Below are 144,179 nucleotides of genomic sequence, written 5' to 3' on the forward strand. Positions count from 1 at the left end.
CTAAATAGATCTACGCATATTATTTCAAAATAGTTTTACACTATATACTTATTCGCAAGTACTAACTTTATATTGTACTTCATATCTGTGTGCGAGGAATCACTATAACCACGCTGCAAATACTTTATGTATGCATATATTATATAGCCAGACAACTAAGGCTACGCGCAGTCCTTTACCAAATGTTATTTGATATTTTTTCTCTCATTATTTCTTAAATAATATGTATATATTATTATCAAATTTAAAATGTTTAAGAATTATCAACACAAGTAATCAAATCTCTAATAATTTATGGGTAAATCTCAGACTGGGAGAAGATTCTTGCTGTAGTTCACCATTTCTATATTTTGAATACACAATATTATGATATCTTATTTTACTTGTTTTACTTAATTTAAAAAAACACACTTCTAGTTAAAGTCAATCATTTCACGAATACTCGTATAAACTTTGGCAACGGTATTCGACTTGGTTGCTTGCTCGGGATATTTTAAAATAAAAAAATATTGAAATTGCACCCTAAAGTGTCAGAAATTTTTGATTCATAACTGAACTTGTTGAAATACTTTCAATTTCTGTTAAGAAATAAAACGCTTTTTAATACTTGCTGGCCAATCATATAAAAAATGTACTCAAGTAAACCAATAAGTACAGTAGTGTAAAATCTTTCATAATTATTAATGTACCCTTACATTTTACTGGCTAATGCTTAAGATATAATTTTTTGATTTATGTATTTGTTTGTGTCTTACGTTGTCTAAAATCATTCATACAATGTGGAAAAAAATATTCTAAAATTGAATAATGATTTGGTAAATAATAATGTATAGTTAATATTATTACAGTATTGTACGTAAACTATTATTATAATCACACATTCCAATTTCTAACATATTATAATGCTTGTATTTATGTTAAGATTATTGTATATTTATAATTTTATTTGATGTTTTATTTATATTTATAAAAATTAAAATCAAAATTAATAGGTAAGATTGTACATTATTTAGTTGTATTTTATGTTAAGAACATTGGTATAATGTGTCAGTGATAATTGAATATCAAAATAATTGACCGTTTAGTGTCAAATTCATACAATAATCAAAATTAATTCATTACCATTTTAGTTACTATAGTATATTATGTTGTATAAATTATATTATTATATGTTGCTTTTAAAGTGTACGTATTTGCTAAACAGTGTATAGAGTAAATTGTATATACATTGTCAAACAATTTATTCTCAGCATTTTAATTTTTAATTATGTTACATTGCTTTTTTTTTTTACAGAATATTGCATTTTTTTTTTATTAGAATTGTATGTTTGTTTATTTTAAGTAGAATATATTTATTTTATTTGGTTGAAATCTAGGAAAAATTGTGACGATAACCTGGCATTCTGACTTGATTAAATAGTATCTTTTATTAAAGATCCATTATTCTATTTTGTATTTCAAATTGCCTGAAACTTATTAAAAAAAAAAACAAATATAATACATATATTATATATAATATATCATGTGACAATTAATATGCTTATACGAGTATTTAAAAAAATATAATTAAAAACGAGATGGAATGAAATGGGTTTAATTATTTTTATTTTATAATTAAAACTTTTACTATTAAAGGAAGTATTTAATACAAAAACTATATTTCACAATCACAATTTATTCCTTTATAAATGATACTAATACATATTATTTGTGTAATCATAATAATACTAAAAATGAAAATCATGATTAAATATGTTATATTATGTTCTCTTATAATTTTTGTATTTGATTAAAATAATATTAATATATTATATTGAAGAATAAAACATTGTTTAACAAATTTATAATTGGGTTTTCACTCAACTTTTTTGTTTTGTAAATTAAGTGAAAAATAATGTTCAAATTTTGTTAAAAAGTATATTAAACGTACTTAAATAATATTATAGTCTAATAATACGTAAAATATTAAAAAAATTGTACGTGTTATGACTTAATACAATATTTTAAAATAATTCTTACAAATTCAAATTTTACCTTAAATAGTTAATATTTTTACGTTCTTATAATTGTCCATTATCTTTTGCGTCAAAATAATTATTTTATTTCTTATTTGAATATAATTTTATTTTTCACCGTTATGTTATTATTTTGCATATTAAAATTAATATTGATTGTGAATTTATTTCTTTGGAATTAAAATAATAAGATTTGTACCAACCCAAAACGGTAAAATAAAAATCATTAAATTTACTCTAATATCGATAATCTATAGATTTATAGGTTTATTTAAATTATAAAACGATGGCATAAAATCATTAATTTTGTGTTATCCAATGTTATGTTAAATTAAAATCATGCATAATTCCGCGCAATAATATTATATTGTTATAATATATGCTACATTTACAAGTACGATGTCGAAACGGTTTAATGGAAAACGGTTTTAAGATGTTTAATATCGAATCACCATAAAACTGAATTAAACAGTTTAAATGCATAATTTATGTTTCATCGAAGTGAATTGTATTTCAAACTCTGTTTACAAATCTGATACCTTCAATTACACCATAAGACAATATTTACGGCTTTATTACAAGTGAATTACAAGACTTTTGTACACAGAGAAAACGGTATTAATGGTATCATATTATAATTTATAATATTAAATTATTATAACGTAAATACGGTCCTACGAATATTTTAATAAAAAAAAAAAAATAATAAAAATTATAATAATAATAATATAAAATCTATGCGACGAAAATTGTTTTAATGGTTTGGACATAACGAGAATAATATTTTATTTTAATTTGGTTTGATATATCATATACTTAATAATGTTAACTTATAGTAATAACTTATATATATAAATGTATTTTACGAATTGACGTGGCTTTTACATATTTAAATTTGCAATCTAACTACGATCACGTCTCAATAAACCAATTATAGTAGATATGTCATTGTAATATTAAATTTGTACCAACACATCATCATATAATAAGAAGTAATAGTATAACAATAATCATGAATACAATAAAACTGTTACTATATTAATTGTAATAATATACGAAATCGTACCAACAGTGATATATTATTATTATTTATAACATTTATCAAAAAAATTAATAATAACCTCGGTACTATACATTGTATTATGCAAATCAAGTTGGTAAAAAATTTATAATATTATGTAGATATTTTTTTCATTTCCTGAATTCTCGTACAATTGCGCCTATCTATAAATAACAATGAATCGAAACAAATGTTGGTCGTCGGAATTAACTATTAACTAACTATTCGATAAAAACTATAACACCTTTTTTTTATTTACGTATTTTTCAATACGTGTGATATAAGTAAAATTAAATTAAATAATAAATAGTTACCTCTAACTATATCTACATAATATGTGCACAGTATACGCGTCTAACGTCAAACTTTTTAATAAACCCATAATACACTTTGTGATATATGATAGTTATTCGGTTGAAATTTGGTAAATTTGATTAAAAAAAAAAAAAAAAAAACACGAATGAGTAAAATTAAAAGAATATCAGTTCAACACTGCCATGGTTATCGGTAATGCGACATTTATTCAGTTTCAACATATTTGTATTTTAGTATGTATGTGTTAATTTATAATATTTTAATATAATCGGAGCAATTATTCAAAAAAAAAGTGTGTCATTAATAGTCCTACCCATCTAAGAGTTTACTGATAAACAGTTTAATAATATTATAAGTATTAATTAATTTAAAAAATCTAATATAATACATTGTGTGTGTGTTTTGTTTTATTTTATGACTGATATTTTGTATAATTTAATGATATATTTGGAGCAATTGTTTTTAAATGGGCACTTGTAAGAGTTGAATAATATATATATATATATATATATATATAAATGTACAAGACGTATTCCCACGCCTATAATAATGGAAATCAATATATATATATATATATATATACATCTATTTGTGTGTATATGGTGCATACATACGTACATATATATTTATATATATATATATATATATGTATGTGTGTTATATAGAACGTTTCTGTTCGTGAATGCGTTGGTTTATTTTAATACTTTTTGACTTGAGATAAAAATGTAAAATAAATGTCATCAATGTATAAAATTATTTTCAACGGTTCCTATTTAATTTTAACGCTAATAATATTACTAAGGACAAACATAATATACATATATATATATATTATTATTATATGCGTGTATGTGTTTTGAACATATGTGTGCCTTTATAACTTAATATTTCATATATTTATACTTAATATATATATAAATATTAACATTATATTATTGATACCTACTTGTATGGTATACATTATGTATACATAATAAATAAAGACAAGTGCTGTATATGTAACATTTAATAAAGAGGTATATTCATTTTATGTTGTGTTATTTTATTTCTCGTATACGTATTAGCAATGTCCCGATGCGATTTAGCCATAACGTGGCGATTCGTATACTCACTCTGTAATATTGTGTAAAGTAAAACCAAACAGTTGCGGACTGCGAAGTGGTTTGTAGATCAAAAGAAATGCATCAACGGGCGACCGATCGTCAACCGCAATGTTGTGGGTTCGTTAGTATACGCTTTTAAGTCGTTTGACACTGAGGGGTGGAATCGAACTGAAGACGATCGATGGAACGTGGATTCTCAAACGATTTGAAAACAACAAATCCCCGAGTCCCCGATCGATGATCATTGATTTGGCGGTAATCATTTCTAAAATGTATATTAATTTGTCGTACGGTGTGTTTTTGCATTACCTGCGCTGCTGCAATCGAACCGTAAAATTTCACGACGTGTAAAAATAAATTTCAAAGGTTACCACACAGTGAATAGTACATCGATGATATTTTTATTTTACCGGGGCGGCTGTGTCGAGTATAGCATATTTTACTCCACGTTCCCGGCCAATAACACTGTGCGTATTACATCGCCTCGAGAAGACGACTCCGATAATTAAATGTACGAATAGAAATCCAAATAGGACGCGGTATTATTATACCATATTTTATCTGCAGTCCGCATATACTAAGCCCTCGCCGACATATCGGATCCCGGTGTTTGAAAATCATATCCCGCGGGCATTTTTCGACGGAAAAATAAAAATAAACTTCGATATATGCAGGCACACCTGCACTTTTGTACATATATATTGTTATTGTATTTACGACAATATTACGTTCAGTACCCTGCTATCACGTAAATCTAATAACGAAAATAACTTTGTTGTTGATCGTTTTTACAAAATCTGTGTCATCTTTCAAAGTATACCGAAAATTATGTACAAATAGTAAATACACGGTGAGTATTTAAATTATAGAACGCGGCTGTATAACTATATGATGATTTTCATGATTTCACTTCAAATTAAAGGTATTGACGATTTAATTATACACATATTGTAAAATAAATTATTATATTCGAAAAAAATAAATGTATAGGTATTTTATAATATTATTTATTATGATTATTTTATATGAATGACAATACTATGTGCTAAGATCCATAACAGTGTGAGATATATAGGTTTTTTTAAGGATATCGATAGGTGATAACCCAAACAAAATGGTTCCTCACTAGCTCATGATCTGCAGAAGCTATACGTCCTTTAGAACCTTAATCTATCAAACTAAACGACAAACCATGAGTAAAATACAGAATTTCTATGAAGACCTTGTACCTAAATTTTGTTCTAAATAAACAATAAATAAAAATTAATTTGTTTTTTCTTAATTATATAACCATCAATAACCGTGAAATAGACAGTATTACGACCAACAACCATAATTGAATATTATTTCGAAATAGACAACTCACGAAGAATCTTGTTTTCAATTTTATATCGACTTTTAATAAAAAAAAAAAAAAATCACTAATTTCAACTATTTATAAAAATAACAAAACATTTTTAAAATTATAAGTATACTACGAATACAAAACATAAATAAAAAATGTACGTGTAACAAGTTAGTAAGTACACGTGAATGAAGTGAAACTTCTTTCAGTCATGCAACTGATATTAGGTGATGTGTATTGGAATAAAATAAAAATAACACACTTTACAATTTTATTTTCAATAGAACTGTATTTTTTTTAAATTTTATTATTTATATATTTTATTGAAGTGAAACTTCTTTACAGAAGGTACAAAAAAAAAACGGCGGTCGGGTACGGTCGGCATCACGGGTGGTCGTCACTTCAAAAACATTTGGTGAATAATTCAAGTGTACAATTATTATCCATTTTCGAACTATACAAATCAAAAAAAAAATGGATTTTTTCGAAAACTAGTTTTGCATAAAATTTCTTGGTATGTATGTAGTAAATGTAAATATATCCATAAATGTGCACCTCGAAGTCAATTTTTAAAATTCACATTTTAACGAGGGTCTCACACTGGGGATTTGTAGACTCACAAAAAAACAAATATTTTTTTTGTTTGTTTGTTTAGGATTGCCGTCGGTTATAAAACTAAAATATTTATTATAATTGTATTTAATTTTAGGTCTGTATTTTATAAATCCATCGAAATTAATTAATTTATTACAAACAACGCCATGCTGAATCAGCTAATAGTAATACAACTAGTAGTACAACAAGCATGTAACGGTTATGGCACTTACATCTGAAAATGTTATACTGTGGACTCATTTGTACGTCATTATATTCCCGTTCCTCATTTCCTAAAATAAAATTTCTACAGTTCGGCCAAAGCCCTAGTAGTTGTTTCTCGTAAATTAATATATATTTATCTACCAAAAATACGAAATGAGTATTATTCAGAAGTACATTAGGCGGATCTACCAGGAATCGCAAAAAAAAATGTTTAAGATAAAAAATTACTTGATTAAAATCCTTATTACAACGGCGGTGATGTTTTGACGTGTTTTGACGATGTACTGTAACCATCATAATATGACGTGTGCGACAAGTTTTCCACTGGGAGCGACCGTTTTAAATATTACCGGCGAACGCATACAGGCGAGAAACCATTTCCGTGCGATGTATATAATTGTGAGATAGGAGAGTTGGTATACAAATAAATAGAAATTAATTTTGTATAACGGTACACCGAAAAGGACACTCACGGGCAAGAAACCGTACACGTGTGGCGTTTGCGACATGTCTTTCACTCTCAGCTCCAATTTAACGAAACGCCGCCGGATGCATGCAGGACGTAGACGTATATTAAATGCATACTAAGTATAAGGTCTATATGATTAAATGTATATGATCACATAGATAGATTCTGAAACGATAATTTATATGTTATCATATTGAATTCGTTTTGTTTATTGTTTTTTCTTTTTGTAGTTTATCAGTAATAAATTGTGATTGGCTTATCAATGTCTGCGAAGTCGTCGGTTTGTCGTTGTTCTTTTTTTTTAATTCATCAATTCAATTATTGAATATACCCGTTGTGCACTTCAAAATATTGTCGATTTATTTAATTATTAACGAGAGCGCTCAACACGCCGTCGGCTATTTTCACGCGATGTGATACACATAATATACGGTATGTTATCTGAAGCCGTTTCCGAAATGTTAAATCATCATTTTTCGAACGAGATATACGTAGTTTTCTACACTTCTATTGAATTTAAAGGTTCAGTAGATATACTTCGTTGTAAAAAAAAATTTTAATAACTTGTTTGGTATCACGAGATGATATTAATTTTGATTTGTTTTTATGTGTTTGAATATAATTACGTATTTTTAAACTTCAATAAAAACATATTTTTATTTATGTCAGTTTAATATCATAAACATATAATATCTAAATAATTACAGCAGAAAGATAACAATTTTAAAAAACGAGTATGATTAAACTGCCGGTGTTATTATACCGAATATACTTTTTAACACTGCTAATCAACTGAAATAATCAAGACTGTTCTTAAAGAAAAAATAACTATTTTATTTTATTTTGTGAATATTCTGGCTGTGGAAATATCAATAATACACGAATGACAAATAACTAATATGACGTGTCTATCATATGGTATACTAAAACTCGAATTCGTCGATTTTAATAAACTACGGGTAAATAAATCTATTTTTTAGTTTTAGATATTGATATTTTAGTGTTATCGCATATTAAATTGCATCAAGTCTTTTAAAGAGTGCCACGACAATAATACATTTTAATTTTAAATATATCATACAAAATTCCTAAATAAACGTCATAAAAATAAATATTCAAATAATGTCTTGAAAACAATATAGGTTTTAGATAATGTTTCGTATGACATCTATTTAAACTCAAGATATGAATATTATGTTTTTGCTGTTTTAACGTTATAATAATGTGTCAGGTAAGTAACTATATCTATATGCACACATAAATATCAAATATACTATATACTACTATAAACATAAGTTTCAATTATAATATTACTGTCTCAAATGTGTATACCTTTAAGCTTTTGTACCATATTTTTATATTTATGGGATAATCGCCAGTACTATTTTACCAACTAACCTTAAGGAAAAACATTTACTCCTAATCAAAAAAACTGCAAACCAGAGTAAAATGTTTATAAAAAAGATGATAAAACATACGAATATATGTCATCGATGAACGGATACATTGATTATTTCTACACACATGAACAAATTGGGTTATTTATTATTCTCGTTAAAAAATCCAATAACTTAAACCAATATAACCGGCAGCTATGGGCATTACGTTTTATTACCGATCACACAAAATATACGCGAATGAAACACTGTCTTCCGAATTTATAATACTCTATAAGAAAAAGGATATAAAAAGTCATCCCTGAAGTAGTATGACGCAAAAACGAACTTTTTAATAACGCGTACTAAAAAAAACCAATAATTTACATCTGTCAAATTATTATCTATTAACTATAATATAATCCAGATTTTCCATATACATTTCACAAGAATAAACTAAAATGGAACTTAAAATTGTTATACATTTTTGTATTGCCATTTTTGTACGTACGTAATACAATTTTCAAAAAATTCCATTTTTGTTTTTTGAGGAATTTATAGAAATTTGAAATTTTTCTTTTTTTCTATTAATGACAATTAAAAATTGTTTCTTAAAATTTAAAATTAATTTAAAACAAGATTAATCATAAGCAGTTCTTATGGCTGGTAATTAAAAAAAAAAGTCAAGCATAATTTCACGTATATTTCTTATAAGTGTCTAGTATACATTTTGACAAAATTAGATATTTACGCGTGAAATAACGATTTTAATTTTATTTGTTTAATTCAAAAAATATCAATCGTAGAACCTTGAAACATTCGGACACTCCACTATATTATTTAAATTATAATTTCCAGTACTCAATGAAAGTTTCAAATTATTCAAACTAAATTTAAGCATTTAATATTTTTAAATATGTATTTGAGTAAATATAAATATTTAAATTTGATCAAAATGCTTGAATATATAATACAAGGTCTCACATAAGTGGTTTTTTTTTTTAGTAATATAAAAATATTTTACATAAGCAAAAGATTAAGCAGCCACATTAACTTGCCCACTTTTGAAAATAACTTCAGGTATGTGCATAGTTTGTTTACGTTTAGGTTATTTTATGATTCAAATGTCCATATTTATGTTCGAAAACACATAACTAATTGAACAAATTACATTATATCGTAACAGTTCTGTGATATTTTATCATAGAATAAATATAATAATGTAATATGTATATTGGTTATATATATATTTCGAAATTGTAATTATTGTTTATATTTAACTCTCTAGAACCGGCGTCTAATTTTATTTTCATACCCGAATAAGTATATAAATACCCCCCTTCGCCATTTATATTGTGTATAAAAAATGTCGAGTCGAAAAAATAGACTCAAAAACAGCTTTTTTTAGAAATACTGATATTATGACACTGCTACTATTATTGAATATTGTTAATTAGATAGGTATACGCACAATATTAAAGTTAGTTGTTTCATATTATATAATAGGTACGCAAGAGCACACATACAAAACAAACTTGTGCTTTTCAAACAATACTCGAGTTTAATAAAAACTATAAACAACCCGGAGAATGATATATTATTTTTAACGTTTTATAATAATATTCTATATTATGCTGACACAGTTTTTAGTTACACCTTTTGTACACAGGTACATGAATTATAGGTAGGTACGTAATAATATTATATATCATAATATTGTGTACGTTGTTGTTATTGTAAGTGCGTTGTAAAAAAAAAATATATATATATATACACGGCACTACATAACCCGAGTTAATATGGAATCGGGTACCTGTATGTATATAAATCGTGTAACAACAACATATACAACGTATTAAGATGCTAAAAAAATGTATACATATAATCCTTCAGTCGTATTCGCCCGTGAGCTATATATTAATCGTGAATATTATATTAGTATATGCTCACGATATTATGTAAACGTCATAAAAAAAAAAAAAACAAAAAAAAAACGACAGTATAAAATATTTGATATCCTATCGGCCGTAAAACAAACGGTCCCGGAAGATTCAAGTGAAATATGTTTTTGTTTTCTAAGAAACGATAATAATATACAATGATAGAAAAATAAATGGAGCTTTGGTCACCGCTAAATTATTAAAAACGCACGCGAACTTTGCAGATAAAATTCTACGCCTAAGTCGATATTTCTGCTCGTTTTTTTTTTAACATTATATATATTTTATAACACCACATAAAGGCAAAAAAAAAAAAAACAGTAACTTTTTATCATGCGGAGTTTCTAGATTTATTATTAATTATTATTTTCTTTGTAAATGCATAGTTTAAGTTTAGGATTTTTTTTCGTTTTTGGGGAGAAGAGAGGTCTCTTATGGCATGTTCGCATTTACTGGTCTTCGATCCTTGTCTAAACTTTAATACTTATAAATAATAAATTGCTGTAATTGAGTTCCATATTATTCAATGTCTGAGCATTTATCTAAAAAAAACTAAAATAATTTTGTATATGAAATAAAAATTTTAAGTAATAACAATATATCAAACCAATTTATTGTTGTTTCTCATATTTAATTTAATAGTAAATATTATAAAAATAAATCAACTACATTTTTTACAAAAAAATCACCGAATAATTGTTTTATACTCATGATTTAAGAGCAGCAGTTACATGTATGTGTACCATCATTATGTTATTCATGTAAATTACTAATGAATACAATTTATCACGGCCAAATAAACAATTGGTATTTTTTATTTTTGCAGGATAAAATTTAGTATCATCGTAGTTACAAAAATTATAACTATTTAATGAAAAATAAAATAAAAGCTCTAACATTATCTATTAAATAGAAATTCCAAAAAGTCTTGGCTCCGATTGTTTATTATATATTATACTATTATAGTAAAAATAAAAAAAGTTTTACCACGTTTATCTTATTTTTTTCTAATTATAATTGTTGGACTTGAATTCAGATAATATTTACTAGAAACACAATCTTTATAATCTATATGGTAAGTTAGTTTTTGGTTTACATAAACGTCATAAACTAGCACAGAATAAAACTTTGTGGTTCTGTAATGCACTATAATCATAATTATGATATATCCAACAATTTATATTAAGTAATCAAATAAAATTGGACGAGTCTTAATAAATAAACAGGACTATCATAATATGCAGAATAATAAAGTATATAAAAATAATATCAGTAGATAGAATAAATATATGATGTTAGGTAACTTATAAATAATGTAGTTTCTTAAATAGGATGTTAGTGGAAGGGAAAATTTCGAAGGAACGGATAAAAAGTATTTTGGTACTATTATTTAAAAGTGAGATGTAGAAGAATGTGGAAATTACAAAAGTATGAAACTTTTAAGTTCTAGTACGAATATTTTATCGAAACGAGAATAAGGGGTGAGACTAAGATTTTGAAGATTTAGTTTGAGTTTTTGCCAGAAAAATAAAACAGTGAGAAGAAAAGGAAGCTGTATAATTTATTTATAGATTTAAAGAAGTCTAATCGAAAGCGAAGACGAACGAAATACTTCAATACTCATATTTTTTAAAGTGTTTAATCAATAATAATAATATAATATAATTTTTAATTTACTAGAAATGATTATACACAACGCAGTATTCTAAATTCTTTATACATTTTTTTCATTGAACTTTGGACATTGCGAAACGACATATTTTACACCACCCCGAATTTCCAAATAATTAAAAATAAACGATCTAGATCTAGATCTATCATTCCAATGTCGAACGGCCATCTAATAAGATAAATATTTGCAAAAACCATTGGTTAGGATTCAAATGCGTTTCTGGAGCATCTATACATCTCGTCAATCGTCAGTGTCTAATAAATATAATTTACATAGACACATAGTAATAATATATAACAATAAAGACGTCCATATAACGAACCATAACGTGTAAAATATAATATACGAAATTTTTAAGTGATCTACGTGATGCTTTGTACGTGCTTACAATACATCAGCGTATGTAACAATATATAATAATGACGTATTTGCAGAATTTTGTACATATATTTATTATTAGGTATATATTTATCACATAACGTTCATATTGTATAATATAATGTATTATACATAATATACGTATAACAAATTAACAATATAATATCATGAAAAATAAACATAACTTTTAAGCATTATATTTTTAACATAACGTTAATTTTTATTTGAGGTTGATTATAATTAATACAAGAATTTAAAAACGTAATGAATGTTAAATTAACCTTCTTTGGCACTAAAAGAAAGGCGTAATTTTAACAATTTCAGTGATGTCCGTAATTTATTTTACTGATTGACGAACAAACCACACAAAACAAATAAAAATAAATACCACAATAATTCCGCTAGCAGATATCGCGGTAAAAAAAAATATATATCTTTTAAAAAATTATCGTCAGTGCTATTTTCACGGTAGGTACTAATATTATGTATTAATTTATAGATAGTCAAGTGTGGATTTTTATATCAAGAAATCAACTTTGCGTCCAGTCTTCGTGTGGGCCACTTTATTAAAATTTTATTTTGTTAAATTTTATTGTTTAATTAATAGACTACAATATTACTAATACATTTAATTACTTTCAAATAAATTTGATTAATGACAAATACATGATGATGAATGTATACAATTTAAATAATTTTCTGTAACAATATATAGATATTACTGTTATAGCAGAATATTAAATCAAATTTTAAATGTTGTTGAAAACAGAGAAAAAGTTAATAAATATAAGTCAAATATGTTTCGATTTAGCATGTATTTTACGATTTTAATATCTTAAAAAAAAATTACTTGCACAAAGTTTAAAAATTACAAAAAGGAATAATGATATTCATATGGATAATTTATTGTTTGATGTCCTGAATTATAATATACTTACAAATACTTAATTATAACTGTGATAATAATGAAAACATCCAACAAGATTTTAAAAAAAACTTAAATAGTTTGCTGCTTTAACATTTTAATTAAGTATCAAAACGCCTTATAAATATCAACAATTAATATCGATGTACAAGTATTTTGTTTCAACTCAGGTAATGGTTAATCAATTATTTCAATTGCTTGAAGAGTAGCCCATATTGCACTTGCTTGAATAGGTAAAATCGGAAGATTTATGCTTATGTAGCTTCCGATAATATAAATTCTAATAAAGTTATCAAACAATTTATTTCTTAGCTAATTTATCATAGCTATTATAAGTGTCAGATGTTTTAATAGGTCATTCTATGAAACAATCGTATTAATTAATTTGTAGAGACGTTCATTGGTTGGTCATCACTATAGGGATTAACACAATCGACATTCACAGTGCGTAGGTATATAATTCATACAATATATGTATTGAACTAATATTCAAACTAAATTTCGGGGCTGTAAATAATTGTAATTTTTGTTTTTAATTCATTTTTTTTTTTTATATTTTTAAGAATTATTTTATTAACGAGAATATAGTGTTACAAACCAGCTAAAAATAATAATAAATTTTTTTTTTTTAGTTGGTGAGTAAGTGTGACAGCCTAAACAGTTGAGTCCCGGGTATAATACGAGTATACTTATATGTATCCTTCAATTTTGTAATGATGATTATTATCACGTTGAAATAAAATAAGGTAAAAGAATAAATATACAACACAACATTTGTGGCAGTTGCACCATTAGTAAGTAACTCGTTATTATCAAACTGAAAAAAAATCCAAGAGGGATTATACAGTATAAATACGCTTGTTCATAGCTTTATATATTATATAAATAATAGTGTAGGTATACGCTGTATACTTAAATACTTTCATAATGATATTGTGTATTATAAAGTGTTTGTAAGGAAATTTGTTCACAAACATTTACTAAAAATAAATTTAATATTATTTTCACTCTTTTCATGTGGTATTCTTTATCGATTCAAAAGCTACGAATATTTGAATATTATTGAAACGAAAGCTGTGTAGCTGTAACATTCTACACACGTGATATAGGTACAAAACGCACTTATATGTCACCATCGTTATGTAGATTGAATATATGTTATATATTATAAAGGCAATATAAACTGTGAATAAAATAACTGACAAATATAAAAAAGCATATTTATCATTGATGGTTTTTTTTTTATAAAACCTGACAACCTAATGTTATGTTTAATAGTCTATTAAAATGGTGTTCGTAATATCATTACGGCACCAATAAATTTTAAACCTATTATAATTGACTACAGACTTTAGTTTCATTTTTATAACTATAAAAGTACACGTTTGAATTTCGATTTATATAAGTACACTTCAATTGATAATAAATTTATCTGCTTAACCATTTACAACAATAAAAGGTGGTTTCAATTTGAAAAGGAGAACTTTGTGTCGTAACAAAACATTCAATTCACTTAAATAACATAAATATTTTAAGTATTTGAAAATATAAAATTCAGAATGTAAAATGTCTGAGAACATGCTCGATGAGCCTTTGAATTTAGCAGAAATATTTTCTAAAAAATTTAATTGTTCTTTTGAATACATTTTAATTGGTACTTGCAAGCTTCTTCAATGATTTCACTTTAACATTTTCGCTAACGGATATCTGTTCTAGGCCAAACTTTTTTAGAGGTAACTTTTAAATTCTCCAATCAAATTCGCTGCACAAACCACGCTGATTTTGAACGAATGGCAGTTTTAGTGCTCTTAAGATCAATATAACAACTCGACAAACAAAATATAAAGTTCAAAACGATCAGCTTCATCGTGCTACATCTGGAAATAGAAATGTTAACTTTGTCTCATTAAAACATGTTTCTAATTCATTTGTTGTAATTTATAACTTAGTAGTTATTTCAATATACGTGAGAAATTTCAAATTACGACAAATCCAAATTCAATTCCACAAGTGTTCAAAAGGCATCGCGCCTTGACGCCCACGCAATATTAACAAATTGTCTTATTTAATTCAGATCAAAATCCACTAATATAATTATTCCCTTCCATCTTTATTATTTTTAATATTTTTAAGACTATTTATCAAATTGTATAGTTTAAAAAGTTACTATCATATAATTTGTATAATTAAGATCAACATTCAACGCATTTTTGACCAAAATATAATTAATAAATTGCTGTTTAAAATAATTAATAAAACGAATGGTTTATATATAATATATATATATATATATATATATATATAGTATAATTAGGATATTTTAAAATGAGCATATCACTATACATAACATGTATATTTTACGAAACAATCGTATAATATATAACATACAATATTATGATCTATAAAAAAAAATAAATAATTACTCTCTAAATATTGAGCGATAATAGTGATATAAATTATAAATATTTACAAACAATAAAAAATTTGTATTTAAAAAACTATAGCAATGGTTCATATTAAATATAAATAATTCTGTAAAGTATTTTAATAGTCTACAATTTATATAAATAATACATTTTCATAAATAGATAAATAATAATGAAAAAAGAAAAAAGAAAAGTACGGTCAGTGAAACTTCAAGTCAATCGAATAAAAAAAGCTACTAAGTCTTTGTGCAGTGAAAAAAATTGCGTAAATACGATCTTTGAAAATTCAATGCTCGGCGACGAAATTAAGAAATTACGTAAAACTATAGAAGATCAATACTCAATTATTGGAACTTTTAGCGTCTCTGATAGTATACAAAAATTAAAGGCGATTTTAGAACAAAACGCGAAGAATGAAATTGTTGATAGAAAACTAAACGAAAGATATTTGTTGACCGTTGAATTAAAGGAACTTGATATGGCTCTGATAACAGTACAACAAGAACTGGAAAATACCTCGAAACAATTTTCCTTATTGGAAAAGGAACGACGCGTGTTGGCACATTTGATGACATCTACTTACCAAGAGAAAAATAAAAACGTTGAACAATAAAATCGTAATTTTTAGGTGTATTTTATTTTATACCTATACTCGAATATATATTTTTAGTATGTTAAAACTTTGAATTTGATGTGTACCTATGCGTTGACTTTTTAAATTGGGTATAATATTTTTATTTAAAATTTTGTTTTTTCTTAATACTTGCAAATGTATAAAATATATGAACGTAGCCTCTTAAATCAGTGCATAAAATACCATGTTTATTAATGTGAAACGTATTACATTTTATTCATTTACAGGTAATTTGTAAGACGCATATAGGAATTTTTCGTTTTCTTCTATATTTGAAATAATTATAAAAATAATTATTTTTTAACTAGTTTCCGGGTTTTATATTTAATTGATTCTGACTGTTTATTTAAATTTAGGCTTCTGTTAGTACTTCTTGTAATTTGTTGATGGTGTAATATTTTTATATGAGTTATTAGTTAAATAATGTTTTAATGTATATTTATTATTTTGTAACGTATGGACAAATTTGGAAAAAATATAGATAACTAGTTTACAATGTAACGTGTATTACCTGATATTACTTGACATTCCGTTATCTATCTGTAATTGACAGGTTCCGATTAAATCGAAAGAAGGAATCGCGGGAAAAATTTAAATTTGACAATCAATTATCAGTTAAGACAAAGGCACGGCATCCACTATTCCACTCCGTCAAACAAGCGTCTAATATGGAAAATGTCTTCATAAGAATCAATTTAGTTATAAGTTTCTATTGAATTGACCTACTATCAAATTCAAAGGTAAAAACATTTACCTTTACCTATTTATCTTTGTACGTTTGTTTTTTTTTTTCATGTACTTCAATATTGAAGCAAGTTGAGTATGCAAAATATTAAAATGTTAAAATTCTTTAACTGGGCTATAACCAATAAATTCTTATTTTATAAGCGGATGATCAGCCAAGAAATAAAGATGTAACATAAAACTAGATATAAAAATTAATATTTAATTGACACTTTCTGTGTAAAATATTTTAAGTACTAAATGAATGCAATTATAGACCATAACACGAAGAGTGAAAAAAAATGTTTATTTAAAATTAAATAACAAAAATATGTAAATTGTTGAATTGAACTTTGAAGTTAACTTGATATGGCTTTGATAAAATCGAAATGAATACAATAAGAATCTCGAAAAAATTGACCAAATTAAAAAAAAATTGGAGTGTGTTAAGGGGTTTAATAACATCTACTTAACAATAGAAAAATGAAAACATTTTTAAATATTAAAATTATAATTCTGGGGTGACAGGTAGGTATACATTTTATACAAATATAATCAACCACAAATAAATAAAAATGTAACGTGTAAACTACGCGTCAAATTTTTAAATGAGATAATAACGCAGTATACTGATGGTTAATTGCCAGACATACCTACAAATTAGTTTACTTCGACATACGAGTAAGCTTCATAATACTACTACATCTACATAGGTTACGTTCGATTAGGTTATTATTAATTCGAAGTAAAGACGAATTATGGCTGGGCATTAATTTATTTCCAATGTTTGTTCCTGATGTTAGCAAACTGGACGATAATCGCTTAAAGGAGAGAGTGCTCGAACACCAAAGACATTTTTCGCCAATTTAATATTGTTCAATAGGTGTTGTTCTAAAAACAACCACGCATAACAATCACCAATCAAAAACTATTGTTGTACATGACTGATAAATATATAATGATACCGTAGTTTATGCAATAACACAAACGTCACATTTGTTTTAAACATTTAGTTCATATTTAATAATAGTTGTATAGTACCCAATTATGGCTTGAAAAATAAATAAAACGTTTCACTTTTAATACAATCGAACCACACAGCCATCAATTTTCGGAGTTTTTTTTTATTTTAAAAATGTAAAGGGTGGTTGACATTTAGGGTAGTCTACACTGGTATACGCCCCATTACGACATACGTACGCGGTGAACGCGGTCACCGCACTGGCTCCTGACAAATATAATATAATGTATATTTATTGTTTATACCGAGCTACATTATAGTTAAATATGTAATTTATGAAAATAGCGATTTACAATAGTCGATAACAAATGTCGGAAAATAAGAAATGGGAACAATTTTGTTAGTTAGATATTGATGACGGGTCAATTAATTTCAATGTCCGAGTGAAATATTGAAAAAAAAAATAATAATATATATAGGTCATGCTCAATATTTCCGATCTAATAACAATCATATTTAAATAATTACGGTTCAAGATTTTATTTTATTCAAATAGAAAAAAAAAACAATCTGTAAAACCCAAAACAATAATAGAAGCTATATAAATAAATTACTAAAATATCTTAAATTACGAGTTTATATGGAAAACATATTTAATTCAAAATGCCCCGTAGTATTATTAAAAACGTAAATATGCACAAACAAAAAAGTTGAACAAAAATAATAGATATTACAAAATATATTATGAAATGCATCTTATTTATAGTAATATGGTAATGGGATAAAATACTCAAGAAAGAAAATTCACTGAAATTATACACGAAATAAATAACACCGATTAAAATAATATCTGAAAGACAAAATAACCAATAAAAAAACTACAATACATTTTTTGCGACACATATTGTGCTGTATGTGAATTCGATATAATTTATATAAATAATTGGATTAATTGATAGTTATTTTTTCTATGTATACATAAACCATCATAATCAAGACTTGCTATTTCCTAATTGCTCCGCGTATATTATTACATATCAAGTTTCATTTATATTTGATGTATATTGTGTATAGATTATATTTTGTGTAACTTATAGTCTTTATTTATCGTTTGTTTATCTACCTATCGTGAGCTGTGGTTAATAAACAACTAACTATAATTTGGAAAATTTAGAGTTTCAATTATTTTAATTAATTATATATTCAAAGATATATTTTAATCTTTACTCGTTCAAATTATCATAAATTGTATTTTCAATTGATTGTATATATTCAGTAATAACAACATTATTATTGTAGACGTTAATTTTCTTGTTACTCTTGCTGATTTCAGAGAATCCTATCATTTAATGGCCAATATTCTCATTAATATAATATATCAACACATCAATATCATTATATTTATCATACAATCATAAATTTGTCAAATATTGTCTTCAATGGCTAATTGAGATCTTCTATAGAGTCAGTGTTAGATTATTTTTATTGTGAAATCCTATTTATTATAAATATAAAATAAACTAATAATATTAATTAATAATTAGTTATGATATGTTCAAATAAATTGAAATCCGTGAAACACCGGCATTGTATGGGCTCTCCTCAGATCTGCAGTCATTATTACTCCCATTTATAAATTATACTTTTATGACAGATAATACAAATTTTAAATAAAAAAAGAAGTGAATTGAAAGAAAAAGAAGATCAAGAAAAAAAGCAGGATTACAATTTAATTGATCTGTTCTTGTCATCAAAAAGAATAATCACAGGTACGAGTTTATATTTAATTTTGTTTAAAGCGTTTCGATAAAAATATTTTGATTGGACGGCGTTAAAGATAGGCAAATCAGGTATGCGAACGTTGTGAGTTCATTTTTCCAGTATCATATTTATGATAAAACTATAATACTATTGATTTTTTTAAATACATTACAAATTCAAATATACTAGAATAATAATATTTATGACTGCAATAAGTGATAAACTTTTTACATATTTTTATGAAACATATATTTTAAACGTTACAAGTTTATAACCATTATAAATACAATCGCAATATCTGTTTAGTGTTTTTTAATATAGATTAATGATAATAATTTTCTCATCATAAAATCGCTGAATTTAAAATATAATTTATTATTTTAATTCAATGTATATAATTTATAATCTAGTCTTTATAATTACTAAATAATATTGGACGTAATTCTTAGCTAATTGAAATATACATATTTTTTAAACAGTGAAAATAACTTTAATGTGAAAATTGGATATAATTGGTATTTTAGAGGGTCAAACGAAAAAAAGGTCGTTTGAGAAAGTATCTACCGCCCTACTGTATGCTGTATAGTAGGAATGGAGTGAGCTACAGCTACTGTAATGGAAATGTTATATTTAAATTCGATAATATGTTTCATTGTACACGAAAAATAACTCTGAGTAGAGTCTGACGGTCTATCAGCTAAGGATATTTTATACAATTTTTATATTGCTTTTATCAATACTATGTAAGTGGAATTTTTTTTTGCTAAAAAATTACATTAACAATATTAAAATTATTAATAATTAGTGATATAGACATGTGATACCATGACTGTAACATAGTACATCCTTGTATATGCAGATCGGTTATAGATTTGTCATGATTAATATAAATCAGCCATGCTTCAATATGAACTATTTATAAGCAACCTCGTACTAAAGTTTTTGAGTTTTTACAGCTTATAAAGAACTTTGGCGTTTGTATTAGACGTTTTTACCAAGAATATTTATGCGCAAATTGAAAAAATTCTAAAATTTAAAATATTTTTAAATAACTCAAAAGAGCCAAAAAAATGTAAAACTATAGCAAGCCTAGAAAATTATCTGTATTATGTTTTGTGAAATTGTCAATTACCTACATTATTTGTCTTTGAGTTATAAAAAAAAACAACAATAATTTAGTCAAAAACTGGTTTTGCTTAAAAATTCTTATTCTTCCTTAATTTTGTTTTACTCGATTATTTTGGAAAGTATTGAGAATCATTCACTTTTTATTAAAGCTTTCGCAAACGATCTATACAAATATATTATTAAGCACATAATAATAATGACATGTTAACGCGTGTCAAAACAAAAATCGTCGTCTAAAATAATAATTATTACATATTTTCTTATTGCAAGCCACCGCAAACGTCACGATTTTAACTGCATTATATGTAATAATATGTATTACAGTTCATTGCAGTGCTTTTGGACATGACACTGTACGTCATTGACGTTGCACGTCTATTGCAGTCCGTATTCATACACATTATATGTGACATGTTAAGACCTAACGCTTGCTACAAGAAACCAAATGATTATTATTATTATTATTATTATAGTTATAACATAGGTACCGGCAAAATTATATTTAGACTTCCAATAGCTTATGCGCTTATTCCATCGTCGAATCCCATTTATTTATTTCGCAGACGACCAACGCGTTGACATATTGACCAGCGCCGATATTGCATCGATGTAATAATAATTGTTTGTCGGTGCAAAGTCTGTGGCGCGTATGAACATTACGCGTATTACGTCCGACGATGGAATTTGTGTCGACAAACGCGTGGCCATTAATGCGATTAAACTGCGATTCCAGGACGTACTGTAATAATATTATTATTATGTCATCAAAACATAATACCACAGTGGCATTTTGCATCATTGTCTAACGTTTCGTTCCGTCGCTTAGCACTGGATTATATGAAACGAAAGGTCGAAATCATTCGGTGATTCTTCTATAAATATATCCTGACGGATATAGTTTAATACTACGAATACAATACATAACGATGTTTCGACTTGGGCTATCTTAAAATAGAAATAAATGGATTAAGTTATTCACTGATACTAAATCAATACAATTTGAAATGGCGAATGATTTCCAACAAAGAAATAATATCGGTCAATGGTGCGATAGAACCAATTTTAAATTACTACCTTTTTCATATTTTATTAACTATAAAACAACTAAATAATATATTTTAATAAATACAAATACTTATAATAATATTTTGTAATGTATTTAATTAAGTCGTTTATATCGTTTGCATGATGTAATTGACCGTAAAATATCATAATTACTGTAAATATGGGAAATGTAGAAATGTTGAAGTTGTATACTTATACATTGCAGATTTATGACGTCAATGATCAGTTAAATTCGACATTATTGACATTAAATACAGTCTTACTATAAATATCAAACGATGCGTTGGTGCCATAGACATACATTATTAACTCAAGGTCTGACAACAATTTTGACGAACTAAAACTTCTCAAAGCTCAAAGTAGGTATACGTATATTTCAATACTACTCGAGATTCTCCGCTTAATTTTCGGACGAATGATAATGATATGCCATTTTGTACAAAAATTAAATGTGTGTGAAGGTATATATAAAAAAATTAGAATTTAATTTTTAATAAAAAGTAATCAGTACAAAATATGACGTGATTAAACACAAGTATACATGAAATCCTAAATTGCCCCATATAGCAGTGTCTCATGAAAATTTACCCATTGTAATATCTCTTAAAATAATGGAGATATCATAATAAATTATGTTTTTTTTATAAGACTCACAGAGACAAGGATTACAAGTATTTCATATTTTAATTTAATTTAATATATTGGTAAAAAGTAAAAAAATAATATTTATTTAATTATTTTCAAAAAAAATCGCAGATAGTCATTTTGTAAAGTATATTTTTCTGAAAATTTTGATGTCTTAACATTTTATTTTTGTTAAAATCGTGATTTTTAATATTTTTTAGTCACAATTTTTCTTAGTCAAAATTTATTGAAACGTCAAAGTTTTCAAAAAAATAAACCCTACAAAATTGCTCTTCGATTTTTCTAAAAAAAATTAAATTAAATAAAAAAATATTTTTATCAAAACATTAAATTAAATTAAAATAAGAAATACTCGTAGTCCTTGTCTCTGTGAATCTTATCAAAAAATATATAAATTACTATGATATCTTCATTAAGATATCATAGTAATTTATATCGGAGATATCGCAATGAGGATTGACTCCTCATCGCGGGGCTCCCTAAAAATAAAAGTTAGAAAGATGATTATTTCCTACAAAAATGCATTGGACTACAATTTTTGATTACAATACTTATAACAAAAATAATAATAAGAAAAAAATTGTGAAAATTGGTTATATTCATATTCAAAATATTAAGTATATGTTTTAATGATACAATGGGACCTCGATAAGTCGAAATTTTAAGAAAATCCATTTTTTTTTTCGACTTATTGAAGTTCTACTGTATAATTATGAAAATCTAAGTCCAATACATCATACAAAAAGTATTCTCTTTCTATAAAAATTCTTGAAATTGGATCACTGTACGGGGCGTGGTAGCTTTTCCTGCAAGGTATTTGTTTTTAAAACAAAACACCGGGTCACATGTATGCCCCTTAAATTGTAATTTAATAATAAATCATTCTATACAAAAAATGATTCTGATAATACGATGATCAGCATATATTTCTAAGGAATTTTATAATTTATTTATTTTATGATTATTATATTAACGTATAGGTTAAAATATTTGTTGCCAAAAATATGGAATCAAAATTTAACAATATCTTTTCCGAGCTTTGCGAGTTAGACAACAGTTCAACACTGTAGTGTAAGTACAAAACTATTTAGTGCTAAGCTTACTGGATTGACATAAAATTAAATAATATTGATTGAATACAAAATTGAGTAAGAACAGAAATTCGAACAATTGAATTATTATACCCTTTCCTTGATTACGCTTTCCGAACCCTAAAAGATAGTACAGGCAAACTATATAGAGATAAACTATAGTCACCGCCTGATTTCTTGGCTCCTTTCACCCCATTTAGGCGTCTAATCGCCAGCTGAATTAGCAAGCTGCATGCCCACACCTTCCACCCTTCCCATCATCTCTGCGATATTAGATAAACAATCCATTATTCCATCATCTAAACAAATTAACTACGCCTTTTTCTTCTACCCTTCCCTCTCCCCCCACGAGCGTCACTGAATCACTCAGCTATGTTGTTTTGCACGGAAAACATAATATTATTTAACATCGTTTAGTTGAACTCCCGCGTCCGATCGGTTCGTCCTAGCCTTCAGTGCTTGAATAACCGAAGCATTTCAAGCTAAGATAGTCGTACGTTTTCAATAACATTTGAAAATTAATTTAATTACCATCGCCCTACCGAATATATCGATTTTAGTCCCTTCAAAATAAGTATCTTTGCTCTTAACAGTGTATCAACGTATTTGAATACGTAGAAATAATATTATATCGTGGTCGCCTACAGCAAGACTGAGTACTTCTAGGAAAAGGCTTATCGATCACGATAAAAATATGATTTCTCGTCAAAAATAAGGTAAAACATATTCTTTGTACACACTATAATGCAGGTTCTAGATGAATTATATATATATATATATATATATATATATATATATATATATATATTACTTTAAGAATTTAGAATGATGGATAGCTTTTACGATATTTTTAGGTTATAGAAATAGAACTGATGACGGAGTTTTATGAAACGACAGATTGCTATTAAATAATATAAAATTCTTTTAATAACACTAATAAAATAATTAAAGAAGTGGGATTTTTTTTTTTTACAATTTTTCAATAATTATTTCATCGAATTTATAAAAAAAAAAATCATATTAACGTTGTAACCACGAAACTTTGCATCAAAAAATCATTGATAGTAATACAACTAATTATATTAAATGTTACAAATTATTATCTTTCTTATAATCTAGTTTTACGTGACTATTCAACTTTCACAGACCCGACCCAAAAAAACCATATCAAAATATATATAAGTACTGACGAATAACATAATAAAAGTTTAAATTTTTTTTTAACATTCATAAATATACAATATACACATAATTATCTTTTATAAAGATATATATTTTACGCATTAAAAATTAATTTGAAATCAAATTAGTTTTATCGATTTACCTACTATTTATTTATTAACATTTTTACTTTTTTAGTTCATTGTTTGAATATTTCGAGTTATCAAGATATATATGTATTATTAAGTATTAACTATCTATCATATTATTTATGGTATTAAGTCCTTGAAAAGATTTTAATAGAATATTATAATTTTAATTTTATCTATTTTATATAATACTTTTGAAAATATAATTATATAATATAATAATATAATGATACTATCATGGCGTCACCATCCGAAAAATAAATGGAATTTAAAACATGCGATATTTTTCATTATTTAATGGAAGATAAACTTTGATGATTCGGTGAAATAATACGTGATTGCAATAGTATATTTTATTAGATTTTTACTGAAACAAGGAATATTTATTGGCATTTTAAGAATTGTATGTGTCTGGCACATTTCTTCGAGTAGAATAAATTCTCTGAAAGTTTGGTGTCGTATCAATCTATAAATTGAAAACTGAACACCATATAGAACTTTAAAGAGTGTACATGAAAAAGTGACTTTTTAGATATACTCAATATTTTTGCTAAAAATTTCTACCTTCCCCAACACTACAATAATAAAAAAATCACGAAAAACTTACAAATTTACGAACACAATGAAATCACTGTATCGTAATTCTAGAAATATTACAGAGTTTGAACCTTCATTGTATTATATTATTTTCACGCATTGTGCTTAAAGAATTTTGAAGACGTTTTAGCCAAAATTAATAACTTGGTAATCTTTTGTTTGATTAAATATATAACAATAAAAAATACCATTGTGGATATAACAAAAAACCAATCACAAATATCCACATGGATAATATTTAATATAAAATCCATGCTTGAATTGATTACGAAAATTATACACTCAATATTTATTAAACATCAATATAAACCTTAAACATTTTATTAAGTACAATTTGACAATTTTAGTGTTGTCTTATAAGGATGCCACGTCGAAGATATTTTAGAAATTTGGTTTACCATTTTAAATTAAGTAATTATTAATAGATTAATACAAATTTAATAATTTTGTATTTTTACTACATACTATATATAAGCCAGAGGTCACCAGTTAATATTTTTTAAGGGCCTCATAAGGAATCTAAAAATTTTTCAGAGGCCATCAAAATTCTAAGTACATATAATAACACATATAATGTTTTCGTATAGTATAGTATATGTTATTTATTCTTTGTCTGCGGGCCGCCATTTAACGACCCCTGCTATAAGCTTTATATTATAGAATTATAGAAACTATTTTTTTCATAGAAATAAATTCGATAATATGAATATATTTTAATACCATAATTGAATTTCCTTGTCAATAAAAACTCTGTAGACTTCATATATATATATATATATATATATACATACAAAAAAGTTATTAAAAAAGTGCTAATTTAGTGATACAGCGCTATGTCAATGGATCTTCCGGATCTGGTGTGTTGAATTTGTATAGGTAGTGGTAATAAAATTTGAAAACAATGGTGGTATTTAAAAAACACTTTTGTACTGAGTTTGGTTAAAAATTAAATTTATTTTTAAAAGCACTAAGAATTTTGAACTTATATTTATCGGAATCCCGAACATGCATATTCCTGGCCAAAAATTATCAACTAAAAAAGATATAAAATACTTTTTTTAATCGTCATTGTAAAATAAATTAGGTACATATTATTAGGGAAAAGGCCAATTACAATAAACCTACAAACTATAATACCTACTCTATTATAACTATGTCTATATGATAAGTTCTCAACATAACGAATCACGTTTCTACGATATTATAATATATATAACAACCTATTTAAGAGGGTGATTAATCGGTGTTCTGGAGAAAATTAATATATTTTATATTTTATGAAAAATGTTTATTTTTAAATTTATTTAAATTCAATGTACTTTATTTAATGATTTTACAGAAATTAAATAGAAAATCCATAAATATATAAATAACATGATGATGTAAATTAGCTATTGTGTAGATACTGGATATAGTTCGGGTTTAGAGGTAAAACACTCATGATAAAATCTGAGCAAGATAATTTTAGAAAAAATAAAACTATTTTTATCCATCTTTTAATATAATATTTAAAATGTATTATATGGATATAAAACACAAAAATAAGACGTAGGAAAGCTGGTGAAATCACTGAAATCACCATCATAATATTATCTATTTAACCACGGTTTCTAAAATAATGTTTAGCATATAAATGATATGAAAAAAAAAAATGTTTTCACGTGCATAAGTATAGTTAGTTTTTACTTTTTAGCGAATTTAATGAAAAAAATTTGTTCATTGAATATCCACGGAGGAATAAACATTAATAATATATTAGGTTCTGAGCGAAGCAATGGATGTATTGATTTTACATTGATGTGTATTTTTTTTTCTGTCTGTCACAACCTTTTAAGGCAGTAGAAATGCTTTGATTTTCACTTTTGAGTGAAATTTCTGGTAGCAAATTGGATCTAGTTGGTACTTCGAGTGGTCAAAAACAAACATTATTCAGTACTTGTCTTGTAAAAACTAGCAAATTTTACGCAAAACTAGTTTTCGACAAAAAATGACTACTTTATTTTATTATAATTTAAAAATGAATACCTAACCGTAGAAACTTTTCTCCAAAAATGTATATTATAATTTCCTATATATCATTAGAGGTAAAATTTTCGGGGTCAAGTGCCAAATTTTTGTAATCAAGGTTTTGAAAATTATTCACGTGCCCATGGAAATTATATTTTCTAAGGATAAAAATAAAGTTACAGATTTACCTATCATATATTATTATTTTATTAAGTAAGCACGCCTTTTTTTTGTAGTTATAATTTTTTAAATGTTTATAATTTGTTTCTTTGAATTTCTTATAAGAGTTATAATCAAAACTTTATAAATAGCATAATTTTTAATAATTTAAATTTTTCATGTGCTATATGGAATTAGATTAATGTGCCACCTTTGGCACGCGTACCGTAGGTACAATTTGCAAAATATTTTGACATTATTTTAAATTATTTGACAATATATAGACAATTGAAATTTTCAATTTTTTTTTATTTTTTTTTTTTATAAATTCCAATAACAAATGTATGAATAAGTAAAAATACATGAAAATGTAATAAAAAATTTTAAATGAGTAATGAGTTTTTGATTTTCCAATTCAAAATTATAAGACAAACATAGGTAACCTATATTAAAACAAGAATTCTACTGAAAAGTTAAATTAATTTTTTATGACTGTTTGAAGTCAAAATTTGTACTTGAATATTTGGATGCATGTGAATTGCGTCCCGATATAAAAATTACGATTTGTGTGAACATAACTATGAAAACGATTCTGTAGAAATATTAAACACACAAAAATTAAGCAATAATTTAAAACGAAAGGCATTATACGATCTCTATAATAAGCCCTCAAAACTCATTCATAGGGAACTGTCAAATGACGTATCGACATTGACCAGTTGTGATTTAACTTTAATTCGCAAAAATATGCATCACACCCGAGCATCAGTAATTTCCAAGCTGCCAAATAATATATTAGATTTACATAATTCATTGAAAGAAGAAAACATTAAAAGTAACCAAGATGAAAAGTTTCTATTAGTTAACGACTATGAAAATAATATACTAGGTTTTTCAACAATAACTAATTTGAAGTTCTTAGGTCAAGTTGACACAATATTTGTTGATGAAACTTTTAAAAGTTGTCCTAAGTTATTTACACAATTATTCACAATTCGCGGTTTATCAAATGAAAATTACATACCATTAGTTTTTTGTTTATTAATTAAAAAAAATGTAGAAACTTACAAGAAAGCATTTCTTTATCTAAATTCAGAATGTATAAAAAATAATATTAATTTTTTACCGAAAATGTTATTTGCTGATTTCGAAAAAGCAATTCACTCGGCCGCAATATTTGTTTGGCCATCTGTCGAATTAAAAGGATGCCGATTCCAATTAGGCCAGAGTTGGTGGAAAAAAATTCAAACTCTTGGTTTGAGTAATGAATATAATCTAAATTCAGAAATAAGCAATTACCAAAAAATATTTTTTGGTCTCCCTTTTTTGAAACCTGAAGATGTAGAAAACTGTTTTATCGATGATGCAGTATCATTTTTTACCACAGAATAAAAAGTAGAAACATTTACAGATTATATTTTAAACACATATATAACCCCCAATTGTGACTTTCCTCCTTCTTTATGGGAAATGTTTCAGGATCAATTACACGGACAACAAATAGCTGTGAAACTTTCCATTCAAAATTTAACGGTATGTTTTATTTTGCTCATTCAAATATCTACAAATTTATTGATGTACTTAAAAACGTACAAAAAGATACTTGCATACAAATTCGCAGCAGTAGTCAAAGAAAAAAAATAAGACGTGAAATATGTGAAAAACAAGAATTTTTAAGAAAACAAATGATTAAATACGACGTGAATGAAATTACACGTTTTGATTATGTTAAAACTGTATCGTTCAAATTTTTACCAAGCCATAAATAATATTATAATAACATGTAACTTGCATATACCTACATATAGCTTATATTTTTTGAAATTTTTTTACTTATTCTTTTATTTTTATATTTAATGACAAAAACAATATTTTTGATGTACATAATTACGAAACGATAAAAAACAATATTTTTAACCTACCTTTAGCAATATATTATTTAATGTTGCTATTGACAGTCCTAAGTCTATATTAAATGGGAAGGAAAATAATGTATTTATATCGGACGCAATCAGTATAATTGTTAAATATCATCGGGACGCAATCAGTGTAGTTGTTAAATATTATCGGGACGCAATTCGTATGAAAAAGGGATCTTTGGACGCAATTCGTTTGCTGTAGAATATTTACGTGTACTTATAATAACTATATATCTTTGTAAACAATTAATCGTAGGTACTTGAAATTTTCATAAAATTTTTATATTATAATTTTCTATTCATAGTATAATTTAAAATTATCAAAATATTTTGAAACTTTTAAGCTATATATACGCATGAGAAATCTTCAATTTTTTTTTATTTTTTTTTCAATAAATGTCGATAATCAATCATTCACAGTCAAAGTTCTTGAATATTTAATACAAAATTATTAAAAACATATATGCAAAAAACAATTTTTATACATTTGAAGTTACCATTTTCACAAAGTGCATTCGCGTACTAGAACTAAAATTAAAATATATACAAAAATAATTTTTCATAGATATTTTTATTTCAATTTAAAATATCGGATTACGTATTTTGTCGATAAATAATGATATTAATTATTTTTTTATAATTTAAAAACATTATTTGTATGGACTTACAATATTTACGTGTATCATGAATTTTTAAATATTACTATACTCGATGAAATTTTTAAAATACGTTGATTAATTTTAATATATTATCTATTTATACTATGAAACTATTCATACTGTCTTACGTTATTTATAGTAAGGAATTAATAACAATAATATAATATAGTATAAATACTTATATTATAATTAGATAATAATAATAAAATAAATACAATGTTTTCAGAAAAAAATATATCAACCTATCATCATACTAAAAGTAAAATAAATCATAGTAATAGCTTTAGGTATATTAAAAAACATATCAGAAAATATAGTTAATGGTATAAGCTGACAGACCATCTACGCTTATAATCGTTTTTTGTACCTGTACGATGATGTATTATTGAATTCAAATTTAATACATCCATTACTGTAACTCGCTTAACGCCTACTGTACAACAAAGCGATACCAACTTTCTCATAATTTTCCAGATTATTTTGAAATTATAAATTTTATTTTACTTTTAAATCTATAAAATAACAAAAAGATCTGATTTTTTACCAAAACCCACTCCCAAAGCTGAAGATTAAATCTATTTTTACCTTTTATTCCAAAGGGTGATGTCAAAAGACACACACACAAAATATCGTTGTAAAAAAAATACGTTCATCGCACAGCTCAAAATCTAAAATGCTAATATTGAACATGCGGCAACTTTTTATCAGTGGTTTTATACTGATGCTTTATACTCTTAATAAACACATAAATTATTTTACTTATCAGATTTAAAAATGTAAATATTAAAAATTGTACGAGAAATGTGTGGAGATCAAAATTTTGGTTCAAAAAATAGATAGATTTCAAAAAACTATGAATTACAAATAACGTTCAACATTCTTTAGATATTATGGAGACAATAATATACGATATTGAATGAATATAATAAAATTTAATTTAAGTACAGTGATCTTATGATTCAAGGAAGTTATTATCGTTATTCTATATTAAAACACTAAACAGGTATTCCAATTAAATTTATAACGGTTATAAACTTGTAACGTTTAAAATATAGCTTTCGTAAAAATATGTATAATGTTAAAATATGTATTTATAATATGTATAAACTTTATCACTTAGATCAGTCATAAATTATTCTTGTATATTTGAATTTAAAATGCATAAAAATAATCAATAATATTATACTTTTATGATATACGATACTGCAGAAATGAACCCACAACGTTCACCTGATTTGCCCATCTTTAACGCCGTCTCATCAAATAGTATTACTATCGAAACCCATTAAAAAATATAGTTATAAACTCGTATGATTATTCTTTTCGATGACAAGAATAGATCAATTAAATTGTAATCCATTATAAAGCTCTTTTCACACGATACTTGATCTATGTATCTGTATCGATAGTATACAATAAATTTATAATTTATTTGATACATATTATCGTTATAAAATGCACATAAATTAATATACTTAAAACTAGTGTACCTGAATTTAAACTAGAAGATATTCTAAACTATCTCTAACTTGATTGCAGTATGATGTCTGTAATTATGAAAATGTATTAAATTACAATTTTTCAATTATTAATATACTTAATAGTTAATATACCTAAAATAATTAATATTACGAGTATGACATGATAATTATTAATTGTTGTGAACAGCTGCCAATAGTTCCACGCTGATAAATTTAGTATTCAAAATAGGACATATTCAATTATAAAGACTATTACAATATAACTCCCATCACACAATCCCCACACTAGCCCACCTTTAATAATTTATACATAATATCTAAAAACTCTATAGTGTCCAAACACTCCAACCTGTATTATAGGATAGCAGTAAGTATATCACAATATAATAAATATCGTTTTAGAAAGACTCGAGTATAATTTTATAGTTATATAATGTAACGACTATTCTGTGTCAATAATGTACAGTTACAAAATAAAAACACGTTATCGTAGATAAAATTATTATCGTTTTGTGATACAATAGAGTTTGTAGTTTGTACGTTATGAATATAAGTATTCTACATGTCCTCGTCAAATGTTGCAGTATAGTAGATTAACGCGAAATAGACTGTTTTTACAAAATCTACTTAGCTTTAAACCTGTATACGAAATTTTGTAGTCGTACAAAAAACGAAAACGTAATTAAATTGATTTTAATTATAAAATTTAAATCTTTGTTAATATTTCTTTCAAAAATGCATTTTTGAAACCCTGCGATAGAAAACGGTTATCTATACGTTGACTAACGAAATAATGGCTGTATTATATGTTTTCTTATGACGTTTTAATAAATCAATCAAAACCACGACAAATTCCTGGAAATTCTATTAAGGGCACTCTAAATGCGCAAAACGCATTTTGTGTTATACCTACACTCTAATCAATTATTATCGTTTCACTCGCACTAATATTTACTCTTGTTTAAATAACACGCTGCAGCGTGGGTTATATATTGCGCGTATCTATATGTATCTTTAAGTTATTGAAGAGAGCATATTATACAGAAAATAATGCCTATATCAAACTCCTAAATAAACGAGGGAAGGCCTAAAATAGGAACAAATTCGTATTGAAAACGGCAAAATTGTACACTAATATACGAGGGGTTGGCTAGAAGGGACACGATAAGCGTAATATGGTGGGAACTGTGGATCGCGGAACGTTCGTTTTATGCATTATATAATATGATGAATTAAATAATGATATGTAAAAAAAACAGGACAGACCATTTACTTTTTTTGATATTATAAGACCAATAACTTCGAAAAAGAATCGAATATTTCTTGAAACATAGTCACATTGTATGAAACATAAAAACATACACTTTTGACATTCAAAGTGCTGCTTTATAGCTATAGTAGTACAATATAGTTTTATCGAGAACAGATTTTACTGGTGCTTTTTTAGGGGTTTAATTGAACAGGGACAAATGGCCATTTAGACGCGGTCGTATTAGTAATTAGTATAATTGGACGCAAACAAATATAAATAATAATAATACATTTATTTTATTTGAGTATACATAATTTTATAATTATACATTTTTATGTATTTTATTAAAATATAAATATATTCAAAACATTACTACAAAATATAATAATTAAAAATATGAGAGATTATCTGACGCTATCAAAATCGAAAAAAAACCACTTGCAAACTAACGATAATTTTAGTTGACCAAAAGCAGTGATTAGATTTACTTTTACTATAACCAACTTATTATAATATTGATTTATTAAAATATGTTTATTATACAATAATATTTTAAGTAGCTATGGCTAAAAAATTAAATCGATATCAATGTATATTTATTGTAAACGGTTTCATATACTCGTGACAAGTTTCGTATATATATATATATATTTAATAAATTAAATTCTGACTCGCTTAAAAAATATTGGTGCAGTTTACCAACTTGAGTGTAAATTACAAGTTCATAGAAGAATTTACTGTTTAAAAGCACTAAAACGCATTAATTAACGTACTCACCATTCGGATTAATCGGAAGCTGCGAAAGTGGAGGTAATGATTGCTAATAATAATCGTTTGAAAAATAAAGTGGCTAAAACCACGAAAAAATTGATAGTTATAATTAGAAGGAGGGCTTGGGTGGGCTTCAGCCCCCCCCTCCCAGAATTTTTAAGTAAATGTAGGTAAGTGTTGATAAACATATTAGTATTAACTTTATTTTTGCCTACAATATAAAAAAATATGTTTCTTATAAACAAATAATTTGTTAGTTGTAATCACCAATAGAAACAATAAATAATAATCAAATTAAAAAAAAATTTGCTATAAAACATTTTTAGAAATTTAGCCAGCCCCCTCCCCCCTAACTTAAAGAACTAGTTACACCTATGGAACCAACATTAACTTTAATCAACGAATGTTTTCCTGTATTATCAGAAATGGCTAAGCTAATATTATTATTTTCGTCATTTTAGCACCCCTGTTATTAATAATAATATATTCATAATATAAAATAATAATATAATATTCTAAAATTAATGTCATCATGCCATTTCCACAAGTTCATATCAAAATTATGTAAAACAATTATAAATGTCTTAATCGTTTTATTTTATTCTACAATATCACAGTCAAGCATTGAAAAAAAAAACAGTTCCAGACTCCTTAACATTTTTACTCATCATTAGCAGGTATGACCAAACCATTTTTACTAGACGATAGTGGACCAAGCTTGAATTGTATTTTAACTTTTAGAATAAGCCGAAGTTTGGAAATTGTATACAATTGTACACTTCAAAAATTTGGTATTATAATTTTAATTTTAAATACTAAAATCGTTCCAGATATTTTTTCTTAAGTTTTTGTTAAAGCTTTTGTACACCCACTTATATACGCTCTATACTATTTACTCCCAGCAAAAACTAAAAACCATTCATAACACTAATTTATTCAAAACGTTGAACCAACTTAAAGCCTATATTTCCGTACAGTAATTATTGAATTTTAAATTATTATATTTTGTAGCAATGTTTTGAATTTATGCATAAATAATGCCGTAATATAAAATTATCTATACCCGAATAAAATAATGATTATACTTAGAATTATTTAGAATTTTTTTTTTTCGTCCAAATGTACTCGCACTTAAAAGATCGCGTCCGTTTGTCCTAGATCAGCGAAACTAAAATAACATAAAAAATAAAATAAAATGGACAAGAAAATTTCTATTCTCATTCCAACTTTTTCAGGTAATTATCCAATATGTAATATACTAAATATTGTATAGGCTTTATCACTATAGGCGGGCACTGTGCCTAAAATGATTAATCTAGCCCCGAATATATGAATACTAATTCTGGGCGGAGCAACGCATGTATTTATTATATTTTATTAGATTTAACACCGATTGTTTTATATTTTATTACTCACATAAATTAAAGAAACAAGTTCGATCATACATGTACGGTAATTATCACTCATTTAAAATATAATACAATTTTAACACTACCCTTATAAAACCATTAACGTTAATTATATTATTAAAATACTTTGTTAAGTCAAATTTCCTTATGTTTTTGCTGTGTTAGACTCACCGTGATTTTCTATAGAAAATCAGAAGATATTATCAATTTGCGGAACGATAGATAATACCCAATACTTTAAGCACTTATTTATCTGAAATACCTGAAATGAATAAATAATTAATAAGTTGTTAATCTATCATTGTTACCTATATATTGTAAATATGTTTTTCTATTTCTCAGTGGCATTTGTTTCCGAGGGCTATTCGTAATGAAAATATAAACGCGATAACAGTTGTAAAAATATGTGTTGAGCGTAACGTTTAAGGGTAATTTCGACCAAATATAAATTACATGTCTAAAATTTATCCAATTATAACAACTACTCTATTTCTGTAACCAATGACAACTCTACATAAACAAAATAATAATCGTTTTTCGTGATACATCTATGATCCCCTCTTTAAAATGCGAATCTTTCAAAATCCTTTCTTATTCCGCACTCACATTATGATGATACTTTCAAAATTGCAAGTTATTATAGTTTGTGTTCTGCGTTAATTCTCTGTCAGTCAACTCATACAGGACAAAGCTGATAACCACCTATATATAAATTTGCTATATGTTTCAACAACAAAAAATTATTATTTATCTTGTAAGTTTAATTATGATGTTAAAATTATTATACTTTTCTGAGTAGACCGTAGACCAAACGTCAAAATAGGTAATGTGCTAATGTAATAACTTGATTTTATTTAAAATAGACAACTTTATGAAAAACTTAAAAAGATGCTACTCGCCTATTTTTTTAAGAAATTTAATAGAGACAATTTTAATACAATTTGAAAAAAAATGTATATCTAATTAAATTTAAATACTATTTTAAATAAGTAACACACAAATGATTCAATTCCGTATATATTATTATCACGGTTTAAGATAATAATACAATATATAATCGAGGTGGATATATAACTTGCATATAATATATGGTTATCATAATTATGTATAGAATACTATATAAATATATAATTATATATACTGCCTAAATCACATTATTGAAGTTCACAGTAGAGAAAAAACCATAGCAATTATACATAATTATACCTACGTTGCGCTTTTATTGCTGTGCGCGTTGCTATGCCATGCGTCAGTGCTAAAACGCCAATATTCCATTTTTACTGATTAAATCCCCAAATTATTACAATACATAGACGGATCAAATAGGTATTATCTATTTGGTAATTTAGTCGTGAATCGCGGTTTATAATTTTGAAATTGGAACAATAGCACGCAAAAAACGATATCATTTTTGTTATTATGCTGGTGGAATTGTTAAAATTGTTTTTTATAATCATGGTGCCAGTTGGAACCTTAACACTATTCCTACTGAAAGCGGATCCCGCAGAACGTGAAAACGACGGGGGCGTCGACACGGGATTTACCGCCCTTAGCTCACGATGGTCGAGACTACAGTTGTACAAGAACGAGGATGACGCAGTGAATAATGTACAAACAGTGACAGTGTCCAAAGACACGATTTATGCAATGATGCAGAGGGGCGTACACACGCTAAACGTGAGGAAAGTCAAGACAAACGACGAAGGACACGCGATCGACGACGGCGTTGACGACCAATGGGCCCGTGAGTGTATGCAACGCATATGCGCCGAACTGGACTTGCATCATCCAAACGTAACATCATTAATCCAGCTCGTCAATGATTATTGTGATACTCTGGAAAATATGATGGACCAATTCGAAGTTAGTGCGCAGATTATTGTTATTAAATATTACTATAATCATGAGCATACCTATAGGGGTATGAAATTTTTAGAAATTTTTATTAGACTGGGTGACTTTTCCTGATCAATTCCAACACGTACTTTATAATATATTGTGTTACATGAAGAAGCAGTGAACAATTCTTGATATCATTTTTTTTTAAACTTATTTGTGTGTTTGTTTACAATCTTGTATGTTTGTATAAAGTATCTATGATTTTTTTATTTAAAAAAAATAAAAGTAGTATTAACTGTAATATAAACATAATATGAGTGCATAAAATTCAATAATTTTTCTCTATTTAAAGTTGAAATTTAAACTTTTTTGATTTGACATATTTCTTACATGCTGTTATATTTTTATAGCATTCTATATTCCTATGTTTAAAAATCATTTATGTTCAAACATTACTAAAATTCAAACAACAAAATATACCTTTTTTTAAGTGATAAAATTAATACATTTTAATTTGAATATTATATAAACCGAGAGAATATTTTTATAGAATTATAAATTTATACGACGATCATACTATGTCATATGAAACAATTTTTTTTTAATTTTTCGTTTACTTTATTGATGTCGATATTTTTTTGTTATGGTATAACTCGATATATGAAATCATGATGCATCAAATTGCCTAAATGTTTATGTGTTATATAGTGATAGTGTGATACAAAGCTTAGTTTTAACATATTTATACCTGCACTATAAATTATAATCGAAACCATTTAAACCATTTAAGCCGTGTAGTATTTAAGCCATTTAAAGCGATAACAAAATATACAAAGATACAATGTTCAGAATTTTAGATAATTACTTCTTATAATAATTCCAGCTAAATTATAATTGATTATTATTTTACTAAAAGAAAGATAAAAAATTAAATTAATTTTGAATATATTTATTTATTTTCAAATATATTCTTTTATACAATATGTGATATTATAAAATATTATTATTTATAATTACACATTATGCCAATTTAATATAATATGTTTCTATATTATAATTTATATTATCTTATTGAAGAATAAATTAAAATATGTTTACTGTATACATTAATAAGGAGCGCGATTTTTCCGGGTCCAGGCTGTAGTTCTGCCTATGATTATACCTAATAATCAGGACTCGGAACTTTATACACTTTCATATTTTTCACAAAGCTGCATATTAAAAACCTAATTCGATACAAATCCATTTCATACTACATATAATTTAATTACAAAAATTGATGTTGCATATTTTTATATTATTATTTAGTCAAATTTAAATGATCTTGCATATTTAAAGATTTTAAGCATATTAATGCATATTATATTAGGTAGTAAACTAGTAAATCATTGATTTAAAGAATTTTAAAATAAAAAGCCGTCACACATCGTCGCATTGTCATTGTTTTGAATTATACTATACCGATAATCGATGGCAATTTGTTGGCATATTGTACTGCATAATATTGCATATTTCATTATTTTTTAACGCATTAAGTTTCGAGCCCCGATAATATACATTAACGTATTTTTTTTTTTGGCGAAATTAAGATTTAAGGGAATTAATAATCACCACTCACACTGTGTAAAAATGTATTAGACAAGTTCTATTTTCAATAGTATATATTTTCAATTCTTTCCTGCCGATCGGCGATAACGACTACACCCATACATTATACGATGGTCACTGCGTATAGATATTATGATAGATTATAAAATAATAACGCTTATCGAGGACAAAACGTAAAATGTTGTGCATACCTGCCTGTCATAGGTCGTACTAACTTAATATATTATTACCTAGTTATTTCTATGCATAGATAGTTTTTATCTTATAAAAATCATTATGCATTTGTTAGTGTTCAGTAATCTCGGCAACTTCGAACTACTGAATCAATTGTCAACAGATTTTGTACTCACACATTCCTTATAACTCGAGGAGTGTTTACAGCTTTGTTCTTCAACTGATATATTATTATATAGGCAAATATACATATAGGTTGCAATAGGGCGGCTCACACGAGAATTTCGTTTTGACACATGAAAATCGAATACATTTTTGTTCATAATATTGGTCACATTGATTACAGAAATAAAATAGGTTTTTATATAATTTTTAATATAAAATTTAAAAATGAATGTAAGTTGGTTGCTTGTATATTCAAAAATGAATTGACTGATTTTATCGAAAATTTCCGAGATTATTCATAGATATACAGTGGTTTAATTGGGGGGGACGCGGGAGGACGGAATCCCACTTCTATTTTAAAAATATTTTAGCGTACCCCTTCTAATTTCTTTTAATGGGACCCTGAGGACTCTGAGGACGAGCCGAACACGACATAGATCATTCATATAAACATTTATGAGCATATTTTAATTTATAAAACAAATAACAATTATTATTATTATATGTACTATAAAATATTTTTGTTTTTAATTTTTAAATAAAAAGAAATATTTATTTATTGCTGTAATTTTGTAAAAAAAATGTCATTATAGCTAAGGGGGAGGGGACATATGCTACCGCTTAACAATAAGACATTTAAATGTTCGGGGACGCACATATTTTTTATAATTTTGCATCCCCCTTCTATTCTTTTTCCAATTCAAGCACCTGTAGATATATCATAAAAGTGTAGAGTGAAGTTTTAAACTCGTCTAAAAATATAGGTATCGACTAATTATATCCTATCGTCACAGTTAGGTCGATTGCCTGTCTCGGTCTAATTAATTCACAATTCGAGGTACACTGCACCGATTTGTCACTGAAGAACTGAATTAGGTAAACACTAAAACTTAGATACTCTGCCTATACATAACGCCGTATTTTATATTTATTTTGATCATTTTTTCCCGGGCGGGCCGAGCTGGGCGTCGCCTTGGTTCGTCGCGTTATCTATATCATAGATACCTTTTTAATAGCCCAACTGCGTTCGCGATAATATCGCTAATAATACATTTTGGTAAATATCCCAAGTGCATCCGTAATTTTATCGCTAATAATACGTATACTAGGGGGCGCAATTTCAATGAAAAACCTGGGGGTGCTGAAGCTCCTCTATTTTTTTTTATGATGTTATCTTAAGGTATGGGTACCTATTACTATTAAAATCTAAATTAACATGAAACAATTTGGGGGTGCTAAACATGCCCAAGCCCCCCCCCAAACTGCACCTATACGTATACTAATGGTACTGACTACTTATAATATTACTTCATGTTATAGTTTGCATTTGCACCATACTCCATAGTCCATACATTATAGCTAATGTAGATTAGACGCAAACATTTTGATTCAAACTTCTAATCATATAAGTATGAAGTACCTATAAAAATTAATTGGTTGAAGATAATACAAAACTGAATAAATATTATATTGATCCGATTATTTGAAAATTATGGCGTTGAAAAATCAGCTAAAAATAAATAAATAATATAAAAATATAAATATTATAAAATATTAGTACACTCAACCAACATTATAAAAACGATTGAAAGTCAAAATAATTGAATAAATAATAATAAATTAATAATCACATATTATATTATCGGGGTGTAGGGCTAGAAAACCTCGTGGTGTGCCCTGGGATAACTTTAAAAAAACTAGGACACATTCGAGCAACGTCAAAATATGACTTTTTTCTTGGGACGCACTCGGATTATACATTATTCCGGGCGCACTCGGAGTCTCGGAACATTAAATAAGGGAATTTCGGAACGCACTAAGGAAATTCCGTCGGGCTACACAGATAGTTAATTTTTATACATTAATATATACAGGGAGCACTATGCCGTTACAATAGCACTCTGGCTGTACTCACCGAAAATCGTATGGATATTGAGAAAGAGATAAAAAAGTCTTACCAATGCAAGCAGCCAGTCGCCGACGAGAAGGTTATGATTGTGGCAAACAATGAAAGCAGCGATCGCCACTGGAAACCACTTCCGGTGCCCATTAGACACACAATTGTCGTGGCCAGTCGGGCCGACGACGACTTTTTGACAATATTCGAACAGTTCAAAAGGGCGCAAGAGGAATATCATAAATAATGCTAATTTTAAAAATATTTATAAAATGTACACGCCTAAACTTTAAACTATTGAAATAGATTTTAAAACTAGGTATATTGATTTATATTTTAATAGCTTAATTTTAAATAAATGTTAACGATAAATCTATTTAAGTACCTAATCTTAAATCCTAATAATCTTAATACGTAACTACAAACAAACGGCATGCCAAATTTTCGTTTTCGTTGACATCCCGCGTGTTCCAAAGACGCCGTGAAAAACTACAATATTAACTGGACGATAATATAGAAATATTAATAATAAAACGTACCATAAATATTATACAATTTCACTCAATGTTTAGATACACAGCGTTACCTGTCTGACATGCCTGTGTTTATTAATTCGTCACTTGGTAGTTTTTGATGTTACCTATTACTATTTTTACAATTTTACTATTTAAAAAACTTATAAGTACTGCAGACTATTATAGACGTTATAGTGTGCTACAACCGTGTCCTAACCACGGTAACGTTAGCGTAGCTTTTTGTTTTGCTGAGAGAATCATTCATCTTCAGTTTTTTTTGTTGAATTTTATAAGTATTAATCAACTTATATACCTACACTAAATAAGTACAAACTCATATCTGTATAAAACTTGTTTTGTTTTGAGTTGACATGAAACATTTAAAATTTAGCTCTTTAAGATATGTAGTTTTATAAACTTTACGAGTGGTTGTTTACATTTGAAGAATTTAAAATGGCCAAATTGTCTAAATTCAGTAGCTATGTAAGATATGTTAAAAGTAGGTTTAACTTTTATAAACACTATTTTCAAATATCATTATTATATGCCTAATAAATACATATATATATTTTTGGTACCTAGATTTTCCTATTAGTTGAATAGAAAATTGTTTTAGTATAGCGTTTACCTACCTAGAATAATACTATAAGATAAATTGAATGTACTCGAATAAGTCTCGACATCAATTTCCTGAACATTTTGGTAGGTGCTGTATAACATTGATTACCACTTATCATAATATTTAATAATATGTATAACATAAGCTGTAAAATATTCATGTTTAATCTAGTAAAGGCAAAATTGTTTTAAAAATGTTATTGAATTTAACTACAACATGATTAAAATTAAAACAATAATTATAGGATGTATTAAGTTGGCAATTATTATTTTATTTCTTGTTATAAAAACTTATATAAATATCTAAGTTAAAATATAAATCATTAGATTATAATGATTATGCCTAAATAACTTATAACCAAAATTAATATTGTGAATAATTTATTTTAAAATATTATTTTTGAGAAATTTTTTATTGATAAAAACTGATATTGAACATCTTTTTTAACTAACATTTTAACATTTTAGCATTATTTTTAATATACAAACATATTTTTAATTTAAATTTATATTTAAGATTAAATATTTTCTAATTATGGATGTACATTTATAAGTACATTGCATAGATAACTGAAAAATAGCCAAATATTTAGTTAAGTTAATCGATAATCATTAGTTAAATAGGTAGGTAGTATAACTTTTACAAAATGTAAATATATAATTGTCTTGTATGTATAATTATCTTAAATTCAAATGTTCATTTTCAGTTATTTAAGATGTAGTCCTAAATAAAGCATATTATTTATCACACAATATACAATAATTATAACGTCATGGTCTTCTCAGATTATAATTATATGATGACATTCATATTTTTATTTAATAATGATGGTAAACTATTAATAAACATAATATAATTGAATTAGTATAAATTCTAAACAGATAATCTCTGAAATAGTATATTATATTATAATATATTTATACTACTATTTTTATAACATAACTATGAATAATTGTTTTTAATAATATCATATAGGATTAATTATATGTGTTATGCAATAAATAAAAAAAATCTAATTTCAAATGTAATACAGTACCTAATCATCTCTCATTATATAACATGAAAAATATAATTCTAGTAGTTTGTATAATAAAGAAAAAGGAATCAATCAAAATATATTTGATGAAATCAAATTGTTATATGACTAATGGGTCTAACCCACTAATATTTTTATAAAATAAATTATAATACATATAAGTATAATATAATATACCATTATTATACACTACATACCAATTGTTACATTTATAGCATTGTCTATCTTACCATAAGGTAAAATTGTTTAATTTATTTTATATACTTAATTTAAAATAATAGTATTCTTTTTAAAACTCTTTCAAGTATTTAAACTTATAAAATTTACAGTAAAATACAAAACAAGTTATATTATTAAAGTCTAATTAATATTTGATTTATATGAGTAAACAAATAATAATACAAAAATATATTGATAGATTTTAACTTATTTAAGATTTTTGAAGGTTAACCAAATCATGATTTTAAGCTTTACCTAAGGGTTTTAAGTAAAATTTGTATATTAATCCTTTTTTTTTCAAATTAAATGACATAATTTTGCTAGTAATATAATATATATTAGTTTTCTTTTCCTATTTCTTGTATTCACATGAAATTAACATTAATAAAATAAATTTTAGTTGTACAAAATCTACATTAAATTTAGTATAAATAATAATACATTTTGCATAAACTAAAATATGTGAACAATACTGAAATACTTGAATTCACATGTATTGTAGGTTTATATGAATACAATTTTTTCAGTCATGTGTACACAAACTTCATGTTAACGGATGCATTGATTTACATTTTCAATTGAGACCTCTAATAATTGTATATTAATACTTTTAACAATTTATTCTTAAGAGGATGCCATACCCACATGTGTTGTCTCTACCTTACTAACATATATAGTAACAAGTATGCATAAATATTATCTAAATAATGACATATACTTTTATTGATATTATTCTTTCTTTGAATTTAGTAATAGGTAAATTTACTCAATATTAAAACTAACATTACAAAATGTGTTTCGCTGAACGCATATTTGTTATTATATACATAAGTAAGACAGAGACAACACATGTGGGTATGGCATCCTCTTAATATTGATAGTTATTACATTTAATGGGGGGGGGGAAACCTTTATACTTTTTTTTTTAGCAAGACATTCCCAAAATGTAATCATACCTTATTTTAATTATAATATAATTTGAAAAGGATATCTAAATAATTAAAAACCACAAATAAGCTTACTTTTAAGTTTAAACTGACAAGTTATTTATTTATCATGGTTTTAAGTTAAAAATGTTCATGAAATATTTTTGTGATTCCTAACTTATTATGAACTTGTAACAACTAATATTTAAAGGTACTTTAAATTATTGATCTATTATTTTAATTTATTATTTATATGTCTAAAAATAAAGTAATATTTCTTCATTAAATAGAGAATATTGTCTAGTATTTTTCCTAAAAATATAATATATGTATTATGTATCTATTTATTTATCTGATACATTTTTATACAAAAATATTTTATTTATACAATATTAAATCACAATATGTATCATAATAAAATATTATATAAATTATTATTAAATCATTATCCAATATATTGGTTATTAGTTATTACTTAATAATTGCAAGCACTAAAATACTCAGAAAATAAAATCATTAAGACAATGTTTTACATTCATTGATTGTTTTTAAAAACTGTTTTGGGAAAAACAAAAGCACTAAGATTTTAGCCTAAGTTAAAATACCATATGTTTAAATTATATAAAAGAAAATATTTATGGTGTAGCAGTTTTTTTTTTTTTAATTTCTAATAGAATAAGTTATTATTATATTGTAATCTGTTATTTTCATAATTTAAACTTAAACATTAATTAACATTTGTTTTTGATTTAATTATACTTAACAATCGTTTTAGATTGATTCAGTTAAATCATAAAACTAGAGTTTTAATACAAACAAAAATAACTAAAAATATCTAAACAAAAATGAAATAACACAAAATTAATTAAAAATGTTTGCTTAATTGACTTATTTAATTTTAAACTGATGTTGAAATCAAATGCAACTAGTTCATTCCTTTATTCTTGATTATTGTCAGTGAGATATCTGGAAATAAAATTATATAAAAATATTTTATTATGGATAAGTAATTAATAATTATAACATTAAGAGTCTTGAATGTTATGCAATAGCATTTTTCAATTCAAATAAGCCTATTATTTATACTATTATAATATTATACTTATCTACTTATAATAATAAAAATATTAAAGACAAATTTATTTTATAAGCAATTCATGTTTTAAGTATTGATCCAAAGTAAAAAAAAATATATTAGTTTTGCAATGAATATATTATTTATTGTTAAAAATGTATGTGAACACTTTTGTGTAGAAGAGCGTTAAAAATTAAATAAAATACATTCTTAGTGTGGTGTTAAAATGAGTGATTAATTATGATTTAAACTTGATCTTTACTCAGAATCTTTATTAATTTTTTTAAATAAGATACATTAAACATTTATTGAAATTTAAATATCTCTTATATCTTGTGGTCAATCATATGAAGAGTGAAATGCCCCAAACTGGATCTGAGTATCTATTTTGGCTTATTATTTTATAATGTATCTTTGTATACAATTTTTTTTACACAAGTACACTGAATTTAAAATTTAAATGATGTTAGATCAAGAGAAAACATTTTATTGATATATGTTATACATTTAGTAATTCTATTTAAGTTAGTCAATTACATAATTATTTTTTTTTTCTTAAGGTGTTATATTAAAAGGATGCTACACTCTTGTGTGTTTACAAACATACAATATAGCAAATATGCATTGAATAGAACTGATTTTGTATTGTTAGCTTTAATATCAGAATAAATTGTTCTATTATCAAACTTAATGGTAAAAGCATCATAGTATAATAATGTTATCTCTCGTAAATTTTTATATATTTAAATTTTTAAGCGAATTATAAGCATTTTTAAATTTTAGTTAGTTACATGATTACAACTCACTTATAAATTTAATATTTTAAAAAACTAATAAGAAATAACATATAATGTCCATTAAGTTATATCATGGGTCAATTTTTTTTTAAATTAAAGCTAACAACATAAAGTTAATTATGCTGAGTACAAATTTGGTATGATGTACATTGTACATTTGTAAAATGAAGACAACACGTATAAGTAGCATATTGTATAGCATCCTCTTAAAAATTAATAAAGAGTAGTTGATTTAACATCAGGATCGCCGAGTACGGGGGCTGCAGTCCCCCATGAACTTGATAAGGTGGAGCTCAACCCTTTAAAATTGAAATTTCTAATACTATTAAAATATTATAACATACAAAACAACAAATAACTACAACAATTAGTAATGTTTAGTAATTATTTAAATAAAACTGTACATGTGTTTATAAAATAGTGAGCCCCATGATATTTTCTAAACCTGGTGCCTCTGTTTAATATCATTTTAATGAAGTAAAAATAATAATTTTATATTAGTTTCAACTCAACTTATAACATTGTATCACAAATTATATAAAAAATATATAATATCTGATTATATTATCAGTATATCACTTACAGTAAATATAATATAAACATAAATTAAATAGATATTATTAACCTCTGTTGTTATACTTGAAGCATATTCATCGTCCATACTCGATACTTCTGAAAACTAACACGAGCGTATCATAATTTAACTAGTCTTGGAGAATAACTGCATTTTCAACTGTAGCTAAGACCTATTTAAAAATTAAGATATATTTTGATTATTTAAATAATTCCTTAAAATAAAAACATTACTTACAATACATTTTGTATCTATTGGAAGGCTTTTAATACCCTTAACAAATACTCTTTACATTGTTGTACCTCAATGTTTTTCATTTTTCTCTAAGCCTCCAAATAATTTTCTAAACAAAATATATAAACATTTATTTTAATATTTTATAAATGTTCTCAATACTATCATACTTGTTTAAAATTTAAATAATAATTATAGAAGTTAAAGCCGGAAGATAAGAAAAATTAATTTTGTTATTTGCCAAGTTTGACATTTATTTAAAAATTAAAGATAAATAAGTTTAATAAATATATAGAAAAAAGTAGTATTTGCTTATTGAATATAATGTATATTATTAAATATATAAAAAACATTATGTATTATTTACAGTAAATAACACCAATACTTAATATGTCCAGATTGTAAATACATTATATTTTATTTTCTAAAATACTAATATATTAATTTAAATAAAACTATTAAAAGAAAAAAATGTATAAATTGCATAAATTGAATCATTTTATTTTACTTCTCATCATAATCAGAAAAATATTGTGGAGTTTGAATTTGTTATAGAAGTACATGAATTAAGTTTTAAAGGTTAAAATAGAAAATTATAATTAAAATGTGTTAAATTAAGAATAATTAGCATCAAAGAAACTTAATCTAGTTATACAAATTAATGTGTACAGTCAAGCATAATTAGTAGAAACTATATTGGACTATTTGTTGTTTAACATATAGTATCAAAAGAGCAATGTATACTATATATATATATATATATATATATGATATGTTGTAATTTTTTTCTTTGAACTATAATTAATATAATAGATAAGTTATGATTAAAATTAAAATCATAATGAAGTCATTGACATTTATTCTATAACTACTATGCACAATAATTTTTTAAATTATATTTAATTAAATTGATCTTTAAAGTGGTCAATTATTAGGATGATTTAATTTAAATAAGCAATTATTAAAAGTGATAATTTTATGATTAGAATTGTTTTTATACATTTAACACCAAACAGGAAATTAATAAATATTTTCGAAATCTCAATATAAAATGTAATGATGTAAAACCATTTGTATTTGTAATAATATTAAAGTTTGTTGCTGATCAGTTTAATTTTGAAAACTGAATAGCTTTAAGAATGTAATTGTTTGTTGATGTAAAAACATTGTTTCTTCAACTATGTATTTACGAGAAAAAAACAACCTATTCAATGAATACTAGCAAGTTTTTTTTTTTTTACCAATTTTAATTCGTTTCTGTTTTGCTGGGACATCTTTGCCATTGTATATGAAAATAATAACATCGTAACGATCAACGTTAACTCCTCTCGTGAACTGTTCATCATATTAGTATTTTACTTGTAATAAATTATTATTATTTTGTTTTCGTAAGTGCGTAAAAAACTATAGAAAGCCAATATTGCGGTGGCGATAACGTCGTGGCCCGTACCCGCCAGCAGCGCTTCCGTCGTTTGCGACCGAAACTTTACGTCGAAATTTCGAGTGCGTGTGAAAATATCAGATCGTTCGCGTCGCGCGACCCGTTTTTAATCTGTGTTGTTCGCTGCTCTGACAAATTAATGTTGTCGAATTCGACGAATTCCACACCGCGACCCGAGCCCCGATAACGTGTAATTATTATTATTATTATTATTCGTCTCCCTCCCCACGAATGTGACTTTTACCGTTCGTTGTCGTCGAACGCAGCGAGTTCGTCGTACCAGTGTGCGCTGTTCATAATAATAATAATAATAATAATAACATTAGCGTGTTCGATTATTTATTCTTTTCTCCTCGGTCGGACCAGAACACCATACGCGACACGCAGCAATCGTCTTTATTATTATTATTATTATTATTATTTTGTTTTGTTCCGTCCGTCGTTCGCGCTTCAATCGCTGTTGTTGTTTGACCGCGATTACACTCGCGCGCACACACACACACACACACACACATACGCACGCACAGACGTAAGTACGTAACCTCGCGTCACAATCGTCGTACACACGCACGCTATTGTCATCGTTGTTGCTGTTATTGTTGTTGTCTCTTCGTTATATTATTATGTTATTATCATCGCCGTTGTCGACGTACATTTCGTTCGTGCGCCGTTCAACAAGTCGTTGGACTTTTTATTGATCGTTTCGTCGAACTCTTATCGACCGCTGATGTAACGCAATAATTATTATTAGTAGAGGCACCTTATAATACTTGTGCAGTTGTGCGCCCAGTTGACGATACCCGTGTGTCTGGTGTGCATATCATTACGACGGCGATGTGCGATCGGACAGAGTTTGTTTATTTCTGGTAACACCTCTCAGGTAATAATAATAATGCAATACGCACCAATCGATGTTATCGTAGGATTTTTTTTGTTCTCGTCTGCCCCGCAAACAACGGTGTAGACATCGGTGCTTGTTCTGGTCACTTTTGTCGAACGTGTTTTCGTAGATTGCCATTCGTTCAGTCTCGATTGTAGAATGCATAACAATTCCATGTGTAGGTATTTTTTTTTTCATTATTATTGTACACTAGTTCACATTTGTATTTCGTAGTCTCTGACTGCCTTGCGTGTAGCATAGTAAAACATTCGCGATTTGTCCATAAGATTAATTATCACCAAAACTTTTCTATACTTGCCTAATATTATTATGATTTTGTTTCAGTCTTGTCCAGTAAATTTTTCATAATGATTAGGTTTAATTGAGGTTATTTCATAAAATAACTAATAATAATTATGTGTAGGTATAAAAATGAATAACTAATTTTATATTTGTTTTTTTCAGATCTGTATTAATTTTTTTCTAGAAGTCTATGATTAACAACGTAATCAAATAATATGAATATTGATAATGTTCAAATAGAATTGGACAACATGAATATTGATTGTGTAAATACTAAATCAGACAATATGAATATTGATTACCTAATTACCAAATCAGACGATATGAATATTGATTGTGCAATAACTGAATCAGACAATATGAATATTGATGGTATAAAAACAGAAAGCATACCACCTAGTAAGAAGTAAGTTATTTTTCATTCATTAATAATTACATATTACATCTAATATATTAAGAAAAAAGTTCGATCAATTAGTTTTATTTTTAATTTTTTTAATTTAATCAAGTCTAAATTACTTAAGTAACAGTGTATTAAACTTACAACCAAATTAAGATTTTAATCAACTATTTTATAGTCTATTAATTTAAAATATTTCTTCAGAAGTGTTATCTTTATTATATAAACACAACAATTGCATGGTAAATGTTATTTTAAAAATTATTTATTTAGAAATAGTGTATATTTGTTTTAATTAAGTGTATTTCATACTAACTGGATTTTAATATGGCATGAAATGACATTTTATTAAAATATTTAAATTGTACTTTGTTTTGCAATACTAAATAAATATTAACAACTTGTAGATAGTTGTGCAATTGTGGATATGCGGAATATAAATTATAAAATCCTTACCAATGCTAATATATACAATTGTATTTAAAAAATAATTATTATATTTAATTGTATTTAAATATTATTGATGTTTGTTTTTTTCTTAAGTAAAATTAAATAATACAATAGTTTATAAATAATAAATTAAGAATGCATTAAAAATTCTATTGATAACTGTGCCAAATGATCCATTAAGTAACAGTATCTGAGTAACTATGGGACATCAAACAACTGATAACTGTAGTCAACAATTGATAACTAAAGCTGAATTTTAATGCAATGTAATTTTTATTCTGGTAATTTAAAACCTAAGTGTAAAGTGTGTTTTAAGAAATCTTGATTATTTTAATGATATTATTTTTTGACAATTTTAAGTTTTTAGAATATTATTCAATTGCAATATCTACATTATTATGTTTGAAAAAACGTCGATAAGGTATTAGCTTGACTTAATTTTTTTTATATACTGCATAGTATGTATTTTAAAACTACTATGATAAAAATATTTTCTTATAACACATAAGCAATTTATTGAATAGCCGATTACCCCAGTATATTAAATTTTGTTTTTCATTTATTTTAAAATTTTATTTTATCAATTTCAAACAAACTATAAAAACATATGGTTTTATAGATTAGATAACTATTTGTGTTTATAAATATTTAATTTTTGATTAGAATAAAAAATCATGATCATCAAAAGATTTAAAATTATATTTACTATAAAAATAATAAGTTTAAACTACATTATTAATTGATAGATATGACTGGAGACTTAACCTTTTAAACATGATAGAACTAAGGTTTATTGTGGTTTATATGTAAAATACAATAACCTAACCTAACCTATGATTTAACATCTATACTGCTATTACCTGTGTTAAAATTTTCCATTTTCTAGATTTAAAATTACATTAAAAGTTATGTTAAATATTATTATTATTTTTAGCCTCACATTATGGGATACTAAGTGTAAGTCTCTTTTGATTATTGAAAATTTATTAGGGGTTTTACAATTCTCATTTATTATTCATAAATTTATTTATTTAAAAGATTAATATAACATATAACAAATAGCTGTTTTTCATAAGACTATTAATTTCATTGAGTTTTAAAAAAAAATCAAAGTTCTTTCTGAAAATCCTTGTTCTGTGCTAAATAAAGGCCATCCGTCATAAGCGCAATGCAAGGTTTAAGCAATATTACACTTTGTATCAATTTCATGGTTTTTTTTCTTTTACTACCATGATTTCTTATGAATGTGAGCTGAATTTCATATATTTATAGAAAGAAAGTTATTGTTTTACTTTTTTTTCCATCTTAATCAAATATTATTCAACCTAGGCCCTAAAATATTCAAATTTTTGTAGTATACACATAGTCTCAAATTGGTCAAATCTAAATAAAAAATCAATGTTCAAAAACCTAGCACTAATGCTAATGGATTATCTTCTTCAACCAATAACACTTAATATAAATTAAATTATTATTAATTTACTTACAAAAAAAAAGTATATATATATATATAATTTAATTAAATATATTTTAAACATTTTTTATTTTAACCTTTTAGTTTTAAACCAATGGTCTTAAAATAGTGTAGTAAAATTTTATCAAAATAAAGGAACTTTTAAAACAGATATTTTTAAATACTAACTTTATTAGAACATTATACAAGTATTAACTTCTGATAAATTTTGGTTTCTTTGATGTTTAGCTTCGGGAAAAATACCTTCATAGTATTCTTGTTATGTTTTTTTTAGTATGTCTATCTTTTTTATCTAACCATATTAATACAGCTGGTTGTGGATTGAAATTATTGACTATAACCATATTAAATTGAATATAAAGAGAATTTTTAATGGTATCTGGTGATAAAGAACTTCTTGAGGTTTTCATAATGTTATAACAGGAAATTAACCATTCTACATTTGCAGAATGAGATTTAGCGACAAATATTTTAAACGTTATTGCTTAGTGTGTACTAACAGTGTGTTTGTGTAGAATATACTAATTAGATAATTATTAAAATGTGAAGCTATTAAATTAAACATAATATTATAAAGATTTAATTTAAATAACACACTTTTAAATTGTGTACTACACAAAATTTTAGGGACTGATTAAACCTAACCTAACCATATTCATTCATACATATATTACTATAAAGAGTGAAAATAAATGAATAATTTCTTTGAAAATTATTCATACAATTTACACTGCTTAAACAAAATAACTTAAGAGGACGCCATACCCACATGTATTGTCTTTGTCTTGCTAACGTTTATTATAACAAATTTTTGTTCAGTAGATTACATTTTGTGATGTTAGCTTTAATATTAGAGCAAATTTACCTTAAAGGTTAGGATATTATCTAGACAATGACATATGCTTTTTTTGATATTAACATTTTAAAGTGAGTTATAAACATTTTTAAGTTGTAATATTTTACATAGCTATAACTCACTTTAAAATAATAATATTAATACTTTTAAATTTGATAATAGGTAAATTTACTCTAATATTAAAACTAACATCACAAAATGTATTCTGCTGAACGAAAATTTGTTATGATGTACGTTAGTAAGACAAAGACAACACATGTGAGTATGGCGTCCTCTTAAGTTTTCATATAATATAGTCCACTCCACTTTATTTATTTGGATACATCGGTTATGTTATTAGGTCCCGATAAACCTAAATAAAAAAAAAGATACACAAATTTGTTAGTGACTGTATTTTTATGATCACAAATTATTAATTGATGCATACATACCATAGAAATTATTTGCTAATATCAAAAGAAAAACATGATACTCTACACTATTTAATTATAAAATTATAAAATATATTTTTTTATCTCTTTTCAAAAATATCAATAGTAGTTTGTTTCATACTTATTATCTTATTATTGATTATTGATAAATGTCCAGAGCACTTAAGGGGTTACCCTCATTACCTTGTTGAGGAGAAAATATTTTCAATATTTTAAAAGATTTAAATACAATAATTTAATTTGATTATGAAAATATTATTGAATAATATTGATCATAATTAACACATTATATTCAATAAAAATGTTTCAATTATCTGGAACCATGGGCTGGGCCAGATAAGTGGTGAATATATTTATACTACAACCATCAACTGTATATAGACTTGTTTATCTATTAACCCTAAAATACTACAAAAATAACAATAAATACTACAAAATCATTATGAATTATCTTTTTTTTCTTTTTTACTTATTTTCTATTTTTCATAAATCACACAAAAATAATTTTTGAAATAGAATATAATTTGTAGTTGTTGTAACTGAATAATTTTGTTATGCTGTCACTATTTGATAGTAGTTAATACCTCTTTAAAATAGAATCTTATAAAAAATAAAATGTATTTATATATACCTATACTTGATGTAGCAATCAACACTATATATATATCAACATCACTGATTAATAATAATAGCTTTTGATAATACAATGACTATAATTCAACTGCCTATATAATTATTAGGCAACTATTAAGTATTGTTTTAATAATGTAAACTTTTTTTTTTTTAGATCCCCTGAACCTGAATCCATAGATCTTTTTAAACAACTTCCACTCGAAATCATCACTAAAATTGTCCTACACTTGAGTTTTAATGATATACTAAACTTGAAATCTGTTAGTAAGATTTGGAGATGTTTATATGTAAACCAAAATGAAATTTGGGCCAATATATGTGAGAATTTCAATATACGAGTCATTGATTATAGCCGGTGTCTTCATGATAGATCGAGACATGATTCAGATTGCAAAGGATATGCTGAAGCATCTTCAGAAAAATTATTTGGGCCTTTATGTGATTATTGGTTAACATTTAATCATTATATAATGATAGTAAAGAATATAAAAAACAATGATTTTCCAACCATTTATATACCTCGTCAGCGTGCTGAACAATCATATTGTACTGATGATTATATAGTCAATATAAATTGCTTCAACAAACAACCACTTCAAGTAATTGTTTTAAATGGGGCAAATAATCCCATCACAAAAAAATGTTTGAAAATATTTGATAAATTAAAAGAATTAATTAAATCAAAACTATATCCTCTCAAAGTAATTGGTAACAAAAGGTACTTGGTATTTGAAATTTGTTCAATTATATTTGTTTATTCAATTGAGAAAACTGAATTCACCCCACGCTTTTTTAAAGTGATACAGAAATCTGTTGATTATGGCTTGAATAAAGATGATTATGACGCAAAGTTCTTAAATGACCATCGGGATACTAAATTTGATTTATATGATCATAAGCTAGCAATGGTACACCCAGCTACTGGTACATTATTTGTGACTGATTTGAGTACAGGAAATACATTTAAAGAACTGAAATTTAGTTCAAGAGGATGCATTGTTGATAGCATGAAATGCTCAGATTATAGGCTCATGATTGGAATCACAAAAACGGTAAATGTATTAATTATTAGTAGTAAATATATAACTTATTTCAAAAATCTGGATTAGTTAATAAATTGTACTGTCAGTCTGCAAGTGATTTTAAAACGAAATGAAATAATATAGTTGGTATCAACTAACTTAATTTATAATATTTTGGTATATCTAATCGTAAATACATTTTCTTACAATTAAAATCCATAGTAAATTCCAATAAATAAAAAAATTGAATTCAGGGAAATTTTCATAGAACAATTATTTAACTTTACAGCTGTAACTTACTTATCCCTACTTATATAAGTTTAGTAGGTAACATTTTATGTTAAGTACAGCATCATAATTATTTACTATTTAAGTCATATACTGTAGAATTTAAATATTAAATATTGATTACATATTTACATGTATTATGTTTTACTTTTCAGAAGAAAAAAGGAATGAAACCAGAACATTTGGCAATTGTTTATCACATGAAAGGATGTACACAAGACAATAGATTAAAAATACCCTTATTAGGGCCTGTTTCTCAATTCAAAGTGACCAGTAATTGCATTGGTGTAGAAAACACAGGTTCTGCAACTCCGTTTATTACAAAGATAGATTCATACTTAAAAGTATTTTGGCTTGAATGCGATACATTTTCATTTGACTGTACTAGAAAGTATATTTATTATAATATTGATCAAAGTATATTTCAGTATGACCTCTTAAAGTCCATGCTATCCAAATTTGAAGTGGTACAAAAAATAGCTATTGATGCAATATCAAATCTTTTACCTCTAACACCTATAAATGATAGATATTTATTAGTTCGATCGACGTATCCAAATTCTTATGACATATTTGATGTCAAAGACCGTATTTCTGTTAGGTCTATACAATTACATGCAGGGTATTCATTAGTTCATGTGGGTAAACTATCTATAATGTTCTCTAATGCCAAAGAATTTATGGTAATTGCATTTAATTAATTGTTTAATTTTTTTTGTACAACAGTTTTTTTTTTTTTTTTTATATATATTTATCATTATGATTATTACTTTTAACTCCATTACATTGCAATATTTATTGCAAAATATTATTTGTTAATTATTTATGAGTTTAAAAAAAAAAACATATTTTTGAAATTATTTATAAACTAACTGAAGGCTATTTGTTAAGATATTGGGTCAACTTACTATGATTGTGTTCAAGAGGATAATATATTCATTTGTAGCATAATATTTATATAACATTTTTTTATTATTTGATTTATTTTGAGTTTAGTTTTGATTTTATTTTATTTTTCTTATATTTTGTGTTAATTTAATTTAAAATTTTATTTGGATTGTAATTTTTTTTTTTTTTTGATAATTAATCTATTTTTTTTTTCATTTTTTCATTAAAAAAAAAAATTGCATTTTATTAACATTAAATTTACTATACAAAAATTAATTAAAAACAATTAATGTTTGTTATAAAAAATGTATTTATTACAAAAATAATTGTTGTATAAGGTTTATTTGAAAATTGATTGTTTGAATATATAATTTAAGTTTATATATATTTTAATAATTAGGTATAATACTATATTAGTATGAAGTTGTTAAGTAATTAATTTAGTATTAATATAAACTTGTCATTTAATATGAATAAAAGATTTAATTTCGCATCTAATACATTAATAATTATTTTTGAAATATTAACTGAAAATCTTGTTTATTTTTAAATATTGCTGAATAATATAATATTATGATTGATTTCATAATAAATAATATATTATAAAGCTCTACTTACAGAATAAATATAAGTGCTAGTAATGATAAAAATTCAAACATATCACAAAGTGGTTAAAAATTGAAATTCCTGAAGTGGCTGAAGTAAGAAACAAACAATTGTTCAACACTTAATATATTTTTAGTTTATTTTTTTTTTTATTATTAAAAACTACAAACATAATATAATATATAGTACATGATATATAAATAGGTTTAATGTATAATGGTTTTATTTTTATAACACCCGAAATTATTATATGACAAATAAATAAATATTATGCATTTAGAACTTCATTATTATGAGTAATACAAGTTCATTAATTATATAGTACGTTGATGGTGATTATAATAATAATAATAATAATAATGATAAATAACTAATTCTATACCGAATCGTATGTACATGTAATATTATAACCTATAAGTACACCAGTTTGTTAAAATGGCAAGTTTAATGTTAAAAAAAAATAATAATAATAAAATTATTGAGCTTAACATTTTTGTACGCTATAAACTATCCATCGATACTAAAATTTACTACGACAGCGCGCAGGGCAAGTCGACGATTGCGTTGCGCGTGGATTCAGTCTAATGATGTGTTGAAACAATAAGCAAATAATTTGTGAATCGACGACGCGAGTGAGCGACTGTTATGATATTATTATGAGGAGAGTGCTGCATATTTTAAACTAAAGGAAATGTAAAGTACTAAACGCGTTGGTTTTTAAAACACCCGCGTGAACGGATTTGTGTTAAATGAACGAGAGTGATCCTATATTTAATTAAGTCTAAAATGCTAAATGGAAATGTTGAGCTTAACGGTGTGTACGCGTATGTGTGATGAACGATGTGATCGATGACCGCGAGATGACGGATAAATAATGATTATTAAAATAATAATAATGCGCCCTCGAAGAAATCTCATCGGTTACGACGCGACTCTGTGTCGCCTCCTACGGCGGCGGCGGCGGCAGTCGGCGCTTTCGTCTCGCGCATGGACTTCTTCACGAACGACGTTCTGATGTTGTTGAATGGCATTTCAACGGCTAAGGTAAGCGCCACGGACACCAGGACGATGGCCAGGATCTCCTTGATGTTAACCTGTGTGGTAAAAAACGCACGTCGTTGGTGAAATATTACAATATAATAATATAGATACCTATGTTGTATAATTATCGATAGTGGGGCGGTTTTTAAGTGGTGGACCATATGCACCTTGGAATTTAAAATTTGTACCTAATGTACTATTAACTTATTAAAAGTTAACAATAAGTAAAATTAAAACTTATTATTGACGATTTGATTTTTCAGTTTGTAAAAATATTATTTAACGATTTTCAACATAATTTTAGTTACATTTAGAAATAATCATTGTAATCAATAATTCAACTGATAAAAGGTGAAAAATTACACATGAAAAAAGGAATCATTATGAATTATAAAATGTTATCAATAAATGATGGTGTAATGTGTAAACCAGACTGCGGTAAGACGGTAGGTATAAGCCACCTTCATTAAACCAAGACCTAAGTCTTTGATCATTTTTTAAAGATTTTATTGCTAACCATGCTAATCAATAATCACGTCAGGGCATTTAAATTCGTAGTAGTCTTGTATATTATATAGTATAATATAGGTAATAAGTAGGTATTTACTATATATACTACCTAGCTATATCCAATAAGCACGCTGCGTCGCTGCACACTTATGCCAAGATTTTCTGGGTTGGACCTTGCGAATAAATTTTGTGGAGACAGATTATATCGTTATAAACGATACTGTCGCTGTGTATATTTGGATAAATATATTAGCATACAGCGTGTACAATATATCACTCGATGTACACGTTACAATACCATCTACCCACAACGGTATTGTATTGGAACGATATAGCCGGTATAGGTTATTTAAGTGTGCCCGCAGGTCTGTATTTTGATCGATTTTACGCAATGGTCGACTTTATATTATTCACAAATCGCAATAATAATAATTATTAGTGTCCAGACGCAAAACTGATATATAAGTTGCGATCGTCATACATTTAATATTAAATCTTACTTTGCATATATATATTATATATATACACATTGTGGTGCGCACAAAACTGTCGTTTTTTTATCATTATTACCTATTGTTGTTCATTGTTGCTTTGTACACAAATTACAAATACATAAATATATAATGTTGTCAATAAAAATTAGGAAATAAATCGGGGATTTTTTTTCGTTTAAAATTAAATTATTGATATAGGTAGTAGGTGCACATAACATTATGAGCAATTTATGCGAATATATAATATTCTCGCGTCTGGTCGAGTATGCAAAACTGAATATTGTCAATTTAAAATATTCAGACTTTTTGAATCGAAATAGAAATAGAATAGATGTTTTGTTGAGTACAAATGTTGATATTGTGAAAAAACTAACAGTCATGGCCGTTAGTCACTCTTTAATAACCGTTATAAGTTATATTATACAGATCTGACTTGAAATCACAATTTAAACTATTTAATTATAAAATAATACCTATTCTGTTAGTTATAAATATTTCTTTCTTGTTTACTTGAGTGGCTTTTTATTTTGTTATTTTTTTTTTAAGTAATAGGTAAAGTTAAGTATTTAAATATAATTTCAATAATTATTTTGTGATATTGTATTTAAAAAAATACGAAATAAATAAATGCCAGAGTATTCTGGTTCGTCGAATTTTTCTCTTTAGACTTTTCTGTTAGTTTTTCTCGACAAAATTTAAAAATATACTTAATCGTGATAGGTACAATTATTTGTACGATTAGAAAAATTCCAACACTGAATAGCTCTGACAGTTTTCGAATAAATAAACAACATTTGATTACTTTTGGGGGTATAATGAGGCGCAGATTATAAGACATAACTGTAAGTTCTCTTTCTACGATACCTATTTGCTATTATAATACCTAATCACATAAATACCCTGTTGTTTATTTAACAGTTTAATGCCTTTTTATAACTGACCATAACAAAGTAATGTATCTATATATCACTACACAGAGATTACTCATATTTTCGACGACGAAAGTTTAAACGCATAAACGAATATCAAATACGTGAGGTGTCTAATGCATAAGTGATGGCCGATGGGAGTAAATGTAAATCAGGCTAGTAAACTAGACAACTATTTTGAGTACATAAAATATATTATACTTACAATCAATCCAAAACTGTATTCCAACGCTGAACGATGGCTTCCGACGTTGTAGAAAAATACAGGAAATTGTGTCAAGTAGAACGTGTAGGATAGCCGTGTGCACACGATAAATCCTTTCCATGAAAACATCGAAGATACAACACCTAAAATAAATATATAATAATAATAATATACGAGTAAAATGCGATGAAATGATTATAAACAATAACCATTTGTAAATTAAACATCTAAGTATGTGTAGGTTACCTAATACCTATATAAGCATAGGCACGGGGAAAAACTTAAATAATACGAACCTGTCAATAAATAACCTGATATACTTCAGGGCTGTGTTACTACATTGTCTATAGATGTAAACGCCAAAAAGAAAATTGCATAATTACAAACTATCTGTATTATATAAATACCACAAATACAAGTTACAACTATAGTTAACTTTATTTGGACGAAAATCGAGATAAATGTTTGAAATATAACTATCACTAATTAATACGAATTTCTTTTCATCTGTTATAGGTTGGGTAATTTATTTTCAAGTTGTCACAGGCAAATTCACACAACGAAAGTGACGTGTCTGCAGTTTAATTTATTAAAAGAACATTTATTCATTATAATTTATAAATGATTAATGCGGATAATAATTACATATTGTTCTGTATAATTATTTATGCATCTATGAAATAATATGTCAAAATACAAAGGACAACGTTAAAAAATTAACAAAATATAAAATTAACAAAAGATACAAAGAGGAAAGAGACAATAATAATTATTCATGGCTATCTATTTTTTAATAAAAATAGTTACTAATTAGGAATTACAATAACAACAAAAGTTTTATATATTTCCTTTTTTTTTTTTTTGTAGCGGCTTCTATGATTTGATTCTAAAAATGTTATTGGTTAAGTACGTAAAATACTCTAAGAGATAAAGTTGATACAAAAATAGTATGCAAGTCTGCGCAACCTAATTATTTCAAACTCGAAAAAAAATATTTAAAATGAACAAGACGAATAGGTTTCTAGGATAAAAGTTATCAGTTGGATACTACCTATAGTAAAATGATTACTGAAAATTGTTAAGTCAAATGAGAATTGCATCACTATTTGAAAAACCGAATTCAAATATATTAATTTGTAGCGAAATTATTTATTAGGCCATTTGGGTTACGTATATTTTTATAAACCCACAACTGAATTGAATATAATAGGTACTTTAGTCGAATAAAATAAATATAAAAATATATGTGGAAAAAATAGCACAAGGTAGTTTGGTTACGAATAAATATATGTTTTCTGACTCATTACAGCCCACAGGCTGTTATAAAAAAACAAGCGGCGAGCATGATAGGTACTAATTTAAAAAAAAACATAAATGTTCGATTTATATACTACGGCTATTGGTCTAAGTCGATATTTTTGTTTTCAAAAAAAAAATGTTATGTTTAATTATTTTATAAAACAGTGTTATTTCTAATAAAAAATCTGTATATTTTTTACAAAAATTGTATAAATATACGTAGTATATTAGGTATATACCAAAATATTTAATCAACCAAAATACTCCGATGCAACTGATTGACGATTGTGAAATTAAAGATATACAGATTATCATAGAAAAAAAAAATTTGCAATAATAAAAAAATAGTATCCAAATTTTTAAAATACAAATATAGTTATATAGCCACTTATAGACATTATATTATTATTATTACGTATTATTTGTTATAGGTACACAGCGAGTTATTTATTTAGAAGTGAATCCTATTATTGATATTTTGAGAAGTATTACACGTATTTTGTTTTTACTTCTATCAGTCCTATCTCATTATTATGTTATTAGGTGAAACCACAATTAAACATTCTTGATGTATTTTGATGCAGATTTAATTTTATAATTTGAAAATTACACATTCTGTGTATGACGTGTGCGACGTTTTTCGTTGGTTGTCATTGAAGAAAAAAAATGACCATTAAATATACTTTTGTATTTCTAATATAATACTGGAGATTCCTTGGAAACATGACTTAGGTACAAAAATAAAAATGAAAAGTTGCACTTAAAAATCTCGAAACATGTTTTGGGATTATTTTTCAAACTGTTTTAATTGTAAAAATACGAAATTATTGAAGATAATAAGTGTCGGTTACGTTATATAATTTTCTTGTACATGAGCCACGAGAGTTTTCCATGGGGTCAGGGATTATAATTTTATAATTTGTTATGGTAGTCTTACACTTTCATTTATATTTCATGAAAATTACTAGTGAACTGAAATTACTAAATAATTTTGGCGATTATGTCAGTACCCGCCCTTGGTTGCATATATTATAGAACTTTGTCCTACTGTAGTGCCACAATAATTATTTATTCAAACAATAACGTACCTCCATTGCCCGTGTACGAAACAAATATTATCCAACTGAAAAATATGCACCAATATATTGGTGCGAAAGCCGCATAGTTGGCGGCATCGCTGGCGTTATACACATAATCGATGTCACCCATTTTAGCCGGGTGTATAAATGCTTCGTAGAAGAATACAATAGCGATGATCCATCCCAACTTGAGGTGGCCCTAAACGAAAAAAATCGTTAAAATATTATTTTATTTCTGATAAAAAAAAAATAATCTTAGCAATTTCTAAGTTTCTATAAACATTTTTAACTAAATACACACAATATATTATATTTAAACTTTTAAGTGAATCCGACCAATAACATAATAATACATCTGGCTAATATAATACAATAAAATATCTATATTAAAAAAAATCTATGTTAAACAATAATTTATGTTATTACAATAGATTGCTGACCAAGATGTACGACAAATGAATAGTTATTAATACCAAAAAAGTTGCAATGGTCAATGGTAATACTAGTATGACAGTATTAGTATTAGTCATTACTATTACGATAAATTTGTAGAAAAATGTAGTATTTTTACATTTTACTTACTGTAAGACATAGCTTCTCTAATACAAAGTTTGAACTAGATAAGTACTAACGAATTCAATATTAAAACTTTTATTTAAGCATTTTTGGTACCTTTGATCTATTATGTATTTTTTTAACATTTTTAAGACATTTTTTATTACTTTTATTAATATTTTTCATAATTTTCGTCATTTAAAACTATTTGTATACATTTTATAAATTATTTTTTTAATTTTTGTCTTGAAAATATAGTACTTGATAATTTTTTATTAAATTCAAAATATTTCACATTTTTATTTTATTTAAGTTATGATTCTAAAGTATACTACTTATAATACAGCTTACCCTTATTTTTTTCGAAATTTAAGTGTATTGTAATGTATTAAATTCACAGCCTTATTCATCAGTCATTATAGTCATTACTCTCTTCATTATAGACTAAAGTACCCATTGACACTGATTTCAAATTCTATAATTTATATTTTTAATCATATTCTATATATTATCTGAACAAATGCAGAATGCAGAAATTATGGAAATTGGTTTTATAAAGTGTATATCGTTTGAAAAAAAAATAAAGTAATATTTTTATGACCAGTCACCGCCATACAGCCATACAGGTATAGGTAGGTAATTTAGGTGCAATATAATCTAAGCGATCACTACAACACGATGATCGACATGCCGAGTATATTATTATTTATTATAAAATATGATTACCTATATAAAAAAAAAAATAATCATACTTACGCTTTTCAATGGGTAATTTCTTCCTACGTAGCGCAGGCAATAACCCAATAAAATTCCCATGATGTACACAGTCAACCTGTGAGTGGGCAATATGTATGAATAATCGGCGGTGTCGTACATTTGCGAAACCCTGTGGACGCGACGAAAAAATAGTTATGTATTATTATAATATTTATCTACACTATATAACACTAAGAGCTGTGCCTGTAAGCGAAGGAGAGAAATAGTTTCAGTGGAACGAAAAAGTCTGCACAAAATGTTGGGATACCACATTAAAATATATATTACATTTACTTGTGTATTTCTTTTTTAGCTTTGGTGTACGGTTAACTGTATATAAAACATTAGCTTTTCTAAAAATACGATTACCTTGGGGTGCTAATGATAGTTAGGCACAGTGCTGATTATATTATGAGATAGTATTATTGTTAATACTTAATAGGTTTTTGAAAATATACATATATTAGACCTGGCACCTGAGATTTGATTGAAATTTGAAATGTATAAACGAAAATGTATTTTATAAATAATTTATAACTTGTTTGAATCGACTTAATTGTTTTTTTTTTATTATCTTAAATTTTATTTTATTTTAAGTTTTTTCTTCAACGTTTACAATAATATTATATTCTTACGATTACCTATAGGCTATAATACGGTGTTTAATAGAGTAATTGAAGAGCAGAAGGAAAGTTAATTAATTTTATATGTAAAAAAAAACATTTGTTCATTTTTTAGCACCTTTTAACTTAACAAAAAAGGATAATTTTAAGAAAATTATTGATAACATGAACTAGTTTATGTTTTGTATTAACTTTCCAAAGTTTGATTATAATATATGCTATTGAAGACATTGTTCGTAAGTGGTTCATTCCTTCCCAATATTTTACTAAATAACATTTCCTTTCTCACGAAATTCAGCTCTTCAGATATTGATATCTTGATGATCCATCTCTTCTCTTACTAGTTAAGTAAAGTGCCTTCACGGCTTCACGCTTTACTCACAGTCAGAGCCCAACTTAGGAATTTTGGGGCTCGGGTCTAATTTTTTGATGGGGCCCCAAAATTAATTATTATCTAAATTCTAAATTATCAATTTAAATTATAAGTGCAGTCTTTTTGGTATATGGATTTTTTATATTCAATTTATTTTATAAGATTATAAATAAATTATACCACAAGTCTATAAGTAATAATTAATGACGATTAATATAAATAAAACGATAAAATTAAATTATAAATATAAGTAAAAGAAGTGTAGTCGTGTAGATACAGCTTTTAATTTAAACAAATGTTAACTGATATACATCATGTACATTGTACATAAAGTCAAAATGGTAATGCATTTTTCAATATAGTCAATGTAAATAAAAAAAAATTTACATGATTTAGAATTTAAGACAACGGGTTTTTTTCCAGATTTTAGTTCACTAAACTTTTGAATTAGATCTGAAAAATCAAGTATGTTAGTTACTTCGTTTGCACTGTTGATAGTTTTTAAAAAATCGTTAATTTAGATAACTTGCTTACTGCGTCTACGGCCTCCTTCATTAATTTTCGTTTTATATAACCACAAACCACTGAGATGAATTATTTTTTCTCAGACATTTTCAAATTTCAATAGTTTTTGGCACACACTACTACACTAGTAACGAACAAAACTCACAAACTTGACTAAAAACTAATTTAATAATTTAATGTCACTACGACAGTCGACGAAATATTAATAACTAATGTACCGATTGTACTAATGATGCAAAACTGACCAACAAAATGTATGTAAAGATAAACTATAGACTGAAAGGTAAACTACCTACGTAAGCAATAATATCATACAATTTCACAGTGCCACTTTAATAATTAAATATCAAAGGAGTCTGGAGCTCTAAATAATATCGGGGCCCGGGGCTGCAGCCCCCCTAGCCCCCCTTTAATTTGGGCTCTGCTCACAGTTAAACTATTTTTCATATTCCTCTCTACTCAACCAATTATAAATGAGCTGATTAATCGTTTAATGAAACTAGCAAATGAGAATCTTCTTTCCTTAACATATAAATTCGTAAACATCGTATATCTAATAATTATATAACAAAAAAAGCAAAAAGCATATTATTAAATATAAAATAATATGCATTATTTACGAGCTTCCAAAATTGATAAACAAGTTCAATTTTTTCGTTAACGTCACGTAATAACGAAGTCCCGTTGAGATCGTTGCCAGCCCTACGAGTGCCACCATACTTTTTCTAGGCCATTTCCACAGTGTCCACACAAGCAGCGGAGATATCATGAATAGCTGCGAGTCAATTCCAATATGATGTGTATGAGACAAGCACTGCAAAATTCACGTTAAATTTATTACATTAAAAGTATACGAGTACGCATATGTTAATATTATAATTTATAAATATTATACTTATATATATCCTACAATTACTATACACATATAGAGCGGAGAGGATTGATATTACCCTAAAAATAACCCTCCCCCTATAAGAAAAAATATTTTAATGTTCACATGACAATAATATTGTCTATATCTGTGGTTCTAAGCAATTTTGATGTGTCCCATAGTGTCTGTAAAAACGTTTTTTTTTTTCAGATTTCAATGTTATTTATAATACTCTCTGATCTTTGTGTGCTGTCATTTATTTTGATTTAAATTAAAGTGTCGTATTGGAAATATTGTTGAGAACTATTGGTTTGTATAAAAATATTATTTTGGAAAATATTAATTTTTTTAATTTAATTATGTTATAATTTTCAAGAAAATAATATTACAACATATATAATATAAATTTTTTAATAGTTAGTTGAAAAATAAGATATTTTTTAAGAAGAGTAAAATGTATGTTCAATTTTAAAAAAACTAAACCTACACTTATCTTTAAATCTATACTTTTATTGAATTAACAACATCTGGTATAAGAATAGAACATAAAAGAGTCAGTAAATTTTTAAATAATTGGAGCAGAAAAGTCATTGCACTATAAATACTTAAATATATTTTAAATTAATTGCATCATAATAGTTACTCATAATAATGTATACTAGTATACTCAATATGAAATGCTTAAATTACGTCGAAGAATTATTTATAGTGTTATTTATAAAAAAAATTATGTAAATTAGATATTATTTCACAATATATAATTGAAATACCAATTAGTCAATTATAAAACATACTTATATAATTATCAGCTATTATGTAATATATAACCATATTTAATAATCAAATCTACCAAAATTTAAAAAAATATTCTGAAATTACTAATGACTAATGAGTAAATACGAGTACATTAATAAATTCACTCTGCAACATATAAATAATATTATTTGTTCGTTATTATTTAATCGCTACATGAAACTTATCTATATTTTTATTATTTATTAACTACTAAATCGATGTTCAATTTTTAAACTTAAAAAAAATATTCTGCTAGGGAATATTAAATGAAAAATGTTTGTTGTAATTCAAAAAAGTAAAAACTTTTAGAATGATAAATGATAATAAAAAATAAACCATATTTTTTAAGATGTATTCAATAACTAAAGCGAGATGGTAAACTATGACTAAGTTAAACTTTTAGTAAAATGCCACGTGTAAGCTATAACGAAAAAAATATAATAAAAACTGCGATAAAACAGATAAGATACATTATACTAACTGCGATAATTTTTTTTTATAATTTGGAGATGTTGCTGATTCCAAACGAAATTTAAAGTATCGGTACTTTGATAATTTTGTGGTGTGTGATGTCAGCAAAAAAAGTGCATACTCATGCCAGTAAATTAAATATGTCTTTATATGTTTAAAATTAACAATAAAAGTAAAAGTTTTGTTAAATCAGTTTTATTTAATATGGAATTTATATTGATATTTAGCTAGAAAAGCAAACAATAATTAACATAAAAATTTAAATTTAAAATGTAGTATAAAGCGAAAAAAGTGGTAATACAACATGGATATGTAGGTACTTTAGTTAATAGTATAAATCAAAATAATGTTATCAAAAAATATTATTGGTCCTTCCATAACCATGAACAAGATCCTGAAATTAAGTATTCAGCCGTAAGAAATAGAAACTACTTTAAAAAAAATTTGAAAAAAATATTAATTAACATTGATTTAAATTAGTAAGTAATAACTTTTAATTTACTATCGTTATATACTTTTATACTTATGATTTTAAAACTACATTTTTTAAAATACATAATTAATATTATTATTTTTTTTTTATGTAATTTTATCAAAGATATTGTATAATAACAAAATATGATCGCAGTTAGTATAATATATTTTTTTCTCATGGTTGGCAAAAACATTGATTTTTAAAAAAAGTTTACACAGCAAGAGAATACCGTTCCTCGACAAAATAATTTCCATGTACTTATCTGACCTGTTTATTTAGCTACATGTGCACAAATCACATTGTAATATATAATATAATATTCACGAGAAATGTATAAAATGCCTGGTAATATTATCTAATTGACTAATTCTCATTAAATTACATTACCAAGATCATAACATGATTTACCTTTTGCAAGTCAATGATATTTACGTTTAAGACATTAAATTTCAATACGCTGTATAGCTATATAATATTATAATGTATATATTATATTTATAGTTTGTTATATTAATATATATATAATTGTATACTATTATAAATAATATTTTCAACTTCTTTTAAATTTATTTAAAGTATGTAATATATTACTAGGTATATATTACAAGCATCCCTATTTATTATTACCATATTTTTGAAGCCAAAGTAATTGTGGATAAACAAGAAATTTCTCCACCACGTCTTTTCGCAAATGTCGGCGTGGTGTTTGACCACTAGATTCCATTGCGGGCCGGAGCCCAAATTCGGCAAGATCAATGTGCAAAATAATATGATGGCACCCATCGTCGGCACCAGTCTGTATCAAATGATAAATAATAAATAAAATTATGATTTACATAAATTTCGTATTTTATTATATAAAAGATATAATTTTGGTGAACACACGGTGTTAGTGACGCATTGTTGGGCAAGGTAAGCAAAGCATAGCCTCGCCTAACGCCTTTATAATAAGAGATAAAAAAAGAAAAATATGAATATTTTTTCAACAATTATGTATTATTTAAAATTGTCTAGAAATAAATTTTTTTAAAGTTGTAATTAACCCAGAAAATTATAAATACGATAAAAAAACAACTGTGACGCCGTGTGGCCATTGCGGCTTCAATGATCACATCCCATTAATAAGGGGAAACATAAATTTTTCTCAAATTCACCAGTAAAAATAAAAATTTAAGATTGCGATGAGAGTAAAAAATTATACGATACAATAAGGGAGAAAAAATATCTGATACAAAAATAAACGTTAATTTATCGATCAGTTAGCAATATAATTCTTAATGACAACATTTCATACAAGAAAAGTCAATGTAATATCCAAATTTGAATAATTTTATCACATTAATCTTTATTATAATAAATATTTCTTATCTCAGTATCAATTTATAAGACTGTGCACTGTAGTCACGGTTATAAATAAATAAATTATGTTTTAAATAACCGTGTTTATATAGGTTATCTATGAAAATATTTTTTTTTCCAGGAATTTTGGAATATCTTCCTCACCACTAAAAACACATTTTAATAACATAATTATTTAGCTTGAAAGGGGTACGTTTTTTATAATGTGTGAGTATAAAATGTATACTATAAACCATTATCTGGGTTATCCTTTCGGGCTAAGTGATGTAGGGGATCGAATGAGGTACTTATACGAGTGACGAGTATGTGCGCATTACGAACATTTCTCAGTGAGCAATGTCAAATGTTCTTACACTGTATATACCTAACTAAAGTTATCACAACGCAATATAAGTTTTATTGATTAAACTAGTAACTAAAGCTCAGTGCTCGGGATTAAATGTGCGAAAAAACAATTTATAACGTGTAATAATGTAAAAGGAATTAATTTTTTTATACAATTTGATGTGTTTATAATTTATATTCAAATTATTTTAAAAAAGATAGTAAGTAATTATTTTTACGTTTTAGTCTGGAAAAGAAACCATTATATGTTTTATATACAAAAAGTAATACTATTGTTATCCGTCGGTGTATTTCTCGAATATTTATCTATTTCGATTTAATTATATTCATTGCGTGAACAACACGACTTCATATTTTATTAGATGTAAATCGATGAAAAATTGAGAAGGTATTTAATAATGTAAATTAGTCCTTAACCTGCTCTTGTCAACAGTTCTAAGTCGGTATAGTATAACCAACCCCAACGAGAATTTTTCAAATATCATTATGAAATTTAATTAAATGTAATACGTACACTAAGACATGAAGTAAAAAAATTTAATTAATCGTTTTTAATTAATTTATTATTTTATAAACATTGCGTGAGAAATATCATTAATTAATCTCAACAAAGCCTATTCAGTTTAAATAATTCCATGAAAAAAAAAAATGTATTAAGCTTTGCTCGCTTTGAGTTATAGAAATATTATTAATGATAATTACTTATGACTTAAATAGCTTCCCGAGCAAATCAGTCTTTGTTGTTATTTATTATATTGCTAATGGATTACGTACCTTGCAAATCTAGAAATTAATTCTTTGGGCAAATCGATAGTACCCCTTCGATCTAAATGCCTCAAGAATGAAATAGTAGTCAATAATCCACTCATGAATATGAAAGGATCTGTGTAAAGACTCGCAGCTCGAGCTATTACTGTCCATTGTTTTCCGAGATGCTAGAACATATTTCAAAAAATAATACAGGTCTGTGATAACAATTACATTTTAAATACATTTTTTATCGAATGGTATTAAATATTACACGCAGGATAGACGATTTAATGATTAGGTATTTTAACGCTGAATTTTCAGTTATTATAAAAAGTATTAACTTAATTCAATTTTTTTTATAGTTTAAGATACAACTACTATAATATATACTATTATGATTGTAACATTATTCTATTATCAACATTTTAGGTCCCAACTCCCAAGAATGTTGATAATCGGCAATATAGCTGATGGAGATCGTCTTACGCACTACTACACTAGAATCTAGTGTATAAATGTCTAAGACTAAATTAATGATTTAAAATTCAACATTCAATACAATTCAAAATTATTGTGTTATTAATGATTTTGTGAAAAAAATCAAAATTAGCAAAATAATTTTTTTTTTTGTTTTGAGCTAATATATTTTAACATTTGTATATTTTCCTTATTATTCATTACTACATGCAATTTAACGGCAAGCAATATTGCTAAGTTCCGAATCATACTTCACTTATCACAAGTATGAACCTTAATTTAAGTACCCCTATGTTCCTTGTCTTTTAATTTAAAATACCTGTTTAGTTACTATTTAACCAATGTAATTTTACTTTTTAAGAATTTAATATAATTTTACATTATTTTTCTTATTTTTCATTACAACTTGTGCAATAAGCTACATATTATAACGCATGCATATATTTTATAAATCTTGTTTATGTGGTAGCTACGTGTATACTTGACGAACGATAAAAAAATAAAATTTATTTCATAAATTGTTAATTTGCAAAAATAATGATATTCTTTGACTTTTTAATTGTTTCTTTATAACAACAATGACACGATTATACAATGATTGTTGGGGGGTTTTTCCTATTTAAAGTTAAGTATACGCCATACGCATTGAACGACGCGAAACGCAGAACAACGGGCCAAGGTGAAATCGTCAAATCGTCGTGATTAAAAAAGCGCTTTTCCTGGTGATTCATTATACTAATGCATACACGTATACTTATACTGGAATTGTTTCGGTTACTTCCCCGTGCGTTAGTCTCACGTTTGAATTTGCAAACAGAAGCATTAAATGCTAATTGTGCGTCGTCATCGCTGACGGGTGCTACCGGAAAATATCATGACAACGATATAACAATATTAGTAGGTACTTACGCAAAATAAGTATAAAATGTACAATATTGTTTGTTCGTTTGGGTCCATTTTGTTTTGTTTTTAGAATCATTAATTTTAATCTTTTTTTTTATCTAACTATTATTATCTGTCCGTCTTTTCACGGAAAAAATCTTTTTTTTCGTGTTTAAGGCATATTAATAAAAAGTTCAGTATTTTTATTTTTATTTTTTGCCGCTGCATAGAAATATTATACTTATTTATTATTAACTGTAGTATAATTATTTTTTTACACATATAATCATTCCACAATTGATAGTAGTTATATTAAATCACAGAACAAAAAATATTAAAAAAATAATAGGAAAGTGTGAGCAGATTCAGCCATTCAGGTACTTGATAGTGAATCTGTTGGCTCTTTTAAATAGAGACCACTATAAGCTTACACTTTAAACAAAAATCAGTAACCTCCGAAAAATAAATCGATAAAACCTTCCTCGTCGAATTACGAATAATCTTAAATCAATAATCGTCATTCGTCATGCACATATCTACGTATCATTTTATATAATCATTAACCATATATTATATAAGCATTACCTCTGTCATAGCGGTCCTGTTAGAATACGGGTTGAAGAACATTGCCATCGACTTATGAGACGCTAGAAGCATGAAAGCGTTCAGCGCACGGATCCCGTGAATTGACCTGATATCTTCAGGTGATTCATTAACGCTCAACAGCTGCCGGACATTCCTTATCAACGAAAACGAGTATATTATTTTGGAAATGTTACCTAAAAAATTCACGTAAAAATCAAGCTTATGTCAATAATCGATAACAACAGTGTGTTACAGCGACCACATTTTCTGTGGTATACTCACTTTTCGAATCCTGTAACATATTGTACTTATCCATAATGGTAGACAACATTATGATCACAATCAAAATTCCAAATGCCGACCTGTAATTTTATATATTTATATATATACAATATAGGCACGCGTTTGTCATTATTATTATTATACCATGATTCATATCATATCTATGTTTCATAAAATCATAACATAAACATAGCCTAACTGATTTCGGTGCATGTTTTTAAAAGTAATAATAAAGAATTTCAAGTTTTTAAAAACTATAAAATTTAGAAAAAAATACATTTTCAGAAAATATGCGTCTTATGATAGTACATAGATAAAGATAATTTGAAATAATACTAAATTGAAAAAATATATAGTAAATCACAATAAATTATATGATTTGTGTAGCAGGTTTTTGAAAGTAAATTAAAACATATTATTATTAATCAAATATTTTTGTATATTAAATTAGGATACGATTTAAAATATAAATTTTAAAGTTATGTCATCATTTCATCAATTATCAAAGAAAGATAATAAGCCAATTCGGTTTGATACAATATAACAATAGAATATTATAGAATATATAAACTTCATTATAAAATGAATATCAGTCTAAAGTTTATTGAAAATATAATACGAAAAAATTCACAAGGTGTTTTCGTCTTTTGAACTTACATTGCGATCAACGAACCCGTCGTCGGCACGATAGATGGTCTAAACGTCTGACACATATCCGGATCAACTTTAAGACGCAACTTTATTTCAGTTGTATCAACGTACTTTGACAGCAACAAGTACATTTCTTGTTCGATGTCAGCTGGAGAACAGCTGGCAGGCGTGCAAACAGCCCAGTTCATGGTGGAAAACCTCGGGACACGATGGCCGGGCTGAAAGACAAATTTATGTCTCAGTAAATTAAAAAATTAAAATAATTTATGTATTAATGATAAATATATCATTGGTATATGAAGACTGAGTCAAGTAAACTTAGTTACATCACAATATCTTTATGTATATTTGCATACCGCTTATTAACAGAGCATCGAGAGACAAAAACTAGAAGTGATGAGAAATGTGAGACTCATATAATACATAATTTTCAGAGTACATACCTATGTCTTATACATATTATTATACCCTTAAATTGGTTATAATTTATATTTAAATGGTGTCATTATATTGATTAAATCTTCAATATACTTACCATCATTCCATCCTACCTTAATTCTCACATAATATTTATCTGTATGTTTATAATTTGTAATAATTATAATAATAAAAAATAATGTAACAATTAAGAAAAAAATCGATAAATATGGGTTGTTAAGAGAGAGCCTTCTCTATAATAACAAGAATTGTATTAAAAAATACTTTATACACACAACTGAACTATACTAAATTATATAATTTATACGGGATTTTAAGATTTTTATGACTTTTACATATTATGCATACCTATTATAGACTAATTTATAAATCAATTTGGCAAGACGCAGAAGCGTCTCATTTTATTTTTCATATTTTTACTTTTTTAGGTATCAACGAATTTTTTGATGTTTAACAACATTTTCTATTTTTTTTTTTTTTTAATATTGCCTTATACTATCAATAAATTTTAATATTTTATACATTACTTGTCATATTTACCATCATTCTTAAATTATTATAAGGATTTTTCAACAAAATTATGTATACCTAATATTTTATATTTATAAGATTAACCTAACCGCGTATTTCTACTCTATTCTATTAATCTATTATAAAAATATAATGTTAGGGCATATTTGCGTATTTTTAGTTTTTAAGGTCATAAACATCCTAATTCTAATAATATATTACCTATGTAGTTAAAATAAAAATTACCCACCTATACACGTTTCTCGTTTGCTGTATGTTCGTCATTCGACGCGTGAAAAATGAATAATTATTTCCCTATTTAAGACCAGATACTGGAAAACATGTAATTGGTTTAAATTGCCTTGAAGTTACTTTAATTTTTAAGCAGGACTTTTATGAGAATTCGAATCACAGGTACCTAGTTAAATTATAGGGAGTGACAGTGACGAATGGCTATTTGACTAAAAATATTATCATTATATATAATATATAAACCCATTGTTGAGCTACTACAATAAGAACTTTTTCGAATAATATACGCATTGCTTGACCTCAAAAAATCTAAAATTAATTACTATTCCTCGATAGAGTAAATTTTGTTTAGATGAGATCATAAAATATATAATGAATTTCTGATTAGGTACCTAGTTTCTTATTACTCAGCGTTTCTGAAGGTTTCTTATAGTCGAATTTCCAAATTATAAACACATCAACATAATATATATTATCGCTTGTGATGCATTTTATTTGCAAAAGGTCTATTAGGTACGTAGGTAAATATTTCCTCTGAACATTTTTATTTTTATCTGTTTTTCTTTGCACCATGCAAAACATATACCTATAATTAATCCAGGAAAGCAGAACTCAAACTCAAGATACATTTATATATAATATAATAGATACATAATTTGTTAATTTTTGTTTATCAACTTGAAGCTTAGACCAATTAGTATGCTGGTTCATATAAATAAAATATTTAATACACAATAAAAAAGAAAGAATTAGGTTTTGAGAATTTCTATCAAACTATTTGTTTGGTCTTCTTATACGCAAGTTATGAAACAAAATTAATTTTCATTTAAATTACGTATGTATAAGACATGAATATTATTTATTTGTTTTTTTCAAGAATATTATTAATTAAACAGTATATAAAAACTGTTTTTCTTTTTGTAGCCATAGTCATATTCATTTACACGTTTATGTCAGAAAATTAATTTTGTCGGGAGCAATATATTATGTAACATTGTAGCCCTGGTCGACTTCGGCTTGTGTTGTACACGTCAAACGTAACTGAAATAGCTCACTTTCTGCCGTTTCCATACAATATACTATATTGGTAAAGTCCCTTTACAGAGTATCCCGTGAGGATTTACCCATTGCGATATCTCCCGAAATAATGGACATATCATGATTTTTATTTTTTAATAAGTTTCACAGTGACATGAACTACAACTATATCACTTTTAATTTATTTTAATGTTTTGGTAAAAAAGTTAAAAAAAATATATATTTTTACTTAATTATTTTCATAAAAATTGAAGATAGCCATTTTGTAGAGTTAATTTATCTGAAAATATTGACTTTTCAACATATTAATTTCATTAATCTCCTGATTTTTAATTTTTTTTCTAGTTTCGAGAAAATTGTGAATTACACTGAAAGCGTTCGGCAGCAATACGAGCACGTGAGCCACGTGTTTGATACATTGATACCACTATCGTGTTAAATAATTCGTAGTTTATTTCGAAATTAGAAAAAATATCAAAAATCAGGAGATTAATGAAATTAAAATATTGAAACGTCAATATTTTAAGAAAAATGATCTCTACAAAATGGCTATATTCATTTTTTTTGAAAATAATTAAATAAAAAATACATTTTTTAACTTTTTTACCAAAACATTAAAATAAATTAAAACATGAAGTATTTGTAGTTCTTGTCCCTGTGAAATTTACTAAAATTTTAAAATTATGATATCTCCATTATTTCAGGAGATATTGCAATGGGTAAATCCTCACGGGACACCATGTATAGGTACTCCAGTTGATATAGTTTCCGTAACTACCACGTCACTAGTTTATAATTTAGTACACAACGCCGTTAAATTAGTACGATTGGTCGTCGAAAATCATTTATTTTAACTGTATTATAATTTATATTATTCTCAAGAACCGTTAAAAATATTTGTTTAACTATTTAAATCATAAATGTAGTATGTATTTGCCATACCAATTAAAAAAACAGATGTACCTATTAGCATAAATAATATTGTTATTAGAATAATAAAACATGACGGTTGTCGTATAAGATTTTTATCTTTAAAAACGTGACTAACGAAACAACCGTATAGACAAACAAAGCTATATATCATACCGTTGTTATTTCATTATTTTTTAAATATTCAATTATTCTCGATAAACATCTATTATTGGCCATTTCAGTATACGATAACAGAAGCTGGTACCTATGTCACTTTTTCTAATACCACAGCATATTTTATTTTATGACGGCAAGTGTTACTATAGTTTGATATATATATATATATATATATATTACACAATCGTATCAAGATAAACAATTTTTTTCGTATAGTAAAATAATGCGTTCCGCGTGGACAAACGGCATTTGTACAAAACAATTTAAGTACACAACCATAAGCATTCGACTTCCGGGTATCTATATAACGCACGCTGCACACGTCGCGTACACATCCACTACGTAATTATATGAGTCTAAACTCTAAAACGCATTAAAGTGATATATTGCCCAAACAAATAGAATACATTAGATATTATCATATTATAATGTATATAGGTATTAGATACGTTCAGATTGTAGCACACACTACGGACATCAAAAACATTGTAAATACGTAGAAAATAAATAGAAAAACAAGCGATGAATAAATAAAGTAGGCACAGTACCGTAAATACCTCCAAAATAAATAGGTAGCCCGGTCGTAAATGCCTGTACACTATGAACTATACCAGTGTTTTCCAACTTATTTTACTCGCGGAACCTTTGCAGGAGCTTGAACGTTTTGTGGAATCCCCATATAATTTTTGTAGCTATTCAATGTTAGAATCATAATTCAAATCAAAAATATTATTAATTAGTTTATATTTTCCCAAATTTCTCACGGAACCCTTGGCACTGGCTGCCGGAACACTTATAGGTTCCATCGAACACCAGTTGGGTAACACTGACTATACACTATATAGTGACTACTGACTACAATGACTACTCCCAAGTCTGCGACGTATTTTACCTAGGATATGGTACCATGGTAGCCGGTAGGTACTAAATGCGAATGAAATAATATTATGATACTACGCGTGATCCACGAAATATAAAAAAAAATAGGTTATATGGGTAAAAAAGTTAAAATGTTAAAAATAACTTACACAAATCTATAATGTTAGCGATTAACCATAGCTTGTTACACGCGGTAGTACGGAACATACGTGTTACGTCCCGATTAGATATTATAAAGTTCAATAGTATAATTTCGTCTCTGCTATAACACTTAACACAGAAAAAAGTCGAATAAATAGCGTTTAAGTTTTCTAAAAAATCATCTAGGTACTTATAATTTTAATAAATTTTAATTTATGAAAACTAATATATGTATTTATTTTAATTATTAATGTATGTATTTTTATATATTGGATTAAACGCTGTTTTATAAATATGAACTTTTTTTATTATTATTACAATTCATGTAACTGGAAACTTTTTCATCTGAATACGCATTACACGTGTATTATTTATAAGTGTTTATTCGTGAAATATTTCATGTAAAATATTTTGTCGTTTTCCTTCTATTATATAGTGTAGCTGGTTAGAGCAGAAATAAATAGATGCATAGGTATACAAATAAATGATTCCTATGACTCTAAATAATTTATTGGTAATGACATAAAAATAAAATACAAATTTTAAGAAATAATACAAGAGAAAATGAAGAGTATTATAATAAGCAGATACATTGTTAATTTACTGTATTTATATCTCTTGTAAATATTTAAAAAATATATGTATTATTCATGAATAGTTTCATCGAAAATTTAATTACAAACATTTTTTAAATACTAAATATTTTTTTATGTGTACAATAAATGACGTACGTTACGCCAGTATTCAAAAACACTGATTTTTTTTTTTTTGTATTGATATTTTACTGAGTTAAGCTTTATTTTCGCTATTTGCGTCTAAGATGCTGAAATAAGATTAGACCTGAAAAAACAAACAAAATTCACGACTGGTTAAAATGAAAAACAATTATTCACAGTAATCAAATACCTTTTTTATTTTGAGTTCTAAATTTTATTTGTCAGCCAAACTTCTCTACACACGTATAGTAGTTATTATGATTAGGACATTAAGTATAAGGTGGCTAGTGCATACTTTAATACTTAGGCTCATCGCCAAGCTACAGGAGTTCAGAAGCGCTTAGAATAGTCAATAGTACTACACTGGTTCCCTCAGTTTTTTTAAATAATATTTTAAATTTGTAGTCATTTTAATTGTATAGATTTGTATACATTATATATAATATATATAATATATATGTGTATAATTAATAAAGTTGTATAAAAAAATTAAGTTTTAAAATATTTACCCCATTATAAAAAGTTCCTACCATCCTACCTGGGGTACCTGTGACTACTATAGTCTATAGTAGTATAGTACTGGTGTAATGGAATATCATGTGTAAATTAAATAAATACATGACAGATTGGTATAAATTAAAGAGGAATATAATATGAACAAAAAACAGTTTAACGATCCTTGTTAGGTAATTTTTTTTTTGTTCTTAAAATAATTTGGCTGTAGGGCATTGACATTCAGTTGATCACGTCTAATTATAGATTCTGAGCGGGTTCCCAAAACTTTTCAAAATAATCGGGAAAAAAAAAAACCCAAAAATTTTTAAGAAAACTAAGTTTGTGGTAAAATAAATTTTGGTTTTTATTGTAATTCTTAACTATAAAGACTTGAACATTGAAATATTCATAATATTAACATGATATACATTTCAAAAAATATTATATACTTTTTTATATATTTATAGGCTCTTTTGTTTTATTTATAGATATTTAAAATATTCTACCCTTTAATTTTGATTTGTGTATGATAAAAATTGCGTTTTTTATTAAAAAAGGTTGAAAGTTTAAACAAGGTAAGTAAATATAAATTGTTCAAAGTGGGAAATATTAATAGTTGTTGAAAATACATAGTCAACTTTTTTTTATAAGCGTTTAAAGTTAAAGTTTTTATGAAAATCATGAATATTTGTAAACTATTTGTAGTTAAAAATGTATACAATTTTAGATTTTAACACCTAAATAATCACTTATTCAAATATTCAAAACACTATTTTTCACTAATTACAAACATTTAATTTACGGATTATGAAATATATTATTTAAAATATAAAAAAAATATATTTAATAATAATATTTTTAAATCATAAAATTAGATCAATGTCATTCATCTAATTAGATCAATGATATCGATCATCATTGGAAAACTCTGTTATATTGGTATGCCAGTATGCCACTGACCCTTATGATAATAATTTGTTCACCTTTGTAAACAACACGCCAAGTTAGGTATTTATTTTCCATTCAATAATATCTCAAAAAAATAATATCAGGATTTGAAATAAATCATAATTCTCAATATATATTATATATATGGATAATATTGACACAATCGTATTAACTGGTTTGACATTTGTCATTTATGGTACATAGTCACATTGACTTCCCATAATAATTATTTAACTTCGGAATATGATATTAATTATACCTACTTTAACATATTATTAAAACATTTATACCACCACCGATGACATTATTTTCTTTTCGTTTTTTTTTCACGGTCGTTCGTCAATCTTGAATTGTTTGATACTCAACACGTTTATATTCAATTACGTAGGCATACTATATAGTATATACGAACCTATCTACCTAGTATTACCATATTACGAATATTATTTGATCTGTATACTTGACACGCTAAACTATGCTCGTGTGCATGAGTATAATATTTATAGCATTATAATATTATTACGTATTTATTGTTTACAGTAGACAGTAATAAACTGTAGTTACTAGTAACCATAAACCGTTTGCAATTGCACTACTTGCACTACTTGTAAAAACGGTAGTAGACAAAAAAAATAACGGCAAATCACGTTTCCATATTTTTGTAGTTGTTATACTTGTATGCTCTATATAAACTTTCCGTTTATTGAAATCTGATAATCACTCATAAGTGTTTATTCCCGAAGTTTTGTTATATTATCAAATATATTTTAAAACCCAGAGGCAATAACTATATAGCTGGTATTTTGGCTAATCCTCGACTCTCGACTGCAAAAAAAAAAAAATTGATTCCAAAAATATTTCATCAATAAAAGAAAAACGATGGAAAATAAAGCTTGCCTAGTGGTTTATATTATACTCAATATAGGTGGTAATATTCTTGAAATTTTTAAATAAAATTGAAAATATTTCTTACTTCTTTTGTTTTTTGTTAAATAATATCTATAAATGTATTCAAAAATGTAATTTGCATATTTTTTTGATTTGTAATGCACAAATGCACGATATAACTATATAAGTGCATGCAGGAATTCGACATACCATGTAGATCTAAGTACATAATACTAAAATAAATATTTTAATACAAGCATTTATATGGATACTACACGTCTACACTAACTATTTTAGATGCATTAATGTTCACCAGTAGATAGAATCATCAATCTATGTTTTCTTATATTTTTTTTTCTTTATAATATTGTAGTATATTTCATCAAACAACAATTTTTTGTGTAAAATCTGTTTTATAATATAACGTCTTAATATATATTAGTAGGTTTGATGATTTAAAAACTCAATGTTAGATAAGTTAAATTACTCGTATCGTCGTATCAAAATATAATTAAAATAACATCCGTTTTATATTTAAATAAGTACCTGGCCACCCGGGGGCTGCGATGAATTTTGTAAAGTTGTAACATACATATTTTTAATCATCCTTCGATAAAGTCCTTTACTATAAGTATGTAAACGTATGTGAAATTCCACTAAACTATATGATCAAAGAATTCGATTAATAATACGTTAACGTAATATTAATAAAAAATAAAACAATAATACCGAGTATATTATTAATTATTGCATGACTTTCAAGTCGACTGTAATACCTAACACTTGCGTAAGTCATGAATACGATGCATTTATAAGTACCTAATAGGTACTCGTACACGAATATTAAACGGAAAATATATTAATATTGCTCGAATACTACAATAGTAATTGAAAGATCATATGTAACATTGTAACACATTTTATATTAAAATACATTTAGCAAAATATAATATTTAAACTTTAAATATTATCTACCTTTAAATATAATACATCTAAAAATTATTTTTTTATAAGTATATACCTAAATAATATTATTTGTATTAAAATATGTATAAGTAATTACCTAAATTACCTATGTATTAAACATACATTAAATAACCTACAATTATTATTCTTATTCAATATTACATTCGAATGGGTACATATTGTTAAAGAATAACAAACTATTATACCGTTGTGGTCTGTTGGTAATGTATTTTAAATTTGTATTTAAATTTATTATTAACTATTGTAAAAATCAAATATATTTTGTACATAATACAACACACATCACATAACATGTTCTTATATATTTATAAATTTTAAATGCATAATAATCGGTACTTACGTCTTCTAACCGACTACGAAAAGCTGAATGCGAATGCATAAGATCAACTATGTATCTTAATTTTTCGTTCGCATTTGATGGTAATGTCATTTCCACGTACGTTAAACAATACTGTCCCTTGATTCCCAAGTTTTCATCGTTTACTTTCAAACACTGATCAAAATCTCCGAATTGGTTTACATTTCCGTTTAGAATGCCTGATGGTATTTTTGCCGAAGAATCGTACACTGCAATCAAAAACAGATATTAACTCTCGCACTCACTTATAGTCAAACACTGGTAGGTACATGATAAATACAGCAACGAGTATTTAAATATTTTACAATCACTTAACGTAAGCTATGTATTTCGGAACAATCTTAAACAGTGCCGAATTTCAAGGATGCAGCTAGAGCTATAGTTTTACAATGATAGAAATTCCTCGTGGACGAAATTGGTTCGTGGTGCCAAGTGACATCTTTAAGTTTACACATTTTATAAGTAATAATTTATAAATATGATTATAATCTACTTAAAAAACGATCGGAGATAGTAGGCCAATAAATTAGCGAACAAAATAAGACATATAAAAATGGTGTAAAATAATAAATATTAAGAATTCAAGCAGGAATAGTACATATTAATTCTGAACGTTCTTGTGCCTATGTGTTTTGGACAATCTTTTCAACATCGGCGACTCTGCTTGACTTGATTAGTTGTATACCAACTAATTTTTCATATATTTTAACGTAGAATTTTGCTACTTTTTTATATTGAAAAATGAAAAAAAAATAATTGTCCGTATCATTGAATACCAAAATATATCAATAATATGTCGTTTTTAAATCCGTTTCTTTTTTTATGAATTACTAATAATTAATGACTATTGAATGTGCAATAATAGGTCAGGAATTATCATTTGACATTTTAACGTTTTCGATAAGAATAGAACGTTTTAAATTACTTTTAATATAATATTGTATAAATATTTATTAATTTATGATCATTATTATATTCGTAATTGCTCAGGGATATATTTTTTTTATTCACTTCATTCACTTCAATAGAAAAATTGTACATTACGAGTATTATTATATTAATAAAATATATAAGGTATGAGATTCAAAACTTGAGACGGTTATTGTATAATTTTTAATTTTTTTGTTTATATCAAAAGTGTTTGATGGATACTTTGTTCATAGGTTATTATAACAATTTTTTGTTAAGTGTTTAATAATATGGTAATTTAATTTTACCATGGTAGTAGTGGTACATCATATATTAAGTGTAGTTTTGTAAAATAATTAGTGATATATCTTATAATTCAATACTCGTACACGCATTGTAATATGGACAATTTGGTTAAATCTGTGATCGAAGAATCGGCTTTATGAATAAATATCAAAATGTTTTGTATTACTATTGGGTTGGTCGATGTTTTGCTATAATAAATATTGAAATTATGTCACTATGAAATGTACTTCAACATAATTTGCAAAACACTCAGAAAGCATGAAGGTTTTTTAAGAATTGTATATGCAGTATACGTATAGGCACATGCTATATCACTTAATGGTGTCTATTGAATATTAATATAGTTACCAGCTAGCTTGGAACAGGTGGAACTATATAGGTACCTACATAAAGTATATATGTATAATATATACACAGGTGTACACGGAGTATTGCGTAGTAATGCAGTATAATAGATTGAACTTGAAAAAAACTACAGTATAAAATGCATGTTCACACACTCTAATACCGAGTAATGTTGCAAATTCCGTCCGATATAATAAAAAAAGTACCAGGATATAGCTTATACAGATTTTAGTTACCTACCTGACAGTCTGTATTAAAATAATTTGTTCTTGCAAAATTATTACAACAACGGCTTTACGTCACCTAAAGGAATATCAAAATATGTATGCGTTTATATTTTATGCACTTATTATATCATTAAAAAAATGTGCTAAATAAAAATATTTGTACCTATTAATTAAAAACAAATTATGTTTAAAAATATTTAAATTAAATTAATTCAATGAATATTTAAAAATGTGTAGGTACTATATTTCATAATAAATGTAATTAACACCTAATAATTAGTGAATATTTTGCAATGTTATTGTAAATAAGTTGTTTTATATGCACTATTCATTCATCTAAAATAGAGTAGGTACCTATTGAAATAAATGCTTATAATAATATTTTGTATTTGTTACTATTGAAAAATAACAGTTATCAATTAATATACAGTAGCGCGTGCAAAATATTTTGAGTTTTTAATCATTCGTCAACGTACGAACAGAAATAGTAAAAACATTTAAATAAAAATAAATGGATTATAATACTGTCTAGTATAAGGTCTATGATTATACTTAGTTATAGTCTATAGCAGAGGTAGCAAATTATTCGAACACTACGTGCCCAAAAATGACCTTTTTTTTTTCGAGCATTCCATGAAAAATATTATAAATATTATATTCAATATTTTAAGAAAAAAATCATCGTAATTTGATTTTATAATTAATTTATTAATATAAAAAGGTTAGTTTAGATACATAATACAATAATATTACTTTATTAATTATTTATTTTCTTAATATGATTTTTTTTTTTTGTTTAATACTTGATACATTTGTACTTGGTATACATTTTAATATTCTTTATTTTTATAGGTATTTACATATTACATATTACATACAAATTGAATACTAAAATAGGGGCTGCTACGTAGAGAAAATTGTCTCGTCTAAACATACTTGAACTTTTAATACGCTCTCGAATTGTTGACGAAAAAACCGAAAATTTTATTTAAAATGTTCATATTCAAGAGCTACCTACTAAGAAGTACCATATTTAAGAGGTACCTACTTCCTACTAACCTATGTTAATCAAAGCTATAGTGATCAATATATTTAAACAATATCCGAATTTACAATAGAAAATTACACTGCATCAATGAATTAATTAACAAAACAAAATTTAAAAAATTTCAATAGTCCCATTAATACTTATTAAAATATTATAATATGGTTATGTTTAGGATGTCCGAACATATCACATGACACATAATATTATAATCATAAAATATTAAAATTATTATTATGTTCACGCATAGTGCATAAATATGACGTGTTTAGGCGTTTCAAAGCTATTTTTGAACACTCATTATAGAGTTCCTACAGTCGTACAATAAATAGGTATAGGATAATAATTATTATATCAATATATTACCTATATAGTTATACAACCTAATACATTTCATAATAATTTCAAAAACTTTTCATCCGGCAACCGGCAAACAATTTTTATTGTAATAATAATCAATAACAATTTAACTTACTTCTTAATGCCCATATTGTTAATTTTTCTAATTCTCTTAAGTATATCTGACTGTGGTTTTTGCATAGTTCGTTTGAACTGCTTAACACAGCCATTGGTGGACTTGCAAAAAACAACCCTTGAATCGTGTTGGACAATAGTATTTCGTTTTTTTTATTATCTAAAACACACATGATGAGCAAAATTAAAATTTATTCATAGGTTTATAGTAATATATAAATTTATTAAAAATATTAACAATTACTTAACTAGATAGTCTGAAATATTTAGTTAAAGTAGATATGTATAATAATGAGGATTTTTCTATATTTATTTATATAACCGTAGTATAAAGTTAGTACTATAAAATAAGTTAGATATCGTGATATATTTCTGAAAATTATAACTAACGAATTGTACCTATATATCAAAATAATCGATTTTTAGTATCAAGTTTAAGGACAACCTATATAATTTAATATTTTTTTTAAAGCGGTCTACGATTTTATTTTAAAACGGTCGTTATTACGCATGTACAAAATAAATTAATACGAGTAATAGAAGTAATGTGGAAGTTTAGATTTAATATCTCTGGGAATTAGTTAATAGATGATCAATTAATTTTCAAAAAAACGTGTAAACAAGTATATATATATTTGTATTTATTATATACTCGTATTTCATTGACAAAAAAAAATAGAACTTTACTATTCTTTTCTACGGAGATATCATATATATCATTCATTTAATACACCATTTGTTCTATTTTTGTGGTTTAGCTAAGGCCTAAGCTTGCACAGCCCACGTGCACATAATATAATACGTTCAACATATTTTGATTTAGTTTTTGGCTAGGAATAGAAAATACAAGTTGTACCTTGTACATAATATGAGTTAAATTGTTAAGTGACATATTATTGCTACAATTTTATTATTATTTATACAATTTACAATTTTATTTTTAGTTGTAGAATATAGAAACCATACAACATTTTAATTAGCTTTAAATTAAAAACAATATAATATGTATAATTCATATTTCATATTATTCTGCAACAAATTCTTGACAAAACTCAAAATACAGGAACATAGTCGGTAATAATGAATTATATTTTTAGACTTGTTTCGTTTCCAAAGCGGAGGTTCCAAACTAGTTGTATTTTATTTCTACATAAGCTTTTTTTTCATGAAATATTTTATTTTTTATAGTGCAAGAATCAAAAACTTAAGACTTTTTTGGTATGTCTCAATAGTGAACATTTAAATGCTAGTGCTTTGAACCTAAAGTACAGAATACAATTGTTTGTTTAATATCCAATGACTGCAAGCACAGCTATGTTTAATATTACGTGTTAATAATATTTAATAACAATAATAACCATTCAAAATGTTACGTTACATAGTATATTAAACGCGACAAATTCAGTGGCGTAAAGACGAGCATATTGAACTTGAAAATCGTTATGAAATCTATTACATCACTGTCACAGTCAAGATGAACTCAAATACTGAATATGATTAAATGTTCATTAACCTGTTATTAGCACTTTTCATGGTTATGAATATTATGATTATTATACCTATTAATTATTACTTTTACATAATATGACACAAACGAATAAAATGAACATATAATACATAAATACAATAAATAAAATAACGATGGACAGTAAATACATAAAACATTTAAAAAATAGTGCATAAAAAATGTAATAAACACGTTTTGAATGCATTAGTTTCAATGTTATTATCAATAAGCTATAATGCTTATAAATAATACATTTTCTGAAAACAAATTGTAATAATATCATTAAATATTCATATTTTAAGAACTAATTGGGCCAAGGTTTATAGTTATAATTTTAATAAAATAAAATAATTTATCAATAGTTTTTTTTATTTATTGCTAATATTTATTTTTTTGTTAACACTAAACTATTTATACAAAATTTATTCATAATAAAAATAAAACACTCGTTTTGTTATTGAAACGTATGAAAATTAAACAATCCAAGTCTTTATATCTGCTGTATCTATATACCCATATGAGCTATGATAATAATAATATAATAATAATTATGTATTAAAAAAAATAATTAATAATTAATTATAATATAGTAATATTGTACGTATAAAAATATCTTATATTATAATTTATAAAATAGAGAATATTTAACCCTTTTTTTATTTAAGAGTTAAAAATGTATAACAAATTATATTATTAGTGAGAATATCTTTTACTTGTGTCTAAAAATTTAGCGTAGGAGGATAGGGAAGTGACACCATTCCAACTTTAAAATAATTTACCAATAATAAATGTATATAATATATTAATATGTAAGCATTCTAGTATGGTAGCATAGACTTGTATAGAAGATAATATAGTAGGGCTTGCATTTTTGTAGAAATCTAAATTAATGATAATATATCAAGTTCATAATATCCATATTTCATATTATTATTATTATTATTGTAATAAGAAAAACTTTAAGAGTAGGTAATTACTAATTAGTAATTACAAAAAAATATAAAATGCATACAGAAAATAAAATCCAAACTCAAATATAATATGTTATACACTTATACTTTGTAACGATTAAAAAAAATAAAAATATTTTTATATTCAATGAATTTAAAACTCTCTAAAACAAGACAAATACTATATCTTTTCCCCGACTGAAGAATGTCGAAGAAACAACTGATCCTCCTACTTTAATATAATAATATAACATATGCAATCGTCTTTTATTTCTTATTTGAATCATGGAACCTATGGGGTAGTTGTAAAACGCATAGGTATTACTTCCTTTCCCCTCTATGTAGGGACGTTTTTTTTAAACTTTTATATTATTATTTATTAATTTTGAATCGATATTATACAATTTCAAAGATGAATTTATCTTGAGATAGCTATGAATAGTTATCAGGGATCTAAATACCTCAGTTACCCACTTGAAGCTTGAGAGTCTTTTAGATAAAAAAAAAACCCTTAAGACCATTTACTTAATAGGTAATATAACAACTATTATTATTTTAAAAACGTTTATATTACCTTAAAAATACACTTTCAAAATTAATTTAGTATACTGTACAGTGTATAATTTTATGCTATATAATTTGTGGATGAATTATTTTTCATAACACTAAAACGTTCAGTATAAATACGATTGTTTTTAACTTTAAAGCAAAATTGAAATTAATATTAGATAAGTAGCTAATAATTAAATAAAACTTTATTTCAAATGCAACCAAAAGATTCTTATTTTAAAGTATACCTCTATAATGGCTAATACATTTAAAAGTTAATCATATTATCACCCATTCACCACATTATGTTCATATTATATTATTATCAATATATGTTATAAATTATAATTTATCAAGTACGTAACATAGAACCACATACGTAAATACGTTTATTAATATAAAAACCATTATTATTAAAAAATATAATAATTATTATAATTTATCGATTGCGTATTTATTGTATTATAAATGACGGCGTATATTTACTTAATACTTATTACAGTAAACACTAAATGCATAAATTAGTATGTGTCTTGTACATAGGACATCTCCAAGATTAAAAAAAATACAAGTTAATCACGATTAACAATCATGTAAGAGATATTACGTACCCATCCAAGTTTTTTAATGGGAAACAATCGTCATATAAAAGCAACAAACAATGATTATACCGTTTTTATTAGTAAAATATTGTAATACTGATTTTACGTTTTACATAAGTACCTAAGTAGTAAATACTAAACATGACGTATTTCAGTATTCGTGATTATTTTAATTTATTGTGCACAGTAGTGTTTGGTTCATGATCATGAAGCAATTTAATAAATAAATATTTATTGTTATTATTAATAACAATAACAATAAAAATATTGGTTTAATATTGTATATAAATATTTACAAAATATACATAGGTCATAGACTATATGATAAAGACGTGTTTATAATAATAATTTATACATGGGTTAAAGTATTTCTGCGCATTCGAATATACGACGACAATTATTTAAATTGAAGAAACGTTTAAACGTAAATAATATAATTTACAACGCTATCTGTAAGTAGGATATTTTAGAATGACATGTCGTACGTCGGCGTCGATGGCACATATTACCACGGACAAATATTTATAGTTATTACAGTTATAATTATTTTCTAGATGATGACTAATGACGTTTATAGGTTTTTACTCATGGAATTAATTACCGTTATCAGCATTGTTATATTTAATTTAATATTAAACCATTGTAATCTATTGCAGTATGTTATTACTTTGCATTAGTCATTACTCATTGCGACATATTCACAATAATAACAATTTTAGAATAACATTATAATAATTTTATGTTCTAAGACGATCGCGATGTGTGTCTATGCCAAACATAATATACAGTATTACAGAACACGCCATCGACCATCCTCGGCTAAAAATGCAGAAATTAATAACAATTATTTCTGTTTTATATTTTCATCTATTTATTGTATCTATTAATGAATATAAAAAAGGTGGTACAGAGAATACGTTTACTCTTATTGGTATAAGAGATATTACATTTTAAATATGTATGCAATGAATAATAATGAACTATCGTTAATCATTATTTGTTAGTAACATCCGAAAAATGATTCAGAGCACAGCTCGCAGTCTTGAAATGAATACATTTACTTCGTATACGGAGTACAATTCCCATATACGTATTTGAAATTTTGAATACTCGAAAAAATATAACAACATTGGCATGATTGAAAGTTAATGTATGTAATTTAATATATTAATACTGTACAAATATATAATATGTAATTTATTTATAGTAAAATGAATAGCAATGCTAATAATATTATGTAAATAAATTGACTAGAGAAATTTGTTTTTTGGGTTCAGAAAAAAATATCTTTGTGTTTTTACATGTTTTCAAGAAATTAATCGAATTTAAATTTAAACAAACGTACACATCGATTTATAATTATATTACATTTTAAATTGCTAACATAGTAATCATTCGCTATTCATTGTTTGTGAAATAAGGCTTAAATTTTATTATAACTTTTTCAAAAAGTATATTTAAAATAATAATTGCATAAAAAAAAGTATTCAAATATTTTTTTAAATACCCACTTATTTAAATGAGTATTTTACAAGACTGGAAACGCGCGTTGAAACCACGTATGGTGATTGTACATAATATTATTTATTACTTATTACTTATTAGTTATTATATTTTAATATTTTTTTAGTGCTATAAAATTATAAATAAAATAATAATAATTAATAAATACGTAATAACTATAACTACTTTTAAATTTTATATAATTTGGGCATTTGATTAAATAAAAAAAAACTTGAAATTCATAAAATATGTATATAATATATTATATTACATATAATATGGGTATTACACAATATTACCAAATAACAATTATTAAAATTGTGACAAACATTTAGGTAATTGCTATCTGTTAAAAAATTATAGTTAATTTCATAGTTCAGTTACTCCAGTATATTATATTACACTTATTGATATTATTCAATTTTAATTCTATCCAGATATTTATGAAACATCATTAAACGAGATTCAAAAATAAATTAAAATGCATACATGTCTGACATTTTATATAAGTAAATATTAAATAGTGCAAAAATGAATAGTTATTAGATATGCTACAGTATGATGTAGGTAATTTATAAAATCCTCATATCTACTAGGTTTATTGGTATATAGATATTTAACGTAAGCTATTTATATTGTTAAATCTAAAATAATAACTAATAATTATTAAACGTAGTAAAAATTTAAGAGTAATATTAAACATTTTTTATTTACGTTTCTAGACAATCACTGTAACTTATTATAATTGTTATAATATTTTTATTAAAATGTAAAATATAATGCGTTATGATTTACTATTTGCATTTACGTCACATATAATATATTATGTTTATACAATCACGTATTCATATTGAGAGCTAAAGTACAGATTTTCAAATTGTAAGTATATTGTATATGGTATACATATCTAATATAATTAACTATCTTAAAAAAATACTTTAAATCAAAATTTATCTGAGGATATTTAAGTCATAAATATTCTAAATTACGCACAAAAACAAAACAAGTATTTTTAGTTAAACTAAGTAGTAAGTCCTAGCCTAACTTGATTGAAAATTGTCAATATCACTTATCGTTTTCATATATCTTTCGGAGTAAAGTAAATCGTAAAAGGCAACACAAAATAATTTATGATTAAAATATTGGGGAGTGATTGTAATTATTAGAGGTAAAAATATAATATTATCACTTTTATCCTAAAGTAAAATATGTAAATAAGTACCTACATTTAATATATAAGCATAGTGTTGCTATACTGCTATAGCATTGATATATAATGTTATGATTTATGAGACTTTTGAAATGTGTTTTTATGAACAAGTATTTAACATAATTTAAAATAATATATTATATTAAAATATAACTATATAACTGTATAAGTGACGTAAGTTATCGATTAATTACGAACCCAAAGCTTTACTGAATGTATCACAAGGTTAACGCGATTGTTAACAATTCAGACCAATCGAGTTGTGTCCGCTGTGGTGTTAGCATGTTAATATAGCCAAAATATAGCATAGTCGATTCATATTATTGTCAATTATGAGTTAAATGTACATAGAACATATACTATATAATGTCATATAGGCACCATAAGCATAACTAGGTTTATATGTTAACGTCGGAGGAGGCTGGAGTCCTGAATTGTTTTTATAGAAAAATTAAGTATCAGGTCATGGGGAAAGAATCACAAAATCAAACAGTTGAAACTTGTAAAATTATTGATTTTTATGAATTAGTTTTATAAAAACATGATGAAACCACTATTTTAACATTTTACATTTCTATACTCGTGAGAAAAACGATTTTTGACAAATGTAAAATATAAACGGGCGAGTGATCAAATCATAATCCCTGCATCGGCGAATTGCAGCACTACCAACTTATTTGTTCAAGAATATTATTTTTTTTTCCAAATATTTATTATACAGTCTGAAAATATGTATTTTTAAAATAAGCTTAAGCAATGTATAGCGGTAAGTCGATAATGACTGTTGTCTTGAAAGAACTTCACGTAATAATATTTAATCCTCAATATTAAAACATTTATTAAGATTATTCACTTTACCTAGTTATTCGCTTTACCCTACTATAATAATATAATTATTAATGATTCAATAATTTTAATTTCATTATTATTAACTAAAAATTAGAAATATCAGGTGTTTGGTGTCAACGTACTTGGCTTATTTGTAAGATTTTGTAAGTTTTGAAATCATAGCATTTATATTTAAAAAACTTTTTGGAAATGAGATGATTAAGACGTACGATGCAAATAGCAACAAGTGTAATGTATTTGTTTGGAAATATGAGATAATACAACGTGAAATGCGGTACGTTAAAAACCCATTTTTTTTTTTTTTTTTATAATGTAAACGATAAATAATAAATATACTGAAGTTGTATTATGCAGCTGTAATTCTATAATGAATATACGTAACAATTATTTACCGAAAAATAATAATATATATTTTTCTATAGGTAGTACTTTAAATATACTAGGAAGTATTTTTCTATATTAGGTACCTATATTAAATAAAAATTGATTTTAACTAAAATGACGTACATAATTTGTGCCATTTGTGGAAATATAACTTTATGGAAATAAAATTTACCTAGACCCATAATTAAATATCTAACAGCCATAGTAACAAAAAATAAGTTCAGGGGCAGCATATGCCGCACACCAATGATTTCACTTGTAAACGTCAATAACATCAGATACGTAATACATTATTATATAGTTGAAGACGTGCCACAGCGGAGAGACGCTACACAAAATCACATATAATAAATTATAATTATATTACCAAGACTATTTATAAAATGTATTTTTACCGGTCATATTCGTGTTTTGTCCCGTTCGATTCATGAAAAATCCGTGAATGGGAAAACCACTTATATATAGAAAATCTATAGATAAGATAGTAAACGCAATCAACAATTTATGAACCACGTACAAAAATAAATTGCAGGTATTCAATATATCAAACATATCATCACAATAATCCGCAAATTGGGATATTTTTACTTAAAAATTGTTGTTATAGGTATATTTAAAATTTCTTGAAAATTATAAATACCTTTTTTAATACTAATTATCTAATTATCATCTCTGCTGAATCATTTTAATTGAAAATAATATAATTATATTTTTATAACATGTAACTTATAGGTATTACTTATTTTGATTTGTATCGAAGAAAAACCGATTATCAATTATCGAAATACCGTGATGTTGTTCAAAATGTAAATTATAATAATTTTGAAATCTGAGTGTTTTGTCGAGGAGATTAGTCATAATAAATCCTATGGTTATAGACTTAATAGTTGGTTATTGTTAAATTGTTTTGCATTTTAGGCAAAATGATGAAATGATGCAAAAAGTTGTAACTTTTTTTTTATTTTTTGATAAAAAGATACGGAAACACACACCAAATTAAAATATTCAAAATTGAAACTTTTAGGGATACAATTCACGTGTAAAATATATGATTTTTCCATAATCAATTACACATACATTTAAGTGATGAATTACAACTACAATACGTGTAGATATTAGATAAATATTTCTTTAATAAATAATAATGATAGTTATATTTTTATCATAGATTATTTTATAATTATTTTAAAATTTAAAATAAGATTGTGTGGATATTATGAATAAAAAATTATTTTTCTTTTAGTACTTAAAAAAAATTCCAGTTTTATTTGAGAATTTTAGTCAGTTTTCATAAAAAAATTTCACATGAAGAGCATTTTTTAGTACATCATATTCATGAATAACTCGTAAGTTTTTACATAATTTTATTGCATCATCTGCCTTAATTATTTTCAAGAAGGCCTTGATTAACAAATAATTATAATTAATTGGTTATTGAATAAATTTGAAAATTTCTAGTCATAACATAGTGAAATAAATAATATCAAATTATCAATTGATATCTGAACTCGTCGCGTAATATATTATGTATATTTATACAAAGTCTGTTTTGTCCTATTTAATATCTACGTCAGTGCAGGTATTGTTCGATTTAAATTTTAATAATATCGTTAATTTATCATAGTTTAATATGTTTTTTTTTATTATTAATTTGCCTCGCTCCATATTATCTATTATCTGTATAATATAATATAAATATTAAATTGATATTGTTGTGTACATAATATAAGAGCGTGTCACTGTACGTTCGTCCTCGTACTATAAATATACCGTAACTATACTATTTTAGGTCTAGGACTTAGGTACTCCACTGACGCCGTCTCGCAATTTATTAAGTTCGAGTTTTTATATTACCTATGTTATAAAATTAATAATTACAACTAAAATCAAAATCCCATCGCTAAGAAGAAAACATTCATAAGCAATTAGAAAAAATAAATACAAAATAGGTATCTGGGAAAAAAATGTAATTATAAGTACTTATTTAGATTATAATTTTAACTTTAAAATCCCATCATATTTATAAATACAAAGTACAAAAAATAATAATTATATTATAGTTTCTAAAATTTACTTTTAATTAATTTAATTACGTACTATTTTATGGTGTAATAATGATTGGCAATATTATGTTACCTATCCAAATATTTTTTGTAGCTTTATGTTGTTATTGTTTTTTTATTTTTAAACTCAGTTTAGTCAGTTTTAAAAGTAGTTAGCACGTACAATTTAATTTTAATTTTTTAAAAACAATAATCATACCTTCCTATTATATATATTTTTTTTGCGTATAGAAAATTAATTTCTGAAACTAAACCTTGGGTATTTAAATTTTCTAAAAAACCTTACAGAAACAACTCACAAAAACTCTATGTAAATTTTATTATACTTTTTCGATCATTTTTTCTCTTTATTGAATCCTCTCTGTGTGCATTGTAATTATAATTTGAAATTAATTATTAATATCTAATAAATTAATAAAAGTTCTATTTTAAGTCATTTGTCTATCAACTTTCAAGTATACTAGGATACATGTATAAATAAACACCGTATAATACTCGTATGAGCGAATTAATTTGAATCGTGGCCTGTGTTATTGGTCATGTACTCATATCTAAAGCGTATTTACATTTTTTTCACAGATTAGTGGCAGATAATGATAAATTCATAATACTATAAATTATTTGTTATATATATCTTTAAATCTGACCAATAGATTAAAAATAAAACATTTAACTATTTGAGAAAACGTTGTTTTTTTAATTTCGGTGCTATATCGATCGACACATAATCGTCTCAGGAAAAACAACTATTGGAACAATTCAAACAGGCTGGCATTGACCGAGAGATGATCACGGCACACGGGCTATACATTTCGTTAGCTTAATAGCGTTAAGAGTGTTTAATTTCTCGTTTTTAGTGCGAGTCGCGAGACATACGCCGCGATCAATAATATTCACGATAACTAAAATAATAGCAGTTATACAATAATGAGTAATGACCAGAGACACGTAGGTTTTCGATAACATATAAATAACTAATTTTATTTTGTTTTCGTCAAATTTACATTTATGCACAACTGTATAGTAAACAGCTATCGCGATTCATTGTGTTATTATATTTGAGTTCAGCGGTCAAGAATAAGGATATAATATAATAACTGTGTTGTACTACAGCGTCGTCGCAGTGTCCTTGATGTTGTGAATCTGTGATGCAATGTCTGTATGGTTGTATAAGCCAGACTAAGACGATAGACGTCGTTACAAACTTATGAGAAATATCGAACGAATTTTTGAAAACCACGCGTCGTACATCATACTACATAACAAGTAATAACTTACCACGTATGTGATGGTGAAAGCAGAAAGGGGATGACTGGTTTGTTTTTATAATTTATGGAGAAGCCGATTTTTTTTGTGTAGTGTTACTTTTTACTAATTTACTCTTCTCGAATATTATTTATTGTCAGATATTTTATTTGTTTTCACTAAAAAGGATAGAAAAAATTCCTCAACTCTATAGAGGTCAACTCGGTGGTTAGGGTTTTACCTAATATAAAAATGATATGGTATGTAGATTGATGGTACCTATATTACAGGCAAGACATCACCAATTACGAAATAACTTTCTTAGAAAAACACATTTTTTCAAGATATAAATTTATCGGAGACCAGAAAAAAAATGTTAGAAAAACCAGAAACATTTTTGACCGATTTACGTAATTAAAAACTATGACCGAGTCCATTCCATTAGCAGTTAGGACTTTAGGAGTGTGCAGCGATAAGGTCAAATGCGCGTGGCATAATGAAAATCCAACCATGGTGGTCGATATAATATTATTATTATAAATTGCGGTTAAAGAAGTACACTAGTATATCAATGTTGTTTCCATTTTAAGAGGATGTTATACTTGTATTTAAGTTAAAGGTAACAACATTATCTGTGTTCTTTGTTGCCTTGTTGGTTATATTACATTTATATAATGTTTTAATATTTAAACAAATTATAAGTATTTTTAAATGGCAGTATTTTACACTCATAGTTCGTTAAAAAATTTAAATATCGTAAAAAACTGATTTACAAATACAGATAATGTTATTATTTTTAAGTTTAATAATAGGTCAACTCACTCTAATATTAAATTCATAACAACCAATTGGTTCTACAACAATTTGGTATGTCATACGTAGCACGTTTGTTCAAAAGAAGACAACTGACATGGAATGTGACGTCCTCTTAAAAGGGAAATATTATAGACAATTTTAACTTTAATACAAATTCAAATTATTTCTAGAGTAGTCCAGTACTCTCATGTTCATTGTCGTTGTGTTATGTAGTGTATTATACCAATACACTTATATACATTATTCGTTAAAATAAATGTTGACGTAGACGGTAGATGGCATAATAATGCCTTTATGACTTTATGAAGGCTTCTAGTGCGATTTTTGATCTAAAACACTATTTATTTAGTCGAAAAGTAAAATGAGTAATAACATATTATACTATCCAATATACATATTTTTTTCTAAATTTCAAGTTTAAAAATCATGTTTTGTTTTCTAAATATCTGTTCAATAATTGTACAAATTATTTGTGTTATATCGCGTTTTGGAAAATGAAATGTCTTCATCTTTACAATATTGTTTGCTAATAATTTGAGTCTCCTTTAAAATTTTAAACAACTACTATGATAACAACTATGATACGTGTAAGTCATGAGTAATATTATTACTATTAGGTACTAATTATTATTCTACAGAAATACTCAGTGTTTGAACATACACACTAAAAATTGGAAGGTATAATAATATCTTTTTATACGTTAAAGATTAATTTATCGGATTTGCTTTGAATTCACGCAATTGAATTCATGTTTATTCCATTTATGTGTCATTATTATTATCTGTACCGACCGAAATTATATTTTATCATTGAATTGCACGCCAGTGGAGTTATCTCTAAACTGTCGATGGTTTATTTTCACATGCCCGGCCAACCTTGAACTCGTTGCCCGTTGAAGCTACGAAAAATAAACTATACATAAATACGTAAACTGTCATTTGTGCATACACTTTTTTCGAATTCCTCCAAACTACATAAAACAATATATTATTACTCACGCTGTTCAATAGCTTTAAACATTTTTTCTATATTCGCACGAAGCCACGAAAATATTATGACCAGTTGATAGCTGAATAGCTAATATAATAATTATTATATTAAATATATTATACCATAGCTGATCATACACGGCGTTGCCCGACTCAAATTAAATAATACCAGTGGATTTACCCAGTTATAAACTCCGTTAAATGTAAACTATACATATTTATCACGGTCACTTGGGTGTTTTGGTCTAAATATAAAATGCAATTCTAAAATTATATACAATCATAATAACTTCATATTTTATAATTATACAATTAGCGTTAGATAATACTCCTTCTATGCAAGCAAAAAATATGCAACATTTTAAAAATTGGCTTCGTGGTGCTTATAAGTTATGATGATTAAGTAGTATATAAAAATACCTCAATCAGAACAATGGATATTTTACATTTAGCCATTTAGGTGTACATCATTTTTTAATAAATTGTTCGTTTTATATTATTTGCACAACATTATAGTTACCTTTTAAATGGTTTCAGTACAAATGAGTATATATTATTATGTAAAACATGTATGAAACATTTCCACAGAATTAGATATTTAATGGTATGGATCCGGTTCGAAAACGTAAAAACAGTTGAGAAATTGGGAGGGGAAGTTTATAACTCGATTATTTTCCCAAGGCTCAAGCGACAATTGCGCCCATGTATATTTCGAAAAATGTTTATAACTGTATTAAATACATTTCTGTATGCTGTATCTATGTTATAATAATTAATAATTTAAAATACATAAAATGAAAATTTTTTGATTTCAAACAAAGTTTTTAATAATAATGTCATTATTTCTTATAAATTGCTTCAAACGAAATTATATTTTCACACAATAATATGCTTGTATGAGTAATGAGTATAAGTATTATAATTGCACAAGTTATTTATGTGCAGTCGTAAAAAAATTGTCTCAAATCATTTAATAATACATAATAACGCAATTGTATTTTAAGAAAGGTCGATAGAGTGCATACAATCTTATTTCGCCGATTTACATAAATTATATAGATACCTACTTGTAAACAAAATAATGTTTTTACGCCTTCAATAAAAATGTAATAATAGTGTAATGTGCGTAAGATAAACCTTCAAATAAGTAAAATCATTTAATGAAAATTTGTTATTTTCCTAATAATTATCCAATTACATAAATATTTGATTTTATACTCATAAAAATTAAACGTGTTACTGTGTTTTTATTTCTATAAAAACAATCAGCATGGACCTCGGACCTCGTATTACATTATTCTTTTTTTACTAAAAATATATTATGCGTATAATGTTATCAACATAAATATCACAAAAGAGCTAAAATATATTAATAATATAAGATGACTAGAATGTCGTATACAAATTTTTTGTGAAAATTTTAAATTTCTTTAGTTATTCCTTGTTGAATTATATAAAAAAATTGATTTTCTCAAAAACTGGTGTTTCAAAAAATAAATATTTTCTTTATTTCGTCAGTATTTTTCTGCAATGTATACGTATATTTTGTTTTTAAAACATCCATTTTTTCATCATTATTAAATTATTATATTTAATACCCCTTTTATAATATAAAAATAAAATAAATACTAATGAGCACCAATGATATTGAATATTCTCAAGTCTCAACAAAACTGTAATATATAAAATATTGTTTATTCAATACTCCATCTATGATTAATATTTAATTTGATTTGTTATCAATAAGTTTTTAAACGTTTTAATAAACCATAAATATATATAAATATATTATGAAAATAATCCGATTTAGATGGACACCCCTGAATGATACATTATAAAATAAATGATAATTTGTAATAATTCGTTTGGTACCAATGGAACATGTACAACGGTAGAAAATGAAAGTCGTTCAAGGAAATCCAGCCTATATCATATTATTATATTCATAACGGCGGTGATAAATTTAATATAAATATTTCCAGAATTCAAATCGCGAATAATATTTTGTATCAAGACGACTACGTCATCGCATATGCCATGTACGCATCGTCTCGGCGTAATCTTTTGTTTTAAATAATGTTATTCTGGTAAAAGATAATAGATAAATAAGAAAAAAATAATCGAAACTACACGAGAATTAATGAACTGCGACATAATTAAATCGAGGTCGTCGGCTTGTCGCTTTCGCGCCGAAATGAAAAAGGTGCAATCGTGGGCGTCCGAATATATTATTATTTATTCTAGTAATTTCAGTGCTTGAGAGTTAGGTATAGGCTTTTGAAGCTATTAAAAATGCTTAAATATGCACCAAAAAAGCACTAAAAATAACCTATAATAACAAAATATTTTTTTCTATAATATTATATTTATTTGACGATTTAGAAATCAAAAATAGATAAAGAGTAAATCGTACATAGCGATTAGTGGATACAATATTATGATTTATGATATATTGATAATTTAATAATAAAAATCATATTTTAACCAGACCAACACCAATCTTAAGTCTAAGATATTTTTGTCAGATTAAAATAATACATTTTAGATTCTGAATGGAGCGATGGATATTGAATATATTTATTTTAGAATGATCAATATGACGTATATATTATTTATACATCTGTCATCACGCATTATCTTTAAGAGCAGTAAAATTGCTTAGATTTTCAACTTCGATATTTTTTATTGCTTGAAATTGAATTACTTTAAAGAGTAAAAAATACAAACTTTTTTTAAAAATTGGTGATAACCAATTAAATTAAATTTTTTAATTCAAAAATGAATAACCATCGATAGGTACTTGAGAATTTTACTAAATGTTTATAATTAACATTTTCTATACTTAGTATAATATTTAAAATATTTTGACTAGGTATTTTTGTGCTATTTGTAATTCAATCTTCTAATGGTAAAATAAATTCTATATTATACGACGTAGGTACGTAATATTTTTGGAATAAGTTATTTATATGAATGTTAAGATATATCAAGTAAACACATTTTAGGAAAGTTTTCTGTTAGTAGATATTTATATCATTTACAGTTTTAGTTGTTATGATATCGGTAAAATTACGAGAACAAGAAATGTGCGACCTAATAATCTAACTTTATATTTCTTTACTCCAAGGTCTATAATTAGGCACAAACGGTAGACGACGATGACGGGGCTGAACTCAGATCGGCGCAGTTTGCAATTAAGAGCGTGGTAAAGTAAAACCGAAACAAAACAAGATTACATAACGTTTGTAGATTATACTCTGCGTGGGTCGGATAAGAGCGTTATTATTATTGTTTTGCTTTTATTTTTTTGTCGGTCGCCGAGAAATTGAAGACGACTACGGTTTTGCATATTATTATTATAACATCATTATACGCAATCCGTATAGGTACCTATATAGCTACGGACATATTATATTATGACGTGTTGGGTCGAATAAAATTGACGCAAGTCACGGTGCGCGAGAAAGTAATTAGGCCACTGCTGTAGTATAATATAACCTATTACCTTTTTCAAGATATACAGTGTGTTTATTTTATCACAAATCGTAATTTTATAATATTTACTCGAATCATTTTCAATATTTGATCATTCAATTGTTATAAATAAAAAAACTGAAACATATTTTGTTTCTGAATATGAAATGTAAACAACGTATTGGTTTGTTGTTAGGTATTTAAACAAATAAAATCATAATGATAAAATTAGTAGAATTTGTTAAAAACAGTATGCTGTTAAAAACTGTACATAATATTAGTGAAGAAAAAATATAGTTTTTTAATAAATAAATCACTCTGTATACGCACTTTATGTATACGCACGTCAAGTATGATAATGTTACTATGGGCAAATGTTAGAGAAAGATTTAAGCAATTTTGAGGTGAAAAAAAATCATTAATTCATAAAAGCTTAAATACTTGCATATCATATAATATATATTATATTTTATTTGTGTGTGTATGGACTATGAAATACGATGGACCATAATTATTGTAATTATAAATACATAAAAATACGTCTCGTATCTGGTATGCACATAGTATATAATATGTATAATATACATACACTTACACAAGTTACAATGTTATGCAGTTTATTATGTACATACACATACTATAATTTTGCGAACCATCGCCTTTGCGAAATCTTCGTGTTATTGCTTGACATGTGCAATGTATTAACATAGATTTTATTATAGTTATTAGTTTATTACGACAATAACGGTATATAATACATTTATACGGCGCTGCAGCTGTTACCGACCCAGCGTAAGTACGATAGATTAATATTAGAGTTTTAAATAAAACATATACACCACCGTCTATTCTTTAGAAATAACGGATATTTGAGAGGGCTAGCCCATTAGGCCTATTTTGTTTTATTTATAAATAATATATACAGTGGTGTAATTGTGGGGGGCAAGGGGGAAAATTGCCTCCCCCAAAAATTTTTTGAGGGATAAAGGTAGATATTTTAACCAGGGGAGGTCTATCAGGATTATGATAATAATAAATATATTATATTGCCCTCCTAGATTTTTTCCCAGTTACGCCACTGAATATATACATCATGCTGTACCTACCTATATTATTGTTGCATACTAGTATACTCCTATTTTTATATAAATAAATTATGATTTTATGTCTCTTAAAATATGATGCATCCTTTCAATTTTATTGCGATTGAAATAGTTATAATCATAAACTTGAATGAATAATGATGCGGTATTGAACCTAATCACTATTTTATATACGAATACGATCGCATGACATGAGGTGAGTTGGATAAATGCTATACGTACACACACACAGTCACGTCCGTGAAGTTTGCCATACAACTGCAATACTGCATTCAACAATCAATGGATGAAATATCATTTAAAATTAATGAAATATTCGTAAGTATATTTTTAAATTTTCAAGTGTAAGCTTATCATAAAATTGCAGGTGGCAAGTCCCACTTTAGGTGGTAGCGTTGCAAAATTTACTCAAAAAAATCTAATATGCATGAAGGGTAAAACTTGCAGCGGACGTCATATTATAGAGTATAGACTATTATATAGTCACAATATAATTTTGGTAGTTTTTCAGTTAAAGCGGAACGTCTTGACACATGAAGATCGGACGTATATAAAGAAGCATAGTCGATAACCAGTCGATTAATATTAACAATATGTTATATTTGCTACAATAGCAAATGCCTTAACGGAACCTATAATATTATAAAATGTAACATTGTTAAATACTTAAGACCTAACTCATATTAAATTATCTGATTATGTTTCAAACGCCATTCTCAAAAGTCATAAGTCATGACTCAGAGCCAACAATTGTAGGTATTCCCTAAAAATCTATTAAATATGTATAAAGTTATACTCTTATAATTATCAAAATAATATGCCCTTAAAATATGCTCTACAAAAAAAAAACTCATAGTAAATTCTAAAATTATTTTTCTTATTAAATTATTACTTATATTTTATATAGTAGTACTGTACATGATTTAAATTATTGATAAAAAAAGGGTGTAGATTTCGGTTTTTGGTATTTAAAAACCTTGATCAATTTATTATTTTGTAAAAAACCTCGATTTATCGAGTTAAAAATGTTTATTATGTTAAATCTTGTATGCTCTAAAATTGCATACAATCATAAAATATAGGTTTACCCAAAAAATGCAAAATACAATTTTGTATACAGAATTGTTAAGCCACGAAACAGATTTTAGTGCGAACTAGCAATTTTTTGGACCAATCGATACAATATGTAAATACATACAAATATCGACCATTGTCATGATCTAAAGGCTAAAAATTTAATTTTACATATTAAGTATGTTATTGTACCTATACACTAGGGGATTTGAACGCGCACGTCCTAGTTCTTAAAACGTCGCGATTAATCGCTCAAAATTATACACGCAGTCTTATATGGGTTTATATGATAAACTAATATGAAATACTATTAAAGTTATTACTGGGGACCTATATTTAATATAACATATCATGTACATATTTGACGTCTTAAACAGTATGTTAAGTAGACATTTTGTACGTAATAACATACTTTTTTTGAAGCATATAGAATGTTTCTTAATTAACCCAACACGTATGAACAAATGTGTTAAATCATACTATTTCCAATTATTTCTTTATTATAGCTTTCAAGATATACGTATTAGTATAATAGCGATTTACACTTATACCTAGAATATATGAGCATAGAACGAGTTTACCTCATATATTCTTTTAATTTGCAACTAACGCGAAATTATTTTTTCGCAAATTGTATATTATTATATATTGTTTTTAAATGACCCGTGTACTAGCTAATGTTATAAAATTATAACTGCAGTTTGCGAGTGACTTATCAAACGTTTATTTTCTCGTGAATCATTACCCGTTAAACAGAACTATACGTATAGCAATATTATAATATACGAGTATAGCCATACACATAAATTATATGTATGTACCTACAACATGTCACGTTATTTTATTTTGTTAAAATTAAATCATCTATTAGCAAAAATATTGTGTTCGAGGGATGAAAAATTACTGAATATTTGTACCTTATTACAATATTAATAAGTAATTATACAAGTGTCAAGTTATTGAAAAAGTTATTGTTCCCTCGGATCCCGATTTTGTGTTTATATAATATAGTAAACAAGATGGCTAATAATGTGCTTGTCCCATTTTTTCAAAGGAGAACAAACCTTTTTTGCTCTCAAGTCTTAATTGTTAAGCAGACGATTTCATAGAATATTTCAATGTAGGTACCTATATTTATATTGATATATTTATAAATCCTAGTAGTTTCTAAATTGCTGAAATGATTATACACTGTTATGTTCCAAATACTTTTACAAAAATATAAATAATAAAATAATATATTTAATAAGTACATCATTATTTATTATAATGGTTTTTAAATTATCATAATTATAGGCACTACGGTTCCATGCTTTTCAAATCTATTACTGTCATAGGGCATAAACATATTTTTAGTAAACAAAATTAAAATTAATTACTAGTTTAAATTTTGATTTTGATAAAAATTTTGAAAAAAAGTCATCTGCTTGACAATACTAACAGAAAAAATTAAATTGTCTAAATAAATGTATTATACTTATCTATGTATGAATTATATCAAATGAGATTTGGAATAAATTCATTATTAAAGGAAAAATAAGTATGATAATGTTCGATGTAATTAACTTGTGTACTTTAAAGTAAACATATACATATTTTATATAAATACAAACAAATACACTAGTATAACATATAAAAACACAGTATTATACTCATTAGTGAAATTCAAATGAAACAGAAACAGTTTTATTAAATGTTCTAACCAATTTAAACGATATTCATATTTAAACAACTGAAAGTCGGAGGACCGTACTAACACTACAAAAATATTAAATTCTTCTGTAACACTAATTTTATGGTCTATACTCTATAATATCTCTTTCAATCTTCAAAATTGAAGATTTTGGTCATCTAAAATAAAATACTTTTTTTTATAATTTTAAATTTAAAGTTAATCTGGGGCCTTCGTGTATTAGGTATATCATACAGTTTTTAATATACTTTGTTATATAATAGTATCAACAATTATAGCATATTTTATTTTATTTTATTTGTTATAATGTGATTTTTATTTTATACAAGCAAGTTTATTGCCTTTTAAAATGCATATACCTACACTCCAGGCTTCTCTTGTATGGAAAAACTATGCAGAATTATATATACTTAAACTAAATACAAATTATTCAATCTACATTAAAAAAAATAATGCATCATGGTTTGTACGAATCAGTGCTCTACATACAAATTTAAAAAATAAAACAAAATATTTCTGTCACAATCCAAATATTTTTTCAATCGTCTTTAAAACCCACGTGGAGCATATAATACCATAAATTGAAATACATATAAACGTGAGATGCTTCAGAGGCCAATGTCCTTGAGAGTTGAGACCATAGCCACGAAAAAATATAAAACAAAGTAAAACATAATTTTTGATTAATTTATGTACCTCACTTCACTTTGTACCCACATAATTATTTTTATTTTTTATTTTGTACCTATTTCATAATTTTTAATACATTATTAAATTTAATTTGGATTTACACCTAATAACTATAAATAAAGATTGAACATAAAATATTTATAAGACTTAAGTTTAGACTCCTTGCCAGTAAGGCTGAATTAAATTATATGTAAAAAAAACACGCCATAAATAACCATAATTGTGCTTATTATTATTATTTTGTCCTATTTATCAGATTTAAATAGCTGTTTATTCATTGTCATGTATACTGGCTATTCTTAACATTGAAAAAGTTTTCATATTTGAAATATTGAAATTAAATTACTAGGTATCTATATGAATTTATTAAAATGAACATTTAAAACAATTAAATTATTTAAAAAAAAAGTTATTGTTAAATGTGATAAAAGATAAGTTATGAGGTGTAGAGGTTTGAGCAATTTTATAATCATAAATTGGTGGTGACTATGACGTACAACCCCTCTTCGCACTGAAAAATAGTTTAGCCTCCCTCTAAAAATTAATCTGTAGATGTCAGATACAAATATGGACCTAAATAAATATATCATAAGAAAAACATTGCTCAAAATATTGAACCTACTTGCGTTTTTGGTTAATTAGTAAACTAGTTTACTAGTTACATATTTTAATACACATTTTCATGTTTTTATTTACCTATTCATGTTCATAACTGCAAGAAAGAATTGCTTGGTAAGAGTGTAAGTCGTCAAAAGTCAGATTTCTAGTTTACATATGAATTTAAAGCCCCTTCCGAAAAAAAACAACAAAAATACAAAAGAAAGAAAGAGAAAGAGAGATAGTGATATAGAGAAATGATAGATATAATAATAATAATAATAACAACGAAAAAAATATACGCACTATATACTTGTTCAGTTGTATGTATAATATGTACGTTTAAAATATTATTATGCAACTGTTTAGTCGAAGCCGTTGCATAATATTATTATAACTGACATATACGACCACGACAGCGACTGCGGTTTAAAGTGCATCGGAACTGGATGACCTTGCATAGGTATTTCAAATATTATAATACGTGTAGGTCTATAATATATATATATATATGTATATATTAAATTAATAAGAGTATACACCAATACCTATATATTATTATTATTAAACTCAGATGACCGCGTATGTCTGGCTAGACAAGTTTTGTGTAGAAAGCATGCCATGCCCGCGAAGAAAATATTTTAATCAAACCTCCTTACGAGTTTTGGAGACAACGTATTTTTATAGTACAAAATACTTTACTTACTCCATGTGGAATTTACAGATAATTTTTGTTAACTTTTATTATTACTACTATTATAGGTATTAGAAAGTTAAAGATATTTTACGTTTAGGATTTTTGTAAACAAAAAACTAACTAATAGTAAAAAAAAAAAAACATAATTTGGACTATACACTATAGGAAATTGAAATGTAAACTTACTATTTAGTATAATATACTACATAGTACATACGTACCTACTTTTGAATTTGGCTTATCGATGCGATTAACTGTGACAATACCCACGGATTTCTTTGTAAAACACTGCAGGAAGTCGCCACTCATCGATATGTATTTATTTAATTTTCATTGATTTCATTATTTTTTTTTTTATTTTTACACTGTAAGTCATAACTTATAATGTTTGTTTTCTACGTACTTAATAATAAAATAGAATTAGCTGCGATCATATTATGTAGAACGTGACATTTATGGCTATCTCTCGTCAAACACCCTGCACGTGTTTTATTTACCCAAAAATTACTAATATGAAAGAAGATTCCCTACTATCGCGTATTTTTTTTTTTTTGTTTTTGAGACCTTTACGCGTTCCAACGTGTTAGAGTAATCTAATAATAATTTTGTATACATATTTTTTTTATTTTAAAGTCTATTTCAATTATAAAAAAATTTGAAGCTAGGTACAATTTTTTCTATTGAAATTTCTAAATCTATGATTTTTTTTCTTTTAAAAAATAATAAATTAAAAACATGACTCAAAGGAAAAAAATTGATGACAACAAAATAAAATCTGTTTTTAAAACCATTATTGGTATGTTTGAATTTTATTGGGTCTATGATTTACAATATTTCGCCATGTAGTGCAGATTCCCTTTATAATATTATTTTATAATATCTTGGACGACATTTGCATCTTTTTTCATATTGTCATAAAGATGCATTATAAATTATTACCAAGGTTTGGGACTTAAAGCATTTGCTTATTTTTATGGATTGGCTTAAAGTGTAGCAAAGTGCTATGGAAGTGTATGTCATGTTAAAACACGTTCAATTATGAAATTTGAAAGCTTTTTTTTTGCTTTTCCAACGATTTTTTTAAAAATATGATGCTTATTTCTAGTTTATCTGATTATTTTTGCTTGTTTGAACAGTTTTCTACTTTTTGTGGTTTTTTCAGATAATCCATCGGAAAATCTATAAACAATAAGGCAAAATGTCTCGAAAGTGAAGTTTAATTTTTTCATAATATAAAGATTTATTTTTATTTTTTAGTTAGAAACTTTTCCTAATCATTTTGTTTCGATATTTTTTGTAGTCTTTAATTATGTTATTTTTAGCACAGATACAAATAATGTTTAGTACCTACTTAATCATGTAAAAAGAAAGTTTTTTTTTTTTTTAACATGCTCAAATTTAAGTTGTTTAAATGCTTATTTGAGAGCTTATAATGATGTTTTCATGAGCTTTTTTAAGCGCTTATTGTAAAGATTTTAAGTGCTATAAGTCCCGAGCCCTGGTTATTACGAATATGTTTTATACATTAGGTATTATATTATTATAGTCCTCACATATATGCATATAATATGTGGTTTCAACACATAACACACGGACGAATATCTATACATTTGAGTACGTGTCAATAACGACGTACATCCGTATTATGGATGTGAGTGGTGTACATAGTTTTGACAGATGAGCGAATGAGTGATGATCAGCAAACACGTCGTTATGTTATAATACATTAATATGTATTATATGACGTAGGTGGTAGGCTTCTGCAGTGGCGACTTATGCAGCAGGTATTATATTGTTATTGGTAATGGGATTATACATCTTATAATATTGTATGAGGGTTCACCTTCCTAGCGTTCACCTAAAAATTGAATTTAATATACAAAATAATACGTAGGTACTATTCATTCTTAAAGTAGTGCAGGAATAATTTTACTACAACAATTTAATGTGAACAATAATAAATAATAATAATATATATATTTTTTTATACATAACTGATTAATAAAATAAAGATATGATTTGATAATTATGTAGATGGTAACATGAATATCGAAATTTAAAAAAATTGTTTATTGTTTTATAAACTAAAAATGTTTATTAAAATACATATATTTTTTCGCTCTTAATTTAAAATTTGTAGAATTTGTAAATATCTTTATAGAATAAGCACAAATTATGTTTATAAGAATATAGTACATAATAAGATAATATGAATTAGCTACATTAAAAAAAAAAGACTGATCGCCTGGATAAAGAAGCTATCCAGTGATGGAACTTCGTATGCAAAAAAACGGTATTTATCAGTTGAATATGTATAGTATTTGTTATTTTCTTTGTTTACCATATAACGATTGAATTAAAATACAACTTATGTCTTGTAATAGGTATATGTAAAGTGTATATAATTACAATCTTCATATAAACGTCAATGCATTTATTATAACAACAATTATTAATTATTAGGTACGGTTGGCTATCATTATTGTTTTTTTTTTTTTATCAATATTTGATCAATTAAGTTTTATGAAACAGAAAAATAAGGTTTATACCGCAGGTGAGATAATGTAAACTGTTTTTATACAATGACTAGCGACTATACTGACTATTAATTGTATTATTGTCGCAGGCAATGAAGCATCAAAACAATTCGTTAAGTATACGTTATACGTGATGTAATTATATTATTGTGCAATATTATCTTTTTACTCAGGACAAATACCACATACGTATTATATTCAATGTCAGTGACATTTTTAATTGTATATCGTTTTCGAGTAGGCAGATATTTTCGAAAATGACGTATGCAATCGATAATTATTTTATACACTCACAGGGTCGTTTATCAAACTGCATAAGGCACAAGGGAATATATTTTGGGTGTATTACGAAAATTTAACGTGAATAATTTATTATTGATTAATAAACATCCGCAACACAAAATGCAATGGGCCTATCATACGACAACTGTATAATTGGATTAGGTGAGCCGTAAGCGTTATGCCCGTCAGTCGCGCCTAAATCGTATTTTATATAGATATTCTGGCTTGTGTGTTTACTGATTATAATATAATATGCACAATACACCTGTACAATTTTTAATGAATAATATTAAAAAAAAAAAAAAATACTCCGTCGTTAGTCGTCCTATATGCGATATGGACATATGGTACAACATAATTGTACGACACGCGTGGCAATGACCAAGCGTTTAATATCTATATATTATTATATTATTAACCTATACTGAACTCGGTTGTTGGGCATAAGTTTATTATCAAGTTTTAACAGACAGCAAGCGCACATATATAACGATATATAAGATATATTCTACACAACACGAATTACAATACGAACATTCTTTCGCTCGTTGACCGCTAGGATAAGTTCTCATACAACTCGGTGAGAGCACAAGTATATAATATATATATTTACTAACAATTTGAAATATTGGGAAATACCTTCTAGGAAACAGCTAGGTGCAATATTAAATTTATCAATATTTTTATACACCAAATTAAAAAAATATACACTTTGAATAAATACCAGTGATAAGAAACCCTCATTTTTTTTTAAATGCATATAACAATATTATTTTATCAATAATACAAACAATTGTACTTATGTGCAGGCTATTATATTTTTTCCGCATATTTTACTTTTTTTTGTACATATTTTAATATTTTTTGTTCTTATAATTTATTTGCCTTACAAATCCATCGGCAGTATTGTGTATACAAGAGATAGTCATACTGCGTGCCTGAAATGACTATGAAATATTCCCTAACTCTAAGACTTGCATAGTTGCATACAAATTAATATTATATTATAGGTATCTACATGGACGCTCGACAGAATTAAATTGTTAAAAGTTTAGTTAAATCGTGAAATAGTATAAATACATATAAATCATGTATATTAATCGTGCGGATCACTAGTAATATATGAGATTTTCCAAAATCATATTCAAAAAGTTATTGACGTGTTAAAAACATCGCCAGACACGCAAATATATTTGCATAACAGACGTGATGGGTATTAGAATTACTGACGGAATAATATTTGTTGTTGTATAATATAGTGTTATCGCAATGGTGAAAATATAATCGTGTAATTCTTCACATTATATACCTACAATTATGTACCTATATACCTAATGGCTAATACGCTTACCGGCTTACCCAATGGACGTGAATCTAGACAAAACGTTATATTTTATTTTTGAGAATCAGCTGCTTTCATAAATGTTGTATACGTTTGTTGCCTCCAATTTTTTCGTTTCTAATTCGTAGTCTAAGTCTATCTAATAAATGGGTTCAAGAATTATTAGCTTTTAACAATTTGATTTGTCACGATTGAAATATCATATGATATATTGCTTTTATAGTATATAGGTATATATAATTTCAATCCCGAATTTTAATATATTATTGAGCATTTGCTTGCAGGTGCAGGACAAGTCAAATCAATATTATTGACTGTCTCTATAAAGTTAGTAGTGTACTGTATATCAGATAGTTTTGAATCATATAAATGTATCGGTGAGTTATAATTGAACATATTTATGGACCCATTTTTTTTTCAATTTTATACTTTCTAAGAAATAAAAAATAAAAATTAACACCAAAATTAGAAAAATAACAAAAGCTGAATTTTAGTTGATGTGTTATTATTATAACTTAAACAATATTTAATAACAAATTTGTCGCATTACCAAATACAATTATTGTACTCAATGAAATATTTTATGATTTTTTAATAAATTTAAATAACAGTATAGTCTACTTATTATAGAGATTTTAAGAAAATTAATCAGCACACGGGTGTAATATACTATGGTATTTTGTTGATTGTGAAATTATTGGGCTGATAACAAGGCTGGTGCCAAAAAATGATAAGTTCACGTTATATATATCACTGCACTTGACAAACCATATGCGATATACATCATGAATAATTATTTATTCAACATACATATAACAAATATAAATTACAAATTGCTACAATGAATGTCTCATTATTGTCACTTAAATATACGAATCTAATAAACTGCAGCTTATACTACACGGAGAGCTGTATATAAACTATAAAGGCTATTTCAGGGTCCTGAACGTATTCACAATAAAGGCATGTCTTTCGTTTTAAAAATATGGGTAATAACCTAACCATAGGTTATTATTTATTAACATATTTATTTTAATATTAATGTGTTCATTGTTCAATAATAGGTAACAGTTATCGCGTTAAAAAAAAAATTAGCTACGTAATAAAATGTATAATATTTATAATTTAAAATAAAACAATTAACTAAATTTGAATATATTATGTTGTACAATATTTAAAAATATTAATTATATTATATTTTGTCTTCATAAATGTGATTTGGTTTATTTATTATTATTAGCACGTTTCTCGCTTTTCGTTACTATGAAAATATGCTCAAATAATCGATAGATTGATAATATAATGATTACCTACTACTAATTAGTGAAAATACAATATTGAAAACAAATTATTTAAAAAATGTAAAAATTCAAAATTTTATTTTTAGTTGTCGGACAAATCTGTGTGCATGTACTGTAAACACTGTGTAACCAAATAAATATATATATTTTTTTATTAAGCTACTAATTCACTTAGTTCGACCCTGACTTGTTTGACGAATTTTACTATAGGTACTTGTAGAGTTGAAACGAATATATGCTATACCGAGCACTGATTATATCAGTGACACGTGTATACTAATTTATAGAGAAAAAACTAACTAGAGAAATTAAATGTATTTTTGTGTTCATATAGGCACTCCTGAGTCTTGAGTCTGCAGTCATTAATGAAGGTTTAAAATGGCGGTATTTTAAATTACACTGATTTCTTAAATAAAATATTATCGTATACTCATATAATATTATACTAATTTAATATATAAATCCCTATTTTTGTCAATAGTGCATACTTTGCATGTACACCCTTAAAGTATAGACAATTTAAATTATTAGCTTTATTTAGTTCTGAACGATAAATTATAAACGTTAGAACCTTGATGTTTCTGGACTATTAATTGATAAGCAAGAATATTAAAAACAAATTTTTTTAAATTGTTTAGAAAAGCTGTAGGTATTTTGCTGTTGTAGGTACACCGACACTGTAAACCTGAAGTTATCGAATCCAAAGAAAAAAATAACCAATAAATATGCGTTATTTAATCTAATTTATTTTACTATTTTAATTATTTACCTAATTTGATAAGACAACCCGATTGAAAAAATTAATTCGTATTTATTACTCATTTTTATATTATTAATTTATCTATAAATTATAATATTAGTGCATATTTTACCATTTTTGTCATGTACAATTAGATTTTATGAAATAAATTTTTAATAAATTTAATTCCGGCCACTATAATCATAATAAATTATCTGATATAGTGCATATACCTTCATACGTATGTCCTGCAAGCCGCGGTATATAGGCAAGTATATGCAGCACTGTTTGAGACGTTCCATTCATTACAATTTACAATATTAATATGCACTATACAGAACTAACTATAGGTTCTGCGTGAAGATACAGTAATAAATATAATGATGACGTTTAATTCTAAATCCAAAATAAGTAACTATGAATACAAACACAAGTATTGTTTATATATTATAATACGTATGAGTGACACCTTTGTCCATGAAATAATAACCATTTGGCATGAGGGAAAGGGAATACATTAGCAAAACTTATTAATCTGACCTTTTTTAACATTTTTATAAAACATGTGTAAATATAAAATAATATTTATGCTTTAACTGAGGTTTTGCTTTAGTTTGATTAAGAGTTTAATATTAAGAATAAAACTATTTGTTATTGTCCATGTTTCTTACAATATGTTTAATATTATCAATGAAGTATAAAGTGATTTTTACACAACTTATATAAATGAAAATACTTAGATAAAATTACCTAAACATGTTTTCAGAAACGTCCCTCGGTTATAGGCCATCATTAATGGAATGTTTTCAATCCAACAAGACTTAACATGGTAACAGTTAAATTAATAATATATATTATGTACGTCGTAAATGTGGGAGATACTAAATTCCTAAAACGTGTTCTCCATTTAAAAATCCTAATATGTGTATTGAAAGTATTAAAATCTGATATACGACAAATGACAACACTAATTTTAACAAAAATTTGAACAGCTATGAATGGCTAAGTATTTAAAAATATATTTGATATTTTATATGTACCTAACTATAATATATGTTTTCAATTAATATTTTTTTAATTGATAGAATGTACGATTGGGGAATCACCTGCATATATCAATCGTGAAATAATATTGATTTTACTGTTATCGACAAGACATACTCTGCAGCAGTCCGTATATAGATACCATAAAAAGATGTTGGCGTAATATTTTTAATCCGTCTATGTAGTTACTAGATTGTATATCGATATGCAACGTCACAGTTTTACTAGGTAAAAAATAATTTGTACGATTTTTGATTATACGTTTCATACCTACCTAATACCATAATACATGTTATTAGCTATTACCTAATAAAAATAATTTATGCACAATAACTTAAATTTGCGAGGACAAATATTTCACTCGGTAAACTATCATACGCTGTAAAATGTTTATGTCTCGGGTTACACAATAATGTCATTACGGGCAAGAACGTAACTATATATAATATTTTCAGATTTGTCGAACCCAAACTTTACATTAAAATAGTTAAAATATAATTATATAAATGATTGCATTTAAGTGTTCCAACTACAACACAAATGTTTTAAAATGAAGCCATTTAGAAAATATTACTCATACCTATACCGGCTATACCAAATATAGTTAATGTAATTACTTCGACATTTAACAGTGTTCTATTTGTATTATATTGGTATAACAAAAAGAACGGTAAACAAAAATATATTTACGGTATTTAATTTCGATAGTTTAAATGAAATTACACTATATAAAAGCCGTTTAAATAAAATTGTATTAATTTATAAACATAATAGGTATGCCATTGATAGGTACATAATATATTTAGGTATTTAAATTTTAGTTTTTAAATGTTTAAATTATGGAATTCTTAATATAATACACGTTTCTATAAAATTGCATAAGATAATTATTAGATTTAATTAGATAATTATGTCTGCATCGACAAAGATAGATATATTATATCTATTCATTATAATAGTTTTTGTCCTGTATTATTATTTTTGTTTATTATTCATATTAAATTAATTTAATGACTATATTCATAGACATCATTGATTTTATCGTGTTTATGTATTTACAAATTAGGTTAATTAATTTTATTATTTAGTCTACTCAGTTGTTTTACATAATATAGATATTTACGTGTTGTATTTAATATTATACTAAATGTAGGCATGTGTATAAAAAACAATTTTTATATGTATTATCGTTATATTAAAAAGAATATAATATTATATAGGTACAATAAATACGAAGACTATTAAAACGACATCTGAACCATTTTTAATTTTCTTTTTTTCTATGGTTGAAGGTATTCTAACAATTAAAATATTTATGCGATTGATAAAAAAATATTTTATATTATCTGTTGGCTTTATATTTACAAAAGGTAACAAATATTTGATAATTATTATCTTTATGACTATATCAAATCAATGTGGTATCAATCTTTATGGTTTACAAAAAATAATTTATAATTATTTACTTGCGTAGTTGCGTCCCATGTTAGATTTGTTGAGTACAAAAAGCTTACAACACACAACTGAAAATCTTATAATACTGTTTTTTTTTTTTTTTTAAGAATAATATATAGTAAAATTATAATAATAAATAATAATACATTTTACTAGATCAGATGGGAACAAAATGTAATAAATAAAACCATTATATTATATTATTTTACCATTTAAATTATACCGTACATTGTACAATATACATAAACGTATGTATACAAAATTTACAAATCATAATTTTAAATGCTAAATGATAAATTATTGGTATATAACAACTCAATTTTGAAAATTAGGTAGCGATCTACCTATAAATATCAGGTACATATCGATAATATTATACAGGTAATTGTTTGTAGGTACGTAAGACTTTTAAATTAATTACGTGTATATATTTTTTAGTGAAATTTAAAAATCTTGTCATTACCAAATTGTAATTTATAATTATAGTTAATGACTTGATTATTGAACATTTATACCACCACATTATTTAGAATTTTCGAAGACATTCTATTTGATGAATCGAATAAACCTGATTGACGGAATCGTTGCTAAAAATGATAAGTGTGTGAGTTTTGAATTAATTACTGGAGGTTTTTTTTCGCGGGTTAAACTGGTCAATGGTTTCGTTTCGTTGTCTGGAGGTTGTTGTCTTTATCGTATTTCACAAATTTACGATTTATTTCACAACACGATGTTGAGCATAGTTAGTAGGTACGCCATAAACCTACTATTAGTACATAGTAACTATACCTAGCTATTATATTGTTATAATTATTTAAGAAAGTACCTAGCAAACACAGAAAAGTTTCTTAATTAACATGCATTTTTATGATAATTATATAACTGAAGACTATATTATGTATTTTCAAATACTTAGTTTCTGAAACACATTTATTGAATCAATAGTATTATATTACATGTCTAAATCTTTATTTGGACATCACTATCATGTACATAATATGCGTATAATATATTATTTCCATGAGCATTTTTTGCTGAATAGATTTGATTGCGCCTTTCAGACTTTTGGTACTTATAAAGTTATATAATAACATGAACATTTTAAATTATTATACGCCTATAGACGTACCTATATGCTTATGTGGTCACTGGTTATACATAATTTCACCTACACAATATTATTATATACGCTTGTTCAAAATCTAACGATACACTTGTGTTTACAAAACGATTATTTTATTACCGTTTTTGCACGAAACGATTATACACAAGATTATTATATATATTTACAATTTACGGAACTATATGAAATTACCACCCTGAGTCAGTGCGTAAACTTATGAATCGTTACTCGCTAATATCCTCATGCGGTGTACAAAGAAATATATATGTTTGAGGGAGATGGTAGGCAAAGATTTATTTTAGCTACTTAACCATTACGCTCAAAAATGTTTATCGTAAACTGTTTAAGTTGAATTTATCATTATTAATATTTTTAAAGTTAATCATAATATTGTTTTTTGAAAAAATTAAATTTAAAAAAAAAACCCATAATTACCAAACACAGAAAAAAAGTTTGGACACAAGAGTTACTAGAAACGCGACGATGATTCGTATTAAACATAATATTAGTTATTTAATTCTTACTCACCGCGGTACATGTCTTTTTGAACTAGAAACGAAACATTCTTATTGTCGTCCGTCGACAAAAAGGCGTATCGCCGCTGTTGGACCGGCTGTCCCGCAGATGGTGACTCCAACGACGAGTTCGTGCACTCGTTGAATTGGTTGAATGACGTGAAATTTCTTGAATCGCACTTCCTGTGCGTCCGGACGTATGTCGCTGGCTCGTTCGCGGCAAAAGCCACGAAACACTGCAGGACGACCAACAGCGACCAGCACGGTCCGAACGATTTCATGTTGCGCGGTAGAACGTCAACGGATATCCGCAAAACGTCGGGTGCGTTAAGACCCAAAGGCAATGGACCCGAAACCTACACGGGCGCCTGTGCAGCTAACAGCCAGGTACGTGCGCGCGTATTCGGGTATACTATATAATATACGAGATACCAGCACCGCGGGCGTGTATAATATTATATTATAATGGTACGTGTCGTAGGTGAGTTATGATCGACGACTGCGGTCGCCTATCTCGCGGCAAACGGTTTTATATATTATAGGTATTAATATTAGCGTCGTGTCGCCGTATCGTCGAAAATAATAATTCAGTAAAAAGATATATTATTATTATTTTTATTTTTTAATCGCAATTTATTATCGGGTTTGATATATTGTATATCATTATATTATTCGCCAGTCGTACAGAGGCGGCCATCGACTGACGTTTGTCAGTTATCGCGGCGATATATTATTGTTATTTAGGCGGCGGCGGCGGCGGCGGCGGCGTCTGTCCACGTGCCCCTCTATAATAGTAATAGTATATAGCATAACACGGGTGTAACAGTTGATACTGCACGCATCCTCTTTCACTTTCTTCGGTTGTTCCAAGGTGGACGACGATGCCGCTGCCGTCGCCGCTCGCGCGTCATCGCTTCATCCGTCACACGCCGCGGCACAGGGCACCCAGTGCCCCAATATATCATCAGTCAGATTAAAATATTAAAAAATACATTATTCCGTGACGATTGGCGTGTATAGATCACGTCGACTCGGATCTCGCGAGGAAACGGGTGTTGCGGCAGTAGCGCCGATAGCTAGTCCGTCCGCGAAAAAAAAAAACAACGAATATTATTATGATATATTATTTTATTTTTTCGACAGCGTAACGTATATTTTCGTTGTGTGTGGAACAATAATACCTCCGACGAATCGTATAAGATTGGCGCCACCGATTCCAGGCTCTTTGACATTTACTCGACGCCGCATAGACCATGTTGTAATCTATAATAACACGCAACTTATAGTATAGCGCATAATATCGATTCATAGACATAATAATATACAATATAATGATTGATGTTATGTCACGACTCCCGATGTTGTACGCAGCATTAACTGTATGCAGCAGGTCTCGCAGAGTGTTTGGCAGAGTGCAGAGTTTATGGATACAAAATATGTATTTAGTTTGCGAAACCACAGAGCTCGGGCAGCGTTGTTTCGCCGGAATTCGCTTGAAATCGTCAACTACATATTAAATTTTACTACACTTGTATGATGCGTAACATTGCACATTAAGCCTATTAAGGTATCTGTTTACCTATAGAATAGGTATAGTGTATGCTATATACATCCAATAAAATTAGATACTCCTCAAAAAGGATTAATTAATAAATACTATAAGTGTATTTATATACGAAATACTTTTAGACGAATTTAACACGTCACACAAATGCTCTACAACTATATTTAAAGAAAAATTTTTGAAATAGTTAATTACTGCAGTCAATTGCAGAATAAAAAGTTATCAAAAAACTAGCAATGATACAATACATTTTATTTATAAATATTATACATAACATTCATAAAATTTTTTGGAAACCATTGAAAGAATGAAAGATGTCAGTTGGAAATTAATGGAGCTAAGATATCAGAAACAGTTGATATTCTATATTTTGGAGCTGTTATTTTTCGTTTTTACGGTTTTTGTTAATTTTTTCTTCAATTTTAACTCGAAGTTATGTAATCGTATTTTTGCTACATAAACGAGCAACAAATATTATACTAGTTGGTTATTTTGGACATTTTGTTTTCAAATTAATAATTCCCAAAACATTTGCATTTAAAATATAAATTAACATTAACTCCTAGGAGAATGGTGTACATATACCATGACCAATATGCCTGCAGAGACACAAAAGATAATACTATACATACTTATACTGTTATACTTACCGCAGACCTACTTTTTTTATTTGTTTGACAAATAACAATGATGTGAAATATTTTAACTGATTGTTAGTTATTAACGTAACGTACATTAAATGAGAACTTCTCGGCGAGAAGTAATAGGTTCCTTATTGTTTTTATAATATAATTTATATTTTAATACTACAATTAAAGTATATGTCATAATAATGGACGAAAAAATAAATTGAATATTACGTCTTAATTTCATAGGTCAAACTCAGGCTTGAGATCAAAAACAGGTATACAAATGCGATCTCATTATACAAAACTAAAGTTTTCTCTTATGCTTATTAAAATAGAGAAAGGTCATAATCGCGTTAATAGTAATCTAAGTTAACGTTTATAAACATTTATATTATACACATCTTAAAGTGACCCAAAAGAGTTACATAATTTTTTCTGTGTCTATTAACATTAAGATGTACATTTAGTTCAAAGAATGGTTTACCACATATAAATAGTATACTGTGCAATCTACGTAACATGAAATTATCATGAAATAATAAAAGTTTAAATATATAATTTAGAATCACGAGTGACGCGTGTAATAGACAATACAGTAATTTGTGTACAGGTTCCATGTTTCCAGATTTCACTGTATGCACTTAATAGTTGTTCAAATATCGAGACAAATTTTTTATATCGTATGGATAAAGTCAGTGGCGTATTTAGGATATTTTTTAAGGGGGGGGATATACATTGGTAAACATAATTTTTTCTACCGGGTGGGGTGGGGGGTAATGGTACACTCACCATTACTACCGTTTTTCAAAAATGTTGAAAATGCATATACTTATTATCAATAAATACCTACACATAAATACATAAGAATGTATTTTTTTGTTTTGAAGATTTATTATTTATTGTTATTTTTTTATAAAATGGAGAAAACCATAAAAATACAATAGTATCTAGTGCTTATTGATAAATATACAATTATACATAATTGTGTAAGACGAAAAATCAAAACAATAAAAAATAATGCACCTGCCAGTGCTCCGAACTTAAGGGCCCTTTTTTTGGTACTTGGCCGGGGGCCTGGACCTTGGGAAGGTAAAGACTAAAGATCGCTAGGCAGTTACCTAGTTTGCCTAGGTGGAAGTTCGGCACTGGCACTAACGCGAGTGTTCGATTATAATGAATAGTTATGCTGGATTAAAAATGAACTAATGCAATAATAAATATTATAAAAATAGGTAATAACTCGTATTTAGTGTTTAAATTTGTTTATTATTTGTATACTATTTAATTAATAGAACTTATTGTTTAGAATGCCTATTTATATATATATATCTTCGCCTTGCAATATGTTTTGTAATAGTAACCAAACACTCATTATTAAAAGTATAATAATAGCTGTATCTAAGTATCTTTATTGACAATAATGACGATTGATGAAAATCATATACATATTTAGCAGTAAGTGGATATTGACTACGGCCACCAACCATAATATTTCTAAATTCTTAAAATCTCAATGTTATGATAAAATGTAAATAATAATTGTATTCTGTATTTTTGTAATATATGTACGATATTATTAAACTTATCAAGTAAATAAAAGACTAATGGGGGGATCCATCCCCCATATCTCCCCTGTAAATACGCCACTGGATAAAGTTGATATTATTTAATCAAATAATGTTTTGTCAATACGGGTTTAGCACTGTTCGGCTCAAAAAATCCAGGACGGCTGCATAAAAGGAATAATATATTATAAACTGTGAAGGGGTAAGTCTGGTCCTAACCTAGTTACCCCCACTGTGGCTAAACCAAATGTAAAAAAATGTAAGTTATCACTATGGAAAAACTAAATTGTGTACAATTTATTTCAACAAATTATACTGCGTGGAGAATTCGTGCTTATTCAGTTCTTCTTAGTGAAGTGGCTTAAAATAAAAAAAAGATTTAACCTCGCATAAAAAAACCATATTTGTTGGTATCTCTCAAAATGTGATTTTAATTAAAAAATATACTTCTCGACTTTTAAAAAGCAGAATTGCTTATTATATATTGCCCCTCCCCATTTAAAATTACTAGATCTACATCTGAAGATAAAATAAAATATAGTATATAAATAATTAATTAGTATATCACATTTCAATAAACTTATGTATATATTTTAAGAATATATTTCAAAAAGAAAACCTCAATATACTAAATAATATGTATTAAAATATATCTTATGATAAGTATTTTGACAAATTATTTTGGTATTAATTATTATTTACGGTTATGAAAGATCTTATAAAAAAAAATATATTTGTCGACCTAAGATTTATTTTTTATACGCTGATTAAATATTTTTAAAATTGAGTGAGAATAAAATCAACTACATATTATATTATTTTGGATTTATTTAAATAAGAATTTACAAAATAGACATATTTCAAATACATTTAAAATATTTTAAATTAATTTTAAAATACTATTTGTAATACTTTGAGCAACTAGGCGATATATAGTTGTATGTATTATTGTATTACATATATGTGTTATGTTTTCAAATTTGTTTTACCTATATACACATTCATTAAAAAAGTAAAAATATTTCGTTCGATAACAAAAATATATAAACCTTATGAAAACAAAAATCGTTAAAAATGTATTTAACCTATACGAATAACGAATAGCTCGTATAGGTACATATTAATATATTATTGACAGTTACCGCATAGCATTATATTGGTATTAGTACCATTTTTTGTGTTTGTTAATAAATAAATAAGATAAAACGGAAAGCTATGTTAAGTAGACCAAGGTATATGTAGGAATTTATATGTGTGTTCTTTTCATCGAACTTATGATCAACTATTTGTTGTTAATAAGTTATACGCATTATTTAGGTAATATAATTGGAATAAGAAGTTAATCATAGGATTACAACACAGCTCACAGGATACGTCCACACATAGTATTATAATGGATTTGGAATTTTTAAAAACTAGTTTGGAAGTCAAATATTTTTTGAATGAATATCATACATAAAAAAATAAACAGTAAAGTTGATCTGTTAAAAAAGAAATGAAATAATTTACGATGATTGTAAGCATACAATAGATAATATTTTGGAACAAGTTATTTTTTTTTATGTACGATCTTAATAAATTCGGATAGATTTCGAATAAAACAAAGCGTATAAATTAAAATTTATTTACATTTGATTGTTTAATTTATTTCTATATATTATAAAGATTAACCTACCTATAATATTTTGATTTCTCATCATTCAATAAAAAAATCTCGGTAAGTGCAAAACATTACAGTGAAAATAATAATACCGTATTGCAAGTTTAATATTTTTTAATATACCTACCAACCTACCACATTTCTTAATCCTTAGTCTTAGCACTTAACCAAATATAAATATAAGTCGATAAAAGCGCGTGGTTTTTGGGGGAAAGTGTACCATATTGAAGGCACTTTTGCCTGTTGGTTAATTCATTTTATAGAATTATATTATCATATATTCATAAACATATCGAATTTTAAACAATTATATTATAACAAGTAGGTAGTGGTTTTATTTTTTGTTTTTATTTATTCTACTATAAGTATTGCCCAATATGTTGTCCCGACAGCGTCTAAGTTAACCACGATGCACTCGAACCGTGTTAGTTGTTTGAGAAAACGTGTTATATCTGTATGACATATATTATTTGATGTCGGATGCTTTACCAAGTTAAACCCAAGGAGAACGTGACTTCCGACCACGAAAAGAACCTTCAACCATGTTTCGATTCACCGACCTTCCGATTTCAGAAGGCATCTTATAGCTTAAGCACTAACTGTTTGTATGTATATATTATACATAGGTGTATATATATACAGTATGATTGATGGATACAATCCATATACCTATACCTGTCCATCTAACAACCTATGTATGTGCGCACAAATTGAAAACTGCAGCATACATACATTTATATATATATATATATTATTATTTTATCTGAAAAAGTATACGAAATATACTCTTCAAGGCCGTCGATGAAATCTCAAGTATTTTAGTTTTAACGACATTCGTATTCAACGTTAGATATAAAAATAATTGTACTACACCAAACGCCTGTATAATATAAGTAAAGATAAACAGTAAACACGTATTAAATTTGTTAAATTTTCCAATTTATAATAATATGTTTTTGATTCAAAGCTAAATTTATGTAATAAATAATAACGTAAAAAAAATAAGTAAACAAATAACGGGAATATAATCTCAAAGAAATTTATTCTATAAAGATTTAAACGATTACTTATCTTCTAAGCTTAATATACAAATTTTTGTTTAATGTGTCTATAGTTCAAAAATTGTACATCGTAAATGGATTTTAAAAACTTTGGTGCTTCAGGATTGTGGCAGAATAAAAGCATACATAATAATATATATATTATTATGGCGTAAAGGAAAAAAACAAATTCAAAATTTTAAGCACAAATTATAGTCGGATACCGCCTAACTTGACCTGTATAGTAGTATTTTTTTGTATAGTGCTCTATAACATTTTCATGCATCTACATTTTAATTTCATGGATACTTAAAATAAGACGATTTATTTTTCATAAAGCATAAATAGGTAATAGGTATGTTCTAAAATTATTGTATGTATTAAAAACCAATTTTTGACTAACCGCATCCATTTGTACCAAGAAAAAAAATGTTAAGTAAATTATTTATAAATGGTACCCGTTCCCACCAAAAGTGTAGGTAACCTTTCCTTTTTCCATCAATACTCATTCCACCAAAAATGTATTTTTTCTTTTTCCAATACTCATTTACCGATTACCACGTCTCCACCAGAATAGTTTTTATACTTTTAAAAACTGTAATAGTGTAATGCAGTAAAATTATTTAAAATACTAGGTACCTATATACCTAATAATGAAAAATATTGTATTATAAACTTTAATAAAATCATTTTTGTATAATTATTAATTATTATAATAATAAAATAAATAAGAAGAAACATTAATCGTGAACTGGTCAAATACAATATCATATGGAAAATAAACATTTTTAACATTATAATACTAAGTTATACAATGTCAATTTTCTTAAAAGCACGTCGTGCCTGCGTGTGTTGTCTCCATCTTACACGTACGACATAGATAAAACGCGTTTACTCAATTTTACATATAATAAAATTAAAATATGATAATATTTTAAGGGCAAGACGCTGAGTTTTTCCATTATTTCCAATGTAACGTTCATTATATCGTTTAGAAATATAACGAACATTTCAAAAAAATTAAGTTAACCTTTAACTTTTCAATAATTTAAATTTTTTTTTAATTCATAGTCCTGCAATCCAGAATAATATCATCTTTTAGTTTTATAATAGGTATATATACTCTAGAACCAAAATTGAGCGAGTTCTACTCAGACTGCGTTAACACATTTTGTTATGTCGTACGTATGTAAGACGGAGACAACACATACAGGTGCGACGTCCTCTTAATAATTAAAATAATTATGTGTGTACATTTTATAATTATTTTATTATTATTTTTTTAATCGTAACATTTATGTAGGTAGGCACTTTTGAATTTTTTAAAAATATATAACGGCACCTACCGTTTCATGATTATATTATTATTGCTATAACAGTCATTGTATTAAAATGTATAATATATTGATTTTCAATATTTTACAGTGTTTTAAATAAACTTATTAGTTACTGTATTACAGCTTTGGTATAATCGTAGTTTGTAATAGGTAATAGATATAAAAATGTGTTGGTGGAATAGGGAATGGACCATTCCGAATGGTACATTTTTGCACTTTTGGAAGAAACGTGTTACGCCCCTATTTAGTATAATACAATAAATATGTATGCACTGATAATTACAACTACGAAATACGAATCAATTAGATGTTTTAGGCGTACAACAAACTGATATTGGTATGAAATGTTAAATCAGTATAGCTCAGATATCAATATAATCAGATTGAATACAACAAATAGAAAATATAAACATTAAATTGCCACTGTAAGATAGCATTAAATTTTTATTTTGGCCACGACGCGCGACGCGGCGTTGGTTATTATTAATAGTCTAATTCTACATTATATTTATCTATTTTATCTACTAATATAATATAAATAATACTTTAACTACTTATTAACGTAACTCGAAAGTATGGGCAAACTTAATGTACCCCTCTCCCATTAAAGATGTTTATAACAAATAATATTGTTTATAATATTATTAAATAATAATTTTATAACATACATTTCAAAAATGAATAATAAAATAATTTTTTTTTTTTTTTGTCAACACCACTAAACTTTAGCCAACAACAATTAAAACTGATTTAAATCAATCACATTATGATTATTTATCAAATATTTAAATTTTACATTAAAAATGTACAAGATACTGGTAATGAGCTTGTTTTCACTTTCTGAATCACATTATTTAACATTGAAAATTTGCATTTACCTATATAATAGAACCAATTTCGTGTCGTTAGTTAAAATATTATAATAGATTAACTATTCTCAAATTTGTGATAAGAAAATTATTTGTATTCGAAAATTAAATTTTTTATAACATTTCAAATTTTACATGCAGAGTTGTGAAATATTACAATTAAAAAATAATTATTAAGCCACAAAAAAATTATGCTTAAAAATAAAATAAATTTTATGGTAAAATATATTTCAATTATTGAAATATCATAAAAATCCAATGTATAAAAACACATAATATAATAGTTTGTGGTCGATTTACTCCAATATTAAAATTTAAAGTTAACAATACAAAATTGTTAGGTAATAACTTGCTAAAATCAAATTTACAATAGTCTCACATGTGTCAGAGAGAAAAAAAATAGCGCACCAACATCTTAGTATAAATATAAATTATCTATATCGTCAATTAGTGGGATTATTTTCTTATTGGTTTTAGCTAGCACTATCTCTTTATTGGTTTTATTGAATTTTGTGTTTATGCGTATGGGGTGACAACCTCTATACTACCTCCTCATAGGACAGGCTTAAGTAGTATTGACAAATGATAATGTACCCACTATCCATCAATAAAATGTGTCAATTATTTTCACGATAAAAAAAAATTTACGTAAGGGAATCTGTTTTCAACAATTGTTGAACGCTTATGCTTGCTACTTGCATACATGTTTTTACAGTTTACTTAAAAAAAACTGTATTATCTTCCCCACGTGGTGTGTCGATTTTCAAGGACAACTATAATATATTACCTAATTATAATCAGGTTGTTCAAAAATCAAGTGTTGTCCTTGTACAATAATATTGTTATTCCAATTTTTTAATTATTATCTGTACAACTATGCTCACTACCAGTATAATATTTTCCAATATTGATTTTAAATAATATTTATTAGTATAAACATTAAAAAAAATGCCTTTATAGCCTAAATTTCTTATATAGATAAGTAACAAAAAATGGGTAAAATCGAATTATACACTCATTTTAGTTCAATTGCACTTGGATTAAAAAATCAGTGCAGTTCTAAATTATATTATTTCATAAAAAACTTTCTTATAATTTCTACAGAAAATAATTTCATTAAATAATAAATACTTGTAATAAATAATATATTATATAAAAACAATAATTAGTATGCCAATGATTGTATTTTAAAGGTAAAGGGAAACTAGTGTTATCATAAATACTAATGTTATCATAATTTGTTATGCATGTCTTGCCAGTTGGAAATCGATAAGAGTATATTACTCTATGGTGTATTATTTTCGGCTGTTAACTTACTAGGCTACTTGGGGGAACAACTACATAGTAGTTAAAATTGACCTATTCTGTTTTGTAGAAACTTTTGAGCTGCCCAAAGAATGATTTTCTAAACATACATTTTTTAATTAAATTATTTTGCACGTTACCGGTGTCAACAGCAACGCCTGAAAGATCTTTTTCAACCTTTTCAAGGTTGAAAACATATCTAAGATCAACAATGAACGAAGTAATCTTTAATTATTTTGGAAAATATTTAATATCTACTAAATAACAATATAACTTATTTGTACTGTATTTTTAATTTTTATTATGTAGACGAGGCTCAATGGACTAGCTAACATCGGGACATACATCTAGATTCTAGATGTTGATGAAATGGCATTAAGCCCAAGAAAGTTGGATTTTGTTATATAAATTTCAATTGATTTTGTATATATGGTAAGTTTATTTAATAATGAGTAATTGGGGGGTGTGGGGGCTTTGCCCTCCACCGATCTGTAATATGAAAATTTTCTTGACCCTTCCTATGACAAATTTCTAAATACGCCACTGGCTTATTTACGTATTTTTAAGGGGAGGGGGTTGTAAAAAATTGTATATTCGTTTACTTAGACCTCCAAACGTATATTTTATCTTTTATCAGAACTCATATTGTGAATGTCATCGACTCAAAATACATTTTTTTTTCACGCATATTTCTTATTTTTCACGCATATTTTAACATTTTAGAGCATATAGTTATGTATATTTAAGGTTTTTTTAGCGCATATTTGATTAGTTTTTAATGCATATAAATCCACGCTCTAGTTATTACAATAATAGATACTAAATACAAGTCCTTTTACCTACATAGAATAAAACTTTAGAAGCACAATATGTCAATATATAGCGTATTGTTTGTTAGTTTGTTACTATTGTTAGTTAAATTATGAGTTATGACTAGATATAGGTACATAATAGACTATATTATACTATAACCTACACTCTTATATCGTAATTTAGCTAAATATAATGCGTGTTTATTAGTTTTTAGTAGCGCTAGAGACTTCATCCTTTAAAAAACCTTAAAACATGCTCTTAAAAATATTTTATTTTTAAATAAGGTATTTTTCTTTAGGAATTTAAAATTTAATTTTCAGAAAAAAAACTATATCTACCTAGTCTAGAATATTATACCAACTATAGGTATAATACCAACAAACGAATTGACATCAACTGACCGTGTTCGGCCAATTCTTTATCGATCGATTTTTTTATTTTTCACAACTCATAAATATAATTAGAAAAACACTTGATAGATGGATTATTTAATAACTTATATTTAATCATTTTAATCTGTTTTTTTCCAATTTCTAGCAATTCTTATTTAATATTGTGTAGTATATAAAAAATATTATTCTCTGTATCACATATTGTTTTAATTTTTTTTTAAATAAAATATGTGAACTCAAAATACAAATATAACAAAATATACACTTATAAGGAAAATGAGTTGAATATGCAAAATATGTAAAATAAAAAATGATTGCTTCAACTTCTAGTATTATAATACAAATTTCTAGGTCACTTAGCTATGTTTTGAATGATTATTGAAAAGCATGCCAAGTCTCTAGCCCCAAACTTATTACCCAGTCACCAATTTGGTTGAGCAATATTATATCTCAAAAAACAGCCTATTCCACGTCATTACTAGGTGATATCTGTTGTCGAGTAGTAATTTTTTGGTATTCTTTCTAATCCATGGTAAAATCGGATAAACCATTGACAAACAACATATTACCAAAATAACAAATAACTTATATTAGGAGAAAATTAAAAAGGCGTAGCTTATATGAATAACGCCAAATCTTGAACCCATATTGTTCGATCGAACTCCACTCAAAGATATTTGTCGAATGAGACAGATTTATAACAATTTAACATTATTTTAATAATATGTAACATCACTGAAAAATCATAATTTTGCATCGAGGTGAGATTAGCGGAGCACGTCATATTTTTTTTTTAATTGACTCATTTAAGTTTTGTTTTTCACCATTAATTGAGTTGAAATAATTTGGTAATTTATTTAACCTTGATAATTATTAGTTATAAATACAATTAAATACATTATTAAACATATTTTTTAGAACCATTAAAAATTGTTATAGTAGCTTAATGTATATTGAATACAAAGATATAGCCATATAGGTATTACATACATTACAGAATAGGAGGTGTATTTTATGGCCGATAAACATTTTAAGAAAATAAAACTTAAAAAAATCAATCATGTACATGTAGATTATTATTAAAAGTTTATGAATATTGAATATATAATTTTTAATCTTAATAAATGTTTTAATTTATAGTGTTTTCGGTTATTGACAAATTATTAGTTACTGTAACGTTAATCGGAACTTAAAAATATTAAAACTCATTATATACTAAGACTGTACTTTTTTTTTGAAGATACTTATTTAGTTTAACTTAACTACTAAGTATTTATCTACTATAATCAAATTTCAATTGTTTCTATTACCATGGCGAAGCAAACTTTTACCCAATCCATGTTATCTTCTAAATAACTTGTTAACATAAAAATATTAACAAAATTATATGAAGTACCTTGAAGACTATAGTTTTTTTAATCATTTATGATAAATATTATATTTTATTAATAAAAAAAATGATTTTATTAATTTCTTAATCATGAGTATACCTGTCACCTAGACCCACTGGTTATGATGATAATTTAAATCTGCTACTCAAAAAAACAATCATGTGTGCGCATACTCTTGCTAAATATTTTATTAATTATTTATTTATGACAACAGTAATACCTATTGAATGACGTAATTGTACTGATAATTAATCAGTAAAATATGTATAATGTATAAATGGTATACCTTCAGTTGTACATATATTATTATGTGTAATATATTTTAAGGTTACACAAAATAATTAGTATGGTAGAGATGGAGAATAAAGAGAAGTGTAAATTGTTCGAATTTATTGTCAAAATAGTTTTGTGTAATATGCACAAACAAAGTACAAAACAATTTCCTTTTTTTAGAAATATCCTGAATTTTATTATTAGTTTACTAATTGGAGATTATTACACATTCTCATCTTTCGACTTCATATTATCACGTCCACTTTAGATATCTAAAAAAAATATTTTGCTTTTTAAAGTTTAATCCAAATATTATACTAGGTATATATTTTAATACACATTATTTTTTTGTAATTATTTATTATATGAATCATTTTAATGGTATTAATGTGAATTTCATACGTAATTTAATAAAATAAATTTATACTAATTTCTTGTTCATATTATAACTCATATAAGGGTTTGGCAGAAAACAATAATTTATAAAAAAAAATGATACAATATAAATAAGTACTTCAATGAATGATAATTTTTTTCTAAATTGTTTAGGCAATAGAGCAATAAATAATAAAATTAATATTATGATATCGGTAAATATTGAGTATTTAATTTTAATCTAAGGAAATTTATAATAAATAATGCGGAAATAATTGCTTAAAAATAAAATATCTGTTTTTTTATTAGTTTTCCATCATCGGTCATTCAACACTTGAGTACACACATTGGGGTCTAAAAAAACGTAATAGAGTTAGACATCCTTAACGGATGTAAAAATGGAACAAATTTAATTTGTAAAGTTAGGTGAGTAATATATTTTATAGCAAAAAGAAGCGTTGTAGAAATTAAAAAAGATTATACTGTAATAAATTGTAAATAATAATATATCTATTATAAATAATTACCATTGTAGTATCTATAGGTACATAGATAATATTTATCGTTAATCAACATACGTATAAGTAGTACAAACGTATAATTTTATAATTTATGGGGTTTTCCAAGACAAGACACTTAGGTGCTATTATCCCTTGTATGACTAACACAAGTAAACATAATCTTACAAAATATATTACATACATCAAAGGTGAGTGGGCACGTTAAAAATAACCATTAACTTGAGTTAATTAAGTTGATAAATTTGAAAAACGTCTCTTAGGCTAATAAATAATATATTTAATTAACTCTAAAAGATTGAAGTTAATAGAGAGAAAATTATTAAATTTATTTAGTAAAAGAAAAATATAAATTAAAAAATAGTTATTGGTATTTTGTATATAAAAAGATGTATTATATATTATTCGTGATTGAAAAAAACACAATTAATTAATTAATTTTTAATTTTAGCCATGATTTTTGGTAGGTAACCTAATTATATAATTATTTCTTAATCGCCTAAAAAAGAAATTTGTTATAGTTTACAATAGTCACTTAAACCATAGCTTAGCTAAAGTAATTCTACCAAAAAAAAAATTATCGACTAGCTTTAAGTTAAATTTTGACTTTTTAACTAGTTATTCTCTTTGCATAAAATTGTACTTTATTTATTGTCAATAGGTCAATTAAAAAATATTGGATGACTTCGTCATTATTTGATTTGTGGTTATTAAATTTTGATAGAAAAATAAAACTAAAAAACGGTCCATAATCACGATACTGAATTAAGTTCCATTAAAGTACATTTTCTACCACCGAATACAATATATATATATTTCAGCCTGTTGACCAAGGCAATAAACAGAACTTCAAAATTGTTTATAGAAAATAAATAATCAAAATATTAGTTTATAATATTGATAATTATTTAATATTATATTTATAATTTTCTATAAACATACTCGAAGCAATAAGAATGTCTAATAACTGATAAGGCTTCGAGAAGTGATGATGCAACATTACAAAATAAATTAAATTACTTCATAAAGCCGATGATATAATTCCAATTTCCAATCGATAACTAACTATTTATAATAATAAATGAAATTCTGTTGCCGATCATCTTAATTTAGACGAAAGAATTTTTTTCATATTATGTGGAAATGGACAACAATGTTTATGTATGTGGAACATGAACAGATAACAGAATTTTATAAGAAAGCTTCGAAAATTTCAGTGTGAATGAAGAAAGATGAACCACAAAACGAGGATGAAGTTATTACAATTACAATTCAACAAGCTAAATATAATGCTTTAAAAATAATAAGACATTTTGTTGAGACTACTTCAGATATATAAGATGGCGCTTTTTCTGCATTATCTTATTTAGAATAAGACATCGCGGAAGACAAAAGTAATCAATTTATATTTTGTAGTTTATTGATGTGTATGTATTATTAATATGTTTAGCATTCAAACTATGTAATTATTTTTTAAAAAAACTTTAATAAAAATCGATATTTTGAATTTTTCAATGTCTCAAATTTTTTCCTGACTCCCGGAGATTTGACATAACTGTAATTTACGTATATAGTATATTTCTCACTATAATACGTGTAACGTATTGCCTTATTCTTATCTCCCATTCAATCCAATCCATAGGCGTGCGCAGACCTGCATTTCGGGGGGGTGCCTACAATTTTTTCGGGCCTTTTTTTGAATTTGGGTCCTCTTGTAACAAGACATGTACAAATTTTAATGAATTATAATGCCTGAATAAACATTACTTAAATTATATAATATAATCATATATTAATCAGTAGTATGTAGTTGGATCTAAAATCTATTTTCAAGATAATTTCAATATATTTTTATATTATTTTTACTTTTGTAGTCAATGACATCTAGCTGTTATAATCATAATAAGTTTTACCATCCAAATTTAAAATATTTCAAGTTGTATTATTTTTTTTTTTTTATCTCAAAATATAATTTTTTATAACATATTTTAAAAAAAATATCATTTTTATTCTAGTAACATTAGTTAAAATACGGACCCATATATATATGCTATAGGACTAAAATTTTAGGGCCCCAATTACATGTCGGGGGTGCCCAGGCACAATCGATAAAACCCCGATTTTTCACCATTGCATACTTGTTGGGCCATCGCAGTCAGTTTGATTTGGACATAATTTAAATTTAAAAATACCTTCTTGACTACCTAGTACCTAGTGACTACGGCCTATCTCTAAGTTTATAATATATATATATATATATATATATATATATACATATACAGTATACTAAGTGTAGACTGTATCTGCCTAATTCATTTATTTGATTAACTAGTATATGCCTAGTAGACAGTTAATTTTTTCTCACCTATTAAGTAATTTAATCTACATCTACATTATATAGACATCACTAATAAAATCATTACACGTTCTTCAAGGGTAAAAAAGAATGTACAATAATGTTTATAACCAGCTGTATAAATAATGTCGTTCTTAGTTGTAGGTCACCTACAGCAGAATATTAATTTACAAATTTTGTATAGGTACAATAATTTCCTTATCAGATTTTAATGAATAAACGTATTATTGGCATTTTTTCTAAGAGTTGCGATTGTAATTATGCTACAAATGTTGATTACTATATAAGAACCTTCGGAGTAATGAGAAAATGTAAGTACCTATCAGCGACCTATCTGACACCTATGAGTACGCGTTAAGATGATTAAGTTACCTAATGTTTACCTATATATCTATTAGAGAATAAATCATATAGAAATTATAATTAATGTATACTGAATATATAAATATATTATAAAAAAAAATAAAAAAAATCGGTTTAATTATTTGTTTTTTCGACTGCAAAAATTAAAAGTGAAAGTCATCGTAGAAAAATCTATGTACACTGGTACTATAGATTTAATAATGCACGTTATGAATAATATACAATATAATATAGATACGAACCATCACGAGTTACGTCAATTTTCATGGTAAATTTGTATTGTTAGGAGGCAGCGACAATGATATTATAATAGTTAATGCATTATGATATTATTGCTAGACGTGTTGTAAGAGCACTTTGCTAGAAGCATGATTATAATAAAATGTTTATAAATTATAATACAAAGTCAAAGTAGGTATTTGCAATATTTTTATATCGACTTCCGCTACATACAATACGTCATGGCACATTGTTATGATTCCTCCACACACACACACACACACACACACACACACACACACACATACACGAACGCACGTGTTTCTTTCAAAACAATTTTTAAAATAGCATAGCAGACCATAACATGTGTTTTAGAATATCATCTTGAGTTTTATTTTGAAAATAATAATAAAGAATATGGATTTTCATAACTATCATTATTATCAGCGGTCGTCTATGATTGGGTTGAATCGTGTGTACGAATGTGTGCGCGTCTGCAGGTACAACTGTGGAGATGCCATCATAATCATAAAACTTGTCGTCATTCATATAGTATTTCATTTCTCAATACACTTATATGGCTACAAATGCGTCTCGAAATAAAAATCATTGATAAGTGGGTACACGAATTGCGTCCGGTTTTTAACATTTTTGAGTGAAGTTGTTTCAATATTTGTGAATGGAACTTTTAAAAGTCACTCAAAATTCATGGCTTGAATATTAATAATTACTAATTATATACCATTGGTATTATTTTACTTCCTAGTAAAAATATAAATACTTATACTAAAGCATTTACGCATCTCAATTTGAGAAAAATAATAAAAACAATATAAAATAATGTTTGCCAATTTTTAAAAAATAATTCACTCATTATAATTAATTGTATGGCCATTGGTCTAAATGAAAGGATACAGGTTTCATTTAGGTCAAAGATGGTGGAGGAAAATTCAAACAGTTGGATTGAGTCAAGAGTATAAAAAAAAAAAGGTTAGGTTTTCCATTCAAGTTTTTACCAGTTTTTTAATTTTATATTTATAACTTTTTTTATTATTTTTTATTTTATTCATTATATTATACACTCTCTCTACACGTTTTCATTTTATTTACTTCTAATTGCATAACAACGACAAAAATTAATATTTTTAACCTACCGATATAGTCATAATTTTCTATTGACAGTCCCAAGTCTGTATAAAATGGAAGGGAAATAAAGATTTTACGGTGGGACGCAATTCGTGTAGTCATTAAAATAAGGTTGGGAAGTACGTCGTGCAGTTTTTAATTATCACCGGGACGCAATTCGTGTGCAGTAACGTATATTATCTATATTTAAATTTCTTTAAAAAAATTAAGTCCAAATCCGTAGCATCTGTACCTGATATTACATTATAGGTATTGTTGAAAATAAATCATTTACGTGTTGATTTTTTTTACTGTGATGAAAGTGTTATGGTAATACGTACCTATATGTACCTAACACATAACATAGTGTTCAATGTCCTTTAATACATAGATATGACGGTTTGTCCATTTTTATATTATATTTCATATTATATCCTTATTAATAATATAATAAACGCAATGCTGTCGGCGAAAATTAATTAATATATATATTTTTTTTTATTTTAAGTAAAACAGATTACTTTAATGACAATATAAATTTATATCATACAATGAATATTTATATACATTTTAGTTGAAAACATTTTACTAAATCTCCGGCCATGTACCGCGCAGATGTACTGTTAGAAATACTTTTTTTTTTATCGACAACGATTAAGAACAACTGTGGCGAAAAAAAGTTAAGATTTATTAACGATTATACCATCACGCGTTAAACGAAACCTCGACAGTGATAACTTATAATAAATTGCAGTAATTACACAACAAATTTGTCACTTGTTATCGAGGTGATTATCTCGAGCGATAGACAGATATATTTATTTAAGAGTGTGTAATTAATCTTATAACTGATCAAAATCAAAATCATAGTTTGAAAAATTCAAATAAAACGTTAAATCGTTATTCAAATTGAAATTTGACGCTCTGGACCATAGATTCTTAACCTTTGTTGAGCCATGGATCCCTTTAAAGGATAAAATATAATTACGGATCCCCCCACCCTCAAAAGAAAAATATATATATAAATCATAGATTCTTAACCTTAATAATTTATGTATAAACGAATAGATGTAATTTTTATTTTAAATATATTTTAATGATAATAAATTTAAGACGTAATACTACAAATACTAAATTAAATCATTGTGAATAGTCATTTTTTCTTATAGTCAAAAATAAATTTTAATGTGACATTTGCTGTTGTTTTGATTCCAATATTGCCTTGAAATCTTAGACCGTATTTATTTTTGGGTTATTAAAAAAAAACTCACAGCCACTCCGTGGACCCCCGAGTAACCATCTACGGAGCTCCGGTTAAGAACCTATGCTCTAGGCAGTAACCATTACTCAGCTGCTTGTTTACAGACATGCGTGCTCCTAATAATTATGCACTATCACATTACCCACTATAATATGATATAGGTATAGCCGATATAGGTACCACTTTAAAACGGTATTGCAATCACCCGTTTAATAATTAATTAGTACTAATTAAATTTTGTAACTACTGCAGCAGCACTGTTATTTAATAAGTGTCACATAATGCATTAGTTCACCCAGCGCGTTAAAAACATTTATAGGTTTCTACACGCGTAATATGACACTACATTACTACAATGTGTAAACATTAGAACACCGCCACGAAGCTGCAGCTGGCGACTCAAAACGCATCAACAATATTTTAATGTTTATCATACACGACACACCACACACGATAGTTTATCGGGAAAATAACGTCGACAATATTTATTATCATATTATATTAATATAATATATGTAGTGCAATAGCCAGTGTAGGTATACTCATGTATGCATATATTCTTATATAAAAGTACAAATAGGTAGGTCACCGCGGTATAATAATGATACATAAAATAATAATTGGTAATAAAGGTAGACATTTTTCCGGTTACGGATATTTAAACGAGCGTATTTGTCAAGATATTATACAAGATATTATTTTTTTTATTACAGAGCACTCGATTTTCCCCTTCACTCTGCGTCTGCTTTAAAGTTAGATGCACACCCATTCGCCAGGTTATAGTGGGTGGTTTGATGTAGCGTTTTAAACGGTTATTGTAATACCATATGCTTTTGTCAAGATTTTTATACGTAGACTGTAGGTTAGACGGTCGGTAGACGCTTAGCAAAAGTTATAGATATTTTGGCATTAATTATACCTAACGGCATAGGTATCAGGAGTGTTCTGAGATTAGACAATCACTCCGTAAAAGGTTTAATTTTATTGTTGTCTTCTCGTCGTGTGCGACTTTCTCTCCGAGGGCCCGTGTAGTTTAATAGCTTTTTGATAAATTTTATGCATCTTTAATGAATGTTATGTGTATTACATATTATTTATATTACTTTCCATGTGGTTTTGTAATATTCTTGTTGGATGGTCTAATATGTGACATTACAATAGCATAATATAATATCGTCTGTGTTTTATAACGTGTCTGGTGCTTATATTTATATAAATTCACGATGCAGTTAGTGCCAGTTACTTGCACTATTATTAGTAAAAACATGCTAATTATTAGTATTTACTATATATATATATATTATGAGCAACAAAAGTGTGAAAACATTTATATCGAATGATGAGAACACGCAACGAAAATCTAATAATGTGTCATAATGACCGACTAGATATTTAAAATGTTACATTATATAACGCGAGAATTGCTACAAATGTTGTCTATAACGGGTAAACGCCATAAAAAATTATGTAAATAAACTGCATAATATTCTGATGTTCATCGATTTGACCGATTCGATGTAGATATTCGTAGTTAAATAGACATTAGATATTTTCTTGGTAGATGAGTGAATAAAATATAATTATATAATATTATATTATACACGAGTGTCGAGTATACTACATAGATGTACAATTAAAATATTATAATTTATAATACATTACTCTACTCTTGCAATAATTTCTAGATAATTTGTTTTTTTTTTACCTGGTATTTAAGTTTTTAATAATCCACCCAAATTAAATAAATTACCAGTTAAACATTGGGTACTTTTTCCCAATGAATACGTTCATCGTTCAATGCGAATAACAACTACCTAATGAACAACGATAATTTTATGTTTACACCGAACATTTTTAATGTACTGTGGATGTTTTATCTTAAATTTTGATCAACGGTGATTGTGTAAACGCTGGGTAAGTTGAGACCTTGCAAAATTGTAAAATGTATGTTTTTTTTAGTAGGTAATTTTTAGTAATTGTAGGCCTGTATTCAAAAGCCTTAGATAGTGGATCATTTTTAAAAACGATAAAAATAAGAGTAGTTTTAATTTTTCAACTTTTTTTAAATGTTGAGCTTTCGTTTAATATAGTGAATAAATACTGTATTTAGTTATGGTACATTTTATACAGTTTCAAATCAATTTATATAATTTTGTACAATTTACAGAATTGCGATGAATTATATATTTTTATTTTTATATTGTCTAACCACTCATAAAAATTAATTAACATACAATAAATTATATTATAATTATGACAACCAGATATAAGATTCTTAAAAAAAAGTTTATATAAAATTGTAGCTATTCTTTCTTAAAAAAATATATTATTACTTATTATATTGTACTGATGTTGTATCTTGTACCTAATACTATATTAATATGAAAAAATGAATTAGACCTCCTAGCTATAAAATGAATGAATCTAGTTAGTATTTTGGGGGTTGAAAAGTAAAAATTCCTTGCAATTTAAAAATATAACAAAAAAACATTATGAAAAACAGCGAATTTTTACATAAAATCCGTTTTATATTTTTGTTGTAATTTAAAAATGAATAACAATAGAAACTTAAAATTTTCATCAGATATTCGTATATTTATAATAGTATTTTTTAATACAGACATGATATATTTTTCATAATATTTTGTGTTATTTATTAATATTTGAAATTTTGATCATTTTAGTTATTTTTTTATGTATGTGTGATAATATTTTTGTTTTTGAGTAAAAAAACTTGATATGAGGATAGGTTATTAATACTTAAATTAAAATATGTCGAAAATTTAGTCAACTTTTTTTTTTTTTTTTTGTCAAACGGGAATCAACTTTTTTTGTATAATTTTTGAAATCAAAAAGGTCTTATATTAAGCTTTTAAATCTTAGGTATGAATATTAAGAAAGAAATAAATTAAATAGGTAATCAATCAGTATTTTGTTTTACGTAGGTGTTAAGTATACTTCATGTCTTCATCATCATCGTTGAGTAAATCACTGTAATGCATGTGAAAAATTTGAATTAGATGATACATTATTGCATATGGATCATTTTGTATACAAAAAAAGGTTTTGAATGAAGACGATTTGTCAGCCTATAAGAAAATTGTTTCATGAGAAATCGTTAATTTTTTGAGAACAGATATCCAATTTTGTCAAAATTTAAACTTAAAATGTTCATAAAATTTAGTGTGGATTTATGCTCAATTTTTTTTTAAATTCTAGTATTAAAAATTTATTAGGGACCTCGTATTACATTTTTAATCTTTTTAATCAAACGAATGAAATTTTCATAAATGTTCGTATTTTTTTTCACGGTAGGTACATATTTACTTTATATTAACTTTTAATTTTAATTTCTCAAAAGTTCTAACTATTTTTATTTAATTTTATATTTAAAGTTGATGATCAGAGCATTTTTTCTACTCAAAAAATATCTCCAGACATAAAAAAATAATAAAAAAAACACTACATTGTAAAACCAATAATTTTAATCGCTATTGAATTCTAATAGACAATGCCGGATTTATCAAGATAATATATTATAATCAAGTGAACGCGTTCATTTATGCGTAGATGGTAGATGGTTAGAACAATTAAATGTTTTGTTTTGACGGATGTCCTTCCTTTTGCTTATCGTGAAATAATATCGTTTGTTACACTAAACTAAATAAAGATCGACCAAGCAGATAAACAAAAAATAAAAATAACAATTGTTTGGTAATGACTTTAATGTTGCGCCAGTTTAATTATTTATTTTATAGCCTGTAGTTCAAACTTTTAAGACCCATATATATTATACAAATTAATTTTTATTCATTATTAAAAAATAAATAATAGATAATATTAATACACTAATACATATTTAGGTATCTACTCGTTTTTCCTAGATAGAAATAAAATCTTCACTGTTGTGATTATTTGCATATTACACGCATATTTAAATTACACTTTATTTTAATTGTTTATATTATATGTTGTATATAATTAAAACCCCAATGTCGAGGTTCAATCTAACTAAAGATAAATTAAATTATAGTTGTTTATGTAAATTAAATCTAACATTTAGCACGATTTGTTAACTATAATTTTATGATTAATTTTAAAGACATTTACTAGTAATAAAAAATTATAAGATTTTCAATTCGTGTAAACAATATACAAATTAACCTTATTCTTTACCTACCTAATAAATGTAAGTATACAGTAACAGACAAATCACTAATAGTCAATAGATTTAGCTAAGAAGATTTTAGTATCATCAGCAAACAATAGAATTAATAGAGAAAGATTATTAATATAAAAAATAATAGAGAACCAAAACGAGATCTTTGAGGAACACTCGATAGGAAAAATCATTATTTTTATAAACTACATTCAATCAATGAGTTAGCAAAATAACTTAATTTAAAAGAACGTGAATTCAGATATGGCTCGATTTTGAACAACAAGGTCTAAAACTTAATTAAAGTAAGTTGCATTCATTCACCACACGTGTTGGATGTATTTTGTACTTTTGATCGCTTCTTCTTATCCACTAAGTTTGGTGTAGATGGAGGATTGAAATGTCATTATATTTCCTCTTTAACTACGTTGGTTTCTATAAATGTTCTATAATATGTAGCTAACATTATTTTAGCTCCGACTAACTTCATTCTATTATTGCTCCAGATTTCTCTAGGCTTTACCCTTCTAACCATTAATAAACCGTCTTAGTGTAGCTATCAGTGAACCACTAGTTAAATCTTACACCACCATATGTATAGAATTTCTAGAAAATATAGGTACAAACAGTATTATACAAATTTTCTTATTTGCTCTTCCACAAATAATTAATGATCCTAAAAAATCTTCATCACAAATGTTAAATATTACAACATGTAAAATGTTCATGAGCTCATTAATGTGGTAAAAGGGTAAAAATACATGTTAACAATTTGGACTTAGCATGATCACACTGAACACAATTAAGAATTATAAAACGTACGGTTAACGGAATTGACCAATATATACAACAAACCATAATGAAAAGCAATAGTTGCAGGCTGTAATAGTAATCTTGATAATATCAATTTATTAACCTTAAGACGACGGAATGACAGGAGTAGTACAATTGGATATTTCTGTGCTTTCATTATGACTGAATTGTCTCTTACTAATACTAAATCTTTGCTAAAAATGGGTTTTTTAATTATTAATTTGATAATTTTTTTATACTTATCATGAAATACATATCTTCTAATTTTAAATAGATCTTTAAATATTGGTACTAAAATCATACAAATGAAATAGAAACAAATTCGTTCTAATTTCACAAGTTCTCTGAATTTTCATACAAGCGTAAAGTCTAAGAACTTCCTTCCAATAAAGACACGGTGAAAAAGTTTTACAGTATATTGCTATAAACGCCTTCTTTGATGTATGTATTTGGTGTCATTTCCACATACCTTTTTGAGTTTCATTTATATTCAGAGGGTGTGAATTCAATGTTTCTAAGTTACGTGGTTGTTAGCCAAGAAGACTTTAAGGTTGTAATATATTGAAAGCTTAAAACGCCTTTGATGAAGTTGACAACTATGAATAGTATTTTTGTTTAATTGACTAACAACAGTGGTAATAAGCTACGCATTCCAATGCTATACACTGGTTGGTTCATTGATTTAGTAGCCATAATTTAAGTGCAGATGGTTGAGTATAATCTTTGTAATGTATCGAATACCACTTCATTTATCCACAGGAAAATTGATCGGACATGGGATTATTATAACGATGAATCAGCTATCCGATAGTAACTTCGTAATTATCATCCCTTACGGGCATGGCCTCATGATATATAAAGCCTAAAATGACTTTAAATACAAGAATTTAAAAAAATAATAGCTTTCTTCGTTGTACACCAGGGTCTTAAAAATGTTGTAAGATGATGACCATTTTAGAATGTTTCCGTTGAATTTACTATTTAAGAAATGGTATTGGAGCTAATGGAGTTTGTTTGAACACGTGCAGCTGCAGAAGAAGAGTTAGCTACATGCTACATCGGCGTTGTTGTGCATATGTTCTGTATTAGTCAGCCCTCTTAGATCTTATAGAAAAATAATCGTTCTACACTTGCCCTTCTCTGCTTAAGCTTTCTTAGCAGCCCGTTTCACAAATATAAACAGTTTTAACTGAGATTGTACGTCATAAAATATCCTATTACCTAATTGACGGTAGTTCCAAGGTTTATAGATTATACAGGTTGCCTCATAAATAGAAAATATCAAAAAGCAGGAGTGGGAAAAATCGTTTTGTGACGTCGCTTGTAGGAAATATTATTTGTTTACAATAGTGAATAGAGTAAAACATACTGTTTTTACATAATTTTTTGAAAATTGTATTGCATTGGATATTGTGTCTACAAAAATAAACATTCAGGTGGTTCATCTTGAGCCGTAATGACGTGTAAAAATTATGCTACCTTGACTAACAAGCAAGGAGTCGACATATTATTTCACAGGTACCTGATTTTAATTTTTGCATTTATGTGATATTTGCTATATTATTGTATTAAATATGTAGGCAGTTTATTTTGATGACAACAAAATTAGTAATTATAAATTATGTTTAGGTTTCCAAAGAATCTTGAGATCTGTAAGAAGCGGGTACATACATTTTGGAGCAGTGGTTTGTTCTAAACATTTTACTCAAGAATATTTTGTTCGAGATTTGAAAGCAGAACTTTTAAGTAATTTTTTATTGGTAGTCAAAATATAATAACATACAGTAAATTCCTGTATTTTGCATACCTAACGGTAGACGTGTAGTAGAGTTTACACTGTACATACCTGATGTATTAAAGCTAGTTAGAAATTGGTTATTAGATACAGGGTTCTCAACAAATAAAATAGTTAATAAAAAACCTTTAGAAGCGTTACTTAGTATCTTCTTCAGCAACTGAATTAAGTGTGTCATAAACTTACAAAAGAACATCAGTCTTGTAATAGACCTCAACAGCAAAGAAAAAACATAAATCAAAATTTTCTGAATTAGTTTTACAACAACAGCAGCAAAAAAATCAAGAGCTACAAATGAGCATAATTATTTAATGCCATCTTGGATTAGTCATCTTTTTTATGAAGGATTAATTTACTCAAGTAAAAATTTAAGACCAACATTTTTAGAGTATAAAATTATTTCAAAAAATGACAAAGCAACTTATTCCTTAAAGATCAGGAAACAGCTAACTGACAGGATTTTCAATAGAACTGAAATTGCACAAAAATATAAACCTATAATTCAGAAATATTTTAACTGATATACAACACCATTACCTAAAAAAATTAAATTAAAAGCTCAACTAAGCAGATTAAATAAATTAAGAAAATTAATGACTAAAATATTTGAAATGAAAGCCATTTAAAATATTATTTATAATTGTATTTAAGTATTATAAAATTAATAACATCTTGATATCCTAATGATAAATTTAATTATCATGACACCTTAGCTAAAAGTATAAAAAATTATTTATCTCTGATACATTAATGTGTAGTGTCTTATGTGTTCATAAAAATAAAATTCTATGTAAATCATAACAAGTTGTTCAAACCAATAACTAAATTAAATAAAGAATATTATATTAATAGGTAATGGATTTAAAGTGAATAGGTACTAC

General features: G+C 26.1%; 4 protein-coding genes and 1 long non-coding RNA gene across 5 annotated transcripts; 3 read left to right on the plus strand and 2 right to left on the minus strand.

The window, feature by feature from the left end:
• Positions 1-16,015: 16,015 nt before the first annotated feature.
• On the plus strand, positions 16,016-16,481 carry LOC113557882. The gene has a single exon (XM_026963422.1). The coding sequence runs from the start codon at positions 16,016-16,018 to the stop codon at positions 16,454-16,456; it is 441 nt and encodes a 146-aa protein (XP_026819223.1). The 3' UTR covers positions 16,457-16,481.
• Positions 16,482-36,834: 20,353 nt separating this feature from the next.
• On the plus strand, positions 36,835-41,345 carry LOC113559170. The gene is made up of 2 exons (XM_026964798.1): positions 36,835-37,278; positions 41,076-41,345. The coding sequence occupies exons 1-2, from the start codon at positions 36,835-36,837 to the stop codon at positions 41,343-41,345; spliced, it is 714 nt and encodes a 237-aa protein (XP_026820599.1).
• Positions 41,346-45,092: 3,747 nt separating this feature from the next.
• On the minus strand, positions 45,093-48,722 carry LOC113557240. Its single transcript, XR_003405580.1, has 4 exons — positions 48,335-48,722; positions 47,097-47,202; positions 46,911-47,031; positions 45,093-45,379 (listed from the first exon to the last, which is right to left on the minus strand). It is a non-coding gene; the product is annotated as an uncharacterized LOC113557240 (long non-coding RNA).
• Positions 48,723-48,817: 95 nt separating this feature from the next.
• On the plus strand, positions 48,818-56,321 carry LOC113557239. The gene is made up of 4 exons (XM_026962649.1): positions 48,818-49,414; positions 49,880-50,123; positions 54,116-55,013; positions 55,427-56,321. The coding sequence occupies exons 2-4, from the start codon at positions 49,933-49,935 to the stop codon at positions 55,970-55,972; spliced, it is 1,635 nt and encodes a 544-aa protein (XP_026818450.1). The 5' UTR covers positions 48,818-49,414; positions 49,880-49,932; the 3' UTR covers positions 55,973-56,321.
• A 664-nt stretch (positions 56,322-56,985) lies between these two features.
• Positions 56,986-118,178, minus strand: LOC113557497 (nose resistant to fluoxetine protein 6-like). The gene is made up of 13 exons (XM_026963055.1): positions 117,490-118,178; positions 85,144-85,302; positions 81,819-82,045; positions 73,104-73,315; positions 72,447-72,526; positions 72,165-72,358; positions 70,245-70,405; positions 68,394-68,562; positions 65,775-65,968; positions 63,634-63,763; positions 62,332-62,521; positions 59,945-60,087; positions 56,986-57,859 (listed from the first exon to the last, which is right to left on the minus strand). Exons 1-13 carry the CDS (start codon positions 117,755-117,757, stop codon positions 57,680-57,682), a joined length of 2,307 nt encoding a protein of 768 aa, XP_026818856.1. The 5' UTR covers positions 117,758-118,178; the 3' UTR covers positions 56,986-57,679.
• Positions 118,179-144,179: the final 26,001 nt, after the last annotated feature.

Source organism: Rhopalosiphum maidis, chromosome 3, assembly GCF_003676215.2.
Source record: "Rhopalosiphum maidis isolate BTI-1 chromosome 3, ASM367621v3, whole genome shotgun sequence".
Lineage (NCBI taxonomy): Eukaryota > Metazoa > Arthropoda > Insecta > Hemiptera > Aphididae > Rhopalosiphum > Rhopalosiphum maidis.

Bases quoted from the DNA above. Each gene is read 5' to 3' on its own strand.
- LOC113557239 (XM_026962649.1), top strand. From the start codon at position 49,933: ATGAATATTGATAATGTTCAAATAGAATTGGACAACATGAATATTGAT. The intron at 50,124-54,115 runs GTAAGTTATTTT...TTTTTTTTTTAG, and splicing joins AGCATACCACCTAGTAAGAA to ATCCCCTGAACCTGAATCCA. The intron at 55,014-55,426 runs GTAAATGTATTA...TTTACTTTTCAG, and splicing joins TGATTGGAATCACAAAAACG to AAGAAAAAAGGAATGAAACC.
- LOC113557497 (XM_026963055.1), bottom strand. From the start codon at position 117,757: ATGAAATCGTTCGGACCGTGCTGGTCGCTGTTGGTCGTCCTGCAGTGT. The intron at 85,303-117,489 runs GTGAGTAAGAAT...TGTGTGTTTTAG, and splicing joins TCAAAAAGACATGTACCGCG to ATAATAAAAAAAACGAAATA. The intron at 57,860-59,944 runs GTAAGTATAATA...TTTACCACACAG, and splicing joins AATACAGTTTTGGATTGATT to GTTAACATCAAGGAGATCCT.
- LOC113557882 (XM_026963422.1), top strand. From the start codon at position 16,016: ATGAAAAAAGAAAAAAGAAAAGTACGGTCAGTGAAACTTCAAGTCAAT.
- LOC113559170 (XM_026964798.1), top strand. From the start codon at position 36,835: ATGCTGGTGGAATTGTTAAAATTGTTTTTTATAATCATGGTGCCAGTT. The intron at 37,279-41,075 runs GTTAGTGCGCAG...TAATATATACAG, and splicing joins ATATGATGGACCAATTCGAA to GGAGCACTATGCCGTTACAA.